Below are 139,971 nucleotides of genomic sequence, written 5' to 3'. Positions count from 1 at the left end.
TGCGTGCGTGCGTAGGTGCAAACAGATCGTCACAAGTTCGAGCGCGCTGCTGCTCGATCATATGAGTGGAAATGAGTGGAATAATCGTGCGAAAGCTTCGCATGAACGGAACGGGCGAGGGCCTCTCCAGCAGTTCGCTGTGCGCCCCATGGATTTCCATTTGAGAACTTCACACCTGTTCTTTCCCACAACTTCCCACTTTGGTCCACAAGTCGCACACCTCGTTCAGCATTCAAGCCCCGCCACGATTGACTCCGGCACGCCCCATTAGCTACCGATTTGCATTGGCAAACAAAAACAGCACGACACACCGATTCACCGAACCATGGGCAAAAAAAAAAACAAGAAAAAAAAAAAACAGTCCGAGCCATAACCACATTAAGATTAAGAGCAAATTGACGGAGTGCGCGCGATTACGACGATTGTTTATATGGCTTTTGGTTGTATAAACAAATCGGTCCTGTCCGCCACCCGTGCACCACGAATATACACACATACATATGTACACGCAATATGTACATGTATGTATGTATGTACCATCCAATGCGGCCTTGATGAAGCGATCGCTCCTCACGTTTTATTAGAGCTCCCGAATCGAACCGAACCAAAGCGAAGCGAACCGAACCGAACTGTGTGCTGTGCGACTGGAGACGGGACTGAGGCTGCGACTGGGGTTGGGGACTGGGGATGTGGGGCTCATTGCGAAGCGACTAATTATTTGCATAAACAAATGAAATACGAAATAAGGCGGCATATCTTATTTAAACTTTTGTTAAGTCAACAACAAACAAACAAACTTCAGCACAAAGACCAGTACAAATCCAAAAGTGAATTTTTATGTTAAAGAAAATGTACAAAAATCAGTAAGTTCTGCGCCCCAAAGAGTAAGGGAAATTTTTAAGAATTAGCTGCTAGAGTAATCAAGAGCCGAAGGAATTTCCCCCCCACTCATTGTTTAGTAGGTAAAAAAGGAAATGCTTCCAGCGATAAGACTGTGAATAATAATTATACACAGGACCTATGGGGCATTCCAACACTATGGAGCCGGCCCCGTCATCACAAGTCGGAGAACTGCCAGCTCCCAAGGAAGGGCTGGGCAGAGCGGCAGGCAGAGGTCTGGGCTGGGCTGGGCTGGGCTGGGCTGGGCAACGGGGCTATCGATTAATGTGCTAATTTTGGAGGTGCAAGACGGAATTATCTGCAGAGAACCAGATAAGCGCGGTTCGCTCTGCCAGATCCATTCAGATTCCGATTTTTTACTTGAACTTCTGTCTACTGAACTTTGTCTTTGTCTCGCGGGGGAGCGAAAAAAGCTGCAGGGTTCAGGGTGCCAAAAAGCGACTCACTCATTGTCGCAAAGTTCACGTCTAAACTTAGCCGACAGCCTCACTCTCTTCATTCATTGATTCATCCATCCAATCGACTCATTCATTCATTTGCAGCTATGAGGCTGGGGCTGGGGCTGTGACTGGGGCTGGGGCTGTGGCTGGGGCTTGGCTTTCGCTGAAATTTCTCGATTGTCGTCACGCAAAAGGGAAAAATACCACAAATCTGTGCGACTTTAGCCGACTTGGGTAAATAATTAGCCAGAATATTCAACTATGCACAATTGGCCATTGGCAACCAACTAACTACGTCAATGACGACGGTGAGGCCGCCGCCCGATTGTGCCGACTAATTGTTGACAGTGGCGGCGGCGGCGGCGGCGATCCCCCACCAAAGTCAAAGTCAAGGCAAAAGCCCAGGCCCAGGCCAAAGCCAAAGCCGAACACGAAACGAAACGAAACCAAACGGAACGGAATCCGAAACGAAACGATGACGAAGGTGTCAAAACTGATTGCAGAACTCTATTTATAGGCACCCTGGCCCAGTGCCAGTGCCTGTTCCCCCCCATTGCTGGCACTGCTGGGAAAATACTCGCACTCCCGCCGTAATACGAGCATGAGTCTTATGTTACTTACTGTATGCAGATATTACCAAGAAACGAACGGCGTCGGCGTCGGCGGCGGCCTTTTGACGTCACAAAAAGCAGCGCGCGCGACTCGACTCACAGATATATTCGCACATATTCCACTGATAGCAGAGCAGAGCAGAGCAGCGCTCAGGGGGGAGGTAACGAGGGGAGCTAACGATGATATGTTTGAGAAGTTTTCAATGCTCATTTACTCATTTACTGTAAATAACACACTCAAACAGGCAGCGCAGCGCAGCGCAGGGCAGGCCAGTGTGTGTGTGTGTGTGTGTGTGTGTGTGTGATAGAGGAAGAGCGTGAGGTGGAAAGCGGGAGGGGCGGGAGAGCAACACCGAACTCGAGCTGTGATTCATGCCAGCGAAGGCCAGTCGTGTGGATTCCCCGAAACGCGAGGCGAGCACATGAATGAAAACGAACGAGACGGACGCCACTCCACTCGAGCCGACGCGTCGGCGAACAACAACAGTTAGACGACAGCCAGCGCGCGCGCTGCCTGAGAGCGAAGTTAGTTAGGCGAGCGAACAGCACAGAGCGGAGAGCACAGAGCACAGAGCGCAGAGCGGAGAGCGAACACTTTTCACTTTCAGCTGATTAGAAGATATGATATTGCCAGCCAGCCAGCTACCTGCGCCTGCGGTCCGCCAGCAGCAGCGACGCCAGCTTCAGCGGAAGCAGCGCCGCTGGCACAGTTCAATCAACCCCAAAGCTTTTATCAGGGATGCCTGTCATAGGGGGGCGGAGGGTTGTGCTATACTAGTGCTGTTAAATGATAGAGATATAATATAGCTGTATAAGAGATGTTCCCACCCAACCTAACCCCCCTCTCTCTCTGCGTCTCTTCTCTTGCAGCTCAATCTACGCCACGTGCACCGGGATTTGCAGTTCTACGTTGGGGCCTTCAGCTACCTGCGCCACTCGCAGCTCCACTGGGACTACTCCAACACACAGACGGAGAGCGCCATGTCCGCCGAACTGGGGCGCCTGCGCAAGAGTGCCCGCCACGTACTTTGCAGTGTGGAGGTGGCCATCAATGCCACCAATCGTCTGTATGCCGGCAAGGGCCAGAAGAACAGTCGCCGGGCCGTGCCCCTCCTGCGCAGTAAGATCTTGAGTCGAGAGCTAATGGAGAAACGCCTGCAGCAGTTCAAGACGCCGCTCGTCCAGCTGCACCACGAGGCGGCACTGGCGGCCCGCGGCCTGCCCGCCGAGCAGCCCACCCAGTCCGTGCAGCTTGCCGTCGACGCGCGCTTCGTCAAGTTCGAGTACGTGCAGTACCTGAACAGTGCCTGGAAGATCCTGGCCAGGCAGCGCAAGCAGTTATGCCAGACGAAGAAACAGAGTCCGAAACAAGGCCCCGCCCCCGGGCGCAGGCACCCCAACACAGTTCGGGACAGGACACAATCGAATTGAAGACCAAAGGCAGGAGAGAGCAGACAGAAAAGCAAAGAAGAAGAAAACCAGGGAAAGACAGACAGAAAGAAAGAGAGAGCAACAAGAGAAACCTCCGCTCCGTAACGAGGCTCATTCCACCACCCCAAGACATTGATATTTATTAACCATTCCCTATTTATTGAATCAAAGTCACGAATCACCCAGTCACCAGTCACCAGTCACAAGTCACGAATCACAAAGGATCCAGTCGCAGGCTATGAAAATCTTGAATAGAAAAAAAAAACCCAAGTCCCTCGATCAAACAGAGACAACAACCGTGGAGAATAATATATGTACCTCCCCCTCCTCCTTTACCACCTAAGATTCTACGTACACACATATACATATACACATATATTAATATTATATCTAGATATAGAAGATAAATGTATTTTTTTTTTGTATTTAAATTTTTGTTTTTTGTGTAGATGTAAGCCTTATTGTATTATTTATTATGACAACTCGCCAAGATCTGCCACACATTGTGCTAGATCCTAAGATCACTTTTAATCGATTACCAACCGTTTCCTTGTATTACGATGCTGTGATAATAGATGATAAAGCTCCACCATTCCACCAACCGAATCCATGCACGCAATTACCAACTTATGTATTGTATTGTATTGTATTGTATTGTATTTAACACAAATCAAAGCTATGAAATCCAACGAAACTTGTATATCTCCCCTCAATATACGGACTAAATAACCCACAAATTTATAGGCTATTATAGGTATAGGATAGGATTTTTTTTATGAATCATATTCAAATACAACAAAAAAAAAACAAATTGAAAGTACAAAAATCGTGGTAGTTTTCCTGGGCGGTTACATTTCCCTCTTGCGACGTGTCGCCCTGTGTGGCCCGCCCGCCCCTTCATCCAGCTAATTCTCTGGCGCCATATCAATTACAGCGCACACAAAGTAGGGGAAGTCCGTAATCCATTCCCAGCACATTGCTCATACGCCGTGGAGCTGGGAGCTGGGCCCAGCCCTGCCCTGGGACCTATTCCCTCTCCGTTTTGCTATCGGTCTCAGCGAAAGAGAGACATAAAAGTGTCCAAACTATTTTCTTTTACGATCATCTTGCCACTGCGACGGCTTCACTTGCAGTTGCAGTCGCAGTCACAGCCGAAGAACTGAAAAATCGCAGCTTTTATATACTTGTTCAAATATTTTATGAGACATATAATAACTCTTCGGCGTGGGTCATTCTACCTCACCTTTGCCTTGCCCACAGCCTACAGCCTACAGCTACAGACAAAAAGAGCCTCAACCGCACACAAAACGACATTTTACGACAAGAAAATGTTGTTGTCGCTGCTCTTGATCCCTCACCACTCCTCACTCCTCACAAGTACCTGTCCCTGCTCCTATTCTCATTCTCATTCTCATTCCCATTCTCCATCTCCATTTAAAGATCCAGTCCTTATCGCCAGGCAGGGATCTACTTGCGCACCTTCACTCTACTCTTGGCTCTCGGCTCTCGGCTCTCAGCTCTGGATATGATTTCTTTTCTCCTTCTGCTGCTGCGGCTGCTGGTGCTGCTGGTGCTGCTGGAGCTGCTGACTGCGTCGCGATTTCCCCGAGTACCCGAATCGGGCTTATCGCACACAATCAGCAATTGTCATTAATTTCGGACTATGTGTACGTGCTCCGATTTGTCTGCTCAGCGCTTATTTTCCGTGTTCTTCCCCAGTGACTGATTCAACAATTTAATATGCCACAGATAGGGAGACAGAGACAAAGACAGAGGGAGATAGAGAGAGACAGAGAGAGAGAGAGAGAGAGAGAGTCATTCTCAGCCTGGGCCCCCATTAAAGATGGTTATCGCCGTGATTTTATTGTGTCCTCTCCCTGCTGCAGCCTCTCTTGCTCTCTGATCTCTGCCCTGATATTGGCCAGGTCCGAGGCGCACATGCAACTATGCGCGATCCCATTGATGGCCAGCCATCTCACTCGCTCCTGCGACACTTTGCATGCAGCCAGCGTGCACTTGGTAGCCCCTTCTCGTTCGCTCCTTTGTGCAAGCAACCCTTCCGTCTGGTCTGATCTGGTCTGGTCTGTTGGCTGCCCCATTCAGGTGCACGTAGCGCGCATCTATCTTCAGTTTTGATAGGTTTTTATTGGCCTGACCTTTATTAAATTGAAAATTATGTCTTTCTATGAGAAATGTTGAAATGCCTTCAACCCCCACCCCAAAACCCCTCTTTCGCTCACCTTCCAATCCGGCCATATTAATTCTGGGGTGGCTTTCATTTCATTTGGCTTTATATCAAACATTTTATTTTATTTTTTAAGAAATAAAAAAACCCTCACAATATTATTATACGTAAACATTGCTTAAAGAATGTATTTTTTTTTTTAAGAATTTTGTATGATATGATAATGTTTGATATTTGGCTTTAAACTATGCTCTCTCTCTCTCTCTCTCTCTCTGCATCTCTGATATAATTACCCTGCTGGGTATGCCACAAGTCGAGGCTGTTCGTTGCGACTCAGACACAGACCCGGACCCGGACCCGGACCCTGCCCCACCTGTCTGTCTCCTGCTGAATGAACTTTTGCGCCTGCTTCTGATCTAATCTAAATGTTTCCCAGTTCAGTGTTTCAGTGTTCAGCTCTGCTCATGGCGGCGCGGCACGGCGTGGCCGGTCACGTGCAGGCAACTGTCCCCAAACCAAACCAAACCAAACCAAAGAACTGTTTTTCGGTTCTCTGCTCGCTCCCGGCCCCACCCCGGCCCGGTCCGGCCCGGCCCGGCCATGGTCCCAGTCTAACTCGCCGACAATTAATTTAAAATATCTTATTTCATTTATGTTTTTCTTGTTTTCCCTCGGAAGACAAAACAAAAACATTCGTTTTTGTTATATTTAACTTGTATTTATCGTGTGTATTTTTGAGTTATGTTTTCCGCTGCAGATTTCTTCAGATAATGGCGTTACATTTATGTTCCCCAAGTTTTCCCAAAAGAAAAACGAACAAAAAAAAAAACTGTCAAAGAGCGGCGGCCAGAGGCGGCCAGAGGTAGGGCAATGAGCATGAGCATGAGCTGGCCGCCCACCAAGGAGGAGGTGTTTCGGTGTGTGGTACCCCAGCATCATCAGCATAGCATCATCATCATCATCATCATCATCATAGCGATTGCAAAACCATTTCGTCTTCGCTTCTGTTGGAGTTTTTTTTTTTGATTTGGACTCTCCATTTCTTTCCGATTCTCCCACGGAGCTGAAACTGCTGGCTCAGCCATCGCCACAAGCAGCTTATGGGACTCAAACCCCTCCCCCCAAGGGCGGTGGATGGCTCTCCACTTAGGTGTTAAAATCTGTGTGTCGGTTCTTGCCCAAGCCTCAAGTCTCAGCAGTTTCTCCATTCACGGAATCGGGCACTCTATTTTCTGCTGCTTCTGCAGCTGCTGGCTGTCGCTGCCCCACCTCTCTTGGAGCTGCTCTCAGGGAACAGAATATAATTGTTGGGATGCAAAGTCCGAGCTTGATCTCCAACTCGATCTCTCACTCGATTTGCTGACGCCAACAAAACGGCAATGCATCGAAACTGGAGAGATGAAATTTCCAGGGAAATCAAAAACCCAACAAGCCCCACCACCCACACACATACACACATACATCCTTTCCATTACCTCTGCATTATGGGGATTTAGAGCCAGAGCCTCCCATATTGAGCCATTCATTAAACATCTTACCAGGGTGCCAGGGTCCTATTGGCCTGGAATGCTGGACCGAAGCCGGCAAGGACCCGTCAGAGCGGCGCCTTGACCCAAATAAATTACGCTCACTTAACAATGAGCCAGCCTTTGTGCCCCGGAATTTGGCGTTTTGCCGCACCTTTCTCCCTCATCTCATCCCATTCCATCCCATTCCATTCCATTTGGCAGCGTTTTCCGCTTAATAAGGTCAAAAGGTGTTTTCAATTTCCAAAATGGGAATCAATTGTGCTGGGAAAAACTGCACTCGAACTGCACTCAAAACAAAAAGTGACACAAATTATGAAAGAGTCCACAAAGGTCCCTCCGCAGCAGATAGATGAAAGGTGAGGCGACGCGCCGCGCCCACTTTACAATGCTCAACAAATGAGGAACGACAATTGCATTTGATTCTGCAGAACAAAAGGGATACTGGGGATGGGAGTGCACATATACTACATACTACATGCTACATATATGTTATTCGGTTTATGGTTTATGGTATATGAAGTGGCTGTGGAGAGGGGCAGCTGGCCAGGACAATGAAGTGATCAGGGCCAGAACCAGAACCAGAACCTGGACACAGGACAATGGGCAAGCGTTTTTAATTGTCAATGAATTCTGTTGCAACGGCAACGGCAGCGGCAACTCTTGACCGTTTGCGGCCATTTGGGATACACAGTTGCCCTACAATTCTACGCTGTCGCCCCTCCTCCGGCGGCTGTGCGAAAAAAAGGTGGACACCCACCCAGGTGAGAAGTCCACACCGAATCACACAATACGAGCAGCGCATCCGACTGCAGTACGGCTTCTGGGTCTTCTGGGTCTTCTGGGGTCCTAGTGTGCACGACAATGGAATCGTTATAATTAATGGCCAGCTTGGCGCCAGACTTTTGGAACACGGACTGCAGAGGGAGAGGGATCCGTCGGAATGCAGGAGGCAGAAGAAGAGAGCCTGCCGCTCTACAAGCTACAAGACAGAAAAAAAAAACAGACTAAACATCGGAAGAAAGAAACTTTGTATCTGATTCCAGCAGCAGCGGCAGCAGCAGCAGCAGCAGAGTATTTTGCTGGATTTGATATTTGAACGTGTGCCTGCTATATCCTTAGCAAACAGAGGGGCGGGGGGCTCATATCAGGGCCCAGGATCGGGGAGGCAAACAGACAAACCAGAACAGGGGAAGGAGAAGCAAGTCAATCAGTCAAACATGACGGCAATCACTCAATGGGCACACACACGTAGCAGCGGCAGCGGCAGGGGTGAGGGGTGGGGGTAGGGGGTAGGGGTGAGAGTCTCCCTGGAGAGGACGTTGGAGAGAGAGAGGGAGAGGGAATCACAAGTGGCCCGACAAATATTGACCGAACCCCTTTATGTCGCAACAAGGACCCCAAGAGCCAAGAGCCAACAGCCAACAGCCAAGAACTTCACAAAGGAGTGTGACGGACAAATATTTGAATATAGACTTTACGCGCGAGATTATGTTTATGTGCCCAAGCCCCCTGCCCCTGCCCCTGCCCCTGCCCCTGCCCATTGAGAACCGCTCCTTATCGATCGGAACCGATCTAAACCGATCCGAACAATGGAGAATGCTGCGGCATATGGCTGGCATATTGTAAACTGATATATAGAAGTCTGCCCAGTGCCCAGTTACAGTCGCAATGTCAGAGCCTTCTTCCTGTATGTAATCCGTGGCAGTTCATTAAACTTATGTTGACTCGACTCGACTCGAGTTAATTGGTTGCCCATTATGGGCCTCGGCCTGAGCCGAGGAGATGGAGATGGAGGAGTAGGAGATAGAGTTGGCCCTGGACCTGCAGCTGCACCTGATCGGGCCACAGAGGCACAGCACATAGCACAGCACATAGCACAGCTCTCCTCCGGCAAGATTTGATTAACAAATCCCGACGAATGGCTAAGGCGAAGACCACAACTGGACTGGTGATGGACTGGGGATGGACTGGGGATGGACTGGGCATGGACTGGGAATGGCATGGCCAAGTGTGGCGATCCCTGACTGACTGGCTGACGGACGGCACAGACGACTAATTGTTTGCTGACTAATATGACAAGGTTCTCATTCAATTAAAATATCCATATCTAGTGCAATTAGATGGCTGGACAAAAGTCCACATTGCGGCGACTCATTAAACTTGCACGAATTATTGCACGCACTTTGTCATACATTTTAATTTCACTTTGCTGCAACAGCAACAGCAGCAGCAGCTCCATCGTCGTCGTGCCCCAAGATCCTCAAGATCACGATTCAGTTTGAGCCTGCTTTTGGCCTAAAATGGGTCTGCTCTGTGGCTCTGTGGCTCTGTTGCTACAACTAAATGGCAGAATGCCGGCCAGCCAGTGTGGCAGAGAGGCAGAGAGATCTGTGCTATGTGCGCTCCACACACATTAGCAATTACGCTCATTACACTTAATTACAGAAAACTAGGAGTGCATGAAGATTTCCAGATGCGGTCGCACCGACTCGACTCCACTCCGAATACGAATGCGAACCTGAACCAGAGCGAGAGCCACAGAGCCACAGTGCCACAGAGTCACAGCCCAAAAGAGACTTGGAAGCGGACCTGCCTCTGTTGGCATAACAGTGCCTGGGTCTGGCTGCTGGGGGCCCCCCCCCCTGTCTTGTCTGGACCTCCGCCAGCGCCTGCGTCTGCGTCTGAGTTTGTGTCCGAGCTGTTTGCTGGTGTCTTCATACAAGAGAGAGGATCACGAGCATGCAGAGCAAGTGAATTATTGCAGTCTCATTATGTGCGATGAGTTATGTATGGCGTATTGCTTTCGTCGTCGTCGTCAGCTCGTCATCCCGTCAGCGTACCCATCTGAGCCGCGTCTTGGAAAGTGCTCGTGTATCTGCATTGTAACATCCAAAACATTCGAGCCAGCGCAGACATACGACCGGCCATCTGTCAGACGGGGCTCCGCTCCGCTCAGTACCGTCCTCGGCGAAGAATGTAGTGTGATGGTCGCCTAAATCAAGCGTACTTAGCGAATGATTTACATTCCGAAAGACAGCAAACACACTGCTTTGCGGTATGTGATGTTATGCGAGCAGCAACAGCAGCAACAGCAGCCAAGCACACCTGTGTGTGTGTGTGTGTGTGTGCGTGTGCCCCACAAGGCTGCAAGCAGTAGAGGCACAGCCACAGCTTCAGCATCAGCTTCAGCTCCAGCAGCCTGCCCCAAAAAAAGTGGTTAGAGCTCAACGAATCGCGAGACCCCTCCTACAGCTGCAATTACATATATAAAATCAGCTAAGACTCATATCCCATATATCCATATCCAAATTTTATATATTTATTTAGTGCCCATTTCATTTCACACAAGAAAGATGAGGCTGAAGTAAGAATCAAATAAATTGGGGGCTCGTTGTTAATAGCAGTATTTCCTGCACAGTGGCGCATGGATCGATATGCTGCAGCGAACGCATTGTGGGGCAAGCGATAATAAGCAGCAACGTCGAGCGTCGGGCGTCGGGCGTCGGGCGGGACGTGAGACGTGGGAAATGGCAGAGGATGGTGAAAAACAGTGGAAGACTCACCGCTAAAGTCGGGGACGCTTCCTCGCATAAATATCACCAGCAATTACTCAGTCATAAGTCTGCCGCTCGCTCGTTTGCTGTCATGACATGAGTAACTCTGCTCCGGCGATGCCCGCTCTATAAGGCCAGCGCCGAGATCTCTCCTTTAATGCCAGCTCCTGCACCAACACACCAACACAGCAACACACAGCCCACACCGCCCCGCATGCCACCACCAGCCCAGCCCAGCCCAGTCTTCCTCCTTGGAGTGTTGTGTGCGCCCAACTTTGCCGCTGGGCACTGCGGAACGGACATCGAGTTGGAGCTGAAGATGTGGCTAACGATGAAGATGAAGATGGAGTTGAAGCTGGAGCTGGAGCTGATGCTGATGCTGATGCTGAAGCTGAAGCTGGGTGATGTCGATGGCAACTGCTGCACTTCGCTGTCCTGTTCTGGTGTAGGTTTGCTAAATTTTTACAATTTTTACAAACAGTTTGTTGTGAGCGGCCGGCCACTGGGCGGTAATTTGTTAAAGCTTCCTTACTTTTCAGCACCACTACAAAAAAAAGAGATAGAAGCAGCCAAAGAAAGCGAGTGAGACGGAGAGAGAGAGAGAGAGAGAGAGAGAGAAAGAAAGAAGCTGCATCTGCATCTACTCACATATTTTGTGCTGTGCCCCTTGAGTGGTGGCTGTTCTGTTTTAGATCCTTGCGACTACTTTGTCTTAATGATAAATCTGCGCATGGCCATTCATCTAGAGGCAGGCCAAAGCCAGGGCCAGGGCCACTTCCACCAGGCCAGAGCAGTTCATCATGATCATCTAACCACGGATGCTGGCGAAGATCATGAAAGAGCTGCCTCCTTAAGTAGGTCTAACATCATTCAGGACTCAGACTCAGACTCAGACTCGGACTCGGCCTCGGACTCGAGCACTTGCTTCCTCAAATCACACACCAGGATGACAGAATCTGACACTGGAACTAGTGTCTGAGATTGGGCACTGCGGACAGCCGCGGGCCGGGCCTCTTCCACCCAGCCACCAGCCAAGGCCAAATACAAAAATATTCAGCATCTTGAACAAACTTTAATTCGTATTTATTTACAGCCCGATTTATGGAATTGCAGAGCTCTGTCTGACGTCACTGAACAGCGGAGAAGCCAAAGCTGTGAGGGAGCCTATCAGAGCCATGTTCCAGCTGCCATTCGCACTTGTCAATAGTTGTGATAAGCCAAGCCAAGCCAAGCCAAGCAGAGCAGAGCAGAAGCAGAGTCGCAGTCGCAGTCCCCGCTCGACTCCCGTACCCTGTGGGGCATTTGTGTCGTCATCGAGCTTGTGGCGGCTGTGGCTCTGGCCTATTGCTGCTGCTGCTGCCGCCGCCATATCACTGAGTCAATAACCAGACACCAAAACAGCAACAAGTTGTTGCTGTTGTTGTTGTTGTTTTTTATGTCGTCGGCGTCTCCTCCGTCATCATTGTTTGTAAGCTTTTGATACCCTTTCGGAGGTTATTTTACGATGTAGATCAAATACGAGCATGTACCTACATCCACATATTCCTGTAGGTTGCCAATAGAGCAATCGAGCCTGTCGTCTGTCTGTTTTAATTCAATTATAGCTTATAATTATGCTGGTGTATGGCTTTGGCAGAGTGAGTGCACAGGTAGTGCCCAAATCCTAATAGAAATCAGTTGCTCCCGAGAGCAGCGTTATGTAAAAGGGTATTGAACGCGTCGATCCCGAGGCAGGCCTTAATTTTCATGATTTTGCGCAAAAAACAACGAAAAATTCAATGAATTTATGATAAAATTGCGAGAAACTCTGGCGTTTTTCTTCGAAAAATTAAATGTGAGACTTGAGCTTGGGACGCGGTTGCTCATACCATACCCCAAAGATGTGGCTGTGGCTGTTTATGGTTGTGGAGATGGAGATGGAGGTGGAGGTGGAGGTGGGCGCCTCTCTGGCACTCGGACAATGCCGATGGCCAGGAAATTTCCGATAAGGCTGGCCATTGCCACCCCAAAGAGGTTACTCAACCTGAATGGCCAAATCAACAAGAAAACAAAAACGAGCGAGCTTCACAGAGAGTAAGAATCAAATGAATTATAAATAAATAAATATATAAGTTATATATAAATGAATATTAATTACACAATTTTCGATATCCTGATATCGAAATGGATTGTAGATGGATGGTAGAGCCCAAGGACATGGCTGTGCTTTGACAACGAAGATCCTGTGAACATGTGACCGGATCAATGGATAGGCAATCTAATCAAATATAAATGTATATTTAAATTTAAACGCTTAATGGCTTAATGGGGCAGATATATGTATGTATATTAGTCTGAAGTAAAAATTCTCAATTTAATTTAGAAAGAACTCTGATAGATTCCACTATATATATTTAGATATGGAGATGCAGATTACGCATGTTCGATGTTCCATGTTATTCCCCTGCTCTTCCCCAGGGCGAACAATCGGCTTGAATATATTTAGCGATAAATTTAGACAAATTTGCAGTGGCTTGCAGCTGGGGCTTTGCCCAATTCTGATAGCTGTGCAACGAAATGTACTTAATATTTTCCCCCATCTGATTAGTCAGTATGGAAAAAAAAAGCCCCCCTTTCCGCTGAGGGCATTTCCCGAACTTAAAAAATAGTTGAACTGGGGAAATTGTTGGCTTGTTTAACCCAAGGCATTTGAACGGTTTTTAATTTCGTTTGCTTTTGTCTAAAGACTTTTGTCAGTTTTCAGTTTTTCCTTTCTTGGACCTGATAGAAGTCCAAGACGAATACGAAGTCGAGGCTGCGTCTGACTCTGACTCTGCCTATGCCTCTGCCTATGCCTCTGCCTCTGCAGCTGGAGCTGGAGTTTTTTTATGATGGGAAAAATTTTGTGTTGCGTTGCTGCCTAAATCATGTGAATGTGGCAACAACCAGTCTCGGACACATTTCCAATGTTAACTTTGTTGGTGGGCAAACATCATCAGCACCACCATTCCATCCCCATCCCATCCCCATCCCATCCTCACACAATTATCGTCGCCGCGTACGCTGGTATCGAGGGATCGAGGGATGGAGGGATGGATGGGAGGGTAACCCATTCATGTACTCTGTCCGTACACTTCACCGATCTTTTCTCTCGTCTTTTTGTTTTGCCTAATGACAAAGACTAATATTTTCTTCCTGTGACATATCTCTTTTGTGCATTGAAATTTACTTTTGCTTTGCTTTGCTGAGAGTCTATTGCTGTTGTCGCTCCATTTAGCCCGGCGGCCGCTGCCGCTGTCGCAGCCGCTGCCACGTCTTTTGGAGGAGACACTCTGTCCGTTCCCGTTCTGTCCGGCCAGCAGAGCGAGGGAGAGCAGAAGAGAACGACGGCGCAGCATTTTATGGAAATTATTTGTTGCATTGCTCTGCTAATGTGTTAAAACAATATCTGGCCTGGGTGCCGGGACGACACGGGACGGGATGGAATGGTTTGGTTTGGGCCACGCAGCAGCGGCGCGGGGGCTGTCCGAAGTGTCCACTGTCCACTGTCCGCCTGCGCATTTGCCTTGCTTCTTTTGTGTGTGTTGTGTAGCACAAATAAAATGAGGAAATATTTACCCAAGCGGTGAGGGTGATGGTGAGGGTACAGCAGGGGCATGAGGCATGAGGCACGCCAGGGCAGTGCAGTGCAGCGCAGCGCAAGGCGGCGGCCAGCTGTGCCATGACACGCCCCTGCTGCCGCCCCGCGGTCTCTCTCTCTCTCTCTCTCTCTCTCTCTCTCTCTCTCTATCTGCCTTTCTTGTGCCGCTCTCCTGCTCTGCAATTTGCGAGGCAACGTCAACATGTCTAAAGTGTCTCCGTCTTCATCTTCATCTGCATCTGCATCCACGGCAGCGTGGTGTAGGAGGAGGACGGTGTAGGAGGCCGGACCACCCAGCCGCAGACGCTGTGGCAGCCACCGACGGAGTCACCCCGCCAGTTATTTCAGTTGTTCAATGCATCAATTAGCTCCTACTGAGCAAGGCTCATCCCAGCTCATGGCTCTCAACTCTCAACTCTCAGATCTCAGATCTCTCTCTTGACTGTCGGATCTCACCTGCTCTACCCGTGCACCAGGCTGTTGCTTCTTTGGTCAACCGTCGGTGGTCAATGGTTCCCGTTGCTGCCGCTGTTGTTTCTATTGTTGCTTTGTTCTGTCTGCACACAGCGTTGCAAATTTAGGGCCAACAAATTGAAATGTTTTCCTCTTATTCCTCCACAAGGCCCCCACATGGCGTATACGCAACGTTCATTAAAGGGTCCTGTCCGAAGTCCTATGAAGTTGTAGCTTAAAGCCTGGCTTTGGGTATGAGTTCTGTTTTTAACTGTTTTCATTGGGACTCCAGTTGGAACTCGCACGAGAAAGTGTCCTGATTCTGATTGCTCATAAAACTCAGATCTTGTTCCACAAGTGAAGCATCCTGAATCGTACCTAGCTAAAAGCTGCTCAAAAGACAAGCACCGTTAGTTAACACTTCCGTTGCGTTGCTCGATCGATTCCGGTCTCGACACTGGCACTGACACTGACACCGACACCGACTCCGACTCCCTCCCATTGTCGATCAGGTGTTGTGTCCTGTTGTCGTTGTTGTCCTCGTTGTCCTTGTTGTCCTCGTTGACGTTGTTCTGCCCATTGTTTCCGGAGGAGCGAAACAAATATCAGGAAATGTCATCATTTGTATGGCCCGTACAAGAAAGGAGCAATGCCAGACCAGAGAAATTGAATTGAATCGGTTCGGTTCGGTCGGTTCGGTCGGTTCGGTTTGGAAAGAATCGAGAGTGGGACAGAACATTGCCACACATGGCGTGAGAGCCAGGTGATCAGCAGTGCAGAGCGAGACAGCGCGAGGCAGCAGCCCAGAGAGAATCATCTCAGCCGGAGAGAGAAAGAGAGAGAGAGAGAGAGAGAGGAAAATTGTCACTGCCAGCTGCGCTCCGTTCTTTCTTTCAAATTCTGCCTTCCTTTAAATGTTTGCGTGCTTCTTTCCCAGCGTTTTGTACTCCTCTTCTTGTTGTGCTCCTTCTTCAGCCAACCCCCGGTCCCTGCTTCCCACCCTGCTCTTCGACGACCCATCTTTGCCTGGCTTGTTGTCTCAACATTTCTTTGGCTTTGGCTCTTGTCTTGTTTGCATTGTTCTCGCCATATAGATTTGATCAGTTTTTAATGAACTTCATTCATGTTTGAATGACTTTGATCAGTTCCGCTCTGGCCTCACCTCTGCGTTCGATCTCTCTCACTCTCTCACTCTCTCACTCTTTCTCCCATTCGTTGGCTTCGTCTCGTTTGGCCTGTCAAACAACAGAAAATACACCGAACCTTTTAAACGCGTGCGGTGCGATATTTTTCTGGTCTCCTCGTCATGTGGTTACAGTGAGAGAGAGAGGAGTAGGAGTAGGAGCATGTGCAGGAGCAGCAGTAAGAGTTGTAGGAGCAGGCGTATACGTAATATACTCGTAGATAAAATATATATACTGTAGCGTAGCTCAAGCAGCAGCTAATCCTCTCAGGAAACCGCATCGTAAAGGTTTCCCCCGCCCCCCCCACCAACTCCACGACAGACTTTTAAAACGCTCGACGACGGATCAACGCCTCGTTGCACAACAAAAACTATTTTCACCAAGTGCCGACAGTTTTCCCCCTCTCTGGCTACAAAAAATAGAAGAAGAACAGCCACTAAGAGAGAGAGAGACATGGACAGAGAGAGGGAGAGGGGAGAGAGAGAAAGAAGTTACTTTGATTGAGGGTCCTTCAAAAAGGGTACAAAAAAACAAAAAGTCTGAGCCCAGAAAATTAAATGTGTCCCACATTATGGCACTGGAGATGGAGATGGAGATGACGGAGAGGAGAGGGCAGGGGAAAATCATTCCGCATCCGAGATGATATAGAAAAATGTATTATTTTACTTGTCAGAATTTGTGCAGCTCGCCCGATTGGATGATCGGGGGATCGGGGGCGATGGGTGCAGGGCCGGAGGTCTGTTAAGACGACAGTCGCTCATCATGATCGCCGCGATGATTATCGTTATTGAGGCACTCTTGCTTTGATCTGCAACAGAGTTGCGCCCAAGTCTAGGTCCGTTTGGTCCGCTCATCTTAGGGCTCTGCTCTGCTCTGCTCTGCTCTTCCCATCCCATCTCATCTCATCTGATCTCATCGCGGAGGGACCCCTTCTATGTGGCCGCGGCCGCTCGATCTCTGGGTTCCTCCCGACCATGGGCAAAGCAAAGCAAGTGCAGTGCATTGTTGCCGCCAAAGTTGACGCTTTGTGTCATTGTTAAGTGTTGCTTGCGCCTTGTTTGTGCAGCACCAGAACAGAGCCGTACAGAGGTAAGGGACCATGAAGAGGAAGCATCGGCATCAGCAGCGGAGTCGAAGTCGAAGTCGATGTCGGAGTCAGAGTCATACTCCTCTGCTCTATTTTTATACCGGTACTCAAAAAGAGTTAAGGCAAAGACAATATAACAATAAGATGCATAACGCCATACGAAATTGTTGCACACGAATTTTCAGGCTGGCTCTAGAGCTGGCTCCAGGCTGTCTTGATATTTTTTTGAGAGAGAGAGAGCGCCCTAGAGCCAGCCGCTCTCTTGTATGCATACAGCATACAAAGGCACACGAAGTGTGTAGATGTGTGTAGATAACAGATGTAGCAAAAAAAAATGCTAAATGTAAAATTAAATTAAATTAATTAAATTATATACTGACTGAGTACGGGTATAAAAGTAGAGTCGCGTCCAATGAAGCGACTCACACGTTCCTTCTCGTTATTTCTTTGATTTGTGATTAACGTTCCTCTCTCTCTCTCTCTCTCTCTCTCTGTGTGTGCGTGACTTTTGAATGCATGGATAAGGGGCATGGGGCAGAAGACCCTAAAGTGATACTAAAGATAATACAAAAATTATATCCAACTCGTGGATCCAGTTCAGACAGCAAAGCTCACTGGTCTATGGATCAGCAAAAAACCATAAGATGAGAGACGATTAAAAGATTGATTCATATAAAGCACGCCAACTATTCTTCATGGCATCGTACGACCACTTGGAAGTAAATACCTTTAGATATATGAATGAATATACGTACCTACGGAATCCAAACTAAAATGGTATGGGATGGGGTTCTTTCACTGCTTGGGCCGTAATAAGGAAGGACTGCTGCCCACCACTTGAGTGTTGGGTAAGTTTGGGTATCCAAAAGAAATTAAAGGCAATGTCCTGTTATGTCTAATGCAATGATTCAAGCCGTTTCCCGATCCGGGGTAGAACGTACGATATATGTACATATGTGGAGAGATGATAAATGAAAGAGGGGAGGGGCATTTTGCTGCCAAGTCACGTTCTCCAAATTGCATAAATCAAGTGACAGTCGTCGGCGATGTCGCTTCGCGGCGTATGGGTTGAGTGTGTCACTGGCGCACCGGACCCTCAACGAACTGAGCAGCGGACAGTGGACAGCGGACAGCGGACAGCGGACAGCGGGAACAGGGCAAGATGCTGTGCCGGTGATTATGACGACAAACCATAAAATGCAGCGCAGGATGAGGGATCGCGTACGCGTCGCGAGCTATTCCGTGGCTTCCTGGAATATGCTCGGTCCTAGACCTAATCCATACACTTGCAGACTGCACCATGCACCATACACAGCACAGCACCATCATCAAGCGAGCCGTCGTCAGGGAGTCCTGTGTGAGAAATGCAAAACAATATCATCATAAAAAGCCAACAGCGCAAGTCGCCCATGTCCATGACACGGAGCGGAGTCCGTGGCCATGGAGAGAAAACGCAATAGCCAATACCCAAAACCGAAAACCGACAACCGAAAACCAAAACCAAGAAACCCATAAGCAGACCAATATTCCATACTGCCATAGGGCCATAGGGCCAGTCGTAGTCGCAGTCGTCAGTCGTCACTCGTGACCGCTATAAATTGATGAAGTCATTGTGTGCGTGTGCGTGTGCATGCGCAATCCTGTTCACCTGTGGAGCGACAGAGAGAGACTGAGGCTGAGGCTTGCCTTTTCCATTTCGAGTTTTATTTTTATTTTCATACTTGGTTCGATTTTATTGCCACCTCATAAAAGTAGCATAAACATGTTAGTAGCCTTTTGCTACCGCTACTTAAGTTAGTTGCCAAGCGCTGCTGCTGCTGCTGCTGCTGCCTCCCCTGGGTCCTGTCCCTGTTCCTATCCCTATCCCTCTCATTGTTGTTTGTACTGTTGAGAGATTTACGAATTTGTTGCACATTTTATTATGTGATTTGTGCCCTGTTGATTCGGCGTTTGTAAATACATATATTCCACAGAAACAGCGCCTGATCTGATTTTGTTTCTCAATCTGATGATCGTGTGCCCGGCGAACTCTGCTCCCCGCAGAGACAGAGCACGGAACTTTTCCCACACCCCTTCTGAAGCAAGGGCTATGTACATACATATGTATGTACCTATGACATTCACAACTGTATGTATTATGTGCGATCATGGTATATATGTATATATACATCGCCTGGATTAATGGGTATTTCCAGTTCGACTTGACTTCCAGTTCTCTCCCTTTACTTCAACTTCTGCTTCCCCTTCTCCAGCGCCAGCTCCAGTTCCAGTTCCATCTGTCTTAGCTTTCTGGTTTGTACATATGTACATACATATGTGTGTTTTTCTTGCTTTGTTCTCCTACCTCATTCATGGGTAGTTCTTCGGTGGTTCTCGTGAAGTTTTCATTCAGTGTCAAAGTGTAATAAAATATTACTCATGGCAATTAAAATTTTGTGCTGCGCTGTTCTTTGCTGCTCTGCTCTGCACTGCTTTTATTTCCTCGCCTCGGCTCAGGTTCAATGTGCACAGAAGCCAGAAGCGGATTGTGGTGGAGCCGCGGACGTGGCCGCGGGGCCCCTCTTTGCGGAGGGAAATATTTTACAAAAAAATTAAAAAGCTCTTGTCGAGGTGCTCCACGAAAAACGAAATAAAATATAAGTCCAGAGCGTAACTCAGAACGGTCACAGAGGAGCTGCAGCTGGAGCTGGAGTTGGTGCTGGTGGTGCTGGAATGGAGTGTCGCTGCCGGCGACAGTTCAACGACATGTTTATTAAGTCATACGCAAAATTTGTTAGACATGCCTTTGAGCAGACCGGAGACGGAGCAGAGCAGACGGGACAGACGACCGACCGCGCCGGCTCTTGAATGTCTGAGAACTTGCTGGCAAGTTTTATATGGCCCGCACTCTATGAGATTACATAAATGCCCATTAAAATGTATGCTAATAAAAACAAGATAAGTCCTAAGTCCCACAGACAAGCACACAAATTATATAATTAAGACGTGCCACCGCGAACCAGTACCAGCAGCAGCAGCAGCAGCAGCAGTGGCAGTGGCAGTGGCAGTGGCAAAATGTGATTTAAATATTGCAATTACAACACGAACAATGAGCTATATATACTAAAAAAAAATATAACTAAAATATAAATAAACATCAATAACCATCAGCTAGCACATAAATAACTTGGAAATAGTTTCAATTATTTTTGTTGTTGGTGGTTTTCGGTCAGCACAAGTGTATCTTTTACGAGTACATGGCACATTTTTGCAGTATTGTTTGGATAGTGCAATGTTAGAAATCGGAGATGGATTGGATTCGCAATAGCCGCGCACCGATCATAGAAGTGTTTGTTTTGGTTCTGTCGCGCCGAGGCTGAGTTGCTGATAAGCCTCATATCATTCATTACCCATACATCCATATATCATTCATGCTATATGCTATGCTCATCTCTCGCCGGCAGCCTTCAATCGTCAAAGAAAATATAAGGGCACTTATCGCATAAATAACCAGAGCCATCGAATCCGTGTGGGAGCCGTCGGAGCCTTAGACAAAGCGCCGCCCGGCTATCGATACGTCAATATAAATAATAACAATAATAAACAATAATAAATAATAGTAAATAATTACGAATAACTCGAAACAGAAAACACAGAAAAAACAACAACAGAAAACACTGAAATGAGTGGGAGAGGCAAATCACACGCGCAACTTGATAAATCAATTGAGCTGCTGCGAAAATATCGAGTTTCGTCGCTTGAAAACTATTTAATGGAATGTGCGATGAGATTTTGAGTGCGCAAGCCATCAAAGTGCCAGTGGGGGGGAGTGGGAGTGGGAGTGGATGATTTCGTTTGGGACTGGAACTGGAACTGGGACGTTTTATCAGAATGAGGGAAATGGCAACGCAACTGACTGCCCGGTCTGCTGGCAAAGGGCAGAGCAAATTATTATCAATTAAGAGCCGTGTGAATGGAAATCGAATGGAAATATGGTAATAAAGACTGACAAATGTCGTGTCGCGCTAATTGATGCCAGGCATTCATTTGAAATGCACATCAATTATGAATATAATAGCAATGCGCCACCGTAATTGAATCAAATGTTCAATTGAAAGTAGTTTGCAATAAATAAGATAATTTCTTTTTTGCACAAGTTTAACAATAACTTAATATATATTATAAATAAATAATAATATTAGTATAAATAAATTGCAGGCCACGCTGATTGATCATCATTGGATGCTTAACCGAACCGAACAGAGCCGAAAAAAAAGCCAAACAGATACAGATATCCTGTATATCCTGTATAGCCCACTACAGGGCAGGGCAGGGCAGGGCAGGAGAGAATCTGTTCTAAGCAGAGCATAGCGCAGAACGATACAGCACGGGATTCCAAGAAGGAAGCACCCGAAGGATAATAAAAACCAAAAAAAAAAAAAATTGGAAATTTGTGAAATAAAAAGAAGAAAAGGAGCCAAATGGCCGGACAATGGCAAAAAGTGGCACAGAATAAAGACACAAAATGCAGTTATCTTGCGAAAACCGTTCACGTCCACGTCAACACACACACACACACACACACACACAAGGTAGATCGTACGAGAGAGATCCGACAAAATGATGGGTTATTAAATGTTGTTAATCTTTTGGCCAGGCCATGACCCGCCACATATTCAAATTTCAGTGCTGGGATGCTGGGATGGACAGGTAGAGAAGGACAGGCAGGACTCTCACACACACACACACACACACACACACACGCGCGCAGAAAGAGGCCTATGTGTGACCGCTATGGCAACCACCGTTATGGCCAGGCCTAAACAATAGATGGGCCGAGCGCTGTAGAACGGTGAGCGGAGAACCCCGGAATCCAGAACCCAAAATACCAAACCCGAACCCCGAACCCCGCACCACGAACCTCGAACATCGCACAACAACTTGAATGTCGAGCCTCTTGGCATTTGCCTTTATTGTGCACACTGTTTAAATATTTACCAAGTTTTACAATATTTATGACAGCTAAAAACATAACAACACCTACTTACCCAAAAGGGCTCAAAGGCCGGGCAGCCCATGGCAGTCCATGTCCAGATTTCGGTACCAAGCCAGGAAGGGGACACTTGACACTGGACAGAGACAGAGACAGTGCCAGAGCGAGAGCCTGAGACCTGGGCAAGGCATTTTGTGGCAGGTCAGATTCAGCTTAGGCTCGCTAAGCCACACATACCATGAGCCAGCCAGCCAGCCAGCCAGCCAGCCAGCGACAGAGCCAGAACGAGAGTTGAACTTCCTTCAGATCGATTGCAATCAATAAACGGCTTAGGCGGCATTATAATATTCGAGAAATGTTTTTGCTAATCCATTTGCATGTCAACAGCAGACAAGACAAAACTGAGGGACGGGACAAGGACTGTGGACTATGCCACAGCGGACCATGGACCATGGACCATGGACAGCAAACAGCAAACAGAGTACAGTGGCAGACTGCTTCCGTTTGAGCTGAGCTAAGTAATCCGACTGGCCTGGTTTTAAGTTGCCACTAAGCGCCCTAAGCGGAGCTTGGCAATAAGCCAAGGCATTAAAAAGTAAATTTGCCTAAATCCGCTCAAAACAAAGCGGGGACTTAACTGCACCGAACTCAAATTTGAACTGAGACTCGGAATTCGGAATTCGGACTTGTGACAAGTGCAGCCGTAGCCGTGTTTTAGTTAACCCCGGGGATAAGGAGCGGCTCATCCTCGCCGATCAGCCCAAAACTCTCTGCTGGCGAGGATGATGCTCTTGCTGATGATGGTGCCAGTTGCTACAGTTGGCCAAAAGTTTCATTGAGGTTCCATTGAGCAGCGCTGGCCAAGGCCAACACCTTATTCATTGACTAACTGCCGCCGAGTGGAAGAGTGAAAGATTGAAAGAGTGGCAGGGCAGGGAAGGGCTGCCAGGGCTGCCAGGTAAGCAGGTGATGGGGCTCCGAGCAGCTGCTCGTTGGCGTCTCCGTCTCCTGTTGCGCGTGCCAAGTCTGTTGCCCAGCAAAAGTGACTGAGAACTGAGGGACTGAGGCGCATACAGAGACTCCAGAGGGGAGCATAGTTTGGAGTGCTAATAGCTTAACGCCGGCGCTTGAGATCATAAAAGAGATGGTCCAAAGGCGACCATGGAGCAACGACAGAAAGAAAAACGATCTCTACTGAAATAAGCAAAGGACAGCAAAAGATGGGGCATATAACACATCTTTAGGTATTTACTTTAACAGCTAGAGAATGTTCATGAATGAGATGAAAGCTATTTAAATTACTCATAGATATAATCCACTTAAATAAGACCAAATAAATAATTAAATAAATATATTTTGGCCCGTATATATTCTAGATGAGCCGTCCACGGAGAATCAATCAATATATTTGAGTGACAAATTAATTGATAGTTAATTCAGCTCGAATTTGGATCCAGAGAAATTCCTTGGCTAATACATTACGAGTGTGTGGTAATTTTTGTCACTCAAACTTTATTGTTTGCAGGGAGCGGGGAAGGTGAGGAGTTGAGGAGCGACCTTTAGCTGTGGTATCCACTACAAATCTGCGCTACACAAATGTTTCCCATTCAAAGAATTATGCTTAAGGTTCAGATTTCATTCGTTTTATTGTTCGATTCATTGCGCTGCGAGAGAGATGGGAGGTTGGAGAGGTGTTCTATAAATATAAAAATCGCTTTCTATATGTACTTACATAAGAAACATTACGCATGTAAACGATCTATATCTATATAATATATTTACAATAAATCAGGAGTTATATAGATATGGTGGGATGAGGGTAAATGAGGGCAAATAAGAACTAGTTAAGCAAAATGCGTACTGTCAACACTCACGACTATATCACAGATGTCACACAAACTAAGCTACCAAAAAAAAAAAATATATATATATATGTATGTATGCATGTAAACCTCGCTTTTACAACTTGATGCTTAAAATTTATCTGTCTATATATATGTATATAGCGGTATATACGGGTGAGCATATAACTATATATATCTAAAGGTGTTACATAATTTAGAGCCTTAAAACGATGCCAATTATAAATAATGCAATTATAAATAGATACAAATAATACTTTCCAGTTAGGATGCCGAAAAAGATCTCTATGCGGAGAGGATCTTTGGGGTTGGGGTTGGGTTTGGGTTTGGATTTGGATTGGATTGGGGATCTAGCGGTTGCTCTTATGTGACTAGAACGGCAACTTCGGGATGAAATCCTGTGGAATCCTCTACTACGAATCCAAGCAAATGCTTCGAAAACTCCTTAAATCTAGCAGAAAATTGTTGCTTTCTGGTATTCATGGTTGCTCACTCCTCACTGATTACTTAACGTGGATGAAATGTAGAGTAATGCTCGATACGGGCAGCAACGGGCAGGGGCAGGGGCAGTTCGCAGGCGGTAGTGAAAGAGAGAGGTGGAGTGCCATGGGATGACATTCAAATACTTTACTATACTATACCATCTATGGATTTCGGGAGTGGTGGTGGATGTTTGAAATGGTGTTTGATTGGATTGGTGGATCGGTGGATCGGTGTATCGGTCGGGGTGTGGTTATGCTTCACGTGCGCAGCACGCGTCGCTGCCTCTGCTGTCTGCCCTCTGCCGTCGACTGTCGCTTGCCGCGTCTGCCTCCAATGCTGGCGCTGCCGCTGCCGCTGCCACGGCTGGTCCCATTGGATTTGGACTTCTGCGCAGGCTTGGATACCTCATTGAAGTCTCTGCTATTGGAGCTGGAACTAGAAGTGGAACTGGTTTCACTCCGTGATCGGCTGAAACTCCGATTCGCAGGCTGCTGTTGCTGCTGCTCCCTCTGCTGTTTTCGGGGCTGTTGCTGCTGCTGCTGCTGCTGCTGCAGCTTGTGATGGGGCCGATGCGAGCGTTTCTTCTCCCGCTTGCCATCACGCCGGAGCAGCTGCCACATGGTGCGCACGAACTCGTAGTAGTGATGCTTCACGAACCGCATGTCGATCGAGTCCGCCTCGTTGGCCATTCTCATGGAACCGGTGTTGGCTCCCGCACCCGGTGCCGGACCCCCAGTGCCCTTGCTGCGCAGTTTGAGGCGCTTGTTCATCTCGTTACGCGAGATTTGCGGCAGCTGCACACCCATGGTGGCGGATCCATTGGCCGCGACACCGGGGCCACTGCGCCGATGCTTTCGACGGGGACTGGTCTGATTCACGGCCGTCTCCAGCTCGCACAGAATGCGCCGAGAGCTAAGGAGCAGCTCCCTCAGCTCCCGTGCCGTGGTGGACTCGCGGGTGATAAAGCGCTGGTCCCAGCGGATCTGGAGTCGCCGCAGATAGGCGAAGCTGGCCACGTACGTTTGCATGTTTCGGTACCAGCGCTTCAGGGCAATCTGCATGGAAGAAACAGAGATACAGAGAGAGAGGGAGAGAGAGAGAGAGAGCAGAAGAGCGTTAGTCACAGTTTATCACTGCAGGAGGAGCAGAAGGAAGTGGTAGTGGGATCCTACTAGATCCTGTGGAATGGGCAATCAATTGGGGCAATTGACTTACCGTTGAGTTGGGCTTGAGCTTGGGCAGGAACTTGTAGTTTTGAGTGTGTAGCGACCACATGGTCATGTTCCGGATATCGATGACCGAGTCCTGGCTGCTGTTGAGTCCGCGGTACTCCCGGAAAGCATGGCGCTTCAGCTGATTGAAGCTCTACGGAAAAAAACGGGAGAACAGGCGAAAATGTGGGAAATGATTGATTAGCTGGGCATGCAAGAGGCGATTGCTGGGCTGGGTTAACTCACCTGCCTAGGTCGTAGGCGGTTAAAGCGATCCCCAACCGCGGGATGGTAGGATCCCCCACAGGGATTGACCCACTCCAGGGCGGTGGTACTCTCGTTAAAGTTTCGGTAGTCAATCCAATTGCTGTTCCTCTTCCTGTGCCGCTTGCTGCGAGGCTGCGAGGAAAAGCCGGATGACCCAGATGCCGCGGAGATGGAGCTGAGGTTGTTGGGACTGATGCTGATGCTGAGGCTGAGGCTGGGACTGGGACTGGGACTGGCCATGCTGCTGGTGGTGGTGGTGCGGAGGCGGTTGGCATCGATTACCGTGAGGCCGCCGCTGGCCGTACGCATCGTCATGGTGTGTGCAGGTGCCGCGAGGAGCAAGTTGAGCGCGATTGGAAGGAGCAGGGTGATAAAGTGCGGCAGTTGGGAGCACATATCCGCATTGTCCTGCCGCCGCACGGCCCTTGAGCTCCTCCGATGCCCGCCGATGCTCGTCCTGGGCCCGTTGCTTTTCCAGTTCCCGTTCTCGGCCGTCGTGGTGTCTTTAGCTGTGGTTGCAGCGCACTGCCAACCAACTGTGGTAGATGCATCCAGATCCGTGATTGTGGTTATTTCCGTGTCCGTGTCCGTGTTCGTGTCCGTGTCCGTGTCGATCGTTGGCAGGCAGCACGACGGGAGAATTTGGTGAAAGCGGGAGGAGATGAAGAAAGACGCAAAATGAGTATCGGCAATGCAAAAGACTTCATCCAGGGCCTGGACCCCTAGCTGACGATCGGCCATCGGCGATCTTGCGATCTGCGATCCGACTACGAAAATCCTTCCAGAATGGTCTTCCCTTCAGGGGAAGTGCAACTGCAACCTTTCGAGAACCTTAAGAATTTTGTTCGGCTTTTTTGACATTTTCTTTATTATTTTAAATTTTTGGCGCCTTTTATGGATTTGCTAGCTATTCCAGGGCGAAATCTGGTCGAGAATAGGATCAAACTAGATAATTTAGACAACTAACTCGAGAGGAGCCTGATCGGGGGGGGGCGATCAAGCGATCGGGCGATCGGAGAACGGAACGGAGCTTGCGAGGACCTACATAAAGCGGATCGATAGCCGATCGATGACCAAAGGACCATAAGTAAGCTAGCTCTATGGCCTTAAAGAAGCTAAATCCAATCCATAATTTTATTGAACACATTTCAAAGCAGTTCTATATTTGCCAAGCTGTCTGGTTTCTCGATTCTGAGTTACATATATGGAAATATATATTTATATTTCCCAACTGATTGGTCCTTTGCTGATATTTGCCAATAATTATGCCAAGGAAAAACTATCAAGGATTACATGCTAAAATCGCGCTAAATATTAACTTTATATAATGGTGAAATGGAAATTAAAATTCTAAAACTGTCTAAACTATAAGTTTGAATCAGAAAAAATACACACACCGCATTATAGTTGAAAAGTTTCGTTCAGCAAGGATCCCCGTGGATACCTGGCAGGGGCGCTCCGCTTTAGAATCCAAATCCGTTGGTAATCCACAATTTATCCGCCGCTGGCTCGTTCTCAAGTTTGGGGGGTGGGGGGTGGGGGCACACTGGCACTTGCAACACAACACTCGAACAAAAAAATATATATATAATAAGCTCAGACACTACTGCTGTGGAGGATGGTGTCGGTGTCGGTGTCTCGTTCTTGACTGGCTGTTTCTTGACTGCTGGAGCTGATGAGCAGATGATGATCACTTCTTCGCGGACACTTCTTATCACGTCCGAGTATGAAACCGAACTGAACCCAAAGTTGAGCTGGATTCGACCAGCTTTCTTTGTTGAGAGGCGAGGCAGAGACAGAGGCTGCTGCGGCTGCGGCTGTGGCTGCGGCTGGGGCCGCTTCGAAGACGGCTTCGACCAACTCCAAAAGACCGAAACTGAAACTGAAATTGAAACTGAAGCGAACAGAGCGCTCAGTCGACGTCGATGGCTCTGTCGGCGTCGCAGTTGGTGTTAATGTGAAAAATGGAAAAAAAGAAAAACGAACGATACGCCTGTGGTTGTGGCTGTGTGTGTCTCTGTCTCTCTGCCTGGCTGGCTGGCTGGCTGCCTGCCTGCCTGCCTTGCCTGGCTGTGATCGGAAGATCCTCTTGCTGCCTGTGGGTCCCCACCACCACCTGCACGTGGTGTCCGTATGTGTGTGTGTGTGTGTGTGTGTCTACCTGATCGCTAGCTCGCTCGCTCTGTCCCTGTCCCTGTCCCGCAGCCTGGCTGCCTTCTCTCTCGCTGGCCATATTGTCGCCATTACTTACCGCTCATTTTTCCTGCTCACCCAATCCGGGCCACGGCCACTCACTCAAAGAGAGCGGGGCAGGGGCAAGGCCTCTACCTGTTCCATATTCTGTGCCTGCCCAAAAGCCGCTGCCCTGCTCTCTCATACATATGTACATATATCTCTTTTACAGCGCTGTCCTCGTACTGTATTTTTTTTATTCTCATTCTGCGCTATATGCTTGCTAAAAATCCTGCAAAGGGATTCGTTTAAGATTATAGCTTTCCGAATTCCGAATTTATAAAAAACTACTCTTCTACTTATGTACCATCTTCCATTCCAAAATACTTAATTCTCTTACAGCATATTCTTGCTCCACAAAATATACAATACATATATTATAAACATAAGTATTATGTATTATAATAATATAATAATAATTGTAATTATAACAACATAATAATATCAGGAGCGACTCTTTTTGGAGGCTCTCTTTCATTTAGAAATATTATATTATATATATTTATTTAGGGAAAGTAACTCTTTGTTCTTACATAAATCCTTTGAGTCTATAATAGAAACTACTAACATACATACATATTTATGTACAAATCAGAAAGTTAATTTCAATACGATTTTATCACTTTCATAATAATAATAAATAAACCTGCCATGCTCGCGATCGGTTCGGTAACACGCGTCGCGCGTCATGCGGCTGCGCCCCTCGGTCGGTTGGGAGGCTTCGGCTTGGTGTCGCATGGGCCAATTGATGCCACGTCCAGACAAAAAAGAACAATAATAATAATAATAAGAAGTGTTTAAAATAAAATAAAATAAAAAGTTTCTAGTGCACGCTTCGTGGTGTAATCTTTATTTGGGATCAGTGGGGGGGGTACGTACTCCCGCCGACTGCTCAGGGAGTACGTACTCGTATGTATAAAACTGTTCTCCTTTAAACTTTAAACGGCTCCGCTCGCTCAGAGAGCCAGACAGACCATGTTGCACAGCTGGCGCGCAGGTATGAGAGGGTCATTTATGGGTGTTGGTCTGCTGCTACCTAGGCCTCCCTCTTGCCAGAATTTTGTTCGGACTCGGCTCACTCCCTCTCCCTAGTTCCCTCCCCCGCCTCCCCCTGGCTTAAACAATTGACAAGCTAATTAAATTGAGTTTTCCCGCTTTGTTTTGTGGGCAGAGGCATGGAATTATGGCAGCATTGTCATGTATCCAGGCCCAGGCTCGAACAGCTGTGGGCTGTGACTCTGACTCTGACTCTGAGGCTGCAGTTAAAGTTGAAAAGGGAGGCAGACGAATCCTCGTAGACACGGAGCACAGAGAGAGAGAGAGAGGAATGGACTGACTGGCTTTGCGTCTAACCGTAAGTGGAATCGCTGGCAGCAGGAAGCAGCCGTGTCTCGCAGCGGGGCCACTCGCCTTGATTTCGCCGCGCGCCACCGGCGCAGGACCCACAGGACTCGCTGCGAGGGATACGCATATATATCAAGGTGGCAGCCACCTTTTGTGTGCCTACGTATGTCCTTTGGGAACTGTTTTGGGCCGGCCGAGGCGGCAGCACAAACAGAAACAATTCGCACCCAAAGAAACAACTTCATCCGGGAATGTTGTTGGGAATAGGTGAGGGTAGGGGGCATGGGTATATGGGCATGGGCATGGACATGGGCATGGGCATGGGTAGTAGCTGTGGGTATGAGTATGGTCAGGGGGTATGGGTATGGGTATCGTATCTCTATCTCTATCGATGGACACGATTATTGCATTGATGAGCTCCTGCTGCTCCTGTCGGTACACACACACTCACACACACACAAAGAAGACGCAAAGAAAACGGAGAGCACCACAGGATGTCCTTTCTGTTTTACTTGCGATTCGTTCTGGACAACAAAAATATTTTGCTACAAAATTGAGTTGTTCTGTGAGGTCTAAGCTCGCTCTCTCTCTCTCTCTCTGTGAATGCATTGTGTCCTGTCATGGTGTAATTTTTTAGCGGCGTATCGAATGCTAAGGATACGCTTTAATTGCCACAACGAACACCTCCGTATCGATCTCGGTCTTGGGCTCGACCTCGGGACACGGGCGACGTTCAGTTGGCATCATTACACGCTGCTTAGCTCCTGTCCCTTTGCCTTCTGCCTTCAGCCTCAGCCTCTGCTTCCTCCTACCTAGCCTTTCGTTTCAGCCCTGTTGTTGCTGCTGTTGTTGTGGGTGTGTGCAACAGACGGCGGCATGGACTGAGTAGAGTTAAAGGTAGGACGAAGTAGGAGTGGGAGTAGGAGTACGAGGTGTTAGTTTTTCTCGGGGCAAGTTGTTGTGATGGTTTTTGATTATGCGTAAAATTGTTCGCTTTATCATACATAATTTCCCTTGTACGGGTCAAACGGTTAGTTAGTCGATTTGCCCATTCGTTTGTTCGTTTATTTGTTTGTTTATTTGTTTGTTTATTTGTTTGTTTGTTTGATTGTTTTCCGAACTCCCTTCAGCCGCTCAGTGCCATTAGCCGTGCAATTGGCATTAGTTATGGGCTTTATTGGGCCAACAGTGGTGGGAAGTGGAGGGGGAAAGTGGCTAAAGCTATAGCTTCCCATCCTAAGCTATCCGAATCTTAATCCGAATCTATACAGATACACATAAATACACTCTCTTTTATTAGAAAAAATATAAGATCAAACCTGCCACTCTGAAAATCAATTCAAATTTCTGATCATCATTCCAAAATAATTTTACAAGTTGTATGCATAATCATATAAATTAAGAAACATCATTCTTATGGACATACAGAAATATGTACAATTTTATTTATTTATCGTGTATCTTTTAGCAGTGAAAGAACGGAAAGAAAAAGATATATTAATAAAATAATATATATCATAATATATAATATAATATAATATAATATAATATAATATAATATAATATAATATAATAATATTTCAGATACCTCGTAAATGGAAATAATTATTTCGCAATTTAAAGAAACTCAAACAAATGACGAGAAGTTGCAAAGAAACCAACACACTGGTTTTTTCTCTGTCCATTCTCTTTTCTCACTTAACCCCACTATTAATTTGTTCGCTTTTCAACCAATGAAAATAAAGAGACATTTGCAGCCAATCAAAATCGAAAAGAGAACAATTGCGTTCGTGTGCACCAGCGCGCGTGTGTGTGTGTGTGTGTGCGAGAGTGAGCATATCGGTTGAGTGGAAGAGCGCAAGAGAGTGGCCAGCTAGCCGTGTTGAGTGGAGTGGAATGGAATGGAATGGTTGAGAGAGGAGTGGTTTCATTATTTAAATGTAAATATTATGAGAGTTGAATGTCATGAACGATTGCATGTTTTTGGTTTGGCAGCAGGTTCGGCAACAGTCTGAATTTTCACATACTTTTCCTATTATATTTTAATACAAATTTGTTATAACGGGTGCTCAAAAATAATAAGGGCTATAGTACATATGTATATGTATTGAAAAGACAGAAGAAAGCTCTTCCAACAGAGGCAGAGGAGTGAAGATGAAGAACGTCCAGTGGCGTTTACCGGCGTAGGGAGAGAGATAACAACTAACGGAGTGGAAACAGCTAGAATTTATTTGTGTGATTAAGGTGTAAAAGTGTATAGAGGGAGGAGGAGGGGCAGTTAGTGTCGCGCAGCACGTGAGCCACGACTCTCAACGTTTCGACTGGTTTCATTCATAAATCTGATGCCGGTTGTCGCTGCTGCTGCCGCTGCCGCTGCCAGTGTCGCTGCTTCTGCTGCTGCTTCTGTCGCTGCTTTCGGTGCTGCTGCCTGCCGCTGTTGTTGTTTCTGATGCCTCTGCCGAATGCTGACTCAATGGGATTTTACAGTTAAGACCGCTTCAGCGGACTGACGCCATTGTCACGCACAGGCCTGATCGCTCCTAACCGATCCGATACGTTCCCCCGATCCCCTCCACCACAGACATACATACATACATACATACATATGTATCTCTCCCAGCCGATACGATCCGATTACCCCTTCAGACGAAGCCTCCGAAGTGTGTGCAACGGTAAATGCGAGATAGCTCCAAAAAATGGCAATACAATACCCCAACACACACACACACACACACATGTACACTCTCCCCCGCAGATCAAGCGACAAGTACTCGACACTTGGCCCCATATATAATGACTCACGTAGGGGGTGGGGGTGGCGGTGGCGCTGGGGGGGCGCCGTCAAATGTCTAGTGGAACGTGCCCAAGTGAGTGACTGGATCAGGGCTCTGTAGTTTTTCCGTTCTTACCGGGAGATTCCATGCCATGCCTCTCTCAGGTGTATGATGAGGTCTACAAAGTATGTGGCCGTGGGAAAAAGCGGGAGTGGGAGCGGGAGCGGGAACGGGAACGGGAACGGTAGGAACCCCCTCCCTTTTGGGACTCCCTTTTGGAGAGCTTCAGCAATGCGATAAGTACGAATTTCAGGGGGGGTCTAGAGACCACCGACTCAACCGATCGAAGTGCAGTCGGAGCCATCCGATATCAGGATCCAGGGAAATGAGAGAAGTGAGAAATCAACAGAAGTAGGCGTGATTAAATAGATTAATTTATTATTATGCTAATCGGATATATAACTTCGTATATGTAGTATGCATTGTGGATCGAGCCTGCGAGGCTAAGTTTAGGTATGTGTGTGCGTGTGGGTATATAAATTAAGCGATATAAATACAAATGGATATGCGGGGGATTAAAAAAAACAATATATAATATAAATATAATAATAATAATAATAAATAACTATGTACGTAGGAGAAAGTGGGTGGCAGATTGGGTTTTAGTAGCTCCCTTTAAGCAGCTTTGAATAGACTTATGTGGCATAGTGGTGGAGGTGTGGGTGTGGTGGTGGCTGCAGGTGGTTGATGGTGGCGATTGCTTTTTGGTATACTTTAACTCTGGGAACTTGAAGGAGGAGATACATTATTCCGTGTGTGTGCGCTCCTAGTTGACCTCCTCTTCGTCGCCATTCTGCTTTTCCAGCAGGACCTTGTACTTCTGCTGGACGACGGCCAGCAGCTTGATGGCCTCCAGGGTGACCCCGAACTTGTGGTCTGGGTATGAGGTTGCGTACGTATAGATGGACATGCTGCAGGGCTGGCTGTTCATGGCTGCCTCTGCCATGTATAGGTTGTGGCTCAGCTTTTCGATGATATGCACGAAGGTGCAGTTGTAGCCGCTGTGCCCCTTGGTGACGCTCTGCATCAGATGGCGCACAATCATCAGGGCGTCGGCAATCTTGGGCAGCTCCTCGCTGGCCTCTCTCACCTCAGCCTGATTCTCGTAGATGAACCTCTCGGGGTCACTATCGAAGCGCACCTTTTTGGTCTCCTCGTGCAACGGATGCGTCAGGTTGAGATTGTGCAATGAGTAGCGGTCTATCGCGCCGCTCAATGTAACGCCATCTTTCCAATAGTAATCCAGCTAAAGAGAACAGGGTGGGAAGGGGGCAGGGGGTAAGGTATCGCTCGCAGCACCGCTTTAAGCTCCGCTCCACTTACCCACTGGCCGATCAGGCAGGTGATGGCTTCCATAGTCTTCTCGGCCACATTCTGGGCACCGACCAGACTTGCCTTCGTTGACATGGCGCTCCTGTGATACTGGCAGAGCAGGGTGGACGTTGGCTCGGGCCTCACTATTGTGATATTCCTCGTTTGATCCAATGCCTGGTGTTCCGCCGAACGCTGGTGCACGTGGTGGCGGTGGGGCAGTATTAGGTGGCGACCGCTGAGACGTCGCGGCGCTGCCGATGTCCCCGTGGGCCAGCTAGCGGCGATTGTGAGCAGCAACAGGACACCCAGGAGCCAGCACCGGGCGGGAGCTGCAATTGAATTGTGAACGAAATCAGTAAGGAAAGCCAAATACAAATGCAAATCATTTGAAATCTTAGATTGCTTTGAAATGTTCGAACTTTTTGCTAGGGACTAGGACTAGAGCAGGGACTAGAGCAGCTCGCCCTGCAAGACATATGGCCCTGCAAGCTTGTGACACAAGAGTATTTACAGAAACAGATAGAAGCACAGGTAAACTACGAATACAGATATACAGACATACATATGTACATACATACATATGTACACTCGCAGATACTGTCGGGTTTTATGACGTTAGTGATTCAGAAGTAATTGAGGAAACACTTACACACTCGGCCAAATCGCACTGAATTTGAGCCCACCCTGTGGCGGGGTTTGCTTGAGGACTGTTGTTGGGGTTCTGTGTCCTGTGGCAACAGTCTATCCTCGATCTGGCTTGCACTGCCACTGGCAATGGGACTGGGACTGTGACTGTAGCTGTAGCTGGCCATTTTTCGGCGCACACACGAAGGGAAAAACAATAACACGATGAGCACGTGACAGAGAGTGTTTTTGGGCTGTGCAGATGCACTAGCACAGAACTGATTCCCGAAACTAAGTTATATATAACACTGCGCTTGGGTTTATATTGAGGTTGTGGTTGTTGTTGTGGGTGAGTGAGGTAGGCGTAAGGTTAGCGCTTGCACTGGCAACTGGGCAACTTAGAGCTGATCAGATGCTGATCTGAAGACGGGTTGTACTTGGCGAACTTTTGTACTTGGCTCGACGAAATCTTTGAGTTTATGAAGAGTTTAAGGCACACGCCATGCAATTTATACGATTCAAATTAGTATTATCGTCGCACGAAGCCAGCCGAGCGCGTGGCCGAGCCGCACGCACACACTCACACAGCAATCACTCGGCACACAGCACACAGCACACAGCGTCCAGCAGCAAGCGACGTCTTCCCCAAGCAAGTCCCAGATGACGGCAAAGCTTTCGCGCTTGCGCTTGTAATCGCCAGCCAATGGCGAGGGACACACAAACAATTGCACACGCACACACATACACACACACACACACACACACACACACACACACAGCAAAAAGGGCTACATTATGTAGTTGAATGTGAATCTTTTGGGGGATTGATCTACTCCAGCAGCAGCAGCAGCAGCAGGTCGTTTTCCCACATAGTCAACTCCGGTGCTGGCTGACTCACAAATCACTGGAATCATAATCACAATTCCCTGGGCACATACATATGTACATATGTATGTACGTACGTATATTCCCCTTATTCTTGACGTGTGTGTGTTTTTTTTTTTGTTGTTTTCTCTGGTTTCTTCCTGTCTTGCTGGCCAGTGTGGAGAGTGCAGCGAGTGGGGACTGGAGAACGGAGAGGGAGAGTGGGAGTGGAACCCAGAGAGTGTTTTCGTGGGTGGGGGGCAGTAATTTATGCACGGAAGCTTCTTGGCCCAGAACGGATGTCAGATTGAATTCTTGGCCAATGCCCTTGGCCGGGGGAACATCGGCAGTGCGTCAAAGGTCAAAGTCAAAGGCAGTACAAAACCAATTAAAAAATCATCTAAATGACAATCATCTAAAACAGGGCTCGAAAAGTGAATGAACTTGAGCGAAGATTTGCGGCTGGTGGCGTGGAGTGGAGGATCAAACGAGAAGGAACGTGTGAGTCGCTTCTGGGGACGCGACTCTACTTATACCCGTACTCAGTCAGTATATACATTTTTTTGAGCTTATGCTTTTTTAGAATTTAAACTTAAAAAAAAAAATTTACTTTTTACATTTTTTTTTTACATCTACAATGTATATTATACATCTCCTCCGCTAGGGGTTGCTCACGGCAGAGTGTGCGAGCGAGAAAGAGAATGAGTAGCGGGTCTATTGCTGTAGGAGGCGGGGGCACCAACAGAAAATTAATTTCTTCATTCTGGCTAGATTTTCGTCCTTTGTGCGGGCGGAAGGGGGCGGGGCGAAATTTTAAAATACACTTGTAGCAGTGTTTGATATCACATGAGAGTGTAAACCAAATTTGGTTTCTCTAGCTCTTATAGTCTCTGAGATCTAGGTGCTCATCGAGACAGACAGACAGACGGACAGACAGACATGGCTATATCGACTCGACTATTGATGCTGATCAAGAATATATATACTTTATGGGGTCGGAAACGTTTCCTTCTCTGCGTTGCACACATCCACTTTTACCTCAAATCTAATATAATCTAATCTAATCTAATGAGTACGGGTATAATTATTTACTTCGATGAATGGTGGATGAATGAATGGATGGAATGCCATAACCAGTATAGCCATAGCCATATGGGTATAACAAAACTTGTGTAATTGTGGCACTTGCTGCTATTGTTGCTGGTGTTTGTGTTGCCGGTGTTTCTGTTGCCTGTTCGCGTTGAATATGTAACTGTTGGTGTTGCTTGCCTTGACCGCGACGCGTTGTTCCTTAGGCATTTCCGATCGGATCGGATCGCTTAGAACGTGAGCGCAATGGAAACTGAAAGCCGCCGAACAGGCGGCATACAAACAGCCAAGAGACATTGGCCAAGGCAACGGGAGAGGCAGTAGCATACTCGTAAATATAAGAGACATTCCCCCACATCTAACAGTTACAGCCCGTCTCTCTCTTTCACGGTCCGCACCCACTCTACCACAGACACTCAAGGAGTTACTCATGACACGCGTCAATGCAGCTCTCATTTGCGAAAAAAGCCACTCGACAGCCACGCCACGCCGTTGGCCCCCAGAGAGCACTAAACCATTGACGGGGGCAAACCTTGCTGCCAGAGATTTCCCTGCCAAATTGCGTGCTCGCGGACTCGCGGTTCCGACTTATGCTGGCGACTTCCGTTTTATATAGTGATGCGAATTCCTCGTCCAAATATAGCGGCTGACGATAAGGAGGCACACAGTGGGGCTTTTGTGCCGATCTAGAATCCAGATTTCTGAATCTGGGGATATTCTTGGTTTGGTTGGGAATATTTTTCTCGCCCTGCTAGCTGGGCATTTCATAATGGATCCTTTTTCCGAAACGGTTACTTGCCTGCCTATGGCAATTTTACTTCACTTTATTTTTAATAGTAATCGACTTGGCATACTCTTCCCAAGGGAATAACATAGGGAATAAGTGGATAAGTCATAGAAAAGATGCAATGGGAATTATGGCTCTCTGTTAATACATATGAAGGGGGAAAACAGTGTAAAGTGTATTTTGATGCATATTCCTAACTATATTTGGAATATCTACGCTATGGAATATACGAGTATGTGTATGGGCGTATTACGTATAATCACTGTCACCAGGTTGTCTGTTATTTTTCACACTTGCGAGTGTAAAACTGTGCAAGCCTTAGCTACGCACAATTGCAAATCTGCAACGTAAGCATGGCCGAGGGAGTTCCGTTTGAGGCTTAATGTTTCCCTATTTAGAAATGAGCATCCATTGACGAGTACTTCCAGAGTGACGTGTCACGCATCCGCATCTCTCGGTATCAATCAAAACAAAAATAGCAAGCAACAACGGAACGGAAACCTCAAGCAGGGTCGCGGGCTGTAATACATAGCTCATTCATCGGTCCGAGCCGATCCAGACTACGGGTCGTCATCACGCCGCACCAACTGCAGTGCACTGCACCGATGCAACCGCAATGCAAGCGGATGTGACGCGTGCCCCGCCGGGGCGGATCTGAAGGGTGAGTGCCATTAAGTCTCACAACCTACTGTTTCACACGCGACCGGCAATGATGACGAAAAGGAATTATTGTAAAGCATTGGAATGATGGCCTTGGGGATTCAGCATACAGGGAAAGCGTAAGTGGGAGTATCCCTAACATTAATAATCGAATAGATAAGTGCAGAGAGAATAATCGAGTAATCGAGTGATCGCGGATAATAAGGTGCTGTGGACGCCAGAAAGAGAATAAGTAGCGTCAGCAGCGCTGCAGGAGGTGGGGGAAGCAACTGAAATTTCATTTCTTTATTCTGGCTATAATAATGATCCGATCTGATCTTAGATAAGTTTTATCGTATCTTTAAAATTGTGGCTGGCACAGATTTTCGTCCTTTGTGGGGGCGGCTTAAATCATTTAAGTGTAAAGATATTTTCTATTTCTAGTTCTAGTTTCTATTTAAAAGCTATGCTGATCAGATTCTGATGGTTGCGTTGCAGCATACTAAACGCTGATACTCTCCTGATACGCTGATTTACAATGTTGAACTTGAGACGTCACGGTCCCAGTTCTGGACCCAGTCGCCACTGATTGTATGAAAATAAACTGTGACGCCATAGCACATAGAGCCGTTAATCTTAGAGTCTCGCTTCGAGAAAGTACTCCGTGCAAAGAGCAAATTTCAATTGTCGTCACCTAAGGTTCCGGTCCCGGTCCCGGTCCCTCCCAACCAGTCTAACTGACCACAGACACTTGATTCTGGCTGTACATATGTCGATTATAAGTCAGGCAGCTATTAGGGTAAATCACCGAGCAACGAGCAGCGAGCAGTGTGCAAAGCCTCCTTTTGTTTGCCTTTCTGTTTAGATGCTCTCTCTCCCACTGCGTCATCGTGCCCATTCATGGGCAGAGATTAGACTGAATCGAATGAAAGGGGCATACTCATTTGTTTGGGCAGCGCATTATGAATGAACGAACGGACTCGGATTGCCACTGGGAAGCACCTGTGCAGTGCTGTGGCTGTGGCTGTGCTGTGCCTGTGGCTGTGCTATGCCTTGTGCTTGGCTTTTCGTAAGAAGGCGAATAGGAAAGCAAACAACGCAACGCCGCTGGGCCTGCAGCCGGGTCTGGGCCAAGATGAGGCCAGTGCTATTTTTGGCACTGTCGATCCCCTTAAAAAAAAAAAAGAACTGTGGCGCCCGCAAGCAAACATTTCACGCAATGGAAGAAAAGTAGATGGAGTTGGGGCTCGAGGTGCGATGTTAGCTGTGACGCAATTGGGCTTCCACCGAACCGTTTTTTTTATAATTGCTTTCAGTTCCTGTTCACACTAGGCATACGCCACGTGGTACAGAGGTCACATACAGATACAGGTATAGGTGCAGGTATAGCAAATTTGAACTCACCTCAGGGCAGGCGACGTCACCAAGCGGCCGATGGCACAGGCCCAAAGCGAGAGCTGAAAGAGATAGCGGAAGTTCGGGATCTTAATTCTCATTTGTTGGACATTAGCCGCATTAGCCACTCTATAGAAACGACCGATCAAAGCAGATTGAAAATTTTGTAAAGAATAACTACAGGCCCAAATACATACATATGTATAGTACATTGCACCGGTTCGTGTGCTACATGATTTCTACCTGAAGTTAAAAGCTTTGGTCGAGCTTTTTTGGACGCGATCTCGTCGTCAGGTGTGCTGTGGCCACAGGGGAATGTATATTGGCCGATTGGATTGGAGACAGTGTTGCCGATTGAGCTATTTTCCCACTAGATCTATCGTGTTTCAATTGGCAAATGCGTGATAAATTGTAAAATAGCGGGTAGCGGGAATTATGGCTATTTTTAAAGACAAATTTACGTAATTTTAGCTTATTAAAAACCTCTGGTAACTTCATGTATTTTAATGATTTTACGATGCCACACTTATATACGCTGTAGTATTTTTTCGATTTAAATCGCAAAAAACATCGATAAGCCAAAAGGGAATTCAATTTTATCGTTTTTAGGTATTAAATCAATTGAATCGATTTTAATACCATCACCAACGAGGTATTTCACAATCTAATAGCCTTTTTACACTGGGCGCGTCTGCTATCGATATCGGCATAGACGCAATGAAGCAGAAAAGGCGTTTACATTGGAAGACGTGCGTCTTGAATTTGGATTTGGGTGTTTGATGACAAGGAAAGATACACAAATTTTTGAAAATCAACAGAATTAAGCAAGACGTAGGAAAATGGACGAAAAAGAATTGATTCTCATATTTAAATATTATTTTCAGACATTTCATTGTAGAGTTTGTGGGAGTTCTTCTTCAAATTATGAAAACCACCGAAGTTCGTCTCCAGCAGTGTCTTAATGGCATAGGGGGTAGAAAAATTCATATGATAATAATACAATCAGTTTCAAGTATTTTATTTAATGACTTTATGTATATTTTCACCTTTTTGCAAAATCATACATTTTAGCGCCAAAATTTGATTTTTGATCTACAATTTTTTGTTGTTATTAGTGGTGATAGTTGCGCTGATAGGCAAAAATACCAAAAATGAGCAAAATCAATCGAATATACCGAATAGACGCACATGAATCAGACACTGACGCAACTTTTTGCCACCACTAGGGCCCTATGCTTAACCTATGTAAAAAAAACTGCGTCTTCGCCAAGACGCAAAGAAGCATGACGCAGCCCCAGTGTAAACGGCCTATTACATTCGATCGCGAGTGTAAGTTTTAAATGCCTAAGATTTATAAGCAAAAATCGCGTCGTGTCTGGATGTAGGACATTGCATTCAAAGATTGGCTGCCTTTAGAATCAGCCGATGATAGGAAATGCTTTTGCAAATATTGTAAGTCTAGCATTAATGCAAAACTTAGCGATTTGCACACACATGCGAAGCGATGCTTTGCGGCAGTACCGCTCGACGCAAGACCCCTATCCCCATGAGTCCCCAGTCCGTCACTCTATATTGTTGAATAAATGTTTACTAGGTGTAAGTAATTTAAGCTATAATAAACCTCATAAATACAAAAAAAAACAGCCAAACATAAATCTTCGTCGTCTGCTTTTGCACAGACAAACAAAATAACGTTTGTTGCATCTGTGTCTGTGAAAACATGCCAACAAGAGGCGTTAAAGTACTCTAGCGTTTTTTTTTTAACTACCATCAACATTTTATGGCTATTTATAGCTTTTTTCAAAGGCTAGTTTAGCTTTTATGTGACCCAAAGAGTTGGCAACACTGATTGGAGAGTTCATCCAGGTATTTGGATGTTTGGATTGCTTTATGGGGAAATTCAGCTTTATCAACTATGAATCACCGACATACGAATACAATGGAAATACTAGCTCTTGTTCCAGAGATCATTTTCCCCTCAGCGGCCAGACATTTGTGAGGCTTTGATTTATTTGTAGAGCCCGGCAAGATATGGATAACACTTCAGCCGTTGTCAGCAGAATTGCCATGACGACCGCAGAGCCGCCACAGCAACAATACAATAGTCATCGACGTGCGCCGGCACCTGTCTCGTCTCTGTGCGATGTTCCGGAAAACGTTTATTCTGAACGAAAGTCCACGAAACTATCCACATAGTCGGGCCAGACCTGTAGAGCTGTTTATACCCGTACTCAAAAAAGAGTTAAGGGGTATATTAGATTTGTGGTAAAAGTGGATGTGTGTAACGCAGAGAAGGAAACGTTTCTGACCCCATAAAGTATATATATTCTTGATCAGCATTAATAGCCGAGTCTCTGTCCGAGCAGATGTAGAATCTAAATGGTACATGTATAATCTACATGTTAGATGTAGAATACACATTGTAGATGTAGATACCAGATGTAGCAAAAAAATGTAAAATGTAAAATTTTATTTTTTAATTCTATATTGTAAAAAATCATAAGCTCAAAAATGTATATACTGACTGAGTAAGGGTATAAGTAGAGTCGCGTCCCCAGAAGCGACTCACACGTTCCTTCTCATTTGCTTTGGAGACTCTATTAAACGGCATCTGTTGGGGGAATTCACGTTTTCGAAACGGACCAATATGCTCTGGATAATGCTTGGAACACCCCACCAAAACATTTCTGTTCTCTCTCTGTATTCGCCCTGTAGGCACTTGTTCTGCATGCTCTCATTTTCGTATGGCCGCCTCTGACTTTTGCTCATTAAAGCAGCTGGCTACACGGTGCCGCCGAGCGCCGCCGGCATTGGCGTTTGTGTTACATACATATACAGATGTGAACTCACCTTGACAGCTGGTACGTTGTGTACATTCGCGTCACACGATGGATGCCTTACCTGTGTAAGAAACAGGTCTACCCACGTTAATTAGAAGCCGAAAGAAAATCACGAAAAAATCCCCGAACTCAGAGGGCTTTTTGGTCTTGAACTTGGTACAGGCGAGGTGTCCAACCGGCGAGATCGAGCGATGAAGCAATACTGAAACGAGTCGACCGGGGGCCGGGCCGCTGCAGCCAGGCTATGACCGCCAGCTCATCATCAGATTGCTTAGCCCAGAGGGCACGTCATTGTCTGCACCTTTCTGGTTAGGTTTTATGAATGGATGCATATATATGTATGTATGTAGCTGCAATTTAGCAGAAATGCCCTTGTGCTGATGATACAAAATACAAAAATTGTAAATGGAAAAATGTCTGGAGGAAGTCTCGGCTGCCTAGCAGGCTGGTTCGTGCCTTGGCTGTCTAACAGGCTGGTGCGTGCCTTGGCTGCCTAGCACGCTGGTGCGTGCCTTGGCTGCCTAGCAGGCTGGTGCGTGCCTTGGCTGCCAAGCTCTGGGGTTCGTGTCCCGACTAAAATTTTGGGCCCCCGGCCCCAGTCTGTTGCTCCCCAGCTTATTCTTCTTCCGCCTCCCTAACCAACCAACCCCTGGCAATAAGAGCCTGATAGCTGATTAGCTTGTAACAGTTGTAGCTCGTACCCCCCAACCAGCCAGGTCAGGATTCCGGATTAACCTCCAGCTGGAGATGGGGCTGTGCTGCCCCAATGTGCGCCAATCGAAGCGTTTGAATTTCACGCTTGACATACACACCTGAAGCTTTGAAGCTCTGCCCCCACTGGCCCCCGGCCAGCCCTCTCGCTCCTGTCCAGGTAAAAGTGGAAGTAGATGTGGAAGTGGATGTGGATGTGCATGCGGATGTTCATGTGGTCGCCGCTGGCTGTCTGTCTGTCCATCTGTCTGGTGGGAGGGTTGCATAAAGCGCATTCACATTTAATGCCGCTGCCATCGTCACTCTCCACAAGCAGAAGGTCCCGACCGGACCGGGCCGGGCCGGCTGGCTGGGTCTCGATAACGATTGCCGAAAACGCGTTGCATGCTTCAAGGCGGGGTGTGAATGGGGTGGCCACTGGCCAGATGGTTGATTTATGACTCGCTTTAAAGGAAGGCATTGGGAACTGCTGTAGCTGGCATATTTTGGTGACCAGGCCCGCAAAGAGGCAGAGGAAGAGGCAGAAGCATCAATCATGGAAATGCACTCTCAGTCGGATACATTTTCATATTCTCAGATGGAGCTGAAACCGAAATCAGAGCTAAAAACAATACCAGCTTCAATTTGTACACATAAACTATTTATTTCAGTATATATCAATATATATATATATATGTATATAAGTGTATATATGTATAGGTGTATATTCTCGGTATTGTTTGGTGTAGTAAAGTACTCTCTCGCCTGGTGCACCACTTCCTTCTCCTCCTACTCCTACTCCTTCTACTCCTTCACCTCATTCTCCTCCTCCATCCACTGCTGCGAGATGTCTTCGGCCGTGGGGTGGGATTTCGTGAGTTAGATAGCTTCTGAATGCTTTATCTGCGGAATGTACATAACATATATCAATGGTTCATCGATTCACTGATTTTTTTTTTTTTTGCTTGCCTTTTTTTCTTTTGTTCCTTAACTTGACTTCGTTATGTGTCGTCAGATGATTGTTACTCGTACTTTCGGTTGCATTTAGAAAATTGGCTTTTAAAAAAAATCGACTACACTTAATCTCGATTCTCGTTTCTCGTTACTCGCTCTGCTTTGTTATCCTCCGATCCGGTCCGATCCGATCCTCTCTCGCCGCATTCTATGTACAGACGTATTCCAGGGGAGTGTGATCCCCGGGCTCTCCTCCGGTATTTACACGAGATATACGTACATATATCTCTCGATTCGTATAGCTATATATATGGTTAGTACATGCATTCCTATCCATCTTCTGTCCAGCTTATAATCACTAGATTATGCGTAGTTTTGCCCACTTTTCCCCCCTGGGCGACAAGCCCAACAAAAAGCCCAAAATAAAGTTGAGTAAAATCATAAATCATGCCTCCTCCCCTGCTACACTGCTTACTCGACTCTAAGTATTGTATTTATGAATATCCGTATATTCAATAATGCTCCCACGACAAGCCATACAATCTTGTCTCTGACTGTACCGCACACAGAAGTCTGTGTGGAAATATTTAGTTATCTTTGTTTGGGGGGTTTTTGTTTTTTTTTTTGTTTCGTTTCGCTTTTGTATGGAATTCTGTGGACTCCAGTTAACACTACTAAAGTACTTTAGTCGGTGGTAACCGCATTCTTGGATGTAGTCTTGGGTTTTACACACAAACGTACTGTGGATAAACATTATTAACAATTGAACAACGGTAATTACAATTGCACGACATCAACAACGGCAACAGATCACCAGCAACAATATCACCGAACACCGGAGCTGGAGAAGTGGCTACAGGGAGGCTACAGGATGGAATAATACATACGTATTATTCCTTCACAGCCCTGTTCCACTTCGATGCGTTTTTTTTTAGCTGTGTCAGTCCGTTCCGTTTCGTTCCATTCCATGCCATGCCAGTACGTTGCATTCAGTTCAATCCAACCCGTTCCCATTTCCATTTCCGTTTCCGTTCTAGTGGTATTACTGCTGATTCTGATGAACTTGGACTTAATGTATATTGTATAATGCATTATTATCTTATTATCTTGATACAATTACGAGTATTGTAGATACACATATACTAGTTGTCACACATATATATATATATATATATATCTATGCACATTCAATGCTAAATCAATCAAAAAAAATTGCACCCATATGGTGCTATCGTACATAGAGTATGCATCGTATGGTATGCATCGTATATATAGTATACATACATATATACAACTATCAAAAATAGGACAAATAGAACTGGAGAGTTGCTTTGGCTTGACATTCAATTCTTTAGTTTTTTTTTTTTTAAGTTTATTTTATTTTAGATTAGCTCTGCATCTCTGCAGCGTTAGTTTGCTTCTAGCTCTCCTTTCTGTTTTTCTTTTTTTTTTTTGTTCTTTTGTTATTATTTGATTTTTGGTTTAGTTTAATTGTTTTTTTTTTTTATTAATTTTTGTTGTTTTTACGAGTATACACATTTATTGTAACACAAGTAGAATGCAGATTGGATAGAGCAACGCGAACAACAGTTATGTTAGGTTAGGAAGATGAGCAAAAAACATGGACTGCGACCAAGAAGGATCGCACTGACTTGTAAATAGTTTGAGATACTTCCATATGTCCATATGTATATAATATATATATGTATATCTATATGCATCTATGTTATAGATTTAGATCGGTAAATATCTGTAAATATATGTATACGAGTATGCTACTACTGTTCTCTCAACACACACATTGAAAGTGAAAGTTAACTTTGGGTTACCGAATTGAGACACATACATGGAAATCGAAGTCTAAAATACATTCTGGGCACATCGAGATACATTTTGTTAAATACTTTTTGTTTGTTTGTTTGTTTGTTTATCTTTACCTTTAAACATGTATGTATATGTATATGTTTATATATGTATATGTATATGTCTATATGTATATTCATATTTAGTTGCAACCCGATTCGAGCGCTTTCAAATCATCTGGAAGATGATTACATCTCCATGACATGCCTACTCATAGTCCTCATCTTCATTCTCATTTCTATCATTTCTATCATTTCTTTATCATCCTGTGGGATGTCATTGACCAAATTGACAAGGCCAAATGCCATATATGTATATAGAAACACACTTGATTGATTGCAATATTGACTGATTGTTTGTTGGTTATTCGTCTGCCAGTCCTTCCCACTCCATTCCCAGCACAAACTCTGTTTTCCAATGGCCTGCAATTACAAATTCTCAATTTGAGTTTCTTTGTTAAATAACTTTGCAACTTCTTCCTGGGAAGGAAATATGTTTGGCTTCTACTCCTCTCAACCCATCCTGCCGCTTATTTAGCATTTTTTTTAGCTGCTTTTTCTTCTGATTTGGTGTTAGCTTTAGCTTGGCTTTGATATCGTAATATTTTACTTTTAACATTAAATATTCAACGCAAACATTAACATTTAACTTCGATTTTCGTTTCGTTTCGATTCGATTCGATTTAGTTGGGTATTTGTTGTTGTTGTTATTTGCTGTTGTGTAAGCTCACATTGTACATACAAATTACATTTATTGTGTGGTTTACATTGATTAAAACTCTTGAGTCTGTAGACACTTATTCGATATTCGCTGCGGATATACATATAATATGCTTGAGTATATTCTGAATATGTGTGGGCATGTGTAGGTAATTATTGTTGTGTTATTGAGGGAACCGTTCGAGCCACTCAGCCTGCTAATCAGGAGAGTTGGTACAGTTTTGTCTCTGGTTCCCTTGATTGTGGGTGATGCTTTGTTTCGATTACAGCCGATTACGGAGCACAAATGTGTGCAACAATAAATGTTTCGGTTGCAACCTAGACCCCAAATGGGGCTACTACAAAAAAAAAAAAGTAGGGAAATTCCCAACGGACTCTCCCAAATGCCAATGCATCTATACAAAAAAACGGATCACTCCATATGCATATAAAAACATACATGTGGGTGGCCACTTCGTCTCAACGACTGCCGCTTCTGTCCTTCTTTGGATCTGTGGATCCCGCTTAAATTCCCTTCTCGTACAAAAATATTTTGACATTCTCTGTTAATCCGCCACCTCCTCTTCATCTTCATCTTCCTCTAGCTCTGGATCCGAGTCCACACCGGCCAACATCTTCCTGCCGATTCTAGATTATCCAATTTCGATTACAAATTGTATGCAAATGTATGAGAATAAATATATATATATATTATCTGTACTATATCATTATCTATATGAGGGTTGTACTACAGTTTTGCTTGTCTTGTTGGTTGTCCGATGAGTTCTGTCGTGGGTCGCGCATTCGTTTGTACTTTTTCCCTGTTCCTAACCCTGATTTTAGTACTACTTCTTGTAGTGACTACTGAGGAATTCTTCCTGTTCCCTGATTGTTTGTGGAGCTCCCAAAGTCCCCTGCAGCGTTATTCGCTGCTTGTCTATCGAAATTGATCACTATTCGCCGCCAATCGCTATGCTCTCGCCTCTCGCACATCCTACCAATACCGTTATCGTTATCGTTTAAGTTACTTGTACCGTTAAAGCAAAGACAATATAACAATAAGATGCATGATGCCATACGAAATTTTTGCACACGAATTTTTCCGGCTGGCTCCAGGCTCTCTTGAAATTTTGTTCAAGAGCCAGAGAGAGCGCTCTAGAGCCAGCCGCTCTCTTGTATGCATACCAAACAGCATACGAAGGCACACGAAGATGGTTCTCTGCCGCTGCGGCAGCCGAGCCGAGCCGAGTCGTCGCGACGACTGTAGGTGTGCACACGTACTCTTTAGCAATCTAGATCTGCCAGCATGCATACCATACGTTTTTTACAGCGCTGTCGTAATATACCCTTCACTTTATAAGTGTAAGTTAGTTTTGCAAGACGCTTACCACCCCAATATTAAGAAACTCTTATATTGTATATCCCTCCAATGATAATTTCTTTTAACATGGTATATTCGATAATAGTGAGCGGATATACTTATATAAAAATACATAATATATTTAATACATGACTTCTTACATTGGAATAATTGTCACTAGGGTATTCAGCGTGCAACGTATTCAACGACTAAATAAATTCGTTTCTCAACTCATAAAAAGGTACGCACTTGCTGGCTCTGTGTGTACTCACACATGCAAGTGCACTCTATTTTTAAGATTTTTACGCTCTCAAATTTGTGCGAGCGAGATTTGAAATGTATGAGCGTTACGCATCTTATTGTTATATTGTCTTTGGTTAAAGTTACTTGTACTCTTATTGTGCACCATTATACTCTGTTACCGCTAGGACTACTACTCTTGCTGCGCTTCAGTGTAGGTGTTACTGGACTGATGTGTGGATGCACTGGATGTACTGTACGGTACCGTACTGTATGTACTTACTGTTACTTTCAGTATAACTGTCACGTTTCCGTTTGCTGTGTTATTGTACCTGATAATTTAGAAGTTATTTACTTGCACTCGGGCGTTACTTTTATTGCTACGTTTACCATTACTCCCCCTGCTTATACTACAACTACTACTCGCTTCTCCTACTCGTTACTCGTTACTCGTTAGTGCGAGTGCTTTTCTTAGTGGTTAACGCTTGTGTTGCTGTTATTGTTCGTTTTTCGTGTATGGTGTTACTATTGCTTCATTTACTATTACTTGTACTATGCTTTCCAGTTAGTTATACTTTTACCGTTTTTGCATTATTCGCTACTTTGCTTACTGTTACTGTAAGTGTTACTGTTACTGTTACTGTTACTGTTCGTGAATCAGTTGTAATTAGTGTTTCAGGCACGGCTATGGTTCCAATTACATACTCATACTCCCTATTCCTGTTCCACTTACTGTACTGTACTTACTGTTAGGCATACGATTTGTCTCACATTTCTAGTCTCTCGTTCAGTTACTGTAAGTGATTTGTAAGTTATGTTTGACGGTCAGTTAATGTTACTATGTTAATGCACTACTGCAGGTCTGCTTTACGATTGGATGATTGATTGATTGGGTGGGTCGTCACTGTCCCGATTACTCGTGTTGATTGGTTCGTATGTGAGTGATACTTATACTAGTAACTAGTTTGCACATATGTATGTATATATGTATGTATGTATGTACTTTCGAAAAGATCTAAGTTAGTAGAACTCTGCAGTGCCAATATGGCTGCTTTAGCTGCCGTATATCGTGTTTTTTTTTTTTCTTCTAATATTTCGGTATTTTGTCTTTAGTGGGGTAACTGTTTCAGTAACTCTAAACTGAGTTTCACTGACGGTTCAATAAAGTATTTCAAATATTATTTACTCCTCGAGGGAGTGTTCCATTTTGCTATATAGTAAATGGTGAAATTTTTGCGGTTATTCTTGTTGTTCGCTCTCTGCCTAGCTGGTGTCTGGTTTTTTTGGTGTTGAAGTTCGCTTTTTCCAATGGTTAACAAATGATACGAATATTTCCGGATCTCAGAGATACAAGTAGCTCGCTGCAAGGGGATAAATAAAGCCGATGGAAATAAGGAAACAGGAAAAGAGACAGAGAGAGAGAGAGAGAGCGAAAGGGAGAGAGAGAGAGAGAGGTGAGTGCCTTGGCCCACCAAGTGGCTGGCTCTACACTCACCCTTTGCTGAACGGCCAGGATCTGTTCAGGGGTCAGTCCCAGAGCCTTACTTGCCTCTGCGTCCCCCGACCTATTTGACGAATAGGTCCTTGAGTGTGGAGCACAGCGAAGCATCGCACGTGTCCTTCGAGTCGTCCTCGTCGCCCTTGCTGAACCAATTCAGAGTGGAGCGCATGGCCCGCCCGGCCTGCGACTGGGCGCCACTGCCCACAGACGCCCGGCTACGTCGTGCTCCAGCTGGACTGCCTGTGGCGCTGCTAGACTCCTTGGGCACAGCCCCACGGGCAGCCGCCGATGTGGAGGGTCCGCCGGAACTGCCAGCTCCAGACATCCCGGCATTGGAGCTCTTGCGGAGGAAGCCCTCGATCGCCGTGCCCAGCATGGTCGCGTCCACAATGTTCGCCTTGGTGGTGTCGGCCCAGCTCTTCTGCTTGCTGCGAGGCTTGAGCTTCGGCTTGCCGGAGTCCCCGCCGAGCGGGTCCTTCTTTTGCAGTCGGTCCAACATGTCCTTCGACAGGGCCATGGCCGTGCTCTTGCTGCGCACACTTTTCTTGCGGGCCAGTGGCTGGGGACGACTTGCCGGCTTGCCGAACCACCCGGATATGGCGGCAGAGCTGTTGTCCTGCGCCTCGCTCACCAGCTGCTTGGCGTTGTTCAGGATCGAGACATCGAAGCTGTTGGATCGTGTCGAGCGGCCTGCGTTCGGGTCTAGCAGTGAGCTGCTGCTGCTTGCTGCGGCCGCCTGTCCCCCGCCTGCCTGGGCCGTCGGCGTAGGCGTGGCACTGGTTGCACGGCCCCGGGCGGCGTTCTGGAACGTCTGGCTGAGGAAGGGGCTACTTCCGGCAGTGGCAGCTGAAGAGCTGGCACTGGCGCTGGAGCTCCCCTCCGGCTCTGAGCGATGCATGTCCATGGCCGAGCTGGTCAGCGAGCTAAAGATGCCAGCGATGTCCGTGCGGCTGCCAAGCAGCCCCACTCCGCTGCCCGACTTCTTGCGGCGTGTCGAGGCCCTGGCCGACGACGGCGGCTGGGGCGAGATGCTCTTCTGCGATGAAGACGCCTGTCCATGTGCGTGAGCCTGGGCGTTAGCCTGTGCCTGTGCCTGCGGGTGCGGGTGTGGCGGTGCATGTGGATACTCCGAGGCCCGGCGAAAGCTGCTAGCCGGCTGCGGCTGGGGGCACTCCGAGAAGCGACGGTTGGTGTAGCGCCTCCCCGGGCCCGCTGTCCCGGCCTCGTCAACGGTCTGTACCTCGCAGACCTTCTCGTTGCTGGAGGTCCACAGCTTCAAGCGAGCCTTCCGCGACTGCAAATAGATGTCGTCCATAATGTCCAGCTGCAGGTTGTGGATGCTGCCGATGGGATCTGTCGACGGCGGGCCCGTGTTGCTCTCCCGCCGTGAGTTGAGCACGCGGCTGCTGCTGCAAGAACGACCCAAACGAAAAAAAAAAAATGTTGCAGCGTGAAAATACAAACTATCGGGCACCCTTAATACACGAAAGTCCCTACAAGTCTGCTTATATATACTACTGGGGAACTTTGGGACTTACCCATTGCTGCTGGGATAGGCGGCCACCGATTCGCGACGCGAACGTCCAAAGAGAGTGGTTGGCACCTTCGAGATGGTGACCACCGAGTGCCGGCGTCCAGATGGGGCCGGCGCCTGTGAGAGTGTGGCGAGAAAGGCTGCCTCCTTGGGCGAAGGTCCGGATCCCTCGCCGCCGCGCTCGGACAGACGGCGCACCTGACTGGCGGTAATTCCATCGGTCACCTGTTGCGAAGGCAGCGAGTGCTTGCGGGCTTCGCGCGGGTCCCGCCACGGGGACAGCAAATACGGGTTCACCGGCGAGTCAATGTCCAGACTGGCGCGATTCGAGAAGGTTGTCTCCGAGCTGTCCTCCAGCTCCTCCGGCAAATTGGACTCCTCCACCACAATCAAGGGCTCCGGCTTGCTGTGCACCTGCGGCGGCGGTGGCGGGTTCGGGTTGCTGCCACCTGACCCGGAGTTACCTCCATAACGGTTGAATTGCGAACCCCGTAAGCGCAGCGCATCTGAGGAATAGCAGATACCAAAACGTAGATCGTAGAAATTGTGCGTTGATTTCGTTGAAACCGCCCAGGCACTTACCCATTTTATACAATTTCTAAATTGCCAGCCAGTGGACAAAACTTCTCCTGATGTCCTTCCTGCAAATACGAGAAATCGGGCAAAGGATTACCGGCTGGGCATCGATATTTATTTATTTATGAGTGGGGACTGTCAATTTTATATGTGTTAAATTTAACTAATAACTAATAACTAATATTGATGGTGTGTACTAGGTTAATATTATTATTTAACATTTTTTTTTTACTTCTAATTTTTTTTTTTTTTAATTTATTTATTTTTTCTTTTTTACTTTTAATTTTTTTTTTTTAAGGCTTTGGATAAAATAAATACACGAATCCGATAGAGAATTTTCCAGAGCTCTCAAAAATCCAAATCGAATAGCACAAGTTCCACGACCTGTGGCGAATTTCCGACGCTTTCGACGCTTTCGATTTCTATTTCATCATCCGGCTGTCTAGCAAGTTCCGAGAATCGAGAATAAGTGGCGCGGTAACGACGCGGTGAGAAATGTGAACAGGTCTCACTCACAAAGTAATTAAAGCAACTGTCCAGGGACTTTTTACTTCGTTGAAGACGAAGCCTGCCTGCCTGCCTGCCTGCCTGCCAGCCTGCTGCCCTGCTGGGGACAGCCCAACCCAACCATAATGAGCATAAAATTATGCAAAAGTTGAAATGAAATTTCGCCATACCTCAGCTGCCACAAGAGAGCGTATTTAGCGTGGGGTGGGGGAAGGGGGAAAGGGGGAAAGGGAGACCAAATGAAACCAAAACAGCGGTGCCGCAACCTCAACCACCACCGCAGCACAGCAACACAGCAGCGGAACTTTTCCTTTGAACGAAATACTGGGGCACATTGGCGGTCTAATAACGACGATAACGACGATCTCGGTGACGGGTACTCCGCAGTCCGAAGTTCCTGTCAACGAACTAGATCAAGGGAATAGAACCCGCTGAGCCAGATAAAGATGCGGCGGTGCGGCTCTAAATCCGGGGGAAGTTCTCTATCGTTCCGACGTGGCAGTAGCAGTGGCAGTGTTAATGAATTTAACAAGTGATTATTGCATGAGGAGCGGAGAAGGCAGAAGTTTCGGAGTCTGAACGGAAGCCCCCATTTTATTTGATTAGGCAGCCTGTGACAGCAGCGGACTTGCATCGCTCCGCTCCGCTCCGCACCGCACCGCACGGTGCCGCACAGTGCCACTCGGCTGCATCTGAGGCAGCCGTGGCGGCGGTTCGTGTCCGTTGCCGGGGCAAATTTGTTGTCCCAAAGTGCCGAGTCGCAAGTCGCAAGTTCATTAAGCTTGTAAATTGGCAATCAACACCAAAGTTGCGGCTTTGTGTTGGAGTTAATTAGCCTGTCTATGCCACTGACAGCACTGGCATCACCGCGGTTGGATGCGCTCCACTCCCTCGCATCGTTATCCTTTGGTCTCTGATCTCTGGTCGCCCTGGTAGCTGCTCGCTTCCCTGTGCTCCGCTCCCGGACAAATTTGAATGACTGAAGTTATCCAATTTGGATGCTTCATATATGTATGCATATGTACAAACGAATACGAGTATAATGAATATCTGATAAATATAACAGGGAACTCTAAACTCATTTGCTCGATTGCTCAAATGCTCAATTAAAGCTTTTGTTCCAGCCTCGTCCTGTCATAAGTACATTGTTCCATTGAGCCCCAGGGCAACCCCTGCAGTGCACTGCTGTTCCTACTTAACAGGACCTGTCTTGTCCTGTACTGTCTTGTCTTTTCCTGTCCTGACCTCACCTGTCGCGTCCTGCTTTACACACGGAGCCGCCCTATTCGGATTCCCCGGAGCGGCTTTATTGAAAATGTTGGTGGCTCCTCTTCAGAGGAAACCCTCAAATGAGTGGGTTGGGTGGCTCGCTTGGCTCGCTTGGCTCGCTTTCACTTGCCCCATTTCGGGACTCTCTTTTCCTGGCAATTGAAAGAGCCTACCAAGCCGCTGCTTGGTAGACCGCAAACGAGCCTGATGGCCAAATGCCAGGAGTGCCGTCGACCAGAAACGTTGGCCAAGAATTTCAGAATTTCAGTTGCCATTCAATGCCGTCTCCGTCCCGTCTCTGTCCGACTCTGCGTGGCAGCAATCGAAACTGAAACTGAAACCGTAACCGTAACCGTAACCGTAACCGAAACCGAAGCGAAATGAATCGAATCTCGAACCATGGACCAATCAAATCGAGTTTCGGTCTTTGAGCAAATTATGGCAGCAAACGAGTGTCGAGTCGACGCACCGCTCTATTGAAAAATAGAGAAAAATAGAGAAAATGTGGAGAACAAAGAGGCGAAAATACAATAATCGCAGAGGAAATCTTGAGAAAATATGGAGAAATTATTGGCTGCTGCACTTTCCCCAGAAGTTTCTCCAGAGGTTTATCGCAGTCTCTCTCTTTATTTCTCTTTCTTTCTCCTTACTTGTCTCTTGCACATTTTTAGGTGAAATTGGTACCAAAAACCACTCGCCAGCCTCTCCCTCCCTCTCCTATCAAAGCATATCTCCCTCAATTTTGCGTGTAATTGATTGACTCAGTACAGACAGACAGACAGACAGACAGACAGACTTTCATCTGCATTGAGGAATGCGGGAATGCGAGTCAGTCGGCATGGAGTGGAGCAGACAGTCGATTGACAGATTGACTCTGTGTCCCACTGCCTCACTCGCCCCACTGTGCCGCTGTCCATATCCCCTTGTTCATGTCCATTCATCGAGGACTAGCTCAATTTCCGTTAAGCTTTGTTTAATGGACTTGCACAGAAAGTTTACAAAGCACTTTGGCCAGATAGAGAGCCAGCCAAATGGATGGACAGGAACTCAAATTGGGTATGGAAGGTGTCCTGCCACAAGGGGCAACCATCAGCAGCTGTATGTATGGTGGATGTTTAATGCAGCATTGCATATTAATAGAAATCTCGTCTGCTCGCCCCAAAACGAATCCCAAACATCGGAAGTGTGGCCCATGACAGTTGATTGTCGCAGGTCCGAGTCCGAGCCTGGCAACATTCCACCTGCCTTTCCGGCGGCACATCATTTTCACCGAATAACAAATAAGGCGATTAGCAGCTTTACCTCGTTCTGAGTAGCCCCATTCCCGATTCCCGAACAAAGAACAAACCCATTAGGGGTTCCATTAAATCTTTATCTCTCCCCGAAAATTTAAGCTTTCCTCTGGCTCCCTCCCACACACCCACACCCACACACATACACACACATACAGACACATCTCCCACTCTCATGTCGTTCCGAAAGCAAAGTGCAAAAGCTGATTGGAACTTTTTTTTTGTCTTTTGGCAAAGAAAAGTTCAAGGGTTAACCGCACATTCAGATTTACATTCGGCATTCGGCATAGGACATTCACCCATCCCATTCACCATCAATGTTGAGATTCACATTTTGATTTGGATACTCGCTCGCCTGCTGCATATTCAAAAGTTTCCCCGTGCGATACCTTGGATCTCGCCTAGATCTCAGAGACTATAACAGCTAGAGCAAATAAATTTTGTTTCCTTTGCGGAGAAGATGCAGAATCAACATTGTGTATGTATAATCTACATGTGTAATCGATGTAGATGTAGATAACAGATGTAGCAACAAAAAATGTAATATGTATATAAAATATTTTAGAATTCGACATAAATCATAAGCTCACATATTTATATACTGACTGAGTACGGATATAAAAGTAGAGTCGCGTCCACAGAAGCGACTCACAAGTTCCTTCTGGGTTTTTTTTTTTTCATTACTCTTAAGCTATTTGCGAGTGGGTTGCGATTGGGATTGTGATTGGGGTTATTGTTGTTTTGGTTGTTGTTTTTGTTGGCTAGTAACAGGTGCAAGCGCAGAAAGGCCGGAGAATGGTGTACGCGCACAAAAGCACAAAGAGAAATGGCAGCAGCTCCATGATTGCGGCTTTCATAACTGACTTTGACATCCAGCTATAGAGTTGGCAGCAGTTGCATCTTGGCAACGCCCTACAGGCTGGGGCTGCAGCTAACATTTATTCAGAGAAATAAGACAAAAGCAGAAGGAGAACTGTTAATCAGATCAGAGGCGTAGCAGCAGCAGGAGCAGCAGCAGGAGCAGCAGCAGCAGCAGGAACAGGTACCGGTACAGGTAACAGGTAAAAGAAAGGTCAAAGTTAAAGTTCGAGGCAAAAGCCCACATGGACAGGGACAAGAACTTGACAGAGAAGTTCCGGCTGGAACTGGCTCCCACTCATATTGTCACAGATTTTCAGAGGATGGCTGGAAGGTTAGGCAACGGTATAATCGTAGTGAAATATTCTCGGGACTCGGGGTAAGTCAGCCGGTGAGCCGGATCCGGAGAGGGTATATCCAGGGTGCATATAACCCGCAGCAGCCCCACATTCAGTGAACATTCTAAATGTCTTTTCCTCTGCCACTTCCTTTGTGTGTGCGGAAAAAGATATGAATTTCCACGAAACTTGTTGCACAAGGTGCACGGCTCTCAAGGTACTGCAGCACACTGCAACCCCGCCCCCGCCCCGCTCGGATGCTCGGAGACAAGCTTGTTTATGACATGCATTTGAAATGCGGCCAGGATACGCACTTGGACTTGGGCCATGGTCATGGTTACGGCTGTGGCAGTGGCAGTGGCATTGAGTAGTCTCCCCCCATGCTCGATGCTCGCTGCGAGTGTACCCTATACCCCGGGGGGAAATCGAGCTGAACTCCTTCAAAAAACGTGTCCCTCCCCTCCCCACCCACCAGCGACTATGATTGTGCAGCGTTTCCGGCCATTCCGGTCGCAGTTTCCATCCTCTTCCCTCTCTTCGTCTCCCCGTCGTTTTGAGATGCTATCCTTTTGGCGGTGGTTTTTTTTTGTAGTTTTAGTTTTAGTTCCGCTGCAGCATTGACAATGATATTGCTGTAAAAACACCCACCCAAAGCCATGCCCATCCATGCTACATCCACTTACCGCCTACCTGCCTGCCTGCCTGTTGAAAGAGTTTTTCAGTTTGCATTTTTCCATTCGTTCGAATACAAAGAAAAGGCAATTTATAACTAAAAAGTTGTCATTGCGAAGCGATAGCACGACTGTACCCAGCAAACCAACGAGAGTCCCGACAAAATGCTCGCAAGCGACCCAAAAATTAGCTATCCTTTTCGTATCCTATCCTATCGCAAAACACTCGCCAGCGAGCTCCCAAGCGAGAGTTTTACAATACAAATTGCGCGGACTGTTGAATATATGACTCTGCAATTCCTGTAATTTTTTCGTAAGCGCACCAACGCCGTTCCAGCTCCATCTCTGCCGCCATAAACGAGGCGAGTGTTTGAGGGAGAGAGAGAAAATTTTAAAGTCGGTGTGCAAGGCGATGCGGTTTTTGTGCCGTGATTTAGTTGTTGATTTCTTTAAATTTTTTTCGGTCAAGTGTTCAGAGACAGACGCAAAGGGTAAAATAAAATGAAGGCTCGAGCGTGCGGAGACAGTGTCAGCTGTCAGCTCTGGCTACTGTGTATGGCAGGCCTTTGAGGACCAGTCTCACAAAAGATATCGCAAAAGTACCACAAAAGATACGTTTGCGAGCTATCATAAATAAACTAAGATAAAATATCACTGCCACAAACCTAACGACACAAGTATCAAACATATTTCTATCATGTACGAGTCCAAATGCGAGCATTTTCTTGGGGTTTAGTCTCACATTTGACTCGCATGTGATATCCTTTGCGAGCGTTTGGTTTGCTGGGTAGTGGAGTTGTGCGTGAGTGTGTGTGTGTGTGTGAGTGTGTGTGTGTGTGCGTGTTGCATAATACATTAACGCGGCAAACGGAAACGGAAATGTCACACATTTGCAGCCGCTGGCAACATTGTGGGGCAGCAGCCACAGAGGCACCAACAGAGGCCCCAGCAGCATAGGGGAGGAGGACAAACTACTACTACTACTACTACGACGGTGGGATGTGGGGGAGCCTTCACCAGTCAGCCAGGAAGCGAAGCGAAAATAGCAATCAAAACTTAACTGAATTGCAGCACATGATGGTAGCACACTGCACCCTGCCACACTGCCACACTGCCACACTGCACCCTGCCACCCTGGTACTCTGTCTCCTGTGCCGCGTGGGGGGTGCCGTTGAGCGAATTAAAACATAAATGCATTTGCAACAGCAGCAGAATCAGAATCAGCAGAAGCAGCAACAGCAACAGTGGCTGGGGCAGGGACAGGGACAGGGACAGCAGGGGTAATACCATCATGGCAAGGGGCAGTGGCAGTGGCAGTGGCAGTGCAGGCCGCCGGGTCCAAGATGTGCAAAGTCCCAACGAAGCTGAAATACTCTGCTGTGGATGGGAGTGGGTGTGGGTGTGGGTGTGGGAGTGGCAACTGGGCGCTGAGAGCTGAAAGCTGGAAGCTGGAAGCTGGGCGCACAATGTTTGCTCCTAATCGAATCGAATCCAAGCGGACCAAGTGGAAATCCCGGAAAATCTGCATAACTGTGGAAAATCGGGGAGAATAAAAAAATGCTGTCGGCTGCCAACAACTGGAAAATTGCTACGCCCACTGCCATCTTCTCTTCTGCTGCTCCACCAAATCCCTTGCCACGTGTGTGTGCATCCCAGCTTTCTCTCTTTTATGTACTGCGATTGGAGCTGCGACCGGGGACAGGGGACAGGAGACAGGAGACTGGGCGATGACAGAGAGGGGGAGATGGCAGATGGGAGAGGGCGATGAGAGCTGGCCAGAGGACCCGAACACGAACCCCGAACCCCGAACCCCGAACCCCACTACCAATTTGTTGTCTATTGAGCGAAAGCGTTGACGATGAACAAGTCCTGTTCCGATGCTAGAACCCCCCGTCCTACGTTCCTGGGCCTGCTTCTGGTTTTCGTGATCTGCTTCTGCTTTTGCTGTTGCTGTTGCTTTTGCTGTTGCTTTTGCTGTTGCTTTGCTTCCAATTGAATTAGAATGAATTCAATTGAATTCGCATGTTGCTCATTGAATACCAAAGATTATGGCTAAAATACAATTTTAATTTCCCAGAAAAAGTATTACAAGGTCTCTCTGTCTGTCTGTCTGTCTCTCTGCCTGTCTCTCTGTCTGCCTTCCTGCCTCTCTGTCTGTCTGTCTGTCTGTCTGTCTGTCTGTCCTGTCCTTCTGGTTATCTTTCTCTCTGTTTGTTAATTAAATGTTGAAAGGTAATTAAAATGCATCAAAGAGCTGGCACTGGCACTGGCACTGGCACTGTCACTGGGAGGAGCTATGATGTACATAAGCTGCTTATAAGGCACCGAACAAAAGCCAGAAATGCCTCTCAATCCTATGATTGGAAGTGCGGCGCCGCCTGAACTGGAACTTGGCTTGGACTCAGAATCGGGCATGAAAATGGACGACTACGAAATGGAAATGGCAATGGCAATGGCAATGGAGTGTTTCCAGGGAAACAAGTGCATTCTTTCATTGTGTTGTGTGTCTTGACGAGCCCAATGTAGGTGGTTCGTTCGCTGGAACAAAGGCTCCAAGCTAATATTTTTCCAGGGTAATCCCCCCGGGGCTCTCGGCCTATTCAGCTTTTGTTTTGTGCCTGCCACAATGCAGCTGGCTGCAGCCAGCCAGCCAACTGGGGACAAAGGCCGGCGGCGGGCTAGAGGTGGGCTCACAAGTCCGAGCCCAGCCGAGCCGAGCCGAGCCGAGCTTTGAGTGAGGGATTTGCCAGGCAAGTTTTTGTGATGCGTGGGGTTCTGATTGAATGGAATTTTCCAATTTAATTTTAATTTGGTTTAGATATGCCGTCAGGCCACACACACACGCATCCACGCCCCAACAAAGATTTTTGCGAAAGAGACAACTAGACGTACATACATACATACATACATATATGCCGCTACGAGTATTTCCTGCAGTTATCCAAGATACGACGGAGGGGGACGTGGACGAGGACGGACGGCTCGCACCCCGGCAGCCATAGCTAACTCTAATATCAGCAAAATGTGCAAAAACTAATTAGCTTAGATAACAGAATCATAAACAACATCCTGCCACAAAGGGAGGCAAACAGAGCCTCAAAGGAGCAGCAGTGCCATGAGCAAAAATGAATGTTGCAAAAATTAACCGGAAACCGTGGCAGGCGTTTAAAACTTTCATCAAGTTTTGCTTGCCACTGCCACGCATGAGATGATGAGGTGCAATACGCCGGGGCATACGCGCAGGGAAACCTAGTTCGCCCTTTAATGAAAGTTTCTTCAAAGTTGCAGCCGTGAATCCCTGGAAAGCTCTCTCCTGTAACGTAGATGAGTATTTCCAGGAAAGAAATTTCCCCTATACGGATTCCCCCAGTTGCCAGTTTCCTCCTCTGAAGATGAACACAAACTACTTTGCTGGAAAGGCTCATCAAAATCATTAACTAGCTTTAATTTGTTCCCGCTGCAGTGCTGTAAATGCATTTCATAACTTTATTTCGGGGAATCAATCAACAATTGTTACCGCTAACTTTTCACATTTAAACTACGAGTATTTTTCCAAGCCAATACACAGCAATATGTAGCTGGGTGCAGCGAAATTCTAGTCGATTTTATTTATTCATTTATTCGCCATTTATTTTTTTTTTTTTGTATTTGTGGAAGGAAAACGCAACGCTGCTGTCTGCTATCTGTTGTCTTGGGACAATGATGCTTATGAAATGTGTATATTTAATATCAGAAATCCATATGGTTACTCGCACAACATAGCATAAATTTAAAAGTGGTTTTTAAAATTCCCAAAACGCATTCGGCATCGAAACTTTCGAGTGAATATTGAATGCTGAAGTAATTAATGGTGTGGGCACCGCCCACATTCATTATACGATTATTTTAAATATTTTATGTGAATTTATTGTTTTCGTTTTTATTTTTTAATTCACATTTTTGTATTTATTCATTTATGTGGAATTGAGAGTAAAAATGGATGGGGGGTGGGGCGCACACCCACTGCTGCACCCATGCCACCCACTGCAGTGGCATGAACATCCACATGCACAACCGTTCGTTATACGAGCATTAAATATTCATGGAATCATTGAAACATAATCATCGGAGGAGCATGCATGATTTATCATTCATAATGCCCACTCCACTGCCTCTATATCTGTGCTTCTGTGCTTCTGTCCTTCTGTCCTTCCTTCTGGTTGCCCCCATTTTTGACCTTCGGTTGCCTTTTAATAAATTGCTTATTTAACAGAATTTGCCGCAATTAATGCAGCAGCGGCGGCATCACCTGATCCGGAGCTTGAGCAACAGTGGCGGTGGCAGGACCAGCAACCGGATCCGGGCCCATCATCGGGATAAATGGGGGCAACCGCAGAGCTTCCGCTTGTTGCGGATGTGGCATCTCCGCCCATTCTCTATGCTCTGCCTTGGCCAGATTTGAGTTTAATTAATGATTTAATACATGATTACTCCTGCAAGCGGCAGGGGCGTGACGGGGCGGAAGTGGTGCGGGTTCTTGAGTGCATCAGAAGAGGTGCGTAGGTGACGGGGCGGAGGAATTATTATTAGATTCCACCCTTGAAGCAAAATAAAGAATGCTAGAAAATAACTAAAGTCTTGCTCTTTCCTTTTCTCTGCACTTTGCTGATAAAGGTTTATTAAATAATGGCATTTGCCCTCCTAAAATATTAATACGCGATGAGAGGTGTGAGAAAGGGGAGTGCTGGAAGCAAGCATCCATGCTACCAGGGGGCCGGGGTGGGGTCTTACCTTATATTTTATATACCTTCGAGTCGCCCCTGAGCAGAGTATAGAGGGACAAAGATTGTTTCTCAGCAAGCTACCCCCCCTCTCTCACAATTGTTTGTAGTGCGTAAACATAAATAAATTGTTGAATATTTCGCCTGGCTTTTCCAGGGTCCTTGGAGATGCCCTCCACACACACACAGCATCCGTCCGTTGCGTTTGTCCTGGTCTGGTCCCCACAGCCATGGTCGTAGCCATGTCCATGGCCTTCACCTCTCTCTCTCGCTCTCCTCCTTCTTTCACCCTCCTTGCCACACCCTCCTCCAACTCCAACTCCTCCCTCGTGATGTGCTTTTAATGATTTATGGGAAAATGCAAAAAAAAAACCCAAACAGAAAGAGAAACAGAAATAAAACAGACGAAGGAGAAAAGTGAAAGAATTTCTAAAGCTCAACAACAGCAAAAAAGAAAGCATTCTGTGGTCTGCAGCGCCCCACCACCACCAGCACCAGCACCAGCACCACCCTGTGCTGACGCTCTTTCCAACAAGCGACCGCAAGTTTATTCAATTTGATTTCTTGCCATCCTAGCGTCCATCGTCGCACCGCCCACGCGCCGTCTAACGATTATTGTTATTAATTTTACGAAAGAATTTTCGGCTCTGTGGCTCTGTGGGACACGAATCGATAGTTGGCCAAAGAGACTGACAGAGAGAAAGGAAAGAAATTCGAAAGAATGGTTAACAAATGAAGCGCTGCGCTGATCAAGGGAGAGTTGCGGTCACGACCTACAACAAATGCAGGCGAGCCGAAGCCGAAGCCGAGCCGAAGCTGAGCCGAAGCTGAGCCGAAGCCTAGCCGAAGATCCTTTATCAATGATGATTATTTGAACACGAGTGCTGGGAAGACACAGGTAAAAATCAAGCCGAAGACTTTCGACAAGCCAAAAACCAAGCCTTACCTATTACATGTACATATGTATATGTATTTATGTATGTCTGCTTTTTTTATGTGCTCTTCCGAGTGGAAGGGATGTGACTGCAGATTAGCTGCAGCTTCGACAACAAGCTCAACAAGCGAAAACAAATATTGTCAAATTGGTGTGGGCAGATTTACGAGTATCCCAAACAATAAATACTCGTACACATTTTCGCTTTCCGTTTTTTTTTTCAATTAAAAAACAAAAATATATAACAATTGTCGGGTGGGGGGGTGGTGGAATTATAACAGTACCTTGTTGAGCTCTGTCCTCTGCTCGTCCCTGTCCACTGCCTAACCGATCCGATCCGGTTGGCTGGGCCCAGCCCCAGCCCCAGCCCCAAAGTGGACGCCCCATTCCCCTAGTCAGTTGCTTTTTCATTAGCTTTTGGGGCGGACGTTTGGAGCCTTTGGGGGTGGCTAAAGGCATTCCTACCCACAAAGCCCGCTCCGCTCCCTCCTCACCATCACCCGCCCTGTCTCGGTGCCCCATCTGTGTGCGTGCGACTCATGTGGCATGCCACTTGGTGCTCAACAAACACTTGAGTGGAGGGGGCGGAGTGCAAAAATGAAACATTATGATGACAGTTGTGTGTGTGTGTGTATCCGTGTGCGGAGAGCGCAAAAATTGAAATTGAGAATGGCAAAATAATGAATTGTAAATTGCTTCGCCACACACACACACACACACACACACGAGGCAACTTGTATGTGCATTTGCATGTGTGTGCGTGTGTACATGTACGCGTACATATATCAAATTATTTATTATGCTGCGCAATAAAATCAAATAAAAAAAGAGTGCTCCCCGCCCGCCCCTCTTTCACTCTCTCTCTCTCTCTCTCTCCACGGCGCCTATCCCTTTTCGAGTAACCTTCTCTCGCCGCTCGGCAGAGAAAAAAATTTAAAAACTAAAATCGATTTCCGCTTGACAAATAACTTAAGTGGCAGTTTATTTGTATGTACGAGTATGTACATACATACGTACATACATACATATATGCATGTGCACACACAAGTGCAGAGGGAGAGTAGAAAGAGTTCGTATATAGACTTTAAAATATATTCCACACGATTAATTTTTGCGATCCATTAAAAAGATTTACTCAAATTGACAGAATCATCGACGGAGCAGGAGGTGGAGGTGGAGGAGGAGCTGCCGTCCCGTGGCTACCCCCGCATCTGTCGTCCAACCGTCGCATGTCCTTGCTCTGGCCTGTCCTCCAGCCAGCCGCACGCACACATGAGTATACACACACACACACACACACACACACACACCCCACACATCCCACGGCTCTGGGCCGGCGATGAAAAAATGCTGCCCCCAGGGGCCGTGATGATGGCTGAGAGTGTCTCAATTTGCATGCCACAAACCAAAGTAAGGGAGCGTGACAGAGGGACACAGGGACACAGCCTCAGTGGGTTGTGTTGCAGGAGGCAGGAGGCAGGAGGCAGAGGCAGCGGCAGGGATAGAGAGCGGCCCATTAAATGCATGTAATCATAAATTCACATTCATTAAGAGATTTGTGGAGAAGTCAGGCGGGGCGGCGGGGAGGCAGACAGGCAACCAGCAGAGAATCCGCAAATTGAATTTTCCTGAAATAGAATTACTGCGATTTGGATATCCTGCAAGGGCTGCATGGGGGCTGCCATCCAACATAAAGGGTGTTCGTTAAGGGAGTTCGAGTGGGTATTTTTTTGGGCATTCCTCGCTCTTCATTTAAGGGATTCAGCAATGGAGGCTTATGCCACTCAATGGAAGCGCTACACTGAGAGAAAAAAAAGCCTTAAATTTTAGATCAGAGACCGGCAGCGTCGTATGCACTGTGCATAGGAACAAATTTCGGACAGCGCAGTCGGCACACGTACAGCATAAAGCCTTCGTGTGGTTTCGTTATTCTGCGCTGCTGACGTAGCGGCAGAGAAACATGCTTCGGGCTTCATATTCTGCTCGCTTGCCTCAGCGGCAGAGAAGCACTCGTGTGCCCTATGCACAATTGCTCGGTTTTCGCAGCGGCAGAGAAATAAGTAACGTATTTGACTTCGTGTCTGTTGTCTTTGCACACAAACGCACCAAAAAAATGTCTGCGTCTGTGTGCCGACCCCTGTTTTAGATATATATTTTTACATATTTAAATTTAAATATTAATGCCATTATAATTGCGCCCCGGGGGAGTGGAATATTAATACATATTTACACTATTTATTTTTGCATCTGTGTGCTAGTTAGTAGCGAAAGCCTTTATTTACAGTGTACAGCTTACACAAAACGCACATAACGGAAGGAAGACCACAAAAGCTCGCTTCCCTGCCTACCATGTCTCTCGCTCACTCTCGCTCACTCTGTCACTCTTTCTCTCGCTCACTCTCGCTCACTTTCGCTCCCTCTGTCACTCTTTCTCTCGCTCACTCTCGCTCACTCTCACTCACTCTGTCACTCTTTCTCTCGCTGACTCTCTCTGGCTATCAATCGTACACACGCACACATGCCGAATGTCGAGAGGCTTTTACCCATTTACCAATCTCTCTCCGTGCCCCTCTCTCTAAAACTCTTTCGCGCCGCATTTGTATAAAATGTAAATCAAGTTAATGGTAATAAAGTGTCTATTATGTAAGCAAAACTCAAACACACTCAGACACGCACATACATACATATTTCCAACTGTATCTATCTCTCTCTTTCTCTTTCTCTTTCTCTGTCTGGCGGTGTGGATGTCTGTGTGGATGTCTTCTATCTCTATATGCCGTGCTAACTGCATTTGTATAAAACGAATATATTAAGTGATTTCAAATTGGATCCACTAAAGCACTAAAGCGGCGGAATATGTGGTGCATAAGTATATGTACACACACACATACATACATATGGAGAGAGGGGCAATCGAATGAGATGTTCATGTTCACGCTTGTCTTGTTCGCAGTTGTCCGTCCATATCCATATCCATATCCATATGCATATATCCCGTGTCCATGTGTTTGTTAAGTTATTGATAGCTCATTATGCACTTATCGGTAAATGATTACAAAAGGCTCACATCACATTGCTGGCAATCGAATGGATTCGAGTAGAGTGGAAGGAATACCCCCCGCCACCCACCTCATACCCACCCATCAGCAGTTCTCAACAGGATGGGATGGGATGGGATGGGATGTGGTATGGGTGGTATTTTATGGTGGAGTATCAATATCACACAATTAACATTTAATTACACAGTTTAAACAACGGAACCAGCCCCCTGTGTAAACTGTAAATTGGAGCACACAGTTAGATCCCTACCAGAAGAATTATCCACGTAAAATGAGAACGCAACGCAAGAGCTCATGCTCGTTGTCGGAGGTTGTTTAATGTTATGTTCGGAGCTATTTTTATTTGCTTCTACATATATCCGTTATCCGTTGAAACCCTCTGCCATGGGCAGGGAGAGTCAGAGATAACATAGAGAAGATCCTGGAGCCTCGCCAACATCAAGCATCAAGCGAATGGCCGAATGGCGAATGGGATTAGGTAGTAGGGGCGTAATCCTGACATAAACACACCGCTCTGCATCCCCTGCAGCATCCCCTCACGATTTAGGGGTAAATTAAGTTTTCCTCGTCGAGCCGTGGAGCCGTGGAGCCGAGGAGCCGAGTAGCTGCGGCTGAAGGCAAAAGTCCAGAGGGGAAATTTATCTATCTGGTCTGGTGGTGCCAGAGCACCAACTGACAGCCTGACAAGTTGACAAACTGAGGAGGCCAGGCCACCATTTGGTGGTTCTCCTGCGGGCAGATTTGTGATAGGGGGGAGTTGTTGGCCTGGACAGACGCATAACTTTTTAGTGCCCACAAAAACACGGCCATTACATGTGGAAAGCTTTCGACTGGCCGTGGTGGGGCGGTAGGAAGTACCGAAGTGCCGAAGTCATCTAATAAAGCACAGGCACTGGCTGTGGCAGTGGCACTGGCAGTGGCCCCTCATTTTGTGTGGCATTAAAAAGCGTTGGCCAACATAAACTGGCCAAAAATCGCACAATTAACCGTGCCGCGGATGGCTATTAAATTAACATTAAGCGCAGTTTGCTGGAGCATACCCGAGAGTGGCTAGAAAGCAGCAGAAGTGGCAGTGGCAGTGGTCGGTGGCCGGTGCGTATGGAGCAGGTGTGTGTTGGAGTGTGAAGGTCGCGACTGTACTCCAGCTGATAAGCCGCTTCAGTTCTAAGGAACAGAAGCAAAATTTGGGGAGGTCCTGGTACTGGTTGTCTGTCCTATTCCTAATCCTAATGCTAATGCTTAAATATTTGTAATTTCTCTTGTAAAAGCTCTCAATCCACATTTCTGCCAAACCCCTTCAGCTGACCTTGATCTTGGTAGTGGTACCAATTGGTGGATGTTTGGCACTGGCGCAGCGGAAAAATGGAAATATGGAAAAAGAGAAATTGTAACAGAAACTGCTGCAGTTCGGCCTTGACCCAAATGCTTGGCATGGGGCGAGCACGATGATGGAATCAGAACAAAAGTGACCCATTTAGTGCTTTGTCTCTTTCTATTTCTATTTCTCTATCTTTTTCTTTAACTTGTTCATTCATTTTCACTCACTCTAGGGCGTGTGGTGGGCGGGGGGGAGGGGTTATTGCACAACTCTGTTTCTTTCCATATCAATAATAATAAGAATAAGAATAAACTTTTTTCAGGAGACCCCTCTGAGCCTGTCCCCAATCGATTGCCCCACACAATTGCTCAAATCCGAGTCTGAGTCCGAGTCCGAGTCCGTGTCCGTGTCCGTGTCCGTGCGCGAAACGTAGCCGGAGCCGGAGGAGGGCGTTGAGTGAAAGGATACCGATACCGATTCCAATTGCGATTTCCCCACCTTAAAGAGATTGCAACAGTTGCCCCCACTTGTTAGGCACACTGTTTGCCCTAACACCGCTTGCTTTCCATCCTCTGGTTCCCCATGGCCGTCTGGGGCGACTCCAAGGGGGACTCCAACTTAATGTGAGGACACATAATTGCACTGGAAACATTTTCTTGGAGCGCACAGCAACCGCGCCCCAGCACGTGTTTAAATATTGATGAATAGTTTGTGTTCTGCTGCCGCCCCAAGGACCCCTGCTGGGGGGGGGGGCCGCCTCTGGTAAATGCCCGCCCCCAGGGAGGGGCACAACAACTCGTTGAAGCCATCCACTTTCAGCGCCGATAAGTAGGTAGGTAGTAGTCGATTTTGATGGAAGAGTCGGTGATTGAGGAGCGACGGAAATGGAGCTGAAACTAGAGATGGATATGAAGCTGTAGGTGGAGTTTTTGCCAGACCGATGAAGCTGGAAAGCAATGAAGATGCACAAACTTGTTTTGGCTCTTGATACCCACCAACCCCATGAACACAAGCGTTCCGCCCACTCCACCGCCACTCCACCGCCACTCCACCAGCACTCCGCCCCCAAAGCACGCATATGCTCTCTACAGTTTCGATGCCAAAAATAGCGCACATAAATCGATATCCCATCGATGCTGTGCTCAGCATCAAAGTCGGGCACTTTGGCACTTTTGCGGGAGTATCCCCGGATTGGAGCTCGGGAGTTTCGGGTAAACTGTTCAGGCTTCCAGCACACGGCTTCTGCCAGAGTGCTTTCGCTGGAGTTTAAGCCTCTATCAAATGCACCCCACCCCCACGCTTAACCCTCCTACTACCATGTCAATTACGATGGTCATTCTTGTCGAATATAAGTAGAAGGCTATCCTCGTACAAGCCCTTACTCTTCAACAGATGGCAGCTGGAAGAAGGAAGTAAGAACCGTTTTCGACTTGGATTTGCATTGCTCTCAAGCAAGTGGCATCGCCTTAGAAGTGGCAACCCTTTATGCAAAATAATATTTGGCATTTCATTTTCTCAAGTTGCAATTAAAAACATTTATTTGACCCAGCAGATCAGTTTTTGGTACATTATTATACCCGTACTGAAAAAGAGTTGGTAATACTTAAAAGTCTGTCTTTCTGTCCGCCTTGATGAGCGCCTAGTTCTCAGAGACTATAAGAGATAAAGCTACCAAATTTTGTTTCCAGACTAGACTCATGTTATATCACACTGCTACAAGTGTATTTCAAAATAGAGTCGCGTCCACAGAAGCGACTCACACGTTCCTTCTCGTTTTTATGTTCCTTTTTTTCTTGCCTGCTCGAGGGCTAAGCATACGCAACGTAGTGTGACTCGCTTCTTCCTTCCAAAGAGATTTCTGAGGGGCTGTATGATCATTTAGAATTTAATAGAAATGATGGTCCGATCTAAGAAGGCGGCCAACTTTCACACAATTTATTGCTCTATTCCAGGGCATTCCAAGTTCGAGGTCCTGGCCCTCTGGGCTTCGTCAGTGGTTGTCCGCGGCATTGTCCTACTTATTGATATTGCAATTTGGTCAACATAAATTAAACAAGACATCGACAGAGGGCGGGATGAGAGTTTAGATGATGTTGTCCAAGTGCCACTGGTGTGGACAGGCGGCCAAAACAGGGGCCAAGTGGCATGTAATGGGACAGCAAGGCAGGCTCCGGCCACGCCATCGGCAACAGCGCCGACCACCGTAAAGGCCCAAAACTGGAACGCAGTTGCTTCACTTGCGGCTGTTTATCTTGCGTGTGTTTTGTTGATTTTACCGATTTCTCTCGCTTTCGCAACCACCAGCAGCAGCAGCACTTCCCTTGAGTCCCCCTGCTTTTGAGCTTTTGTTAACTTTTTCCGTTGACGGACTTGGAAAATTGTATTTCGTTTTATTTCATTTTCCGCTGGTGCGGAAAGCTGCTGTTTTTACATCAGCTCGAGCTGGAAAATAAAAGTTAATTTTCGCCTGTCGCTCTAAGCCAATTAGTGTGGCCCCAACCATAAAAATAGGGGCGGGGCGGGCCGGTGCAGGTTGGGTGGGTAGTGGGTGGACTGTTCAACGAACCGGAAAATAATAGAAACAACTGAAACACAAGGAGAGCAGCAAAAAGGGATGCGGCGCATTGCACCATTATACAAAATACAAAAACAGAAGAAAAAAAGAAGGAACGTGTGAGTCGCTTCTAGGGACGCGACTCTACTTTTATACCCGTACAGATTCGGCCATCTGTTAGATATGGTCATTCTCTACGAAACTGCGTTTTTAATTTGATCGTTTCTTTAAAAATGTGCCTCCCACAGATTTTCGTTCTTTGAGGGGTCGGAAGGGGGCGGGCGACATTTTGAAATACACTTGTAGTAGTGTGATATCTCATGAGTCTGGAAACAAAATTTGGTTGCTCTAGCTCTTATAGTCTCTGAGGACTGAGGACTAAGGACAATACGGACAGACGAACGGACGGACAGACAGAAGTGGCTATATCAACTCGGCTATTGATGCTGATCAAGAATATATATCTAAATGGTATATGTAAAATCTACATGTTAGATGTATAATATTCATTGTAGATGTAGATAACAAATGTAGCAAAAACGTGTAAAATAAGCTGAAAAATGTATATACTGACTGAGTATAAAAGGGTATAAAAGTAGAGTCGCTTCCCCAGAAGCGACTCACACGTTCCTTCTCGTTAAATTTGTGTTATTGATCCCTTAAAATAATTGCTAACCAAAGACCCACTCTAAAAAAGAAATCTTCTGAAAGAACTTTCGTTTAGTTTGGGGCTCATCGCCATCTTCATCTCCAGAATCCATCCCATCATCATCCATCCTATCATCATCCTTCACTGGTTCTCCGGGCATAATGAAGCAACCGCAGGAGCAGCAGAAGCAGTAGCAACAGCATCAGGCCGAAATCCATTTCCAACCAGCCCCACACCCTCATCCTCCCATGCCTCCTTCCATTCATCCTTCCATGAGGACACCAGGACACAGCATCAGGCCGAAACCCATTTCCAACCAGCCCCCTTCTTCCATTCATCCTTCCATGAGGACACCAGGACACCCACCAAGGCTCGGGGCGCCTCTTGAGTTGATTTAGTTTTCCGGGCCACCTCGGGAAGGGGCGCTGGGCTGGGGGTTTATTGCGTTGTGAGAGGGGCCAAAAAGTTTCCAAAAATATTTGCCTTTACCATTTTCTGGGGCCCCCGAAAACTTTGCTTATAAATTTCGATGATTGCAGGAGAGCGCGAAGCCTAAGACAGCCAGACAGACAACTCCTCCAGCTTCAGCTCCAGCTGCATGTAGTTGTATTTGTATTTTCGTATTTGTATAGGTGTGAGCAACAGCGAGAGGAAAGGATTCCAGAGAGTCAAAGGAGGTATGCCGGTTTGGGGAGCCAGAGAGACAGAGGAGACCAGAAAATTAGAAATGCTGATTTGAACTTGGGCCTTCAGACTTAAAATTTGTCAGATTTTTGTTGTATGGAAAAGTACGGTCGGGGGGTGCTTGGAACATTCTATAAGGTACTTGCTAAACATACGAGGTACGTATGATATATTTCGATTAGCTACAGCCTGTGGACGCTGTGGGTCCTGTGGCTGCAGTGGCACACATAACTACCGAGTATTATTGGTAGTCAGAACTTTGGGAGAGCTCAAGGTCTCTCCCAGAGGAATCGCTTTTGCTGGTGGTATCGCACTAGTCGCTTTCAGTCACTGCCAAAAGAAAAGGAGGGTACTATAAGTAGCTACTATCATGGGGTACTTAGCTCCAATCAAATTATTAACATCTTATAATCTATTATTTTGACTACATTTCATTCAGTTTCCATTGGGAAATAAATTCCCTATACAAAGCAATTCCCACTTTTCGATTCTTTAGAGCACAAAATTATCTGTATCTGACTGTCTCTTCTAGCCCTATCCCTCACGTTCCCTCACGACCCTTTCCTGGTCCAGCAATATACTTTGTATCTCCTTATCTTTTCGCTATATGCAAACTTTTCACATGAAAAATCCAAAAGAACGTTTTGCGGTACTATAAGCAATGTCATATCCTATAGTTTAGAACCGTTAAGAAGAAAAAGCAATCCACATTGTATGTACAAACATAAAATAGTTAAAAAAATCTCCATCTTTGTGTTCTAAACAAAATTTACAAATGTCTGTTTTACAATTTTTTCACGAAGCTCATCTAAATTTGATAAAAATCTGATGACTCTATCGTATCAGTTTACGTATGTATGTATATATGCAAGTATGTATGTATGTAAGTAGCTGCCACAGGAGTAATGGATCCTGTAAGGGTATCAACATTTATTCTCCCCAAGGCAAGGCTTCCTTTCAAGCGTCTTATGTGTATATTGCACCTCTATCCGCCGTCTGCGCTTGTGTCGCTCCATCTCCATCTCCTACTCCTAATCTTTATTTCGTGTCTCCTTCCACTCCCCACCCGCTCATTTTAATATGGCACTGTATTGCTTACACACTCCGTTAAGTTGAGTTTGTGTATCTGTTACGGGAGTTTATATTTCTCATTGCCTTCTGTATCTTGTATCTGTTCCGAGTGTCGCCGAATGTTGTTGGTGGTTCAGTCTCTTCTTTGTGTGTGTGTGTGTGTCTGTGTGTGTGTTTTTGTGTGTGTGTGTGATTAGGCAACGACATTGCAAAAGTTATTTCATAAATTGTTGCCACAGCAGCAAACACATTGATGGGAGTGGCGGTGGCAGGCTGCTAGGAGTCTCCTCTCCTCTTCTTTTTTTCTTTTTTTTTTTTGATCAAATGTTGCTTGAGGCAAAACACACGAAAAGGTGTGGACCGAAGAGTGGCACGGGAGAGGGGTGGGTTGGAGGAGGCAGTGGGAGGAGGGTAGACCGCGTCAGTTGCCTTGTTAAAAAGGCAGAACGAGACATTTTGGCATGCCCGTGTTGACTGGGAGAGCGACTAACTGTAAGCAACGACACGCAAAAGGCGCAACAGGCAACAACAAAATAAAAAAAAAACGCAAAAAATCTCTCGTAAAATAGAGAGCGACAGTTCCAAAGATGTGTGAAGCAACGGGGGGTGGTATACATACATACATATATCTGTGTGCGTTTCGCAGCTTGTTGCTTTGCCAACTTTTTTCAGCTCCTTCTTATTCTGCTTCTTTTCTACTTTCATGTGACAGAAAGACAGACGCTGATATAGAGAGGGAGAGGGCGACTGGGAGATTGTGGGACTGGATACACTGCACAAAAAGCGAAATATGAAAAAAAATACAATAAACAGAAAGAAAGAAATGAAAATGGAAAGACAAAAGAATTTTTGATGGATTGCCCAAATGGTGAAAGTGAGACAGAGACGGGCACGAGCGAGAGAGACATGTGGACTGTGGAATGTAATTGCAAGAGTATCGGATTAACGGTCCTCATTCTCATTTCCACTCTGTCTCTTCCTCTCCCCTCTTTCACATCATTTATCCAAGGACAGCAAAAACGAAAAAAAATTCACCAAAAAAAAGTGCGAGGCTATTAATACCCTTTTCGATCCATTTAGTTCCAAGGGCAGCTCTATGATATGGGAAACGGTTGGCTCTAACATAAATACATACATACTCATTCAAAGAACCTGTGGCTTCCTAAGCATATGGATTTTCTCTCATGGAAACATACATATATCCACTCTACAGTGTCGGAATACATTTCCTCCTATGCATGGCAAACATCTAGTGAAAGTCTGAATACCCTCCTTTGCAAGGACACACTAATGTCGTTGCCTAACCTCAAAACTGCAGCAGCAGCAACAGCAACAGCAATAGCGACGGCAGCTGAAGTTTCTCATTACCTCCTATCACACCGTTTCCCGTTCCCTCCCAACAACCAGCTGACCACCAGTCAAATAGCTGTCAAATTTGAGCTCAAATTAAACGGAAGGCGGTGGTCGGATGGACACTGCAAGGAAGAGAAGGGGCGCTCCGCCTAACCACACGGTCAGGCAATTATTTCGCTTTGTCTGTAAGTCCTGTTCCGCCCCCCTGGGCCGAGCGTGGATTCCATTTAATCGCATTAGGGAACCTAACCTAAACGGGCCATAAATTGTTTTTGAACATGTGCATTCGACGGTAGAATCTGAGGGCCAGGCCTATATTACTTGCTCTGTACAACTCTCGCACTCCTTCTCCCTCTTATGTCACTCTGTGCTTTAATTAGAACGTGGCAAAAATCACTGCACTTGTTCTCTCTAGCACGCACTCTCTCCCACTCACACCCTGTGTCATTTAAGCGTGTGCGTTTTTTTTTTCTTCAACTTCAAGATGGCAAGGTGTATGTTATATAGGTGGGTTATTGCCAAAGAGCACTCTTTTAACGGCAGCCCAGATATTTGGGCTTGTGTGTACCGTACAATGGGTGACACATTGTGAGCGTGAAAGAGGGGGCAACTGACTGGTGCCAGGAACTGCCTCGCCTCACCTTATAGAAGAGCACCTTGTGCACGACGGCGTCGAGACGTCTGCCAGTAAGAAAAGAGAGCACGCAACAAGTCGAAATGGAATGAAAATGTTCTGTTAGGATGAGTAAGTAGAATGATTTAAAGAAGAAACGGGAGAGAAAAGAAGAACGCGAGTAGTGGGCTTGTGTGTGTTCACACACAAGTGGCCTTCATTTATTGCGTTTCTTTAATGCGGGCCGGCACCTTTCGGGAGGGTCACGTGCGAGGGTCGCTCCAGCCGTTGGGAAATGCTCTGCTTAAGAGCTCTCTGCTAGTGGCGGAGCACATAGTGTTCCTTTCTCTCTCTCTCTGTCCCTCTTTATATTTATTCCCGTTATGTGGGTTTATACATGCAATTTATATGCGCCAGAGCCAAGGCACAACTCCACCCCGAGGCCCCTTCGCTTCCTCTCGCGCTTGCACAAATAATTGCAACATATTAATAATGTCTGCGGCCAAGTCCCCTGCCCGGCCGCCTGCCACACCTGTAACGGCGCATTCAATTTTCGGCAAGCAGTTAATAGCCTCCCCGCCCCCTCCCCAAGAAGATGCTGTGACTGGGAAATGGGGGAATACGGAAGGAGAGAACGATAAAAGTCCGGAAAGCAACGTAAGCTAAAAGAGAGAATACGATTGAAGGAAATCGCTTGAAATTTAACAAATTTTTCTTGGCTCCCAAGCCCCAAACACAAAGCCATCATAGCCCCTAACAGGCAAAGGGAACCCAGTCCCCGCCCGAGTTTAAAATGAGCTTATTGGCTTTTGGAAGCTTCCCCCCCCAACACCACCCATTCTCTGAGAAAAACAACGATGATGGAAGACTGTCTCTATAGCCGAAGATTTAAATACTCTAGCATATATGGATGAGGTGTGTAAAATTAACATTATCGAATGAACCAATATCAGACAGACCGGTACAGACTGATATTGATCAACAAGACATATAGAATTTCTATACCTTAAGTATGTCAAACATCTGACTGCAGCAGTAATACCGTCTTCGAGGGTACGCCGACAGAGCGAAAGACACACTTGGCTAAAAATGTTGACGAGCTCAGCAATCTGAACACGCATGTGGCAGATGCCAGAGGTGGATTGAAGCAATAGGGAAAACAGTGTGGTGGCAGGGGCAGATGCCAGAGCTGGATGGTAACAGATCCACGGGCAGGCATACCCGGCGACATTGCATGGACATGGCCTGAACACGTAGCTGGTCGCCTCACGTCACGTTATGCGTAACGTAATGTGATTTTGCGTCCATGCTGCCCGTGTCGGTGTCCACCTGCGTGGCCCTGATAATCCGCAACGATGCAAGGGCCGGCCACCCTTTCCACTCCACTCCAAGACCACTGAGGTGCTGTCGATATTCGAGCCCCACTCGCCCGATGCCCAACCGGATGGTGTACCCAGGTTCCTTACGTCGGATTGCATAGCTTACGTGATAAATGGCGAGTGCAAATCGAAGTGGATTCCGGGCGTCGAAGGTCGAGAGAAATTAAAGAGAGGATACTACTAGTCCACAAGAGTACATGCTTTAATTAACTGACATTACATAACATTACGCTACGGGAAAATTTGGGTAGTATTCCCAACTGACTGAGTGTTACGTGATATCAATTAACGGTTAACCTTACGTTAAATCCAATATTGAGCTGCATCATATTGGGTTTACATCATCTTACGAGTGTGTCACATCACGCTACGCTGGGCTATATGTACATACATGTACATTTACACAGGGCTAATGCGCTCAGCCCCAGACTAAAGTTAAAGCCTAATTACGTTAAAGCCAAAAGACGTTGACTAAGTAGCTCAGCGCCAGACGGAGACAGGGGACAGGAGACAGGAGACAGGAGTTTGAGATGGAGATGGAAGTGAAAGTGGCGAGTGGAGAGTGAGATGGAGGCGGAGACAGAATTCTGACCATCTTCTTGCAGACACCTTGTCCAAGTAGCCAGACCACAGACAAACGGGGAGACAGACTGAGACCTTAGTGCCCGACCGCGTCAGAGGGCAAGAATGAAGGGGCAGGAATAAGGACAGGATGAAAGAAGCTTGCCAAGCTGTGGCAGTCCATAAATTTCTATCTGTCGGCAAATCTTGGCCCCAACTATGGCTTTGTTGGGTAGGGGCAGGGGCTGGTGTTGCTGCTGGTGCTGGTGCGACGAAAACGCATCTGTTTATGCCTGGCTTCAGAATCTAGATGCTTGTGGAATACTGCGAGAGTATTGTTGGTCTGTGGCATTGTTTGCACTAGCTGCTGCTATTGCTGTTGGTGTCGCCTTGGCATTGTTTCTGGATTGGCATTGTCACTAACGTCCCCCCCCCCCACCGCCGTTGCCGTTGTTGTTCTCGTCCTTGTTGTGGGTCGTCCACGTTAATTGTTTCACGTTTAAACTACTCTGTCCGGACTCCCGCTTCGGATTGGCAATGGCAATGGCAATGGCAATGGAGTTGAATGGGGCTGGAATAGAAGGGCAAAGCACTACCTACTTGTAGCACTGAGAGTGAGAGTGCGGCTGAGACGGGGAACTCTATTAGTTTTAATTAAACAGCTGAGCTGAGCTGAGTTGAGCTGAGCTGAGCGTCTGAGCTAACTAATTAGTTGAATGCCAGAAGTACACTGCGGGGAAAACATCCTGCATCCGAAAATATACATATGTACATATCTACTCGTATATTTAAATTGAATTGCAAACGGGAATGAGTTTCAATAAATGGATATTACGTTATGTTTAGTTTTAAATGTGTGAATATTTGTTGTTTTTGGGGATGCTGATTTCATGATGAACTATTTTGTACTATACACTGGACGAAAGCATTTTTCCCCAGTGTCTAATCGGAGGGCGAGAGAGCGGGACCCGGTCGGTCCCCTTTCCTCACGGTCCGGTTTTAATCATTATAATTAATGTGCGCTTGTTAATAACAATTAAATGCCCTTTTTTTCCGTTCTTCCAATTGTTCGGTTCCCCCCGGTTTTTGTGTTCCAATGCCAGCATCTTGTGGTTGAGACGGGTCTGGGACTTGGCTTTGGGATTTGGAGTCGGATTGGGATTGGGATTGGCATTGCCTGGCAACTCTGGCAGCACAATTAAGCATTTAATCAATACAATTAAAGCCTTGGGCTCAGGCGAGTGCCATTCAGAGAGATGGGTGGCGGGGTATCTAGGAGTGCAAGAGGATGGGAAGGACGAGGGCAACAAAGGCAAACGGTCACATAAAAATAAACATAAAACAAAGAAACATTTCGAGAAGCCCAAAAAAACAGAGCTAACAAAAAGGGAGACGAGAAAGGAAAGGACTCGAGAAAACTTCGCAGCGTTCGGCGGTGGCCGGAAAGTCGACTAGACGACACTCTCATCGTTGGAAGGCAGATATAGGCGGACGGGAGCCAGGATCAGGAAGAACTATTTCCACAAGCATCATGCATCATGCATGATTATAAAACGCCCTTAACAACGCCGATCTCTATTCAAGCTATGCCAAAAGCCATATGAGCGGAGAGAGAATGAGAGAGCTGTGATCGATGACATATCGTTTCATTCCTGAAAAAGGAGAGAATATAGCGAGAGGGCGCTTAAAAGCGCAAAGCAACTCTGGTTGCCCTTCTTCTTGTTATGTCAAAGGGAGAAAGCTACAGCACAAGAGAGCTGCGAAAGCTGGATTAAAACTTTTTCTAGGAACCAAATTTAAGCCACACACGAGGAGATGGCATGTCGCTCTCTACTTCCCTTCTCTAACCACCCACCCACCACTCCTGGTGCTCCTGCTCCTGCTCCAGCTCCATCATCTTTGGCAACTAAATCCCCAATGCGCGTCCCGCCTTTTATGACAAGCGATGGGTGGGGCGCTTTGTGTCCAGGGTCTGGTTGGGGGAGGACACTGCAAGTTTTTACGCAAATAAACGCACGTATTTCACAACTTTGCGCCACTTTCATTTTCATTTTGGGATTCGGTTTTTTTTGGTATTTTTTTTTGTATTTTTGGACCTCCTCTCAACCACTGCCAATAACGGTACTTGTGCTCGTAGCTGTCCTTTTTTCTCCTTTCCCTTCTCTTCTCTTCTCTTCTCTTTTAGCTTCCTCTTGTGACCTTGTCGGCGACGGCGGCTAGAGTGGGACCGAAATTTCGCTGCTAATGGAAAATAGTAATTACAATAATTTCCCTCTCTGTTTTGCGCTCTGTCTGACGCCTTTTTGAATTATTTATTTGATTGCAGGTGGAAAAGAAAAGGCAAGACAATAAACCTACGCGTAATACTGGAATGAATAACTGGACGGATTCCCGTCGGACGGGACGGGACGGGATGGGACGAGCAGCGAAAGTTCGTTCTAACTGTTGCTCCCTCGCGGAGAGAAACAGAAAAGGGAGATGACGATGGAGTGTGCGTGTGCGTGTGCGTGTTCGTGTGTGTGTGTGTGTCATAGTGTGTGGAAATGTATCGCAGTTTAAGATTCAATTTTCGCTTACTTGACACTTTAGCCTCCTCCTCGGCTTCTGCTTCTCAGCTTCTCAGCTTCTCCGCTTCTGCTCCTTTTTATGTTCCTTCTACTTTTCCTGGATTTGTGCTATATTTGATTACTTTTAGTTATTTACTTTTTCTTTGTTATGCTTCTCTCCTGCGGGGCGATAGAGGGAGAGAAAGAAATAATGTTTAACGGGCAATTAATTCTTGGGAATCGAACGAACGATGCAGCTCTGCAACGAGCTCTGAGCTGTTCCCAAAATCCTTGGGGGAAAGAGTGGAGAATGCAAGCCGGAATTGGGTAGCCAGAAGGCGCATGGCAGAAGTCAGATGGAAAAACTGGATGGAAAGGACTGCCGAATGGTACAGTCTGCACAACAAAGTCCATGCTCTGTGTTCACATTTTCGCTAAATGTAGGCAATGCATTGGGCCAAAGTCCTCGACAACTCCTACATACATATAAATAACGTTTCTATAAATTCGATTGTGCATTCAACGGCTGGACGGCTGGACGGACTTTCGGGTTGGTTATTAATTTGTCAAAGTCAAACCAGATATTAAATATGATATGAAATTCGACCCGAGCAGAGTCCTCCCCTTGGGCGACCTAGTACTATACCCATACACCCCCCCCCCCCACCCCAATAAATACAAAATATTAAAATGGAAAATGCTGCAAAAATATCATCCTTAAAATAGTATCCTCCCACGCAATCAATTGAGAATGGATATGATTGCAAAAAACAAACAGATTTATGAGACAGTTCTGTGGGACTATCAGTAGGTCATAGCTTTAATATAACTACGGCGGGAGTGGTAATGGAAATAGGAATGTGAATGTTAATGTGGGATGTGTCGTACATATTAATTCCAATTTGTAACTCAATAATCGCGCCCGTTCTTGGAACAATAAACTCAATCAGAAATACCAGCGTGAACGAATAATTCTCCGTCCGGAATTAATACATATGTATGTACATGTACATATGTACATATGTACATATTTTTTTCAATCCCTGTAAATTTCTCGTCTACTCCCACCGTAGCATCCGTAAAAGGCCTTAAAAAGAAAGTCGGATTAGAGTAAGGCTCGCAGTGAGGAATATAAAGGCAACAACAACAACAATAGGAGCAGATGCGCGGGGGGGGGGGGGACTGGAGCGATGCAAATCAAATTTATGATTCTTGATGGAATTTATTTTCTTGTCACTTTGCATTTAACAGTAATTTATGCGCTGATAAAAAATCGTCCAAAAAAATTTGAAAAAAAAGTACAAGTGCATTCAGAACATGACTTTACACGATTTTAATATTTGACACCACGGGGGAAAATGTACTTTCCACAGCATTTAGTACGCTCACTTTTCAGGTGTTGGAACAGAAAAAAAAAAATGAAATGCTTGGGCAAACAACACACAGTTGGACAAAAACAAGCATAAGCTGGTTTTTTTGGATACCATTTCGAGTCACTATATATTTTTGTCTCGACTCTTCTCAAACAAACACTTTTTTTTTTGCAAGTAAGAAATTCGATTTACCTAGGAATGCCGGAAACTCAAATGAATTTAAAGTAATTTTCTCGCTTGATTCTCGCTTGATTTTTCGGTTTTTCGATTTTGTTGGGCGATTTCTCAGTTGTTTTCGTGGCGTTTTTTGGTTGATTTTGGTTCGTCGTTCGGCGTCTCCGGATTCGGGAGCAGAGTCCAACTGGTTGCCGCGGTCCTGTTCAAAGCAGTGGTGGATGGATGCGTCGGAGCAGCAGCAGCAGCACAGAAGCGCCAGTGCCGTTATTGTGGCCAGCAGCAAGGACGATGAACACGAGAATGACAAACCCGAATGACGTACGATGGCTACCATGGCAGCAGCACGCAGCACGCAGCAAGCAGCAGCAAGCAGCAGCAGAAGGAAGAGCCGACGGTCCACGAGGACCTCATCGGTCTCGATCTGGATGAAGAGTGTTGCCTTGCGAGGGCGGGAGACCTCATCAACGCTCTGCTGGTGTGAGTGTTAAGCGTGTGCGTGTGTATCTGCCAGCAGAGAGACGCAACAGTGCCGTGTACGTTAACGTTATCGTTCGCTTCGGTTTCAGTTTCGGTTTTTGGTTCGGGCTCCGATTCTCGGATTCTCGGATTCGTGGTTTGTTTTGTTATTCGTGGGAAGGGGAGTGGGTGTGGGGGGTGGTGGATGAGTTCGGGGTTTTGGGTTCGTTTTCGTTTTCGCTTTCACTTGTGCCTTTTGTCTTGGCTTTAGAGCAAGGTGCAAGGTGTATCGAATCGCATGGTACGGCCAGGCGTTTTTCATTGAGTGCGTATGCCGGACTGTTCCGGACTGTTCTACCCTATGTACTTAATAGACCTTGCGCTACCTTACCCACTCCACCCCACCCCACCCACAACCAGCCAGCACACATTGTCACTTTTCTTCGTGCGAGTAAAAGTGCCGCTACGGCTAGGGAAAGCTTCCGCTGGGCGGCGCCACCAATTAGAATATTTCTCGCAAATTAAGAAAAACACGAAAAATCTAGCCAAAGTAAATAACAGTTGGCAGCGCACTTTGATAAAGTTGACCACACCCCACGTCCCCACACACACACACACACACACACACACACACACATGGCTGAGAGAGGAGTAGAGCGGGTGGATAGATATGGGTAGATATATAGATAGAGATGAAGGGTTTCTCATTAAGCAGATTTTGGCATTTTGCGCTTTGGGTCAACAAAAGTTTCAGCTGTTTGTTTTTCTTCTCTATATTTTTTTTAGATGAACATGTGAGTGGGGCGCTTGGGGCTGGTGGACAGAGTGGATGTTTGAGGTGAGCAAAAGCTGGGAAAGTTTCTATAAAAATACAGATACCATAAGACAGAGACAGAGAGAGAGACAGACGGCACCAGAGAACGGGCGAGCTCTCTTGATCGAGAAATATTTTTTCTGTGGGAATTGGATAGTGAAAGGAAATTAGAAATAAAAAAAAAAACGAGAGGGAACGTGTGAGTCGCTTCTGTGGACGCGACTCTACTTTATACCCGTACTCAGACGGAATATAAATTTGTAAGCTTATGATTTATTTGGAATTAAAAAATATTTTATATATTTTACATGCTCATCAAGGATATATGTACATATATACTTAATGGGGTCGGAAACGTTTCCTTCTCTGCGTTACACACATCCACTTTTACCACAAATACAATATACCCCTCAGCTCTTTTTGAGTACGGGTATAAAAATGTATATGGTTCAAAATATTATCGAAGAGCCAGCAAAAGCATTCTCAGAGAGAGCTTTCTCCGATCGAGTGCATCCCCAAAATAGAACAATGAGGGGAGAGGCGTCCGTCAACAGAACGCGCTCCATCAGTGTGGATTCGATTTTATAATGGATTTGTTGTTCCTCAGCCGGCGAATATTTTTGGGCGACGGCAGTCACGAGACGCCCCTCCACGGCGGCATCGTCGTCGACACACAGGGCATCATCCGCCAGGGTAAATGTCTCTCTCTCTTTCTCTTGAACCCTTGAACTCTTGAACCCTTTCCATCTACTCAATAGTGCTAAGATCTCCCCAAGAGGTCAACACCTACCTGTACAACATCGAGTCCGAGGCCGTCTATGATTTTGGCGACCTGGTTCTTATGCCCGGCCTCATCGACTCCAATGTTCACATCAACGAGCCGGGCCGGAAGGACTGGGAGGGCTTTGTGACGGCCACCAAGGCCGCTGCCGCCGGGGGCTTCACAACCATCATCGATCGTCCTGCCAACGCCTCGCCCCCCACCATCAGTGTGGCGGCCCTCTCGGCCAAGACGGCTACGGCCCGTGGGAAGATCTACGTGGACGTGGGCTTCTGGGGCGGCATCGTTCCGGGCAACGGGGACCAACTGGCACCGCTGCTCGCCGCCGGCGTCATGGGGCTACAGTGCACCCTCTGCGGCTCAGCGAGTCCAGTCGGCGAGGAGTTTCCTTCCGTAGACGAGACGCAGCTGGAGGAGGCGCTGCAGCGGCTCGGAACGGAGAACGAGGACGATGGAGTTATTGCTGTGAGTAGTGGATCCAGTGTCAGCGTGTCCCTCAGATTGATTCGCACATTCCCCAGGTCCATGCCGAGCTCCCGCTCGCCGTTGACATTCCAGCTGACGAGGAGGCACCCAAGGAGTACGCCAGTTTCCTGGTCACCCGTCCACCCGCCATGGAGGTGACCGCGATGCAGCTGCTCAGCCGCCTGGCCCAGCGCTATCCGCGCCGCCGTCTGCACGCCCTAAACGTGAGCAGCGCCGAAGCATTGGCCCCGGCAGAGGCCTGCCAGCAAGCGGGCGTCCACCTGACGGTGGAGACCTGCCCCCACTATCTGGCCCTCAGTGCGGAGGAGGTGCCCCAGTGCGGAACGGAGTTCAAGACTTGGCCGCCCATCCGGCAGCGGTCCAACCAGGAGCAGCTGCGGCGCGCGCTACGGCCGGGCGGGGCCATCCGGATGATCGCCAGCGATCACTCTCCCTGCACGCCTGGCATCCGCTGCCTCACGGGCGGGCGGGGTCGGGGCAATTTCCTCAAGGCCTGGCCTGGCATCAACTCCCTGCAGCTGTCCCTTCCCGTGGTGTGGACAGCAGTGGGCGAACGAGGAGGAGCAGGAGGAGCCAGTGATGACCTGAGGCTGTCCGTTTCGGATATCCACCGCCTCATGTGCTGGGAGCCGGCGAAGCTGTGCGGCTTGGACAGGTTCAAGGGCCGCATCGCCGAGGGCTACGACGGTGACTTCTGTGTCTGGAGTCCCGAGGAGGAGTTCAGCGTCGCACCGGGGAATCTCTATACCGCCACCAAGGCCACGCCCTATGCGGGCCGCCGTCTGCGAGGCGTGGTGCATGCCACGGTGGTTCGTGGCCTGCATGTCTATCAGCAGTTCGAGGGCTTCGGGCAGCCCCTGGGGAAGGTCCTGTTGCGGAAGAGCAGCCGGAAGGTGGTCAAGTTCGTTCGAATGTGATGAGGTGGACACAAGATGAGGGCGTATGGGATGCCCTGGGGCGCAGAGGACTGTGCAGGGTAAACTTTGTTAATTAAAATCATTAAGAGATTGGGCTGAAATCCTCCACGCTCCACGCCATACTTACTCGCGTGTCTTGGCTGGAGATGAAGATGGCGATGGCGATGGTGACGGAGACGGAGACGGAAACGAAGACGGTGAGACGTGCAACAAGTTGTCGCGTGGCAACGCTGAGTAAACATGACACCAAGCACTGACCCCACATCGACATCCACATACCACCCCACAAGCATGTGTGTGTATACACCACCCTGCCGCCCCTGCCAGTCATGTGGATGACAGCTTAAGTTTGCTTGCCAGGCGTCAACTTAATTTCGATACTCTTCCCGAGAGGTTAGGGGCTTTTCCCTTTACCAAATTCTCATCCATTTTGAGTTTATATCGAGTGGATGGAGATACAGAGGGCAATCCACCCAATACCTATAGTATGTATGTACATATACATATGTATGTATGTACGTATGTACATATCACTCGATTCAATCAGCAAAACTCTCTTTTTATAAATAAATAAGCCACACTATAATTAAGGTGCAGTTTTTATTATATACATTTATTTTTATATACATATGTATAAGAGTAAGAGTATATTTTTATTCGTTGTGGCCCTGTTTTTGAGGCACCTCTGCGTGTGCGAGCATGGCATGTCTTGGAAAAGTGTGTGAGTGAGCCATGAGACGTGTTTACGTAAGGAAGGGTCTGGGACAACGGTGCAAGAAGAGGGCGCAAGTTTGGATTTGGTATACGATATATGTATACGGTATGTGAACATACATACATACATATGTACATGCATACATAGGTTTATGCCGTGATTTAGCTGAGAGAAGAGTGGTTTCACGAAGCCCCACATAGAGAGAAGGAGGGAGAAAGAGATAGAGAGATCAGCAGCAGCAGGGAGATTTTCGTCAGGAGCTGGCAGGCAGCTGTCAGTCAAGGAGCGACCCACGCATAAACCGTTTTCTTCTCTGTTCTCCCGTTGTACGGCTAACAAGGTGTATTCATGGGAAGGTAGGGTGCATAACTGTTCTACATCATCAATGCATAGGCCAAGAGTCACAAATAAAGTTTGCCCTTTAGTGCGCTTCTGTTGATACACATACATATGTATGTATGCATGTACCTTACCTTATATTTGATATATTTACCTTGGTTGGAATAACATCTTCGGCTTCTTGATTTTGCCACAAGGCCCTGTGCCTTCTTCAGTCTCCGTCTCTGTCTGGTGACCATACGTTTTTTTTTTTGTCTCTTTGTTTTCCTTCGTGCCATTTACTCCCCACTTTGCCCACTCTTTCGCACTGTTTGTTTGCTTCCTGCCTGTTGCCTGCGTCATGGATGCCCACGCTCCGCGTAAGGCTCAAAACAGCAGCGTCCGACCCGTGCGCGGCTTTGTTTAACTTAACCCCACCACAGGGGGAGTCCCATTTAACTCTTAAGCGGTCAGCTTCAAGTGGTTAAAGTGTAACAACTGGAAAAACAACATGCTTTTCTCCAGAAATTCCTGGCATTACGACCGTGTGTATTTCTGCACGAAATTTACAGGGAACTCCAACTCCACTCACTCACTGAAATAATGGTGTATGTTGTTCAAACTAAAGAAGCTTAGCCCCAAGGCAAAACAGACGCTGGCACAAACGTTTCACAATTTCACAATTCCACAGCTGTGAAAGCAGCTGTTTTTGATCGTTTCCCGTTGAAACATTAAACTTTAATGATTAAACGAACTGATTGCAAGCAGACATACAAACATGGCTATATCTACTCGGCTATTAATATATACTTTACATACTTTACGGAGTTGGAAATGTTTCCCTCTCTGCGTTGCACACATCCCAACTTTTATCACAAATCTAATATACCTCTTAACTCTTCGAGTACGGGTATAAAAATGCGTAGCTTCCCAGGAACTTTTGTTTTATAAAGATTTAAGGATGACAGGAACACGTATAACCATTTCAGGGTTAACGGCGCTGCTCTTCGACTCACTGGAGATGGAGAAAGACGCCAATTGAGGAAGATGGCTGGTAGCGATCCTTTGTGCAACGGGTGCAGCTTCCCCATTAAATAAATGCCACAAGCAGATCAAAGTTGCCAAGTACATTGCCTCTGTGATGTAAATGGATGGGGAGCCACGCTTTTGAGTGTATTCCACCTGTCAGGAACAGACTACAACAGCCCAGATTTAGCCACACGGCGTATGCTCGACTCGCAGCTTCCGCTCAAGGAAACTTTTGGGGGAGAGCGGGTTAGAAATGTGATGGAAGTTAAAGCGAATGGGGGAAAGGTATGCATAACGCATACCAAGTGCCACGTGAAATGGTATTTCCAACCCTGGGGGGCCAGAAGTGGAGCCAAGCGTAAAAGAGATGTTACATGATTTTACCTACGACTGCAAGTGATATACATATGTAACATACATATGTAAAAGTAAGCCAGAATATACGTACATATTTACATACACTTTTGAATGATACCCTTTTCTTTTTCAGATCGATCGTTCCTATGTCAGGTTTGTACAGCTGTGAACAGTTTGCAAATTGTACTGAAATTTACATACATACACTTTATTTTGATATTTCCGATGGACATATACATATATACATATGTATGTATATTACCCTTCCCCTTACCCACTCATCATTCTTCCTGTAAGAGTCTCAAAAGCACCGCAAAGTATGCAGCACCACATAATGTGTTAAGTGGGCGTACGTTAGGCCTGAGCGTGCGCAAGTGAGTCGGCAAGAAAGCGGTTCGCGCTCTCATACGCCATAACTGTGGGCTATAGGCGATAACGGAATGCCAGCAACAACATCACAAGCAGCAACGCAACGCGCGCCTACGTGTAGCCACCCAACGATAGCTAGCCCGCTCTCACCTACATATTACGATCAGATTTAGAAACATATATTTTGTGTGTACGATGTGGGAAAAGGGTGAGTAAGAAGAACGACGACGTCGACGCTGACGCTGACTTTGACGTGGCGGCGATAACGTTGCTGCCGCACATAACAAAATTACGAAACGATTCGCCAAGAACTTAATGTGGGAGAGAGCAGGAGCCGTAGAGAGAGAGAGACAAATCCAATCATATGCTCACTCAGCTGTGGCTCTGCCCAAGGTAAATTAAATAGAAGGTAATGCTGTTCTCCTCTTCGGGTAACTCAGTTAGTTTGTATGTAACCCTTTCACACCCCCGCTATCTTTTTTTCACGCATAGATACTTGGATGGCAATTTCCGAAAAATTTTCTTTGGCTGCCTTTCCGTCTATATAATGTACCTTGGCTCTGCAAAGCTGCTCCCGTCGCAGCTGCTGGTGACGTGTATGCGGTGTGTCGACGTCGACGTCTCTGCCTCCGTCTCCGCACGGGCTCCACGCGGGCATGCGGCACAGTCATTGGCATCCCGTCAGTATTGTTCAGCAATACGAAGCGAGGCGGCAGCGAGCAGCAGGCCCTCTGACAAAAAAAACCAACAAAACTATCGGCCATCAAAACAACAAAAACTACCGTTCAAATTGTCGTCGCGTCACTGTCGACGCCGGTAGCAACAACAACGCTGAAAAGGTGACGAGTGCTAATCTAAAGAGAGAGAGAGCGAGAGAGAGAGAGAGCGAGTGATAGAGAGGTGGCAAGCAGAAGAAGCAGATCCAAAAACAAATTTGAGCGCCAAAAAAATGTGTCATTCTAACAGTAAAACAACAAAAGCAAAAGCAGTTTTTTTTTTAATTTTGTTTGGTTTCAGTGTGTGTCTCAGTGCCACAATGTGATTGTGTGTGTAATTTTTGCGCTTTTAGCCTTTTAAAAATATTTTATTTGTGTACAAAATTAAGCAAGTAAATAATTATAGCTTTGCGGCTGCTCGTTCTCCATCTCGCTCTTGCTCTCTACTGCTCCCATACTGTGTATATTCATGCCTAAGTGTGTGTGTTTGTGTGTGTGTGGCTGAGTGTGTGTATATTGTATCGTAATCAAATACAAAATCAAAAAAAATAACAAAAATCTTGACGTAATCGCAAAAATGCAAAAAGAAAACGAAACGAAAAAGCAACAGGAAAATCAACAATAACAACAAAGATTACTATGCTTCTGTGCTTCGCTCTCTTTCTGTTTTGCTTCGATTCCACATTTGCACTTAAATGCAGCCCTGCCTTCTGCATTGGTGTAAATGAGACAGAGGTAAAACACACGCACACCCCCACACGCTCACACACTTTTTCATACATACATATAAATCTGTTTTGTTTGCCGTTATGCAAAGATTTCATTGTTATTAGTCAGCAAAAGCATCAATAAACATCAAAAGAGCGGGTAAGCGATAACTAGAAATATGTTTGTGGGAATGCCCAGAGGGGGGAGAAGAGGTCTGTAAGGAGACTTGCCATTGCGATCACATATGTAAGTACATATGTACATGGATTTGAACATATGTATGTAAATATGTACATATACTTGTATGAAGCGTATGATCCTCAATGAACACAGGTGATCATTGGGAGCTCCAAGATCCCTCGGTCGGACTGCACTGTACGGATTTTTACGTTAAATACCCTTTTGTGGGGGAGGTGAGCATTAATGCCCTGAGAGGTGATCCGCAGGAGAATTTGTTTGCCCCATTAGAACAGTTGGAGAGCCCTTTCGCGCATCTCCTCTCGACTGACTATGTCCAACTGCTTGCGGGGCAGAGATTCAGAGGAGCTCACAAGCGGTGTACTCCGGATTACGCCTATTCACTAGTTTTCCGAGATATGATAAACTCTGTGACGCCGATAACGGGTAGCAGCTCGTTAGAACCATTATTACTTTAATAGTGCTAGTGCGCGATTGCGTCCTGGAACATGGGGAGTCACCGAATCGATCAAGGAAACATATTGTACGCGTCTTGTTCGGTGCTGCCCTTCCTTCAACACCACCAAGTGCCAAGGCCTAATCTGTCGCTCAACGGGTTCCAGTCCCATGCATAATTAACCAACAAAAACGCATTCTGAAGAGCTGATAACAGTGGGCCCCCACCCCCACTGATAACACTCAAAACTCAGAAATGTGCGCTAGTAAGAGTAGGGTAGAGTAGGTAGAATACAGTAAGCGCCAGCTGTTTTACTTTTGTGTTTGTTATTGAACATTCATTTAGTTTTAATTAATTCAGACAAACGAACAGAAATACAGAGAGGGAGAGCAAAGAGTGAGAGATAAGAGTGCAAGCGGTGTGTATGGTGAGGGGCGGGACTGAAAACCCAACAGCAATGCAAATGCGAAAAACGCAATGAAAACCGACTAAAAATAAATAATGCTGACGTCAATATTGCGTAGAAGCGTCAGAGCTAAAGAAGCAGAGTAGAAGAGCGAGAGGGAGCGAAGCTAAAATCAGAAGCCAAAAACAAAATGCAAAAGTGATTGAAATTGATGGAAATGCAGTTGCCACCACTCGGCCGCCCTCCTGCTACTGCGAACGAGCTGGAGTGGTTGATGCACCGACTTTCGAATCCCCTTACGCAGAGGCAACTTCGCGCAAAAATCATACATTTGTATACATACATATGTATGTATGTACACATGTGTATCGAGAGTAAAATAATTACATGCGGACACACATACACTGGCAGAGTGCAGTCCAACTGGCAAACCCCATTACCCAGTGATGTCACCCGTTGTAAGACAGGTGTCACCATCCACCATGAGTCAGTCAGTCGCAGGGGCAGACAGCGCGGCGTGCTTTTGAGCCACAGAGAAAGGCAGGGTACCACACACGTGTCCCTGCCCCTACGAGAGTTCGAGCTGCGACGTAATTAATGGCAATTATTATATCACTAATCAAATGGATTTCCATTTGTAGTTCAGATTCCGTCGAGCCCGACAGACAGTAATTCTAGAACGGCAATTGCACACACAGCGCCATACAACGGAGAACAGTCATTTGCAATAGCGGCTAAAACGAGTTGCTAACATTCACTTTGATAAATGCACTAATTAGCCATTAAGCCGAAACTATTACAAGCCCTGTTTTTCTTTTTTTTGCGCCATTGATGGTCATTGATGCAGTTACACATTGGGGCCCCAACGCAAAGGCGCATTCATCATTTGATTTTAAATTTTGCCGCCAAATTTTTTCTAGATGTGACGTCATAGATTACTCATAGAACTTTAGCTTGTGCTGGTTGTTCCTGCATCTACATTTACTGTAATTAAGCAAGTCGAGGATAAAAACAATTGCATTAATTATTTAAGTAAAAAAAAAACGCATCAGGCATCGCCAGATATGAGAAAAATATTCATGGCAGTGAACGGAAACAGCGACTGGCATTGCGTGTGCTGTGGCGCGAGTAGCAGTCACAGTCACTGCTGCGCCATGCTGTCCATCACTATCGTTTCGATAACAGCGATTGGGTTGCCGCAACGCGCTAGTGCTTTTCAGGAAACGCACTAGCCAATTTTTCGTCAGATACCTCTGGTAGTTCTGGCAATAAAGTAGCAGCGCGAGTGAGAGCGAGCAAGCAATACTGGGGAAATTTTTGCGCAAAAACTGAGTTTATCAATAAATTGTTTTTAACAATCGCAGTGTTTGAGTCGAGCGCGTGTGTCCGAGCAACCTAAAGACAAATTCAATGAAGTGGCCATCGAGTGGCGCCGTCGCCGCCTAGTCAACTAAGTTGCCAGAGAGAGGCTCTCGGTGGAAGGAAAAAAGAACGTAAGCAGCAAAGAAGGCAGAGCAGCAGCAACGATAACAACAGGCCTAGTAGTGTGCTGCCAACTTGTCGAGCTGCCACCCCTCTCCTCCTCAGCACAATCACATAGCATTAGTGCCCTTCAGTACTTTATTGAGCATTATTTAAAAAATTCAGTACCAAAGGCTGATGTCTGAATATAGGCTGTGAGCGAATCCATTTGCTGTGACGTGACGTGCGGAATAGTGGACATTTTTTCAACAAGTTGCCAGCACAGCGTGCAACGCGCGCACACACACACACACACACACATACAAAAACACAAAAAACTTATACACAGAGCCCCCCAAAGAGAGGGAGAGCAGCAGCAACAACAAGCGTTTTTAGTGATGTCATCAGAAAGTAAGTTGATTTTTTTTTCTCCTCACTACGTTGTCATGACGTCATTTCATAAAAATACACAGCAGTTGCTGTTGCTGTTACTGTTGGTGTTGTTGTTGTTGCTGTGTCTCTGTGGCAGACTTCAATCATCATTATCATCAGCATCATCATCGTCTTGGGTGGACAAACAAAACAAAAGCCAACAGCAGTTGAAGAGTAGCAGCAGCGAGGGGCAGTCCGTCCGTCAGTCCATCAGTCAGTAGTTAGTAGTTAAATAGTTAGTCACTTGGTTAGTTGTTGCTGCAGTTGCACATGCACATGCATATTGCATATGCATATGTGGAATATGTGGATATTTACAATAGTGTAACTCGATATTTTGTCTTGCCCACCCACGCCTCTTGCAGTCGCCATTCCGCATAAAACGACTTCAAGCTGGCCAAATTGAAACGGAAACGGAAGCCAAACTGAAGCACTTGTCGGAGAGCGTAACGGTGCTGCTGAAAATCGCTAAAATGGACAACAGCATCGTCGTCGAGGAAAACGGCAATTCGGCGTCCAGCAGCAGCCTGGATGTCATTACGGCCGCTGCGCAGGCAGCGGCCGCCGTACATGCCGCAACGAGCGCCGCGCAGCAGCAGTCACAGAACCCACAGAGTACAACAGCGGCGTCCGCAGGCAACACAAATAATTCGGCTGGAACGGCCACCGTGCTGACCACGACGGCCAACTGCAATATACAATACCCGATCCAGGCGCTGGCGCAGCACGGCCTGCAGGTGAGTCGCTTTCCAGAGATTACATCCCATCCAAGAGGCGATCTTATAGTTCCTTTCTCGTTGCACCCCATCTGCAGGTACAATCCGTGATACAGGCGAATCCCTCGGGTGTAATACAGACAGCTGCCGGCACGCAGCAGCATCAGGCGCTGGCCGCCGCCACCGCCACAGCGATGCACAAGGGAGTGGGGGTGGTGTATGTCGCCAAGCCGCCCAATTCCACGGTTATCCACACGACCGCGGGCAATTCAGTGCAAGTGCGTAACAAAGTGCGTAGCTAGATAACCTTGAACGGGGGCCAGCAGCCTCTCTAATCTTGAAAATTTCACTCTCTATCACAGATCCCTCCAACTTTTCCATGTAAGATCAAACCCGAACCGAACAGCCAGCACCAGGAGGATAGCGACGAGAGTTTGTCAGATGACGACTCGCAGCACCATCGGAGCGAGCTGACACGGAGGCCATCGTACAATAAGATCTTCACCGAGATCAGTGGACCTGATATAAGCGGTAAATTCATGGGCAGAAACGACATGTACACGCTATCGCTAGCTCAAAACGCACATATCTATCGTTCTGTTGTCTCTCCCTCTGTCCTTGAACACATGTAACCAACCCAACTGCCTGCCCAAACTTCGATCTTTCGCCATCGCACCACCACATGCGCTGCACTCATCGCGCTACATCGATCACTAAGCGATCATTAATCGATCACTCGATCCGATAGTAACCACATTCCATACTCATAGATGCATACATACATACATGCATACATACATACACACACATGAATACATCCATATGTTTAAAATATTGATTATCAATTTGTATGTAGATAGAGTTTTCCCCTTTGTATTTCACTCATTGCCCAATTCATTCGCACTCGATGTCCAAGCCCCATGTACCGTTAAAAAAGGCAGCCATACAAGAGTGAACCCGTTAGCCCCCGTGAGTCTTGTGTGTCGCGCCATCTCTTTCTTGCCCGTTTCTTCATTATCATTTAGTTGTTGTTGTTGGATGTTGATGTTGTTACTTAATCAAGAATCAAAATAGTAATGAGTAGAGAAGAGAGAAAGGAGAGGAGAGGAGAAGCAACCAATCCTGTAAATATATATCCCTCCATAACATATCCCATTACGCACAATCCGTGTGACGGGGGAGCAAGACAGCAACAGAAGCAGAAAGAAATGTGTTGCTTCTCTCGCTCCCACACACACACACACTTCATCGGTATCTCTTTCTTTCTCTGTCTTTGTTGTTGTTATGGTTGCTGTTGTTGCTCAAACCCCAAATAAACCCCCTCCCACCCACCACCACCATGCCAGAAAATAAGCCTTGCCCTCCTGCTCCTCCTCCTCCTCCTGAAGGTATATTAAACAGAAGGATACGATAGTCGCTTTACATTTTTCTCGGACTTGGGACGACTGCTGCTTTACACTTCTGCTTAATATACGAAACTGTTTCTCGTCACCTCCTAACCCGCTCCTAACTAAAATCAAAGAATCTAATCCTAGGCCAATCTCTCGCTGTTGTATCCTTTCTCACTCTTAACTTAACTAACTCGCCGATATCGCCCGCTCTTACACGCACTAAACCACCCACCCACCTCTCAGACCATAATCAAAAACAAAAAGATTCAAAATTCAATCTAAAAGTCTGCGATGAAAAACGCAAATGGAAAATATGTTTTTCTTATAATTTTTATTGTTGTTTTTCTTATTGTTTTCTTTATGACTGCCTTCTCCTACTACTCCAAAAAACTACTCTAAATTAAATTATGTCCAAAACAAAAACTGGGTGCATTTTTCAACCAACCAACAAACCAACAACCGAAACAACAACTGCAACAACATCAACAACAACAATATCCCCCTCCAACAACCAACCAACAACAATTCCAACTATGAACCAAACCAATATCCCCGATTGGTCGATCAGGTTCCTCGCTGCAAATGGGGTCCGATGGGTTGCTCGGCTCTCAGCTGGCGGCAGGCGGAGCAGGCGGTAACTCGGCGAACAGTTCACTGCTGCACATGGCCCCGGAGTCGGCATATTATTTGACCAATCGGATACCCTACAACACCAGTAATAACCAGAGCCGAGGCTCCGACATCCTCTCCTCCATCCACATGTGAGACATTCCCTCAGACAAAACTAATTTTTGTTCTCTCTCTTTTCCATTTGCATGTTCCATGTACCATTTTCCATGTGGGAATCGCAGACAACAGCGGGATAGCGGAGGATCAGACGCGCAAGCGGGAGATCAGACTGCAGAAGAATAGAGAGGCGGCAAGGGAGTGCCGGCGCAAAAAGAAGGAGTACATCAAGTGCCTGGAGAATCGCGTGGCGGTGCTAGAAAACCAAAACAAAGCGCTTATCGAGGAGCTCAAGTCGCTGAAGGAGCTCTACTGTCAGACCAAGAACGATTGAATGTGGCCTTGGCTGTGGCTGTGGTCATGGCGCTGGCGATGGCAGTGCCGGTGCCGAGTCCGAGGCCAGCAGCAGCAGCGGCGGCAATGTCCACGTTCGAAGACGAGTCCCGATGGCCATGGCGATGGAAATAGTCGGCCGCATATCATGATTTACATACATATAGTAGAATGCTATATGTAATCGTACATATATACTATATAGTGCAATGATCATGTTCTTGTTAGGACAAGTACACTGAACCGAACCGAACAGCCTGACAGAACAAACAGACGGACGGCGACGGCAACAGCGACAGCGACACGAGCAGGACACAATGTAATTATGTTTATAATTTAAATTTTAATATTATGTTTATGCTTTAGTTTACGCCTTAGTTTATTTGCTAATTTAATGAAACTGCAGTTGACCTATCCATGTCCCTTGTGTTTTTACATCCTATATATAAAAATCTGTTTCTATATTCTGCTGTATGCTGCCGTCAGACGATTACCTTTTCATCGTCGTCGGTGATTTTTGCCATTTCCTCGAAAACCCAACTCCATTGACCCCTTTTCCACACCTTTACATCTAATATAATTTTTTTTTACTTTATTAATGGTAGTCCTCAATGCGATGTTGGTTCGTTTTTTCAGATTTTGTAGATTGATTAGCTCATTTTTTTTCTTTTTTAAATGCATTTTACGCTTTACACCAGCGACATACTATTTTTATACCCGTACTCAAAGAGTTAAGGGGTATATTGTACTTGTGGTAAAGAGTATATAGTATTTGTGGTAAAGGTGGATGTGTGTAACGCCGAAAAGGAAACGTTTCCGACCCCACAAAAGTATATATATTCTTTATCAGCATCAATAGCCGCGTCGATATAGCCATGTCTGTCTGTCCGTCTTGTTTGTCGCCTAGTTCTCAGAGACTATAAGAGCTAGAGCAACCGAATTTTGTTTCCAGACTCATGTGATATCACACTGCTACAAGTGTATTTTAAAATTTCGCCCATTGCGCCCCACAAAGGACGAAAATCTGTGGCAGCCACAATTTTAAAGATACCAGAAAAGTAAAAGCGTAGTATCGTAGAGAATGACCTTATCTACCAGATTGTCGAATCTGAATTAAATAGGATCATTATTATAGCCAGAATAAAGAAAATAATTTTCAGTTGCTTCCCCCACCTCTTCCAGCACGAGACCTAGCTACTCATTTTTTTTTCTCGCTTGCACACACTCTGCCCTGTGCAATGCGCGACCTTTGCGGAGAAGATGTAGAATCTACATTGTGTACGTAGAATATAGATTTTAAATGTGGAATTGACATTGGAGCAAAAAAATGTAAAATTTAAAATATTTTAAAATGAAACATAAGTCATAAGCTCACAAATTTATATACTGACTGAGTACGGGTAGAAAAGTAGAGTCGCGTCCACAGAAGCGACTAGCACGTTCCTTCTCGTTGGTATTGCCTTTAAAGAAAAAAAGATTGATACAAATAAATAAACCAATTGATAAACAGCTGATTGAACAAAACAGCTGTTTCGGATTTTCTACAGAGAAAATACCTTTCAGGAATACCCTATAAATATATACATAAAGCGTATGGCAATTCTAAGATTCGTCCAAACACCTCTTTCAGCATTGGAGCAATGCCAATTCCCTTACGTTTGTCCATGAGAAGCGCTCAATATTACCGATGAAAATATATGAGAAATCCGATCAATGACGGCAGCTTATACGACTATACCTCTATCCCTCCTCACCCTTTCTGTTTTTTTTTTTTACTTAATACTAAATACGAAAACTTGAATAGAAAAAGTGTTAAAATTTTGTAGAGAAATTATATAACTGATGTAAGTCCCCAACACACACCACACAGGCAGAACAAAATCGGTAGATATTGATAGAGAGAGAGAGAGCTCTTAGCAAAATTTATTCTCCCCTGAAGAAATTGTTTAAAAACTGAGAACTTTCAGCTTTTTTTTATATATATGTATGTATTACCATGTGTGTATGTGTGTGTGAAAAGAGAAATTTAACTTTAAAATTAAGTTTGAATCGGCTTGAAAGTTTTGTAAAGTAGAGGTTAGATCGATCAATCAATCAATCAATCAAACAGTCAGTCAGTCAGTCAACGATAATGAATTATTGAGAATTTGTTGCATCATTTTAAACCTCCTCCCGCCGCCTCGCCCACTAGCCTCCCTAGCCAAGGCGACCTGGAAGGATTTTCTCTGAAAAAAAAAAAAAAAAAAACAAAAAAAATGTATATTTAATTATATATGTATATGATATACGTAGTTAGCGAATATTTGTACACTATTTGTATTTGTGGATCGCACTCGGAGAGGGTTGGACGGGTGGACGACAGAGCGGTGTCGGTGTTCCATTTCCGGATCGAGGGATACCATACATACATTATTTACATACTATAAAGCAAAACTCTCGTTATCTCTTGTGATCAACTCAGTTGTTGTTATGAAAATGATACAAATTGAAAAGAAATCGAAAACATAAATAATAAATAAATCATAAATTTGTATGAATGGAGGATATGCATGGCAGGCAGGATAAAAAAATCGGGAATTAGGCAGAGGGACTTTTTTATATGTACAATATCGAGTAGCGAAACAAATGGAAAATGGAAACAATGTCAAAATAAAGCGGAAACAAAAACCCGGATAAATCAATGCATACGTCAATGTATAGTACATTAAAGCTCTTTATAAAGATTATATACATACATGATGAATCTATATGTACAAGTATATATATACCTTCGGATCTATATCTATAGATCCATTTATATCTCTCTATTTTTGATGTCCAAATCAAAACTTCTGCAAAACTTCTTCAAAGAGAAACTTTTTTTGGTAGAATCAAAAAGGACAAACAAGAAGAAGGAGGAAGGAATGCGAAAGAAGAGAAATAAGCAACAGAAAAGTTGCATTCAACAAAGTAAATAAAATATTTTTATTGTCATTGCATAATTCTTAAGCTAGTAATTTTAAAATGTAAATCATAAGTGGCGAAAAACAAATAAAAACAATGAAAAAAAAAGAAGAAAACGCAAGGAACAAAAAGGATAAACGGATTAGGGCCCGAACGATGACAAAATTAAGGAATGTAACAAACAAAAAAGAAACGGAAACTGAAACTGAATGCGAGGAAGATTAGCAAACAAATTAAAATGAAAGCAAAGCAAAACAAAACAAAACAAAAAATCAGTAGAAATTACAATATTGTTATAAATATTTGTCTCAATGAGAAAACAACAAACAAAACAAAACAAAAGAAACGAAACAAACAAACCAGCTAAGAAAATAGACAAAAAATCAATAAAAATAATTTAAAAAATAAAATTTCTATTTATTTACATATAGTATGTACAATATGGCTCAGATGCACTTAAGATCATATTATGGAACTAACATTCTCATATTATGGAAGTATTCCTTACACAAAAACTTGCAAATTTTGGATTAGGTTCTAGCTGTTCCTGTTCCTGTTCCTGCTAGTAATACGACATACATATGTATGTATGATGTAGGATCCACTGCTTGGTTTCCCAACGAGACGTCTCTGCCAAAAGGATCGGCTTACAATACCACACAGAGCTTGTAGGAAAAATTCTTCTGTCAGTCAGAACAATAGACCGATTCTCGCACTGATTGCATTACTTGGCAGACATCTCCATCGTTCTCCGGCCCCAGCATCTGTCCCTCTCTGAACCATGGGCATCTTCCGTGTTGCTCTGTTCAGCATCTGCATCTGCATTTCAAGGCTTTCATGAAACGCCTTCCCAATTGAAACGCTTCACTTTTTAGCACCGATGGTCACGTTCCCTTGGACCGCCCCACCCGCCACCCCACTCCAAATCTCACATTGCGGCGTGACCATTCGACACGGAGCCGTTTCACAGATTCAATTATAATTTTAAGTACTTCATACACAATATACACAAACAGATACATGCGCTATAGTAGCTACACGAATACACACGAATACGCTATACAGATATACATACAAAAGTACAGTTAGATTCGAATGGCGAATTCAGAATTCAAATACGTGTAGATCAGTTCTTAAGGGGGGGACTCTGGTCCCGCCGCCGCCTAGGAGATGAACAAGTAGAGGAGGAACATGCCGAAGCTGATGTAGTGGCTCAGGTAGCCCGCCTCCGACCAATGCCACACGAAGGACTCTACCCCGCCGACGTGACTGCTGTCCAAGTTAAGGGTCTCGTTGAGCAGCACTATGCCCAGGTAGGCCAGGTGGAATATGGCGCACAGGGTGAAGATCAGATTGGTGAGCCGCACCAGCCAGCCGCAGCCGCTGGTCCAGCCACGACGTCGCGGACAGCGGGAGAAGCGACAGCTGTCGGGACCCTTGCACTGACCGGCCGCCAGACAGGCATCGAGAAGGTTGGCCAGGTGGCGGCGCAGCAGCCGCTCGCTCTCAGCGAAGATGGCCAGGAAGAGCAGGACCATGTAGATGCGCAGATCCATGCCGTGCAGCAGACTGGACACCACATACGTGCAGAGGACGGCCCAGAAGGTGTGGCCCAGTTTGTGGTCCTTGAAGCCTCCGTAGATGTATTGCTTGAGCCACTCGTGCATAGGGATATTCCAGCTGCGAACAAGGACGCTCAACGAGCGGGGCCACTCGATCTGCCAGGGCCGCGTCACCAGCGGGCCCAGTAGCCTCTCGTCCAGCTCCTTGGAATCCTTGGAGTCTCCGTCCAGGGTCTGCCCCGAGCTGAGCAGCAGAGCTTGGGCCATGAAGCTAACAAAGTAGTGGCTGCTCCGGACACCCAGCGCCTCCGTGTACATAAGGAGGAAGTGTGAGCCGCTGGCAATCTCACCCAGGGCGTGGGCCAGGCAGTTGGAGACGGCCACCGCCAGCAGGCAGAGCAGCATGTTGAGCATCAGCTGGCGCAGCGTGACCAGCCACTTGCCTCGTGCGACAAGGCACTCCACGTAGCGACCATAGCTGATCCAGGGCCCGAGGGCACAGGTCGCCGGGCTGTAGATGTATCCAAAGTAGGCCAGGGGGCCCGGCATCCGCGGCACCTGTCCGCTGGCCAGGTCGAAGCCCAGCGAGATCAGCTTCATGTTTACCACCATCTGGACGCCCCGTAGCTGGGGCCAGTCGCTGCGCTGTCTCCATATGGCCAGCTCGTACAGGAACTGGCTGCCAACGGTGAGCACGGCTATGCTGGTGGCGGCCTTCCTTCCGCTGTACATACGCACCAGCTGCAGCAAAAGGTAGCCAAGGGTGCTCAGGATCAGCAGCAGGCCAACGCGCTCGCCCATGCGCTGGCCGAGCGTGGCGTACAGCAAGATCAGACCGGTGGTGGCGTGGATCAGGTGCAAGGGAGCCACGGCGATACTGTTTGCATCGCGCAACGACACTCCGGCTGCCGGCAAGCGGCGCTTCATGGCATAGAGCAGGCAGAGCAGGCGTCCGACCAGGCACAGGCCCAGCATAGGTGTCACGTACTTTGCTACTTGCAGCAGCGAAGGCTGCACGCAGGCCTCTAAATTCTGCGCCAGTCGATCCATCACCAGAAAGTCTTTCGCCTCCGGCTCTGCATCGCTGTAGAAGTTGTCCTGCCTGTGACCACTATGGAAGCCGTAGTCGATACCGCCGCCAGCTTCCTCCGCAAACTCTATGTAGTCGATGTCATCTCCTTCGTCGTAGTAGTTGTAGTCCATGGCTGACTGCGGCTACGGCAAGCAGCTCGGGACGGTTAAAATCGCATTGGGGCTTGGAGCTGCTGCTGTTAAAGTGACTTCGTCTCGCGCGTATCTATGCTGCCGATAACTCTGATGGCTGCAATCGATTTCGTGAACTAGATCTCAGTTCAGTGGTTCGGTTCGCAACAGCTCGATAGAACTACGACAAGAAACAAAATACATATAATTGTTGTTGCGTACTGTGTTTGTGATTGATTCATTGAAAACATTCAAACTTCATTTCAATTTTCGGTAAATCGCCTGCTTAAATTTGTGTTGTTGCCACCAGTGTTTTTGTTGTTGTCACTGTAATCGAACTAGCTTCGCGTTGATCAAAGTTCACGTAAATCATTTGCTTGTTTTGATAGTTTATATCAAATTTAAACAAATTTAAAGATGACCCGTCATGCTCGCAACTGCACCGCCGGAGCCGTTTACACTTACAATGAGAAGAAGCGGGACGCCGCCGAGTCCGGGTACGGAACAAATGCGCAGCGCCTGGGCAAAGACTCTGTGAAGTCGTTCGACTGCTGCTCGCTGACGCTGCAGCCGTGCCGCAACCCTGTCATTACCAAGCAGGGGTACCTGTTCGACAAGGAGGCGATCCTGCAGTACATCGTCACCAAGAAAAACGAATACAGCCGCAAGCTGAAGGAGTACGAGCGCCTGCGACGGGTCGAGGAGGAGGAGATCACCCAGGTGGCCAATTGCAAGCAGCAGGCCCGCATGGAGCGATTCGTCAACTCCGAGAAGCCAACCACAACGCCTGCCCACAAGTCCAGCCCAGTCGAGCAGCCCTCCCTATCCACGGCCAGCACTTCGGCAGCGGCCATAGCCGCCTCAGCTACCGGATCCATTTCGAACATGGCCAACGGGAACCAGAAGAAGCTTCCCGCCTTCTGGCTGCCGTCCGAGTGCCCCAATGCCGGGGCAGCCAAGGCTAAGAAGCCCGATGCGACCATTTACTGTCCCGTCTCCTCACAACCGCTTAAGGTGAAGGACCTGTTTGACGTGAAATTCACTCCGATCAAGGATGGCGACGCAAAGAAGTCTCTGATTGCCAAGGAAGTGCGCTACATGTGTCCCATTACCCACGACGCGCTCAGCAACGCAGTGCCCTGTGCCGTCCTGAGGCCGACGTGAGTTTCGACCAAAGACCAATGTCGGATTAAGCCTGTTTGGCACTTTCTTACGAATCTTTGCATATCTTTGCAGTGGCGATGTCGTGACACTGGAATGCGTGGATAAACTGATCCGGAAGGACATGATTCACCCACTCACCGATCGCAAGCTCAAGGAAAAAGACATTATTCCCCTGCAACGCGTGAGTAGAAATCGGGCATTTCCGATTCTATATCTATGTATACATACATATGTGTATTTTATGTATCGTTTTTGTTACACAGGGCGGCACTGGCTATGCAACTACCAACGACAAGCTGTCGGCCAAGGAGCAGCGACCCATGTTGCAGGTCTAAGAACTTGTCTACTCAAAAATCAAACCTAAAACACGTTAAATGGTCATCATTTTCTGGAGTTCTTGCCTCAGGATTCACAATAATAACTTACATTTACATATATACAGATATGTATGTATGTATGCTCACGCGATTTGAGTTTCCTGAAAGCATTTCGGATCATATCTTCGAACTGCTTTTTCTTGAAGTACTCCCCACATACACCACATTTTAGCAATGCAGTAATTATTCCTTCTGACAACATCTTCGAGTTAGTTAAGTAAGTTAATTTAGCTTTAAGCACACACATTTGAATTTTCTTTACTTATTCAGCAAATAAAGAAAGCAACAATTAATATTCCTATGTTTGAGCCAACGCACGGCAGGGCACCCAGTCCCAAAAAACTCTCGCGTATTTTTTGGGTTAAGGTATATAAGAAATGTATATTGAATGTATCATCATATGTATAGCATGCAATTTGAAGTAGCTCCAGGGATGCATTTAAAAGCGGCTCTTGGGGGGTGGCTGTTTGTCCACTAGGCCGCCTGCACGGACTGCTTTTGAGAGGAGCTGATCTTGTCGCCCAGACTCAAGGCCATACCCTGCGGACAGATGGAGAGAGAGAGAGCATGAAGGAGAGATCTTGGATTGGGGCGAGGGTTTTGCTCATTCTTACCTGACTCTTGGCGCGTATACGTATGTGGCCTGTCACCTTAGAGTCGGGGTCATCGACGGGCTTCTCAATACTCAGGTTGGCCAAGGCATTCTCACCGAAGATGGATCTAAGGCGGGGAAAGTTATTATTTTTCTGGATACTCTGAAGGAGACTCCGCGAACGGCCGCCACACTCACTTGGCATACATGTTGGCGGCCATGAAGCCGCACTGGCCGGACAGGGCCTTCTCCGGCGTGAGGCACTTCATGTTGGTGCTCTTGAGCAGGTGCCTCAGATACTCGTGCAGGTCGGTGAAACTCGTGTTGACGGTGACCTTGTTCTCCCACTCGAAGTCCTGCCACATCTGACGGAACTCAGTGTCTGTGCAGCTGGCCGGAATGATGTAGTCCATGATGTCGATGTGTATGGTGTTGAGCACGACCACGTTTGTGTTGAGAGCAGTGTCGTACACTGGAAGGAGGGGAAAAACATTCATTCATTGCGGGAGCCACTCCCACGGCAGCTGCAACTCTGACACTCACCGATGTTGCCAAAGATTATGCCGTTCTCTGTGGAGGAGACCTTCACGTTGGCCTTTATGTTGCAGAAGTCGTGGGGAGCCAGCACAACTGGATGTGGGCGCTCTACCAGCTTCAGATCGCCCAGCGTGGCCAGCTCCAGAGTGCAGTTCTGCAGGGTATCATCTGCAAAGGGGGTCAAGAAAGATGTATAGTACATATCCTTAGAAGGGGCTAGGGACAGAAACTGCCATGACGACGACTCACTTGTCTGGTTGACGATGAGTACGTCCAGGACAATGTCGTACTGATTAACATTGACGTAGGCCTCGGCGTAGACCGGATCCGAGAAGCCCGTCAGCTGGGTGACCTTGTTGAGTTTGTTGTTGGGCGAGGAGATGTCGCTGAGCTGGGCCGTCTTGGTGCCGGCCAGAGCCTGATTCAGGCTGGACTCGAACACGTTCTCGCCCAGCTGGTTGTCGCGTCCATTGGAGAGCTGGGCGAAGAGGACCGGATCGTCTGGCTGGACCTTGGCGGTGGCGCGCTGCTTCTCCTTGAGCACGCGCTGGTCCTCGTCGTGCTGGGCATCGAGCATCTTGCCCAGAGCCTCGCGGCAGTAGTGCATGAACACGGAGACCGCCTCCGGGGTGCGTTCGCTCAGCGTGCGCAGGCAGATGAAGATGCGATCGGTGTCGTCGTTGGTGATCGGCTTGCTGGGGAATCCGGACTTTCCCAGATGCAGGATAGAGCTCATGATCAGCATCACTCGCGTGGTCAGGCGATTCTGGGCACTCGACTCTGGCTGCAGCTCCACGTAGCGCAGGGCCAGCTTGGTGAGAGTGGCTGACAGGGCGGCGCCAATAAAGAAATCGCCGTCCATCAAGTACTGCCGCAGCGGCGGACGCTTCTCTGCCTTGGCTACCCTGTTGGAGCGAGACAAAAATGGGAACGCAAATTGAGGGAATCTGTGAATGCAACCGCGACGACGGGACTCCGGTGTGGGGACTACTTACGGGGCCAGGCTATAGGCACTCTGGGTAGCATAGGTGCCATCGGAGGTCACCTTGTTGATGGCATTGCTTGTGGTGGTGGTGGTGCTGCTGCTGCCATCACCGGATGCGCCTCCTGTTGCGGATCCCTGCTGCTGGTTCTGCTCATCGGTCGGGTCACCAGATAGGCGACGCTGCTCCGCCTCCACCATGGGAATGTCGCCGAGCGTCTGCTGGATGGCGTCAATAACCTCGAGAATCTGCGGACCCTCCACATACTCGCCCAGGATCCACACGGCGGCACGGTGAATCTTTGAGGATTTGATCTGAGGGAAAGCCTCGATGAGGTGCTCGATGATGAGAGCGCTGAGGGCCGGGAACTTCTGGATTGCTTCGCGTATGAAGATGAGCACATCGGCGGCGGCCAGCTCGTTGGTGTCCGAGAGGAACTCCACCAGGACGGGAATTACGGTGGCGGCCACGTCGGGGAACTTGATGGAGCAGGTGTGCAGGGTACGGACGAGCAGCTGCCGGTACTTGCCAGTATCCTCGTGCTCCACGTTGTGCGTTTTGGCCACCTCCTTCTTGAGCACCAGCACCATCTCGCCGATGTTGCGCGAATAGACCAGGTCCATGGCCAGGGCGAGTGCCTTGCGGCGCACCTCGATGTCGGGGGCGGCCAGGACACGCAACACGTCCATGACCAGGTCTTGCATGACCTTATCCATGTTCTCGTTCTCCTTCATGGCAATCAGCCGGTCCAGGACAATGAGCTTCACGTTGTTATCGCTCTCCTTAACGATCAGCTCGATGTAGCAGCTGGCGGCGGCCTTGATGGCGGTGGGGGCCAGCGAGAGGGTGATGAGCGTGCCGGCGGACTCGTATCGGACCGCGTTGGAGGAGGAGTTAAGTAGGTTGTAGATGCAACGGATGAAGCGCGACCGCTCGGCGGGATTGGCATGACACACCTTGTAGATGAGCTCAACAATCACCAGCTGCAGGATGTCGCCGAAGCTGTGCACCTGGTCAATGCACGAGGCCAGGTAGTTGAGGGCGCGCTCCTGGTCGGCGTGGAGCAGCATGAGAAAGGCGTTCCTCTTGCACGACATGTCCTGCTGTGTGTCCAGGAAGTTGGCGATCAGCTCCGGCCCGTCCGGCACCAGCCAGTCGAAGTTCTTGTAGATTGTGAAGATGGCGAGGACCGCGTTGCGGCGCACATACGAATGACGGTGGTCCAGGCAAGCCCGGATGGCGGGCATCAGGGGCTCTAACAGCTCTGGCTCCTTCAGCTTGCAGAGGAAACGCAGTGTGGAGCCACGCAGAAACTCGTTCGGGTGTTGCAGATCCTACACAAAATATAATAAACCACAAATCAGCACAGATGACACATTACTGGCATGCGTAGGGCCACGTTGCACTCACCTTGCGGTAGGCGTCGCACACGAGAATCATTTCCTGCAGCAGTTTGCCGTCGCCCGAAGTCTTGGGCACAATCTCCCAAAAGATAAGCAGCAGCTTCTTTATTGTGTGATCCTGCACGGGCAGCACGAACCGGATGATGGTCATGATCAGGCCCGGGTAGCGCTCGCCGTTGAGCAGCAGCTTGATCACCTTCTTCAGCGTCTCGATCTTGTGGTTCGTGTCACCCTTTTCCAAATCTTGTTTCAGCTGCATCTCGTTCGGGACCTCCAGGTCCGGCGAGTTAATTATCGTGTAGCACGGTACTTGGCTCATCCTGGCTAGCGTATCCCGACTGCTTGTCAGGTGTCAAGGGGATATTTTGTAGTTTCGGGTGACGTTACGTCTTTTTCCTGGTTTTGATTTCGCTTTTTGTGTTCTTTTCTGTCCGGCTTGACGTGTCCAATCAGTGTGACTGAACTTCAGAAATATACCGTAAAATACTACAAAATTGATTTAGTATACCATATTAAATACCAATATACCAAAAATCATGAATGAGTAAACAACCTTAGCCCACTTAACTCCAATCTATTTATAAAGTTAAACCGATTGCGTTAAGCCGCGGAAAAATATACTGTTTGAAATGTTCCTCGTAGATTCATATCCATCCATTTTTGCTAGTAGCCAGTGGGGTGACCAGAGGTGTGCACTGCATTTCGTACGGTTACACTGCTCAGACAGCTGTTTCGCTTTAAACTTTAGTGACAAAGCTGAATTTGACACGAAGGAACGGCCGTTTGCCAATAATTTAATTCAAGCGATCTGGATTTTGTATGTACGAGTATATCGTTATTACTGTTTGTATTGGTTTATTATCGTTATTCCTCTCGTTTTCTACTATATATACTATGTGTATGTGTAATGTATATCATCCCTGTTTATGCCAGCAAATTGTACATCCATTTGAATATTATGCCAAAACGTCCAGATGTTGCCAGAAGTATTATAACCAAGTATTATACAAGAAGGTATGGATAGCAAGGGATAAACCCAGCAACATAAGTGGCATGCTATGCGAACCTCACCTCACCTTAGATTCCGATATGCCATGTAGGTTTACAGCCTTCACAGCATGTTGAATAAGCGAGTGAGCTGCACCTTGCGTGCGTTGTGCTTTCCCGGTCTTTTTGCCTGTTGTCCATACCTTGTTTTTCAAACATTTGTTGCCGAGCAACATCTGAAGTCGGGCGTATTTGAAAGAAACGGCCTTGCCGCCCCCAAATGTGAGCATGAATGAACGGGCCGCGGACAAGGAAACGCAAAAAGAAATGTCGAATTTTGTTCCAAAATCATAAAACTTGTTTCCGTTGATATATCCAACAACAAAAAGTATCACCTGCGACTATATCATCTACAAAAGTATATATATATATAGAATATTCAATATCGGTGCTTCGCTGCGGTTTCACGACCATCGCTTTGCTCAATTTCGATTCGGATCGGCGGCCTTTTTTTCGCATTCAAGACTTTGGCGCGCTTTGAAAATTGTTCGAAAACTACAATCAAAATTGTTGTTCGTTTCTCGTTTTTCTGATTGGTTTGTGTTGTGCGACAATGTGTGTCGTCCAGGACCCAAAAGGGCCTAGCCCCTAAGAACAAAACAAAAATCCTACTAAAAATCATACAAAAATTAAATAAATAAAACAAAATATATACGTAAATAAATAAATATAATTGTAAAGTTTGTTAGTCAGTGCGAAAAGGCTTTCAAATCATGCCAGTGAAGACAGGTGCCAATGGCGGCGACTACGACTCCCAGGATGAGGCCAGCACTGAGCTGCTGGAAAAGCTGAAGCATCTGGATCGTCGTGTGGATGCCGTCGAGGGTGGCGGCTCTGGCGGCCTATGCGGCCGTCGATCGTCCTGCTGGCAGTCGATGAAATGGAAATCTGCACTCAATCATATCGGATTGCTGGTCTCCCTGTCCATCTATTGCGGCGTGGGCGGTTTGGTAAACACGTTTTTCCTCTTCTCATACATAAAATGTATTTCAATATTAAATTCGATTTCTGCGGCTATCCGTCTTGCGACCTGATTCTTTGTTAGGGAATATGAACAAACATAAAACAATAGCGCAATGCCAAAAACTGAAAATTGTTCAACGTTTAAATAGCGTTGTGTTTGCTTTTGGGGGAGGGTGGGGCAAAAACAAAACACAAAAACACCAATGTGGGAACACCCAAAATATTTATTGCACTGAAAATACTAAAAATTAGTTCAAAAATGAAGACATAAAAACTATTTTGTACATTTAAGTACCAGACGAACGAACACCCTCTCGCTCACCCCAAACTGCTAATTGCCATTGCACATCCATCACAGATGGATACGTACCGTACCGTACGGACGGGTCTGAAGCAGACGATGGGTATTGGCGAGGGAGCCCCGCTGGAGGAGATGCAACTGCATCATTGAGGTCTCTGGCTCGAGACCCGGAGGCAGTCCATGTGTGACCGCTGAAATATGGAGGGACCCACGGACCAACGGACCATCGGACCATCGGTCTGCCCATCCGTCTGTGGGTCTGTCCTGTCCGTCCATTGAAATGGTCGAATGCTGTTGGCTCTTGTCTAAACATTTACATTTTCGCCAATGACGTCGTCGAGTCCGCTGGGCGAAATAGGCGCACAGATCCAAAAAATTGATGCCGTCAGTAGTCCATGGATGCAGCTGGGGCAGCAAATACAGGCAGTAGGGAAAGCTAACCCCCCCCCGCCCCAATATCGTGGTTTCCTACGACTTGACATATGGTTGAGTGTCGTGACGGGAAGGTATTTGTTATATTGCCTCTCAATTTCCCTCAAGCATTAGCATTTGCAGGGTGGGGGCTATTGCTGGGTAGGTAGGAATTTTAGCATGAATGCTTGGCTGTCCAATGATTGAGTTGAATGAACGATACAGATACTGCCAGTTTCATGAATGATTTTAATCGTTTAAATATGTTCATAAGCATGAAAATATGTACATTAGGCTGGGCCAAAATATGACCAAAAAATTAATTTTTTGGGGGGACACCCCCCCAATTCTATTCTTTGTTATTCAATAAAATTATACAATTTTTTTTTCAAATTTTTAGTTGAATGTTTGGGGGTTGCTACCTCGAAAAGAAAATAAAAACTTTTTGAGTAAATATACATTAAGAAAAATTTAATTCGTCGGTTTTTCCAAATAATATTGAAACTTAGAAACTAGTTCATATTGAAAATAAGGTATTTTGAATTTTTTTTTTAGTTTCTGTGAAAAAATTAACGATAAGTGAAAATCATGAAGTTTGGCTGAGGTTGATATATTTAGTTAACTAGTTAGTTAATGACGATATGAATGGTATCAATATATATGCAATAGATTTCACAAATTATTAACTAGTTAGTTAAGCAACAAATTTTTTTTGGAATTTTCTTGATTACATTTTTTGTTAAATTCGGTAGCAAACTCTAAAAAATTAAAAAAAAAAATTAAAAACATTTAAATTACTATTAAGGTAACAAAAATAGGGGGTGTCCCGTTTGAATTTCGAAAAAAATATTTTTTGGCCCAGCAAAATGTACATATACATACATATGTACATATGTATGTATGTTGAGTTATTATTGAATATTTTGAGTCAATTTATTTTTAAGAGCTGAATAAATTTTAGTTTTACATGCAGACAATATTATTTAATTCGAATAGTCTAACTGATGATTCATGATGCTGCCTCTGATACTTCTGGGCAATATCAAATTTATTCCCAACTTGACTCCGTCTCTCATACTACGCTCAACCCAACATCGACCCCGTCAACACCTTGCTTATATATCTGGCAATTTGCAAAGATTTCGGGCAACAAAAGCCATGCATTAATCAAGCAACACATTCGCATTCATACGAATTATCAAAGAGCCCTCCTCCTCCTTCAACGACCTCCGGACCCTTCGATATAAGTGCCCCCATCACAGCTATCCAGCCCAGTCCATCCACTGACCATACACACACACACACACACACACACACACCACATGTTGGCCAATTATGCACACTTCTTGGCCAAATTGCTCATCAAATTTGTTTCAAATTCACAATTTTTCAAGAGAGAAACGATAGAACAAGCAAAAAAAAGCATTTGCTTTATGTTCTGTGCGGGTTGGGGCCTTTTGGATACTTGGGGCCTCCGTCGTCGATGTTCATTTGATCGCGTTGCCCCCGCGCAGTCCAACCAGTTCCTCCGCTGATGAGAAGTGAACTGTTTGATGGGTTGGCGGGTGGGGGAATTGTTCTTGAAAAGTGCCACAAACATTTGGCTTCGATTGGAATTTTGATTTTCTCAATGCAATTCGTTTGGGCTTCATTCCACCCACCGTTCGCCACCAAACACTTCTACCTTCATATACGAGTATCTACAATGAATCGGCATTCATTGCGCCAAATGAAACGGAAATGAATTTACCGGACCAGTCTCACCCACGGACCCAACTGTCCACATCAGCATATCAGATAACTTGCAAGTTTTTTCCAGGTTATTTTCTTATTTTTTTTTTCGTTTTCCTTTTTACTGCGGAAAGCAACACAAAACTTTTGTCAAGGGATTTGCCATTGACCCCTTCACAGTATCAAATGATTTGGAAAAGTTTCCTTCTGTATAAAACCTCTGATGACAGCTCGAATTGGTGGACTTTCTGGGAATTTTGGCTTAATAAAAAAGTTATTTAGCGAGCTCTGATTGTCTTTTAAGTGCGTTTAAAAACTAAATAGAAGTGTCTCAACTGATTGAGTTAAGATTGCCTATCATCAAAAATGTGGCATAAAGCATTTTTTTCAATCTGTTTAAGTTTAATGAACCCAATCAAATATTAATCATAAATTTACAATTTATTCTGATGTGCTAGCTTATGACGGGTAAAATGTGTTTATATATTTTTAGATTTCTCATAACACAGCGACTTGAATATTTTTAGACTGTTGTGGTTTCGGAAAAGCTATTTTCGAATTTCGCTAATTTGATTTGGACCATTGTTTAATTTGTGTTGCTAAATTTGTTTAACAATTCGTAGAATTTTTGGCTCAAATAAAATCAAATCACAAGTTAGTACACGGTAAAAAACGCACATGAAATGTTGAAAATTTAATCCCAATAAAAACTATAGGTACATTTTACATATGGATTCTTGCTTATTAAATCAGGAAAAACGGCAACTTAAATTTCAAGAACAAGTCACATTTTGTGTGGTTTTTCGTTCTTTTAAAATGAATCCTCCAACAGAGTTAATCCCAATTAAGGAACAGCTTTGAACTGATTTTATTGATGAGCTTGCCATAAACCAATTGACAATGTTCTCCCATTTATGTGCTTCCACATGGATGTGGGCCTATCCGGCCAAGTTTGTTTAATAATTAAGTCCAGGCAACCCCATGGGGATGCCACAGAGCTACAGTGACTCAAATTACAAGCAAACAGCCTCCTTCACATATGTATGGTTAAAAATCAGAGGAGCAGTGAAAGATGCGCCCTGAGTGAGTGGCCATAAATCATTTTAATTAGCCGTTTGTAGCACACTTGAAGCCCCCCCCATCGATTCACTTTCTCCTTTCCTGTCCTGTGTGTGTGTGTGTTTCGTTTGTCCAAAGAGGTGTCCGTCCACTGGAAAATAGAGCTTAAGCCAAACTAAGTTGAAGGCCAAATGAATTAAGTTCTTGGCCAAAAGCCACATAACAAAAAAGCTATTAGACAACCAACCCAACTTTCGCTCTCTATTTATTGTATATAGATGTACATATATACACTGGATATATACATATGTACATTTCCGAGTTCAATATAGTCATTCGTGTGTGTTTGTTGGCGTTATCTGATTAACTGACCCATCCAAGCCTGCCCAGACATGATTTTTCATATGGGGGCCCAATTTGCAGCTTGTCCCCTTAAAAGGAATCCGAGACCAGGAACTAGGCACGGCCCCGAACAATATTGTACGCTTTTTTGGCGCTCGGATGTTTGCCTTTAAATAGCTAGCACATATAAAAAGAATAATGACAAAAGTGGCAGGAGAAGCAGCAGAAGGAGCAGCAGAACAGCAGTGATAGAAGACAAGAAGAGCCCAACATTGGTTCTTGCGGCATGTGGCACAGGGAAACGTTGGAAAATCACGTCACTCTCCCATTAGGAAAATATTTAAAACGTTTCGGTTGCCTTTTATACATTTTAACGGCTGCGAAAAGTTTCATGGAAAATTAAGTTCAGATCTGTATCTCAAAATCATCCCGTAATGCTGCAAGCATGGCCCTAGGCCGCACACCAAAACCATCTAAAATGTATTTCGCATCATGCTGGCCTTGTATACTCGTTTAATATAGTAAACTGCTTTTGAAACTGAGTAAAGTGCAAAGCGCGATCAAGCCAGCTGAGCCGGACGGACACAGCAACGTCGAATGGGCTACTGATGCTGTTCAATACATTTCAATACAATTTATACAAATACGTATGTATATGCATCTATAAAGGCATCTTTAATATGCCCGAGTACCCTTTGAGAAATGTATTTTTAAATAGAATTGGAAATAGGTGAAAATGAGGACTGTTCCCGAAGCTGTTTGGCATTTATTGCTCATAATATTTACATTTAAATCAACAGATTGCATGTAAATACATATATATATATATACGTACATATATATTTTAAATTCATACAAGACTGTGACAAGCACACAGTTCCCTCTGCGGGTCTCTTCCCTTACTTAATCAAATATAAACCTAAGAAGGCAAGTCAATAAACAAAGTCATGGAATTCACTTCAATTTTGGTTTCCTAATGAAATCATTCCGCTCCGACGCCTTAAGCTATGCAACACTCAGTTTTGTTTCAAACCGAAATATTCTTTTCTTTTAACTTGCATATTCCAATCATGTACCCGGAGACCCCCTCCCGCCACGGCCAAAACCCAACAAAAAATGCGTGCAAATTGCTCAACAATGACAGGCCAAGCGATTCGTTTCGATACGATTCAGGTCAAGACAAAGATCCATTCCATAAACGAAACTTTTGCCAAAGTGTTTAAGTGTATTAGTGAGGTGTGGTGGCCGAGGGGGGTAATAAGGAGTGACGGGGGGGGGGAGTGATTGGGGAGGGTGATGACATGCCCAAAAGATAAGTTTGTGTGGGTCATCAATGGGGGGCACGCATGAGGCATACAAATGGCTAGCTTTCCAACAGCATTTCAATTTATAACCTCCCCAAAAAAGGGACAAAGATCCAATAGATTGTAGGTCATAAAGTCACTTGACCATGACTAAGAGATACCACAGATACACAAACAAACAACAGAGAGCATTGGTTGCAACTACTTGGTTTACCACGCTCCAAAATCTCTTCATTATTGCGGCGGCCCCTTTTTGTTTTACATGTGTCAAGCGTCAAGCTACAAGACACACAAATTTTCGGGCCATCCATTCGGCTGGCAGTGGGCCAAACAAAATCAAATATACGAGTCTCATACACCGGGAAACCGGCCACAAGTGGGTGTGCGGGTGGAAGTGCCATAAAATTATGAACAAATTATGCGTCGACAGGCAGGTGACAAGATCTGACAGATTTATGCAGAAAGTCGCCGAGTGTGAAATAAATTCATAAGAACTATACGAGTTCCTTCCCACAGCGAAATTCCTGGGTCGCGTGTCTCCAGCTAAAAATAAATAAGAAATTAACTTAAATTGGGAACCTCTCTGGTTTTTTACGATTCCAATTAAGTTCGCATTGTGTATATATCTGAACCAAATAAACTTTCGATATACAGAACACTCTACAACAAAATAGAGTGCAACACTGAAGCCTTTTGGTGTCTCTTTTTGCGGATTGTTAAGACTTTGGAAAGACTTTGCAGCCTTGCTTGCTATACGCGTTTATCAAAGACAACTCAGGCGTTTATTAAATTTCCATGAGACTATAAAAGACTATAAGAACGGGAGCATACAAATTTATTTCAATTTACGCCCCCAGAAATGGCGAAATCATTTGGCATCCACAATATTGAAGGGTATTTACAAGAAATCCGAAAAAACAGAAACAAACACAATTATTTTGTCTAGCAATACATTGCAGAACGACCATACTTTGTTTAACAGTGTATGCATTATGGTACGAGTACGTGTATGAGTACGAGTATTTTCTCTGATTTGGGTCACAAAGTGCAGTGCAGGCTGTTAACCCAAATGCGGATAAATTACACATCAAGCCTCAATCAATCAACCAATCGTTAATGACCCAGCCAGTTGGATCATTGTACTTATCTGCGTTCACATTAATTCGAGGCTTTTATCATGGGATTCATGTAAAATACGAGTGAACCATTTTTCTTTTATTCTTAAATCTGAATGCACACATTGAAATTGAAATTAAATGAGACTTTTATTTAACATAAAAATTGTATAAAAATGCAGTCAGTTCAGATAATGCCCCTCAGTTTGATGAATCCACAAACTGATGAATACGGAAATTTGTGTCCCCAGTCAAAGTCAAACTTTGTTGCCATAAAAACAACCATTTGTGGCTTTTCATTCGACGAGCCCAACAATTTTATTTCATTTTCTTTCCTCTTCCTCTATTGGAAACTATATTTACGTTCGCTTTAGCTATTGACAATTTAAATTCGTTTACTTGTAAGGGAAGCATATCCGACTCTATAAATTCAGATCGAAATTTCTTGATCGTAATGTTGAGCGGAGTCCATCCGTCTGTTTGTTTCTATGCAAGCTAGTCCCTCAATTTTGAAGCTAACTGACTCTAAGTAACTTGGAACAAACTATCGGCAAGGGTATTTAAAGATTTGGCGCAAAAGCAAGACTTTGCTTGTTGTTTGGTTTTTTTGGTTTTTTGGGTTTTTGGTTTTTGTTTTTATTTTGGCTGGCGGCATCTCCCACGCTTTGCGCGGTTTATGGGGACGTCATTGTTTATTGGCCTTCCACTCGTTGACAACAACAACAGAGAATTTTCTTTTCGTCTGCCAAAAAGAAAAGAAATCACATTTTTCTTAATCACTTTTATTTCATTGTTTGCTTTCACGGATCTTTCTCACATCGTTCGGTGTTGATTTTTTCCTTCGATTCCTTCTCTCTTTTGGGGTTTTTCTTGGGACTGGCCCGCGCGGTGTATGAGTAATATTCGCATTGATGCTTTTTTATGCTCTGGCTGCCCAAACAAATCATATATGTATGTACGTATAATTGTTTAGCATATTAGCCGTTTAGTTGCCTTTCAGTTCTATCTTTAACCGTGAAGAAAATTAATTTTAAAGAATTCCTTGTTGGCATTGAGGGAATTTGGCTAACTTTGCAGAGAGGGTATGAGAGGGTATATGCAAGGCAGAAAATTAATTTGCGATCCTCGAATCGAATTACTTAGAAGAGTTAGCAATCTTTCTTTTATGTGTATATATTTTAATGACAAAATCAGTTACCTATATCATATAAAAACGATCGACCTACAAGAGTATCAACAGCCTCGACCCCCAAAGCATTTCCCGACACCCATGAAAAACGCGGGAACTAAACTTTCTGGCTGTACTTATATTTCTGCCAAAACAAACTATTCATAAAAATTAGCTGGAATTAATAATTTCTACAATTTATTATCAACTTAAAATAATAAACTAGCGAGACGAGACACAAGATTCGAATACAACATGGAAAATTCACGTTTTGTTATTTTGGCTTTCGTCGCTCTCGTTGTTGATTTGATTTATTTATTTTGTTAGCTTATAAATTGCGGAATACATTTTGTTCTTTTGCTTGTTGTTTGGGTTTCAAGGGAGGCGTGGCATGGAGCTGCAGCAGTGTAAAATTTTAATTTGGCAACGAAACAAACAATCAAACACACGCATAAACCGAAAAACAAGAAAATTACCAAATTTATGTGGACTTGGCGTGCCAAGGTTGTTCCCAAGATATTTTTGCTCTTCTTCTGACTTTTTGTTGTTATGGTTGTTGTTGTTGTTGTTGTTGTTGTTGTCGTTGTCGTTGTCGTTGTTGTCGTTGTTAAGGTTCTTATATTTAGTATGTTTTGTTGTGCTAGCAATTTTCAGAAGGAAGTGGCTCATAAAAAATCGTTCGACGTCGTATTAGCATAATTGAAACGGAGCATGGGAACCGCTTCGGAGTTTGGCCAAAGACGAAACCAACAAGAAATCGAAACCGGACGTACTTTGTTCGTGACAAGGGGAATGCCCTATGAGAAGGGGTGGGGGGTGTGACAAGTTCAGTAATCCGATTGAAAGGTGCGCAATATCTGAATATCTGAATACTGATTTTATTATTCCCTTTCTAAACAAAAATACAGCTTATATATTTGAAGATGCATGAAGTCTGTGAATTTAGAGCTGCGCAGTCTGAATGATCCTCTAACAATTATTTTGCTCGTCTTTCAATCTCATAATGCACCGAGTGATGCATCACAACTACGCTACCCGTTTATACACTTTCCATTGCCTTTGGGTAAACACTTTCACTTACATCCACCGCAGCAATTACCAGAAAGCCAAATCACAGCACTACACACAGCAGACGAAAAACAGCAAGGATTCAAAACAGAGAACTGCCAAAAAAAAAAAAGCTAACTAGAACTCGGCCTCGTGGACCTACTGGCGCCTTGCGTGCAGCACGTGCACTAAGCCAAACCCCGGATCCGAACACGGACCCATTAACTCCACCTCGTCGACAGTACTTCGCAGTGCTCCGCACACCACCCGGCGGCCAGAGCACAGCACAACACACATCTCCGACTCCCCACATTGACGAAGCTTTGATTGTTTTTCTCGCAGCTAGCAGCAGTCGACACAATCTTTAAGAAAACGCGACACGCAAATCAAACGCTGAAGCAACTCAATTTTTAAGGGAACTCAGCAATAGATTCTTAAAAGGATTTCCCAGGGTAGCAGATGGGCTGTTGGGCAGCGTGGATCAGGGCTTGGGCTACGCGTACGACTGTATCAGGAGAGCAATATGTTGCAGATGTTCCAGTTTATTATCCAAATAAAATATAAAGTACACATGGACGAACTATCAATGAAGTATTGACGACCTATCTGGGAGAATATCTACATATATTTAAACGATTTCACAACAGTTGCAGGGTGGCACATGGCTCACACATTCGCCAGACAACCATCACAAATCATCACAAAAGTTGCGTGCACAATTTTTGCATGTCAAAATGGCGTTGATTAATGATTGCCATGTCGCTGTGTGTGTGTGGGATTTGGTGCTTGCTTGTTTGTATGTGTGGTGGCTGTTCGTATTTGTGCGTTAAATGCACATAATGCGCATACGCAACGTTTGACAAGAAAAAGGCAAGGAAAGGATGCATGACGGCGGCTCTTTTCACCGACCCCCAACCAAGCATATAACTAACCTCCAAGCGGTAAACAATAAAAACACTTACACTCTCTTAGTAATGGAAATTTGTGTTTGTGTGTGTGTGTGTGTGTGTGGCTGTACTCACACATATGCAAATAGACTGATGTCAAACTTTTTCTGAACTTTGACAAGCAGCAAAATGCATTAAAGTCTGTTCCTTATGGAAAGACGGATGGGAAAGAAGGGCAGGGACTTGCGCAAGTTGTCCAAGTGGATTATGGAAATTTATGCAATCGGATAATTCTGATAAATTTCCAATAGATGGCAAGAAAGAGGTAATTATGTTGGAATGGTGGGCAGGCTCTACTGTTCGATAGGATGGGAACTACAGCTGCATATACATATATATAAATTAAATGGTATCTACTGATAATAGTTCCTTTGACTTTCAAGCACCTACACCATACATTTTTCTCTTTTGTTTTAAAATAAAATATATAAGAGTTTTCTGCCGTTCCAACGTTTGCAATGTGTGTGTACTTATTAGACAAATTAATTACATTCTTTTTATTTCTTAATTGAAATTATCGTACAAAGAACGTGTGCATAGTAGGTGTCAAAATAGATCGTTGCAAGTTGCAAAATAATGACGATTTTCTGGAGCAGCCATGCAGAACAAAAACAAGTATTTGTGTTTGTATTCATCTACCCTTGAGGTAGTGCCGAATGCACGGGTAACTCCTTCTACCAACTGTTGGCCAGCTTCCAATTTCTTGCCACCACTTCCGCTGTGGATCTGGCTTTGTTCTGAACCTTGGCGTTTCCACTTCCGGTTTAAACAAACAAATCCCAACAAACCCTCTTTTTCTGGGCCAGGAACAGAGGAGAGCAGATGGTGGGATTGGGACTCAACGAAAGGCATTCCTTTGCTTACTCGACACCCCTTCTTGTCAGCTCTCCTGTGCGGTCACAAGTGACTTACTTTGGATTTTATTGTGTGCCTGAAGCAGACAACGTTAATTTAAATTTAATTTAAACTTTTATTTTGAGTATTAAATAAGTTTCAAATATTTGTTGTCAAAATCTAAACACCAAGATCGTGTTACAATTGAGTAGGTAAATATTCGTTAGAAGCAACAACGCATCGGATTACTAATGATGTCACTTAGCTCTCCCTGGTAGCTGGTCTTTAAAAGCTGGCTTTCCAGAACACTTATTGGAATCTATTCCAGCCCAGAGAACCGCTAATATACACACACATATACAATTCGGACTTCTTAGACCTTGGTTTATCCAATTAAAGATCACTTGAATCTCACACAAAGCTATCAAGTTCATGGTTTGACTGCCCTCTGTCTAAAACTGATGCCTTCGCGTATAAATTGTAATAAAAAACGAACACACAAATCATAATCAACCACAACAACAACAAGGCAGGGGGCCAAGAACAGCAATCTCATTAGCCAACAGACACCCATCCAATACAATCCATCCGGCAGCTGGCCCCAACACAGTGTCAATCAATGTCTCCACCCCCCCCCACCACCTCCAGCGGCTTTGCTCTCTGGACAGCTGCCAAAATAGGGGCATAAGGGGCTATGGCTATGGGGCTATACATCATATACATCAGTCAGAAGTAATCGCGAGAACATAATTAAAAAATTAAAAAACCATTTTCCCTGTCTGTCCACGCATTGTTTTTATTTTTAAATAATGAGTTGGTGTGTTCAACATATTCGCGGCTCATTAATCTGTCGGACTAAGACACCTGAGCATTTTTTAGGGGGTTGTGTTTTACGTACTGAAGAGATCATTTTTTGGGAAATCTTTCGAGCTCATAGCAGATGCAAGCTTGCATCTCTAGGTCTCCCGTCGCCAACTGTCGCTTTCTCCATCGTGAGTGAGCTTGGTCAATCATCAGCCTCTCCCATCAGCCCGGTCATGTCATGTGGCACGCCACGCTCAGTCAACCTTAAGGCCCCGTTTGACCTGGCATAATCTTTGCGCCGTCAGGCTGCCATGTTTGGCTTAAACACATCACGGGACGGCAAGAAACGCACACAAATCAAAAATGAAAAACTTCTTATTGTACAGGTCGTTGTGGTGGGGGGTGGTGGGGTAAGTGTGCGTTGAGAGTATATTAGCTGATACAGCTGATTTTTTGTTCTTTTTTTTCGTGGCATGCAAATCGCGCGTGTGGTGTGGTGCCCCTTGCCACATAGCCATTTGAATGTATTTTTTCGGCTTGGCCAAATGTCTGTTACGTCCTCCTGATGGTCACGCAAGAGGGTGGGCCAAAGTGGGCCAAAGGAAAGCTGGTGTGCTTGTGTCACATTTTTGATACTTTTTTGATAGCTAATGGAGTACAGTATTTGCACACCATTTTTACAACATTTTTTACTGAAATTCTAGGATTTGGCATTCGTCTCTCTGCTAGAAATCAAATTACTCAGTGCAGTCTGTGTACTTCAATGGTACATCCACTGAATGTGCTCGTGTGTTCATATTTTGACTGGCTCTCACTGCTCATTTCAGTGTTATTTCTAGGGGGGAATTGAATATGTACTCGCCCGTACCAAAACCTTGGTAATCATCATCAGCATCATCACATGTGTGTGGCTGTCTAGACCTGATAATCATTATCAGCCCCATCTCTGAACTGGGGCCCAGCCCCGCCCCGAACCAAACTGCGTCCTTTCCCATCTCCGTACCTCTGCCATATATGTAGATCCTTTTGTCTGTTTTTTTTTTTCGGCTTCGTTTTTGGGTCAAGCACTGAACATTAGCATAAAACAAACATCTAAAGGCGCTCCAGGAATTGGCTGTGGGGGAAATGGCACTTACATGGCGCTTTTGTTGGATATTGTGCCACGAAATTGGTTAATTAGCCGCAGGTGGGGCTGCTCGCACTCTCCCGTCCCTTTCGAATCCCACTCCCATCATTATCGTTTCCCAGCATTTTTCATTTCCCTACCGCCTTGGTTGAAATTTAATTTGATTTCATTGTGTGTGATCTCTTTTCTAACTTTTTCTTTTGGTTTTGTTGTTGGATGTTGGATGCCATCTTTTCTTTTGGGGCACAGGCCGACCTTGGCCATAATAAGTACGCATAAATATGTCAAGTGCCAAAAGTGCGAATGGAGTGGCTCACAATAGGCGGTCCCCATTGGGTCTGCTGTGCCGTTGGCCATAAAACGCAATAAACGTTTATGTTTATGATTATAATTGGGGTTGTATTTTTTTCTCTCTTCAGTGCGCTGTGTGTCAGCAGTTCCTTCAGTGTGCGTTTGGAATATCGTGTCAGGATATCCAACTGTTTCTGTCACAGCCACTAGCTGAGATTTAAATGGTTGCCAGATATATTTGGGCTTGTCCGATTTGAACTAACTTAATCACATATGCATCTAAAGAGACATTTTTGCAACCTTTCATGCCACCAATAAAACATAATAAAAGCACTAAAATATTTTGGATAAAACCGGAAGCTGTAAATATCCTTAAGATTTGTATAAGAAATATCCTTAAAAAAAAACGTCTAATATCATTTAACCATTCCTGGGAAATTCCACGCCCCCACACCAATTATAATTGGACATGGATAGGCAACCATTAAATCATTTAACAATTGTTTAGCCATTAGATTTTACAAAGAGATCTATTGGGTATGGAGCCCTCAAACCATTCGTTTTTATTACCCTGCCGAAAAACACTCAATAAATAATCAAAACTTTATGAACTGACAGCGATTTATTCAACGGCAGCAAGAGCAACAAGCACCGGGAATTATGTCTAATTTGCTATGAAATCATAAACTCATAAAATCAACAAACCAAAGTTCGGGGAGATGCCGCAGATGCTGACGCAGCGGATGATGCCCACCCGCGGTTTTAACCGCGCGCGACAGAAACGCACCGATTTGGAAAATCTTAAAAAGTGTTTTCGCCCCCCCCTGTCGCCATTCTGGCTCTGCCCTTTCCCATGAACAAAAATCTACAGCAGGGCAGGCCTTTAGACTATTTACAAGTGAGGGGTGGCGGGTAGGATAGTATGTAATAATCAAGGGAAAGGGAGCGGGAAAGTGAAACAATATTTAAGGTTACAAGGTTAAGGAAATCAGTTCGTGGAGCGCCCATCTGACGCCAAGCCGGTTTGGTCATTTTCACATTCGCACGACACTGCCCATTTGCCCGACTTCCGCAAGTTTTTTTCTTCGCTCTCTTCCTCTCTCTCTCTGGGTAAGGTTTCTTGTACGCCCCGGATATAATTTTCAATAAATAATATCAATTTATATTTATTATGTACGAGTATAGGAATGGAGAATTTATTTTTTTTTTTTTTGATTGCCTTTTTGCCTCTGAGGGCCCTGCCTTCAAAGTAATTTTCATAAATATAGAATTTTGGTGTAATATTTATTATTTATTGTTATTTGTTCAAGTTTGTCGAGTATACGACACCCCTTCTGCATAACTCATTAAAATATTCCACAGCATGTGAGTGAGCCGAACAGATCATACAGGAGACTCTACCATTTTCTGCTCTTGCTAACTAGATCATGAGATTGAAAACCAAATCAATTTCAGCATGCTTGTTTTACGAACTAACAAAATATTATGTATACGCACCATGAGAAAATATCCTGAAATATGAAAATATACGAAATATACGAAAATTTTGGCTCTCCCTTTTTTTACTGCTCACCCTACCAGAATAGTTACGCATGTATGTATGTATGTATTGTATGTGTGTATATGGCATAGAATCAATCTGTGACCTTCTGCTCTCGGCTTTTGGGGCCACTCTGCCACTCTGTCTGTGGCTTGTTTACTGACCGTAGCCTGCTTTTGGACGCTCGCAGCGGAAATGAATTATCACCCGCTAAATGGGAGCGAACATCATTATTATTATGGCAGCACCAGCAGCAAAAGCATTTTTTTAGCTGGGATTTTGTTTTGTTTTGTTTTTGTTGTTCTTCCTTTATTTATTGTAAGTAAGAAAAATGGCCCTGCAAATAGGATGTTTTATTAAAAACGCGGGAGCGGCTCAGAAGAGTGGGATTACTGGACATGTTGCTGCATCTGTTTGCTGCTACTGTCAATCTTGCTTAGGTCAAGCCCCGGTTGTCAGTACTGCCACCCAAAGCCAGCCCAGATGTCCAGGTGGTGCGGCTGGTGAAGGGGAAGGGGGGTCATTCCATTATTCCATTATTTCCATATGCCGTGCGTTAATTGCCGTACATGCTGGCGGCCCTAAAGGCTCAGAGGTGGGGCGGCAACTCTGCGCTGCGTGAGATTTATGGGGCGACAATGTGACAAGCGCTTAAAGTTCTCCTTTTTGCATGGCATTATAAGGCAGGGAGTCACTTTAGTAAACTGTGATTTTGTGGCCAGGATTTTGTATGGGGAAAACAGGACGTTAATCATAAATTTCAATTAAATGTATGTTGGCAGGTTGAGCAACTGTTTTCGTTTTGAAACTTTAGTCACAGCACTCACATGACCGATCATTGTTTGGGGCAGCCTCATAAACCATTCAGTGTTGATGCCCGGCACTCATACCCCTTCCCACCCCATTCTGCAGCGGGCAAAACCCATCTCTTTGCAGGGCTAACCCTTGCACATCTCAGGGGATCTCACACCCGAAGGCCGCCGCAGCCTGTCGTGCTTGGACGCCTGACTCAAAAAGAAGAGCGGTGAAAAGGAGGGGAGATAGCCCAATGTCTGTCCAATAATAATTATAATTTATGCGCAAGCACAGCACAGCAAATAAAGCCACAGACATAGGACATAGGACATAAGCTTTAAAGGCAAATAAAAATAAAATTGTGAAAGGAACTGTAAAGGAAACTCTGGCTGTTACTGTACGTTTAACTGTAATTTAACGCTTGTCTGCTGTGCTATTTTTGCTACCAAATTATAGATCTGTCGCCCCGTCTCTCACTTGTTAGTTATCACAGTGTGCGCGCATCTACATGCATACAAACACTCAAATTGAAGTGGGACAAGTTGTCGCCGTCAATGTTTTCGGACAGCAGTGTGGGTGGGGGAGTGGGGAGAGTGGGGAAAAGTAGTCAGACAGTCAGATGGGAACAAAACTAATTAGGGAAATGCCCAACTGCAGTGAGTGGAAACTGCAACTGCAAATGTCAAAAGCCAAAAGAAAAAGTTTCATTCAATTAATCAAAAAGGGTCGAAAATACTCGTACTCATAGGAATTTAACTCAACGAATATTCCAGAGCATCTTTGACTTTGGCTTGGACTTGGACTTCGACTATGTTCCATGTATGTATATCAATGTCAAAAGCGTGGGAAAGGGTTAAGGGGCAGCCACTCAAGGGTGCCGTGCCCATATATCTTCCATCACATGTTCTCGATGCTGTGTGTGAGAATGAAAAATCGTCTGATACATTTCAATTGAATATTCACTTTTGTTGTTTGTTTTGTTTTTGTTGTTTGTTTTTTTTTTCGGTTTTTTGCGAACGCTGTTGCTTCGTCGATTTGCTGTTAAAAATAAAACTCGAAATCGATTTGTTAAAACTATTTTTATAGCAAAAACAGCAAAAAAAAAAAAGACAAAGAGCAGCGTAGTGTACACTATGCCTTAAAGTTAAACAAATTTATTGTGATGATGTGCGAGAAATTGAATGAAGATTTGATTTCTTTTCATTCCCATATCGTTCTCTTTTCGCACATAAGATGTGAAACATCAAAAAAAAAAATAAAATAAAAGGCAAATGAAAAATATTTGGGAATTTATTGTGAATGGGGCAAACATTTCTTTTATATTAGAAATAATTGGTTTTTGGGGGATTGTGGGGTTGAAGGTCAAAGGTTGAAGAAGAAGTTTCATTTGTGGCTTGTATTCTTTTTAGATATTTCGCCACTTGGAGCGTCCGGCTGAAGTGCAACGTCTAACCCACTTGAAGGATGTGGTGAAGACCCACAGAGAGCGCTTCATGAGCACCATACTGAACAACACCGAAGTGAACAATCTCAACGAGCTGTTGTCCTTTGAGCTGGCCAAATATGAAGCGGTTAGCATATGAATTTAACTAAGCTAATTGATTGCTTTGATTGCTTTGATTCCCCTTATTTCGATGTTGTTATGGGTGGCGGCTGTACACAACAGGCTGTACAACAGGCGGCCGAAGGAGGGCTGCTGATAGTGGCCGATAAAGACTTTCCAGAGCCCTACGAGCGATGGAGCATACTGCAAGCTGTGTTCTTCTCATCGACTGTTTTAACCACCATAGGCAAGTCATTCATAGTCCATGGTCCAGTCCATGGTCCATCCAAGTTTAACCTCTTGCTGATCTTTTCAGGATATGGCAACATTGTGCCAGTGACGACCGGCGGACGTGTATTTTGCATTTGCTTTGCCCTCATCGGCATACCCTTTACGCTGACGGTGATAGCCGACTGGGGTCGACTCTTTGCCACCGCTGTCTCAGTGTTTGGCAAACACATGCCCAGTAAGTTAACCTAGAATGCCTCTACTCGGATAGTTGACTCAATTGGCTTCACTTTAGCCAAGCCAAAGTTTACGAATTTCATTGGAAAAACGTGGTTCTATGCCATACTGGCTGTTGGCTTTTTGGGCGTCTATCTGGCCGCCGGCGCTGGTCTTCTGCTGCTCTGGGAAGACGATTGGACATTCTTTGATGGCTTCTACTTCTGTTTCATTACCATGACGACCATTGGGTTCGGAGACCTGGTGCCAAGTGGGTCTAACAAGGAGGTACTTTAATTGGCTCTGTTCTGAGATCGGTTCTTGTCATTTTGCAGAGAAACCCAACTATATGCTGCTCTGCACTTTGTACATTCTCATTGGCCTGGCACTCACATCGACCATTATCGAGCTGGTGCGGCGTCAGTATGCCACCAGTTGGGCCAAGTTGCAGGTGAGCTGGCGGAGCAAGATTCCATTTTGTTTGCATTCTCAAGCCAATATTACATTTTTCATACTCGTATTTGCAGGAACTTTCCGGCCCCATGGCGGAGACTTTGCGTCGCTTGGGCGAGACAGCCGGCACGGGTCTGGACTATGCAGCCCTGCAAAAAGTTTTGACCGTAAGCGTATCCTCCCCCAAGCACTGCAATATTCCAGTACATTTTTGCCATCTCTTTTTTTCCGCCAGGTGTCCATGCCAAAGTGGAATAGCAAGAAGAACGATCATAGCCCGGATATAGCTGCTTTGGAGGCCATCACCAATGCCATACTAAAAGAGGTGAAGGAGGCACAGAACAACAAGCCCAAGGTCCTGCAAATTGTCATCTACGAGTCGTCTGTCTAGGCAGGAGCACAGGACAGCGACAGATATACAGCATAAGAGATGGTTAGAGACAGACAGAATGGGGAGATGGAGAGACGCGGAGAGAGAGAGAGAGAGAGAGAGAGCTTCCACCAATAATCGACAGCACACAGAAAAAATATCACAGAAAATATCACAGTTACGATTAGTTAGGCTGGAATTGAGTTGAGTTGAATTTGGGTGACAGTGGGCACTGGCTAAGAGGTTCCCGGCTACTGTACTGCCACTGCCAGACTTCCATAAGTTAATGTCTGTACATATAGCTATTATATAGTCAAATGTCTAGGCAATAATATTGCTCATACGTACTGAGGTGTCACAACATACTTGCATACATGCATAACTATTTATTTAAAGGGGCGGGCGTGGGGCAAGTGATTCAATATATAAATAAATACATATACATACATATGTACATATGTATGTGCATACATAGCTATAAATAATACATACGTTTTTTTTTTTTGTAATTTTAACCATTAAATTAAGCTATTAATAATAATAAATTAATAGTACGATGCATAAATGTCATCCATAAAATAAACAAACAGAAAATCCTGCAAAAATTTGGAATTTTGTTTGAATTTAAATGAACAGATGAAACACTCTTTTTATAAATTTAAAACTAATTTCATCTGCTGAATATAAAAAGAGATATTTTATTATATTATTACTCGTAATTATCGTGGAATATGCAGCGTATCCAGAACTGTTATGACACATCTAATAGCCAAGCAGGAAATAATACTTACCATAGATTTAATGCTTATAGTATTTTGTTGCATTTTGTTTAGCTGTGGCTGTTTCGATTCCTGCAGCATAAGAACCAAGAAACTTTATTGCAGCGTTCACAATGGAAAGCTCTCAAAAAGCTGCGGGACGCTTTCAAGTCGAACTTTCAGTTGAGGCAAAGCCCATCCACGCCACAAGAGAGTGAATATTGCCCGCTGTATTTGAATAGCTGGGGGCCAGGCAGTCGAACTCGTGGCGGTGCTGCACATCATCTGATCCAATCCAAGCCAATCCCCCCCAACCGAACCGAACCGATCTCATCGCTCCTCGTTGTCGTTGTCGTTGTCGTTGTCACACTGCTGCTGTGTGTGCTGTGTGCTGTGTGTTTGATTTGTGTTGGACTGTGCACATTGTTGGCTATAAAAGTCGTTCGCACTGTCGGCGGTCGCTAGTCCCCCGCTAGTGAGGGCCCGAGAAGTGTGCGACGTCGGTTTATCATTTGTGATTTGTGATTTATATCTTTTTGCTACCCCTACTGTCATTGTGTGGGCTGATTTTTTTTTGCTCTTACTTTTGTTTTTGTTTTTGTTTTGTGAAGTGGCAGTCTCTGCCATTTGGGGGCGCATCGGTCAGTTGTACGCTGGACGAGCAGCGACAAACATCCGGTTACCGGGCAACCCGATCAGTCCATCCGGCAGAGAGCCGCCGCCACGTCCATCAATCGAGTCGCGCATGGAGAACTTCTAAGGCTCCCAGACTCCGTCTCGTGGTGTGAGAGTTTGGTTGTGTTCTTATTTGCGTTAAGTTTTTGTTTTTGTTTTTGTTGATTAGTGTTCAAGTGGGAAAACCGAGAAGAAAAACTGAAACTCAAACTGAAACTGAAACTCAAACTGAAACTGATTTGAATACTCGCCAAAAAGTATGGAAGTGCTGAAGAAAGACGCCGCCATGGGCTCGCCGAGCAGCGTCTTCTATTTCCTGCTGCTGCCCACCTTGGTACTGTGGTACATCTACTGGCGCCTGTCCCGTGCCCATCTGTACAGGCTGGCAGGACGATTGCCGGGACCGCGTGGCCTACCCATTGTGGGTCATCTGTTCGATGTGATTGGACCCGCCTCATGTACGTTCCGATCGATTTGGATTTTTCTGCGATGCTCAATCTGAGATTTTGTCCCTTTGCCTTTGCCTTTGCCTTTCCCTTGCTTGCAGCTGTTTTCAAAACAGTCATCCGGAAGAGCGCCCCCTTTGAGCATATTGCCAAAATGTGGATCGGTCCCAAGCTGGTGGTCTTCATCTACGATCCACGCGATGTGGAGCTGCTGCTCAGCAGCCATGTGTACATTGACAAGGCATCCGAGTATAAGTTCTTCAAGCCCTGGCTGGGCGATGGCCTGCTGATTAGCACAGGTGAGTGGCGGGGCCGGGCCGGGCCGGGGTATGGAGTGGCAGCCACTTGTGCAGCTTAAATTAGCTTAAATCTAAATTAAACCATCATAAATTAATTAAACGATTTGTAAGCCTGACAGTTGGCACAACAATGCCTCAGCAAATTGCGTCTATAAATAAAATCAACGCCACCAGCAGCTGGCGGGGCTGCCATCCTTGTATTGCCATCTCACTCTGTCTGTGGATCTCTTTGACAGGTCAAAAATGGCGTTCGCATCGTAAACTAATCGCACCCACATTCCATTTGAATGTCTTGAAGAGTTTCATCGAGCTGTTCAACGAGAACTCTCGCAATGTGGTGCGGAAGCTGCGTGCGGAGGATGGACGCACATTTGATTGTCATGATTACATGAGTGAGGCGACTGTGGAGATTCTATTGGGTAAGCAAAGCCAGCAACAACACTGACATGTGATTACACAAAAGTACAGTCAACTCACACGCACACGCACACGCACAAGCACTCATACTCGATTCAGTTTCAAACACATTTAATTCCCAGCCTCATTCTAAATACAGTCCATATGCGTGTATTCAAGTCACATGTATGCACATATTTATTTGATATATGTATGTATGTTTGTATGTACAGCATCTGTACTATATGCCACAAGCCACAAGCCACAATTGAGCGCAGACCCATTTCCCTATATACCCGTACTCCTACAGCTCGCAAATCACAAATCACAAATTTCCCTTTGTTGTCCATTTGTTGTCCGCCTTTGTCAGTCTGCACAATGGACATAAAGGAAATATACACATAATCGTACGTATATTCGCCCATACAGGTGTACCTAATCCAACTCAAAGCATAACCAAATTATAACAGATTATAATTTTATAACTAAACGGCTGAGAGCCTGGCAGGCCTCGCACCCCAGGACCCTCAGCAGATCTGCCAAACTGCAATGAACTGTCCCCATTTCATTCTCTTAGTTTCAGTAAATTTGTACCATTTTCTGTGTGCAAATACTAGGGACTTCGCCTTAGCGCCTGCGATCAAATTGTAGAATAAAATTTTATTTTATTTTATTTATTTATTTTATTTTATTCCCAAAAGAACAAATTAGCACGGCAAACAGGGGAATCATGGGGAATAGATTTTGGCATATTAACCCCAATGGGTAGACAAAGGCGATGGATAAAGCCTTTGCCTCCACTCAAACGAAGTTAGCCACTTTTTATCAGAAAATCATTAAATTATATTGCCAGGCAATAGACTTAACGCCAGACACGTTCCATGGGTGGAAAACGAAAAAGTGAAACTGCCACCCAGAGTGGGACAATTGGCCTGCTGCCTGCTGCCCGCTGCCCGCTACTGTATGCAGCCCAGATACACGGCCAAATGTTAATGACATTGTCGCTTTATTAGCTGCAAAAACTGCAACCGATTTCGGATTGATTTCTATGCCATTGCATAATTGAGTCACAGCGCCAGTACCTTCGCCCCATCAATTGAATCGCAGCCAAAAACCCAAGCCCAAGCCGACAATAAACACAGAGAGAGAGAGAGAGAGGGAGAGCTCAGTGGAGGACTGAGCTGGGCGGAGCAATTAAAGGCACGTCGCATTGCCATTAAGCGGCTTAATCAGGAAAATTTGAATGCAACTGCGGCCCGGTCCGGCCTGGTCTGCGATATGCCCGTTGAGTCCGAGTCTGAGTCGGAGGTTGAGGTTGTTGGGTCCCGTTACCGTTGACAATAATGATGGGGTCTGACGCAAACGGACAATTAGCAATTAAGACTTGAACAACAACAAAACAAATGATTTAAATGAAAAACTGGGGAAAATTTTTAATTTTTGAGAGATGCATAAAAATGGGTAAAATGGGAAATGAAAATCCACGGGCCATTGCATAATCCGTACTTTCCTCATCAGTGGAAACCATTAGCCACTGGGCCAAGTACAAATTATCGACACTGAAATGGCATTCAATGGGTACAATATCGAGTAGGAATATGGGATGGGAACCAAATAGGTTCGAATTGCCTACTCGAATTTCCCACAGTCCACCATGCTAGAGGAATGCTACACACTCGGCTGAACGGAGTCCGTCCATCTACTTGTGCATTGTATTTACAATTAACGATTAGAAAGCCGCGAGGGAAGTGGGAGGGGCTCAGCCTCAGCCTGAGCATCAGCTGCCTGTTGTATGATTGTTAAGTTCAATTGGCGCTTGGGTCAGTCGAGTGCATTCCACTACCCCCGTACGTTCAATGGACAGGAACTCAATGATACACCGATTCTGCTTCTAATTCCGTTTTCGATTTAAATTTGGCCCGTTCCAGAGACAGCCATGGGCGTGTCGAAGAAGACGCAGGACAAGTCCGGATTCGAGTATGCGATGGCTGTGATGCGAATGTGCGATATACTGCATGCCCGGCACCGCAGCATCTTTCTGCGCAACGAGTTCGTTTTCACACTGACGCGCTACTACAAGGAACAGGGCCGTCTGCTCAATATTATCCATGGCCTCACCACCAAGGTCATTCGGAGCAAGAAGGCGGCCTTCGAGCAGGGAACTCGCGGCTCGCTGGCGCAGTGTGAGCTCAAAGCGGCCGCCCTGGAGAGAGAACGGGGGGGACAGGAGCAGGCGGAACAGATGGGCTCTGGGGTATTGACGACTGCTGCTTGTGAGGGCACACCTGTGGCTGGGCTCTCGTATGGCCAGTCCGCGGGCCTCAAGGACGACCTAGATGTGGATGACAACGACATTGGGGAGAAGAAGCGTCTCGCCTTTCTCGACCTGATGCTGGAGAGCGCCCAGAACGGAGCCCTCATCACCGACACAGAGATCAAAGAGCAGGTGGACACGATTATGTTCGAGGGCCATGACACCACCGCAGCCGGCTCGTCCTTCTTCCTCTCACTGATGGGCATACACCAGGAGATCCAGGATCGCGTGATTGCCGAGCTGGACGGCATCTTCGGGGACTCGCAGCGCCCAGCCACATTCCAGGACACGCTCGAAATGAAATATCTGGAGCGCTGCCTGATGGAAACGCTGCGCATGTACCCCCCAGTGCCGCTGATCGCACGCGAGCTGCAGGAGGATCTGAAGCTGAACTCGGGCGACTATGTTATACCGCGTGGAGCCACTGTGACGGTGGCCACGGTTCTGTTGCATCGCAATCCCAATGTCTATACCAATCCCAATGTCTTCGATCCGGACAACTTTCTGCCCGAGCGTCAGGCCAATCGGCATTACTATGCCTTTGTCCCCTTTTCCGCGGGACCACGCAGCTGTGTGGGTAAGTACTCTACTGCATTGATTATAATATTATATATTATTATATAGACATACCGACACACATACATTCATGTAAACTCCAATTGAATTGGCGAAAAATTTAATTTAATTCCCAGCTTTTATTTTTATACCCGTACTCAAAAAAGAGTTAAGGGGTATATTAGATTTGTGGTAAAAGTGGATGTGTGTAACGCAGAGAAGGAAACGTTTCCGACCCCATAAAGTATATATATTATTGATCAGCATCAATAGCCGAGTCGATATAGCCATGTCTGTCTGTCCGTCCGTCCGTCCGTCCGTCCGTCTGTCTGTCCGTCTGTCCGTCTCGATGAGCGCCTAGATCTCAGAGACTATAAGAGCTAGGGCAACAAAATTTTGTTTCCACACTCATGTGATATCACACTGCTACAAGTGTATTTCAGAATTTCGGCCCGCCCCCTTCCGCCCCCACAAAGGACGAAAATCTGTGGCAGCCACAATTTTAAAGATACGATAAGACTAAAAACGCAGTATAGTAGAGAATGCCCATATCTACCAGATTGCCGAATCTGAATCAGATCGGATCATAATTATAGCCAGAATGAAGAAATTAATTTTCAGTTGCTTCCCCTCCCCCTCCTCCCACAAACGACAACGCAACTCATTTTCCTTCTCGCTCGCACACTCTGCCGCGTTCAGTGCGCGAGCAACCCCTAGCGGAGGAGATGTAGAATCTAAATGGTACATGTAGAATATACATGTTAGATATACATAGTATATGTAGATGTAGATAACAGATGTAGCAAAAAAATGTAAAATTTTTTTTTTTTTAAGTTCTAAATAATTATATGCTTAAAAATGTATATGCTGACTGAGTACGGGTATAAGTAGAGTCGCGTCCCAGAAGCGACTCACACGTTCCTTCTCGTTTAATTTTCCTGCATTACAAAATCCGCACTAATCTTGCTTCCAATTTCAATCATTTAGGGCGCAAGTATGCCATGCTCAAGCTGAAAATTCTACTCTCGACTATTTTGCGGAACTATCGCGTCTACTCGGACCTCAGTGAGTCGGACTTTAAGCTGCAGGCGGATATCATACTGAAGCGGGAAGAGGGTTTTCGAGTGCGTCTCCAGCCCAGATGATCACCACAAAATACAACTAAAAACTAAAAACAACTAAAAAAAAACAAAAAGGAATAAAACAAAAAACCAAACTTATCCATACAAATATATCTCTACTTTTGCGCAAGTGATAGTCGCCGGTTTATACAGTAATAATAATATTAAATAATAATAATAATAATAATAATATTAAATAATAAAATTGCTTCAACACTCGATTTATTGACAAAGTTTAGAATAATAATGATCTTTTTTTTGTTTTGTTTGTCGCATTTAAAGAGAACCCTGGAAACCACTACGAGTATCATCTCCATTTTAATATATATATTTATATATTTTTGGTTGGTGTATTTAATAATTATGCATAGCGACTTTTTGTGTAATGACTTTGACAATAAATCTTCGGTGTAATTATAATGTCATATCAGTCCATATAAGTATCATCGATTGTGCCACAAGCTAAGTTTGGAGCCCAATTAAATGAGACAAAGAGAGAGAGTCGTTAGGTTAAATGTTCCTTTGAGGGGTTTTCAGCAGACAGCTTTGCATGGCTAGCAGCTCCATGATCTGTTCAACTGACTAATCATTTCCCCAGAACATTCCAGAATGTCGAAACAGCCTGAAACATGGGACTAGATGGCAAAAAGTTGCTCGCTTTATTGTTACATTTCGTAAGGCATCTAGTCCCCTAAGTGCCAATGTCATCAGGAAAAACTCTACGTGCCAGAGTCAGAAATGATTGAGATTATTGTCAGTTAGTTGATTAGACCGTATCAAATTTTAAGTGCATAGCAGGAATTATTATTGTTCTGTAGTTTCTGTATTAGTTCCTTCGACTGGTTTTGCCACATGATGAAGATGCAATTAAATTGCCTGTTAGCAGCCCTGATCGCCGTGGTAAGTGACTCCAACCAGCCGACTCGTCACCACTCATTTTCGGTATATTGACAGTCACAACTGTCGAGTGGATATGCCAGAAGTTGTCGTAGCAAAGAGAAGATCCCAAACACCAGCGCCATCGAACGGATGGAGGAATTCACGATACCCCAGAGACTGGGAGGTCAGCCAGCCCAGAATTCCGCCACCATTGGCACGCTGGTGAACTCCACCGAGCTGCGATCAACCACCAGTGGACGAGGCTCCACCGCAGCGCAAAACACCACCGCCATGGCTAAGCCAGGCCAAAACACCACCGCCACTGCTGAGCTGGGCAACTGCACCACACTGGAAGCCAGCAGAGGTTCACGCGGACAGCCAGCCACAGCTGATGCGCAGCGCATCGTTCGCAAGAAGCGGGAAATGAAGGTAGAAACCGCCTACGACTTTCATACAACGCATTTGTTCTGCGATTTCGATGATCGTGGAAGACACCAGTGGATCTGGTTTATGCCCAATCATTGCATTTGGGTCTGGAATAACAAGTATTCGCATGAGGGATTCTATCGCCTCTTCAAAACCTATCAGATGGAGGGCTTCCATTATGGCCAGTGGTACGAATGTCAGACACGGCTTGAGCTTAAATGAGCCTAAATAAAATTAGTTATTGGTTGATGCCGAAACTCATGCCGAAGCCGATGAGTAGCTCTCTTTTTGCTCGCTACGAGACAGATTTATCTGTTGGTTAATGTGGGCTGGGAGGAGTGTGTTTGTGGGATTTGTTCTAGTGTTAATTCTTGCCACCGACTTGCCAACTATAAGCGATTCCGTGCAGATGCAGATCGAAGGGAAGCATCAAGCAATCAATGGAATGGAGCCACACAGCAGCTCGGCACAGTGTGCCTGATCACAGCAAATGTGTCGCGAGTGCCATTAATGCGATGCCATTTATTCCAGAGACAAAGTAGTAGTCCATGATGACAGGGCTCTACGTACTCGTATACGTTTCTGAGTTAGCTGTTTGTTTGTTCATTTATTTCACATGTAGCATTACTGAGATTTTCAGTAGCTTGGTACGGATTGTACGACTCGTCTGAGATTTCGCTCCGTTGTTTAGAGCGAATCAAATTTCCCGTGCTGTTGCAGGAATACACACGTATTAAATTGCCATCAGTTCTTTCGATTGTTTGTGCCGCACGATGAAGTGGCAAATAAATTGCCTGTTAGCAGCTCTGCTCGCTGTGGTAAGTGACTGTGACTCAACTCCACTCGGCCGTTATCGGCCTGACTAATTTTCGGTATATTGACAGTCACAACTGTCGAGTGGATATGCCAAAAGTGTTCCAAGCAAAGAGGAGACCCCCCAGGTGCAGACATTACAGACGCCGGCAAGTACCCAAAGTCAGCCAGCGCCAAATGCCGCCGCCATTGGTAGGCTGGTGAACTCCACCGAGCTGGGATCAACCACCAGTGGACTAGGTGGAGCAGCGCAGAACGCCACCGCCATGGTCAGCGCCACTGAGCTGGGATCAAGCCAGAGGGCAGAGGGTCGGGCAGCAACAACGGTTGCTGTGGTGAAGCACATCGTTCGCAAGAAGCGCACGGCCATGGAGGTAGATGCCCCCTACGACCTGCATACAACGCATATGTTCTGCGATTTTGATGAGCGCGGCAGACACCGCATTGTGCTGTTCTTCCCGAATCACTGCATCTGGGTCTGGAACAACAAGTACGCCCATGAGGGCTTCTATCATCTCTTCAAGCTCTATCAGACGGAGGCCTTCTTCTTTGGCCAGTACAACGAACGCTTGAAACAGTACGAGACCGTCGCCCATGTCTGGACCGCTGACTAGGAGGTGGCAGCAGGTGCCACCCAGCTGCTTGAGATTCCATTCAGCCTTCAAGTAAATGTTAAATTATCTGTGACTAATTGGCCTGATGGGTTGGCCTTGATGGGTGTTTTGTCCTGTGCTTCGACAAAATATCCAAACAGTGGGCTGATATATTTTTAATAAAACTCAATCATATTTAATGTGAGCGGTGTCTTGGGTTGGTAGGCAGGAGCAGCGGAATCGAACTGATTGCCACAACCACAGGTCAGCTGTATCCGATACCCTAAACTTATCCACATTCAACACTTACGTCGAATGTCCTAAGACGGACCACTTTTCGGACCAGTATTCAGAGTACCCCGCCACAAGTTGCCAATCCATAAACATGAGTATTCGTAAGCTCTCGAAGCTCTGCCGATGCTACATAATACACAAATATTGGCAGTAGGCTTCAGAATACTATATAGTATTTGCTGTTTCAGATTTAGGGTAACAACATAAAAGGCAACGTATTTTTATGGATAATTTAATATACATATAGTACGTCAGCTGATTCGTCATTGAGCAAAGTTGTGGTTCAGAAAACGCACCGCACATGGAGATGCTATTGAGCAGTGCCTTGGAAATGGTCCACATCCACATCCCAGAGCTACCAGTGAACAGTGTCTTGGAACAGGAAGTTGATGGAAAGAACAGTAGTAGTGTGAGCGAAGAGGTGCCCATCCCGGAGGTTCTGTCTCAATCCATCGAGACGCTGGACAATGGCATCGACACGATTCCGAGCACCAGCAATGGACTGGATCCAGAGATGGCATAGACGACTGCTACACCACCTGATGCCATTCCCTGGAAACTGGGAACTAGGAAAAGTCCAATTGCTTTTACGGGGGGAACTTTGTGCACTGCGAGAGGAGATCATCCGACGTTATTAAATGCTTAAGAGTGCAGACTTTATCTTCTTACCACAGTAAAAAGGTGCAGCGGCTGCTCGGCCAAACAAGCGCCGGATTGTCGATAGACAAGTCGGCCTATCAGCCACACGTTTCCAGTCCAGCATGAGGTAGGCCAGAGTGTCGCTGCAGCAGCTGCATTGCGTGCGAAGGGTGGCTGTGACTCGACTTTAGACTTCCCAAAGTCGCCCCTGGGGTAGGTTGAGGTTGATCTTTCGCAGCTTACTGGACTGCGACTGGGATCAGCTGGTTTAGATAGCAGACGTCCATCCCATCTCCGGACAGTCCATCGCTGGTACGCGGCTTCATGTCGATGCCATGTTCCAGCCTCTCAGTGGATTTAGATGGAATCTTCAGTATTGGGTTCCTCTTCCAGGGTACTACTACATATTTCCCCCATTCAATTAGAAAAGTAGTTTTGGTGCAAACGATTTGTACAAGTGTAGATTGGCTTTTTGTTAATGAAAAGTACTGAATGGGCACGAAAATGCTGACAGCAGCCCAGCCAACTATGTTCATAGTTTTTTTAAAATATGCTTCCTTTTCCAGTTCTTCTTGGATCTCTTTTCTTAGTTATATGGGGGAGCTTTTTCCAGGTAAACATTTGTCAGATTTTTATCAGAATTGGAAACCAACAGCACTCTTTAAGGGGCGTAGTACTGCGTTTTGGGCGGGCCTGGTCAGTCAGTGGCTTTTGTACCCAAGTTGATATGGCATGAGCCTCTCCGAATGAGCAGCAAAATGTTCATTTATATTTTTATTTACACATATGTATGTATGTATAGCATATTATTTGCTTTAGTAATACATGGAGCTTACGACTAGTCTGAATTGTTTTCACACGTATTTATACACATATAAAAACATAATGTTATATATGTACAGCTATATATTATATGTATTTATTAATTATATTCTACAGAAAATAGGTTTATTTCGGAACTCGAAACTCACAAATCTCAAAAAAGGAGCAGCAAACAAATTCATACATTCACAAGTACATACATGTACTGTATGTATGATATTTAATATATATGAATTTATGAATTTGTTTGCTGTCTAAGAAGGACTCTCATCAATCACACTGAAAAGTGGAATACCACAAGCCCGTTCACACGCACACAACCATGCACTGATCCGATTCGGCAGTTCCGCGAGAGCTGATCATCTTCCCACTTCACCACCCCCACACACACACAAACACACACAAACAAATGTCGGAAAAAATAAAGAGCAAACAAAAACTAGTGCATTAATAACACTAGTCAACACGACATTTAGGCTGTGGCCCAAAATGACTTTTTCTTATAGATTTCGGGGTTTTAAAAATTTTTAACGAATTATGGTTTTTTTTTGTATGGTTTAGTTTTTTTTTAAAGAATCTTAAAGTATCTTATATCTGGTTGCATAGAACTTTGCAGTTCTGAAAAGCTGACACATGCAGCTATAAATCCGACCCAGACACTTTGTATCTGCAGCTTAACGCCTGGAAGATATTAAGCTTTCAAATTTCATCATTATTTTCCGGTATTTTTTCCCATACTTTAAAAACTCGGAAAAGTCGAAAAAAAAATAATTCTTGGCATGCATTTTTTTATACGCATTATTGTTCATTATGCAAATATGCAACCAGATATAATATACTTAAGCTATATTCGAAAAATAGAAGCACTACATCTGAAAAAAACCATGAACAAAAATACCAGACTCTAAAAATTCTTAAAAAAAAAATTAAACCATAAAAATAAAAAAAATACTACAAAAATTTAAAAATCGCGAAATCTATCAGAAAAATTAATGGTTCACAGCGCAAAGAAAAAGTTCAATTTTGTTGAGTAGTGTAATAAGGAATAAATTTGTAGCACTAGGAATATTAAAATAAAATAAAAACAAACAAAATAATATTCATTCATACATGTATAATATATTTCTTGATATTTGTGAGTGGGGTAAAACGTATTATCCATAGAATATAATTAATACATACACATACATATTTATTTATATATATATAACATTATGTTTAAGCAACTTAAACATTGCGCATATTGTGTTTACATAACATAATGACATTCTGTGCTGCGAATGTCGTGATTTTTGCTCCTCCATTTCTTAACGTAAGTCCCCTTAAGAATAGATTTGTGTGTGTGTGTGTGTTTGTTTGCTTCTGTGTGTGTGTGTGCTTATCCGACTAGAGTCGCAACTTCCCCAATGCCTTTCAGCCCTTAATTTCCTTGGGGCAACTATACAGCTATTATACTTACAATTACCAAAAAAAATAAGAAGTAAAAACATGGGAGAGTGGGGTATGGGTATGGGATGGACATTTATATGTATGCATGGGATATGGAAGTGATTCTCGAAATACACCCGATTCGAAATCCGACGCCCTGGACAGGCCCATTAATTTATCAAAAGACAATTCAAATATTTTGCCAAACTTGAAACTGAGACAACAGAAACTTGAATAATTATCGAGAAGTTTTTCTTTTTACATCAACCGAAAATAAAATTTAGCCCACAAAGATAATTTATTCCTTATCAACTGGGAGGAAATGTAAATGTTTATTTTTGAGACCCAATTTAAAAAAAATTAAATAAAACAAAAATCGGAATCCGAAAGGAAATCGATAATTCATATCTAGCTATTAACAATAGAAAATAGAGAAAATTAATTAACAAACTTTCAGCTAAGAACAAAAAAAAACAAACACTCATGTGGGGGCCAATGCCGCTGTCGCCAATTCTTCAGTGAAGTGAGAAGAGGATCAGTGGGTTTGTGTGTGTGTGCGTGTGTGTGTGCGTGTGTGTGTTTGTGAATGTGTTTGAGAAATTCTATTTGTATGGTGTGATGAATTTTGAGTGTCCTTCTTAGACCCTCTTAAGAGTCTAATGCAGTCATGATGTCGTCCAGGGTTCCCCGGGAGATGGCATGTCGGCTGGAGCTCAGATTAAAGTCGGTCTCTGTGGCGAATAGAGGAAATCTTGGTTTAAGCCACGATCTGCTGAAGGGGGGGGGGATGGGGCATTTAACATGGGGGCCACAACTCACCCACTAGCTGACCAAGATCGTCGTCCTCGGACGTGCGCTCGGGCTCAATGGTGAAGAATGAATCTGGTATCGGCGAGGCAACCCCCCTGGTCGTCGTATCAATGCTGTTTATGCTGCAATGATGCGTGGATATTAGCTCATCTGGCAATGTGGGCGATGGGGCAGCTGCCGATGGACGAGGGGGTGTCACGACGAGATCCTGGTTGATAGAGGTATCGGTCGCTGCGCTCATGGATTTGAAACTGGTCTCCGAGTCGCCAGAGTCGATGCGTAGTGATGATCGTTGGTGGGGTACCGTCACGCCGCTCCTGTGCGGACTCGATGTGGGCGTATGCAGCTGACGCACATCCTCCAACGAGGCCTGGATTTCCAGTATATCCTCCTCGTCCTCGGTCGTCAGCGTTGGTGCTGCGCTGCCATCAACCACATTCAGGGACGCACCCAGATCCATTATTTCATCGATTTCATCCTTCTGCTGTTCCTCCGTCACCGATTCCTCCAGCACCAGCTCATCCAGGAGAGTCTCGTCGACCAAATCAAGTAAGCTCTCTTCTTTGTTAGTTCCATCCGCCTTCTCATCTGCGACATTTGCGGCGCGTACCTCTCGTTCTTGTTCCGATTCCACCTCAACCTCTGCTCCCAATTCGGCTTCGGGTACTATTTCCGATTCAATCATGGCGCTATCTACGGCGTCCTTTCCTCTATCGGAGACGTTTTCATCTCCGTCTCCGTCTTTGTCTCCATCTCCATCTCCATCTCCGTCCGCTTTTACGTTCGCTTCCGTATCAGTTTTTTCTTCGTTTTCTTCCGTTTTGCTCGTTAAGGTTCTGTCATTCGTTTCTTTTTCTTTGCGGTCCTCTACTGCATTTGCGACCGGCTGCTCTTCTCCTTCGACTACTTTCTTTTCATTCGCGATGGTCTCCTCTGCTCCCACGATTTTATCTTTGTCTGCCTCTCCTGGGGCCATATCTTTATCTGTGTCGCTGTTGCATTTTTCGGCCAACGTCTTCTCCATCTCCGTTTTCGTTGCCATCTCCGCCTCTGTTTCCTGTGGCTTCGCCGTTTCGGTTAATATGTCTGGTATTTTGGCCATTTCTTCAAACTTTTCAATGAGGGTCTGTACACTCTGAAAGGCGTCTTTCTTCGGCTCCTCCTTTTGTTCCTTTTTGTCCTGCTGCCCCTTCGGCTCCTGCTCCGTCTCACTGTCGCTGATGGTCGTCGTCACGGAGATCTTCTTCCGCTTCTTGGGTACCGGAGTGCCATCTCTTTGGGCGCGCGGCAGGTCGTTGGGCACTGAATGAAAAATACACAAAAATGAATATATGTTCAGTCAAGACCATTCTAGATCCTCCGCTTACCGATATACTCCTCATCTTCATCATCGTTCTCGGGCTTTCGATCATCGTCGAGACGCAGGCTGGCCAGTCCCACGACCGGTACACTCGAGGGGGACCTCTTGAGCTTGCGACTCTCCGAAGAGCCACCGTTGCAGGAGCGGCGCTTGTCCGTGCCGGTTGGGGTGGCGAGGACAATATCCTCCAGCACGTTGCCAGTCGCATCCACACGCTGTAGGCGCGTGGGTTTCGGCGAGCCCCTGCGCTTAATGGACAAGCCCAGCGTGGAGCGACGCGGGCTGCTGCTTTCGCTGCTGCCCAAAATCTCCACGGATTCGCTGAAGGACACCGACAGATTTGACTTTCGCGGTCGCCCCTTGGTGGGGCTCTTCAGCGTCTTCTTGGCCTTGCACACTGTTGGCCACGCAGTTGCCTTGGGTTGTGTGTCCGGTATCTTGATACGCTTAATCTTTACCCTACAGTGGAAGAATCGGGCGCCATAGCGATTGATTAGCTCCTGGATGGGTAGCGTCACCGCTTTGCTTGTGCTCGGCCTCTGCTTGGTCCTCGGTGCTGCAGGCGTATGCTGGGTTCCACGATTTTTGCCACTATTATGCGCCAAGGGTACCTTGATGTGCACTTTGGTCTTCTTTGGCGGCGATGGGGACGCCTCTGTGGTCGAGCAGCTGGCATTAAGGACCTTCTTGGGGCGACCGCGCTTGCGTGGCCCGGACATCGGTGTAGCTGGGAGTTGCAGTGTTGCTGTGGATGTGTCCTTGGATGGGTATGGGGATGATGCGGTGTAGCTCTCAATTTCTGCTGTTGTCATACGCTTGATGCGCACCAACAGAGGCTTGGTCAGCTGGCTGGACGTTGGGCGGGGGAGATCGGCAAACATCTTTTGTTGGGCCTTGGTTTTGGGCGGAATTGACAACTGTATCGAATCGTCCAATTCATTGTCCCCCTCATGGTCCTCAACACCATCGTTCTTATCATCAGCACTTTCCTGAGCTTGATCCTTGCCCATTGGTTCTTTGTCTTCGGCCGCATCTTTTGTTAGTTCCCGGGAAACGGTGCGCTTTATGCGGACGACCAAACGTTTGCATGGCTCCACGGGATCATCCTCGGCGGTTTCTATATAAAATGCATGCATGTACGTATATATATAAATGGAAGTGTATGTACATCGATATGTGTGCACGTGCAAGGGTGTATAGGTGTGCGTGTACATGCCAAAAGCTTTGAGGTGGTCCACAGACACGCCAAAATGCTTACCCAAATGACGCGACGAAGAAGCAGCGGCGGTGGCTGTGGCAGCTGCGGTGGCTGTGGCAGCTGCGGCGGCTGTGGCGGCAGTCTTCGTCGATGGTGTCTCAGGCAGTTGGGAGGCACCTCTTGAGTTCCTTGAGCCCTCGCGAACCCGTTGTGGCGGCGGAGTTGCCTTAACCATGTCGAACAACTCCATAATCTGTTTGAGCGTTGCGTCGCGTTCCCGTTCCCTCCTAACCAAAGAAATTCAACATTTGGTTACCAGTTGCAAAAATTGGCAAACTAATTGACTATGCTTACCTCTGCAAGAGATTTGAGCTGTTTAGCGGTCCTCTTCTTGTATTTTTCCACCAAAATTTCTTTTCATTCAACAAAATTAACGCGGACTAGACGCCGTAGAGGTGTCAAACCAGGGCACTATCGATAGTATCGAATTTTTACGGCTAGCCTCTACTATCGACGGTTTTGCGACTATCAGGATAAACTCGATTGTTTTTTCAGAACATTCAACGTTGATATTCCCCTCGATTTTGATATTCCGTTTAATATTACTAGCTAGCTGAGATTCTCAGCCCTAAACAAATAATTTTATCCTATAGATACATACATTTTCTACAAGATTGGCAAGTTTTCAGAAGTCTTTTTTATTGGATTATTTACATATTAAGGTTCAAACAAAAACAACATAAAACGAATGTGACGTCGTTTTGTGGCGCTGCCAGACTCGTGCAATTCGTAGTTGCTGCGGGCTGCCATACCGTGATATTTTGTGATATGAAATTCGTCAATTTTGAT

At 45.8% G+C, this 139,971-nt stretch overlaps 14 protein-coding genes across 21 annotated transcripts in view; 8 read left to right on the top strand and 6 right to left on the bottom strand.

Moving 5' to 3' along the window:
* The window catches only part of LOC111082263, a 6,098-nt gene extending 2,347 nt beyond the window's left edge, over positions 1–3,751 (top strand). The window contains exon 4 of the mRNA XM_022378439.2: positions 2,822–3,751. Within this exon, the coding sequence (XP_022234131.2) occupies positions 2,822–3,382 (561 nt within the window). The 3' untranslated portion in view covers positions 3,383–3,751. The remainder of the gene's footprint in view (positions 1–2,821) is intronic.
* Positions 3,752–24,260: 20,509 nt separating this feature from the next.
* On the bottom strand, positions 24,261–27,240 carry LOC111081906. 2 transcript variants are annotated; one of them, XM_022378074.2, is made up of 4 exons: positions 27,184–27,240; positions 25,768–26,324; positions 25,526–25,675; positions 24,261–25,365 (listed from the first exon to the last, which is right to left on the bottom strand). In XM_022378074.2, exons 1-4 carry the CDS (start codon positions 27,188–27,190, stop codon positions 24,568–24,570), a joined length of 1,512 nt encoding a protein of 503 aa, XP_022233766.1. In that variant the 5' UTR covers positions 27,191–27,240; the 3' UTR covers positions 24,261–24,567. The 2 variants fall into 2 exon arrangements, with proteins under 2 accessions (XP_022233766.1, XP_022233759.2); XM_022378067.2 differs by lacking the exon at positions 27,184–27,240 and having other exon boundaries at positions 25,768–26,728.
* A 5,619-nt stretch (positions 27,241–32,859) lies between these two features.
* Positions 32,860–34,324, bottom strand: LOC111082353. The gene is made up of 3 exons (XM_041595519.1): positions 34,306–34,324; positions 33,522–33,841; positions 32,860–33,444 (listed from the first exon to the last, which is right to left on the bottom strand). Exons 1-3 carry the CDS (start codon positions 34,322–34,324, stop codon positions 32,965–32,967), a joined length of 819 nt encoding a protein of 272 aa, XP_041451453.1. The 3' UTR covers positions 32,860–32,964.
* A 13,677-nt stretch (positions 34,325–48,001) lies between these two features.
* On the bottom strand, positions 48,002–79,556 carry LOC111081735 (E3 ubiquitin-protein ligase TRIP12). Of its 2 annotated transcripts, XM_022377875.2 has the most exons (6): positions 79,148–79,555; positions 77,614–77,762; positions 51,173–51,231; positions 50,595–51,096; positions 49,051–50,465; positions 48,002–48,916 (listed from the first exon to the last, which is right to left on the bottom strand). In XM_022377875.2, the coding sequence occupies exons 3-5, from the start codon at positions 51,174–51,176 to the stop codon at positions 49,121–49,123; spliced, it is 1,851 nt and encodes a 616-aa protein (XP_022233567.2). In that variant the 5' UTR covers positions 51,177–51,231; positions 77,614–77,762; positions 79,148–79,555; the 3' UTR covers positions 48,002–48,916; positions 49,051–49,120. The 2 variants fall into 2 exon arrangements, with proteins under 2 accessions (XP_022233567.2, XP_022233573.2); XM_022377881.2 differs by lacking the exon at positions 77,614–77,762 and having other exon boundaries at positions 79,148–79,556.
* A 1,422-nt stretch (positions 79,557–80,978) lies between these two features.
* On the top strand, positions 80,979–82,851 carry LOC111081874 (allantoinase). Its single transcript, XM_022378033.2, has 3 exons — positions 80,979–81,095; positions 81,161–81,648; positions 81,705–82,851. Exons 1-3 carry the CDS (start codon positions 80,990–80,992, stop codon positions 82,584–82,586), a joined length of 1,476 nt encoding a protein of 491 aa, XP_022233725.1. The 5' UTR covers positions 80,979–80,989; the 3' UTR covers positions 82,587–82,851.
* Positions 82,852–86,009: 3,158 nt separating this feature from the next.
* LOC111082267 (cyclic AMP response element-binding protein B) lies at positions 86,010–93,758 on the top strand. 5 transcript variants are annotated; one of them, XM_022378446.2, is made up of 6 exons: positions 86,010–86,213; positions 90,097–90,468; positions 90,546–90,737; positions 90,810–90,978; positions 92,407–92,553; positions 92,656–92,772. In XM_022378446.2, the coding sequence occupies exons 1-6, from the start codon at positions 86,031–86,033 to the stop codon at positions 92,748–92,750; spliced, it is 1,158 nt and encodes a 385-aa protein (XP_022234138.1). In that variant the 5' UTR covers positions 86,010–86,030; the 3' UTR covers positions 92,751–92,772. The 5 variants fall into 5 exon arrangements, with proteins under 5 accessions (XP_022234138.1, XP_022234137.2, XP_022234136.2 ...); XM_022378445.2 differs by having other exon boundaries at positions 86,031–86,213; positions 90,546–90,725; positions 92,690–93,758; XM_022378444.2 differs by having other exon boundaries at positions 86,031–86,213; positions 92,690–93,758.
* Positions 93,759–96,802: 3,044 nt separating this feature from the next.
* LOC111081175 (protein-serine O-palmitoleoyltransferase porcupine) lies at positions 96,803–98,853 on the bottom strand. The gene has a single exon (XM_022377167.2). The coding sequence runs from the start codon at positions 98,603–98,605 to the stop codon at positions 97,004–97,006; it is 1,602 nt and encodes a 533-aa protein (XP_022232859.2). The 5' UTR covers positions 98,606–98,853; the 3' UTR covers positions 96,803–97,003.
* Positions 98,763–100,450, top strand: LOC111081195 (nitric oxide synthase-interacting protein homolog). Its single transcript, XM_022377190.2, has 3 exons — positions 98,763–99,765; positions 99,842–99,950; positions 100,033–100,450. The coding sequence occupies exons 1-3, from the start codon at positions 99,023–99,025 to the stop codon at positions 100,102–100,104; spliced, it is 924 nt and encodes a 307-aa protein (XP_022232882.1). The 5' UTR covers positions 98,763–99,022; the 3' UTR covers positions 100,105–100,450.
* A 36-nt stretch (positions 100,451–100,486) lies between these two features.
* Positions 100,487–104,129, bottom strand: LOC111081166 (coatomer subunit beta). Its single transcript, XM_022377156.2, has 7 exons — positions 103,669–104,129; positions 102,271–103,592; positions 101,525–102,180; positions 101,282–101,443; positions 100,937–101,210; positions 100,761–100,866; positions 100,487–100,686 (listed from the first exon to the last, which is right to left on the bottom strand). Exons 1-7 carry the CDS (start codon positions 103,978–103,980, stop codon positions 100,621–100,623), a joined length of 2,898 nt encoding a protein of 965 aa, XP_022232848.2. The 5' UTR covers positions 103,981–104,129; the 3' UTR covers positions 100,487–100,620.
* A 664-nt stretch (positions 104,130–104,793) lies between these two features.
* On the top strand, positions 104,794–123,773 carry LOC111081185 (TWiK family of potassium channels protein 7). The gene is made up of 8 exons (XM_022377178.2): positions 104,794–105,658; positions 121,896–122,057; positions 122,153–122,276; positions 122,346–122,495; positions 122,553–122,744; positions 122,809–122,924; positions 123,001–123,093; positions 123,162–123,773. The coding sequence occupies exons 1-8, from the start codon at positions 105,422–105,424 to the stop codon at positions 123,315–123,317; spliced, it is 1,230 nt and encodes a 409-aa protein (XP_022232870.1). The 5' UTR covers positions 104,794–105,421; the 3' UTR covers positions 123,318–123,773.
* Positions 123,774–124,522: 749 nt separating this feature from the next.
* On the top strand, positions 124,523–130,090 carry LOC111082281 (cytochrome P450 4g15). Its single transcript, XM_022378466.2, has 6 exons — positions 124,523–124,612; positions 124,899–125,187; positions 125,277–125,474; positions 125,711–125,893; positions 127,799–128,761; positions 129,727–130,090. The coding sequence occupies exons 2-6, from the start codon at positions 124,989–124,991 to the stop codon at positions 129,882–129,884; spliced, it is 1,701 nt and encodes a 566-aa protein (XP_022234158.1). The 5' UTR covers positions 124,523–124,612; positions 124,899–124,988; the 3' UTR covers positions 129,885–130,090.
* Positions 130,091–130,587: 497 nt separating this feature from the next.
* Positions 130,588–131,432, top strand: LOC111082275. The gene is made up of 2 exons (XM_022378460.2): positions 130,588–130,760; positions 130,815–131,432. Exons 1-2 carry the CDS (start codon positions 130,713–130,715, stop codon positions 131,385–131,387), a joined length of 621 nt encoding a protein of 206 aa, XP_022234152.2. The 5' UTR covers positions 130,588–130,712; the 3' UTR covers positions 131,388–131,432.
* A 328-nt stretch (positions 131,433–131,760) lies between these two features.
* On the top strand, positions 131,761–132,761 carry LOC111082278. Its single transcript, XM_022378464.2, has 2 exons — positions 131,761–131,983; positions 132,050–132,761. The coding sequence occupies exons 1-2, from the start codon at positions 131,939–131,941 to the stop codon at positions 132,590–132,592; spliced, it is 588 nt and encodes a 195-aa protein (XP_022234156.2). The 5' UTR covers positions 131,761–131,938; the 3' UTR covers positions 132,593–132,761.
* A 2,717-nt stretch (positions 132,762–135,478) lies between these two features.
* Positions 135,479–139,597, bottom strand: LOC111082276 (cylicin-2). 2 transcript variants are annotated; one of them, XM_022378461.2, is made up of 5 exons: positions 139,477–139,597; positions 139,183–139,409; positions 137,932–139,041; positions 136,574–137,866; positions 135,479–136,485 (listed from the first exon to the last, which is right to left on the bottom strand). In XM_022378461.2, the coding sequence occupies exons 2-5, from the start codon at positions 139,370–139,372 to the stop codon at positions 136,403–136,405; spliced, it is 2,676 nt and encodes an 891-aa protein (XP_022234153.2). In that variant the 5' UTR covers positions 139,373–139,409; positions 139,477–139,597; the 3' UTR covers positions 135,479–136,402. The 2 variants fall into 2 exon arrangements, with proteins under 2 accessions (XP_022234153.2, XP_022234154.2); XM_022378462.2 differs by having other exon boundaries at positions 136,586–137,866.
* Between the last annotated feature and the right edge of the window lie 374 nt (positions 139,598–139,971).

Source organism: Drosophila obscura, unplaced genomic scaffold (genome assembly GCF_018151105.1).
Source record: "Drosophila obscura isolate BZ-5 IFL unplaced genomic scaffold, ASM1815110v1 contig_73, whole genome shotgun sequence".
Lineage (NCBI taxonomy): Eukaryota > Metazoa > Arthropoda > Insecta > Diptera > Drosophilidae > Drosophila > Drosophila obscura.
The sequence above is the reverse complement of the archived record's forward strand: the minus strand, read 5'-3'. Positions and strand labels throughout refer to the sequence as shown.

Bases quoted from the DNA above. Each gene is read 5' to 3' on its own strand.
- LOC111081175 (XM_022377167.2), bottom strand. From the start codon at position 98,605: ATGGACTACAACTACTACGACGAAGGAGATGACATCGACTACATAGAG.
- LOC111082275 (XM_022378460.2), top strand. From the start codon at position 130,713: ATGATGAAGATGCAATTAAATTGCCTGTTAGCAGCCCTGATCGCCGTG. The intron at 130,761-130,814 runs GTAAGTGACTCC...GTATATTGACAG, and splicing joins TAGCAGCCCTGATCGCCGTG to TCACAACTGTCGAGTGGATA.
- LOC111082267 (XM_022378444.2), top strand. From the start codon at position 86,031: ATGCGGCACAGTCATTGGCATCCCGTCAGTATTGTTCAGCAATACGAA. The intron at 90,738-90,809 runs GTGCGTAGCTAG...TCTCTATCACAG, and splicing joins CAGTGCAAGTGCGTAACAAA to ATCCCTCCAACTTTTCCATG. The intron at 92,554-92,689 runs GTAATAACCAGA...TGGGAATCGCAG, and splicing joins TCGGATACCCTACAACACCA to ACAACAGCGGGATAGCGGAG.
- LOC111082353 (XM_041595519.1), bottom strand. The intron at 33,445-33,521 runs GTAAGTGGAGCG...TGTTCTCTTTAG, and splicing joins CCTGCCTGATCGGCCAGTGG to CTGGATTACTATTGGAAAGA.
- LOC111082276 (XM_022378461.2), bottom strand. From the start codon at position 139,372: ATGGAGTTGTTCGACATGGTTAAGGCAACTCCGCCGCCACAACGGGTT. The intron at 139,042-139,182 runs GTAAGCATTTTG...CATTTTATATAG, and splicing joins TTCTTCGTCGCGTCATTTGG to AAACCGCCGAGGATGATCCC. The intron at 136,486-136,573 runs GTGAGTTGTGGC...TATTCGCCACAG, and splicing joins CGATCTTGGTCAGCTAGTGG to AGACCGACTTTAATCTGAGC.
- LOC111082278 (XM_022378464.2), top strand. From the start codon at position 131,939: ATGAAGTGGCAAATAAATTGCCTGTTAGCAGCTCTGCTCGCTGTG. The intron at 131,984-132,049 runs GTAAGTGACTGT...GTATATTGACAG, and splicing joins TAGCAGCTCTGCTCGCTGTG to TCACAACTGTCGAGTGGATA.
- LOC111081906 (XM_022378067.2), bottom strand. From the start codon at position 26,529: ATGGCCGATCGTCAGCTAGGGGTCCAGGCCCTGGATGAAGTCTTTTGC. The intron at 25,676-25,767 runs GTGAGTTAACCC...TTTTTTCCGTAG, and splicing joins ACCGCCTACGACCTAGGCAG to AGCTTCAATCAGCTGAAGCG. The intron at 25,366-25,525 runs GTAAGTCAATTG...TCTTCCATGCAG, and splicing joins AGCTCAAGCCCAACTCAACG to ATTGCCCTGAAGCGCTGGTA.
- LOC111081185 (XM_022377178.2), top strand. From the start codon at position 105,422: ATGCCAGTGAAGACAGGTGCCAATGGCGGCGACTACGACTCCCAGGAT. The intron at 122,058-122,152 runs GTTAGCATATGA...TGTACACAACAG, and splicing joins AGCTGGCCAAATATGAAGCG to GCTGTACAACAGGCGGCCGA. The intron at 122,745-122,808 runs GTGGGTCTAACA...GTCATTTTGCAG, and splicing joins GTTCGGAGACCTGGTGCCAA to AGAAACCCAACTATATGCTG.
- LOC111081874 (XM_022378033.2), top strand. From the start codon at position 80,990: ATGGATTTGTTGTTCCTCAGCCGGCGAATATTTTTGGGCGACGGCAGT. The intron at 81,096-81,160 runs GTAAATGTCTCT...TCTACTCAATAG, and splicing joins ACAGGGCATCATCCGCCAGG to TGCTAAGATCTCCCCAAGAG. The intron at 81,649-81,704 runs GTGAGTAGTGGA...CACATTCCCCAG, and splicing joins AGGACGATGGAGTTATTGCT to GTCCATGCCGAGCTCCCGCT.
- LOC111081735 (XM_022377881.2), bottom strand. The intron at 50,466-50,594 runs GTAAGTCCCAAA...TCGTTCTTGCAG, and splicing joins GCCTATCCCAGCAGCAATGG to CAGCAGCCGCGTGCTCAACT.
- LOC111082281 (XM_022378466.2), top strand. From the start codon at position 124,989: ATGGAAGTGCTGAAGAAAGACGCCGCCATGGGCTCGCCGAGCAGCGTC. The intron at 125,475-125,710 runs GTGAGTGGCGGG...TCTCTTTGACAG, and splicing joins TGGCCTGCTGATTAGCACAG to GTCAAAAATGGCGTTCGCAT. The intron at 125,894-127,798 runs GTAAGCAAAGCC...GGCCCGTTCCAG, and splicing joins GACTGTGGAGATTCTATTGG to AGACAGCCATGGGCGTGTCG.
- LOC111081166 (XM_022377156.2), bottom strand. From the start codon at position 103,980: ATGAGCCAAGTACCGTGCTACACGATAATTAACTCGCCGGACCTGGAG. The intron at 100,867-100,936 runs GTGAGTGTGGCG...TCCCCGCCTTAG, and splicing joins GCCGCCAACATGTATGCCAA to ATCCATCTTCGGTGAGAATG. The intron at 100,687-100,760 runs GTAAGAATGAGC...ATCTGTCCGCAG, and splicing joins GTATACGCGCCAAGAGTCAG to GGTATGGCCTTGAGTCTGGG.
- LOC111081195 (XM_022377190.2), top strand. From the start codon at position 99,023: ATGACCCGTCATGCTCGCAACTGCACCGCCGGAGCCGTTTACACTTAC. The intron at 99,766-99,841 runs GTGAGTTTCGAC...ATATCTTTGCAG, and splicing joins TGTGCCGTCCTGAGGCCGAC to TGGCGATGTCGTGACACTGG. The intron at 99,951-100,032 runs GTGAGTAGAAAT...TTTGTTACACAG, and splicing joins ACATTATTCCCCTGCAACGC to GGCGGCACTGGCTATGCAAC.